Source organism: Sorex fumeus, unplaced genomic scaffold, assembly GCF_029834395.1.
Source record: "Sorex fumeus unplaced genomic scaffold, SorFum_2.1 ptg000037l, whole genome shotgun sequence".
NCBI lineage: Eukaryota > Metazoa > Chordata > Mammalia > Eulipotyphla > Soricidae > Sorex > Sorex fumeus.
This window is the reverse complement of record NW_026606094.1, coordinates 77,036,774-77,167,799: the sequence shown is the minus strand read 5'-3', so window position 1 is coordinate 77,167,799 and position 131,026 is coordinate 77,036,774. Positions and strand designations below refer to the sequence as shown.

At 44.1% G+C, this 131,026-nt stretch overlaps 1 protein-coding gene across 1 annotated transcript; it reads left to right on the top strand.

The window, feature by feature from the left end:
• Positions 1 to 29,657: 29,657 nt before the first annotated feature.
• Positions 29,658 to 128,907, top strand: DPY19L1 (dpy-19 like C-mannosyltransferase 1). The gene is made up of 23 exons (XM_056118228.1): positions 29,658 to 29,940; positions 42,668 to 42,692; positions 43,274 to 43,361; positions 45,993 to 46,130; positions 48,366 to 48,486; positions 49,453 to 49,546; positions 63,974 to 64,031; positions 76,410 to 76,501; positions 85,092 to 85,191; positions 89,016 to 89,093; positions 98,441 to 98,527; positions 100,217 to 100,276; positions 100,821 to 100,901; positions 105,714 to 105,815; positions 109,245 to 109,316; positions 112,226 to 112,275; positions 115,450 to 115,474; positions 116,014 to 116,133; positions 117,294 to 117,468; positions 118,594 to 118,693; positions 119,677 to 119,802; positions 126,876 to 127,062; positions 128,752 to 128,907. Exons 1-22 carry the CDS (start codon positions 29,658 to 29,660, stop codon positions 127,030 to 127,032), a joined length of 2,232 nt encoding a protein of 743 aa, XP_055974203.1. The 3' UTR covers positions 127,033 to 127,062; positions 128,752 to 128,907.
• The last annotated feature ends 2,119 nt before the right edge of the window (positions 128,908 to 131,026 follow it).

Below are 131,026 nucleotides of genomic sequence, written 5' to 3'. Positions count from 1 at the left end.
CTCCAGGATGCTTTCCGGACCACGCAGCCACAAAGCAGCCATGCAACACATCATAAGACATTTAATACCCATCTTCCAAGATTGCCGCGCCATATTTGATAGGGTTCAAATATGGTTTGAACCATGGGAACACTTACAAGGGCGATTAGAGGCCGTCCCAAGAGCCTCTATCCCCCTCGGAGAGCCTGGCAAGCTTCGAGGGTATCCCGTCCACACGGCAGAGCCTGGCAAGCTATCCATGGTGTATTTGATATGCCAAAACCAGTAAATACAATGGGTCTCATTCCCCTGACCTTGAAAGGCCAGTAAATACCAGTAAATTCTCCCACAAAGTGACTGGACCATGTACACTATCTTGATTTACACATACTGAGACCACACTTGAATGTAAAATACTCTGTGGGCAAGTTGGTTCACACTTGCAGAACCTGGCTTGGTAGTTGTTTTAGAACCAGAATCAGATGAACTGTTTCTGAACTCCGGAACTGTGTTCAGTTAATTTAATAATTTAATATTCTTCCTTTGACTTTTGCTTAGCTCATTTTGAAAACAAATATTTCCTCAAATTCCTTATTATTGACAACGGTACTAGTATTTGTATATTTAGGAGAAACCTGTATAAAAAGGAAAAAGGGGCTGTAGGTGGTTAAGGTGATTGACTTGCTTGTGCTCTATATGGTTTGATCTCCAACATCCCATATGATCCCCCAAGCACCAACGGGAGTAATTCCTGAATGCAGAGTCAGGACAAACCTCTGAGCATGTCAAGAAAGAAAGAAAGAAAGAAAGAAAGAAAGAAAGAAAGAAAGAAAGAAAGAGGGAGGGAGGGAGGAAAGAAGGAAGGAAGGAAGGAAGGAAGGAAGGAAGGAAGGAAGGAAGGAAGGAGGAAGGAATAGAATGAGAGGGATGGAGGGAGGCAGAAAGGGAGGAAAAAACTTGTAGAGACACAGTTTCATAAAGTTCCCCCTTCATATTTCTTTTTGAGACATGTTTTAGTGGAATAGCTATTGGGCATCCTTAATAATTTTTCTTCAAGAGTTTAAGCTGGATCTTGGAAATATCTTGAAAATACCACCAAGAAAATGAGCTAGGACATGTAATATTTGTACAGATTTTTTCAACTCTTAAAAGGTTATACAGACACATAGTTTGCAGTTTTGTGGAGTTTGAATGTATGAGAAGTTTCTCTGGTGACACCTGATATTTTTTCTTGAAGCCTGATGTGGGAGGAAATGAATTATGAGGTGGTGGGCACCCTTAGCTACTCTGTAGCTAAGGACCTACCAGGACTCAGCCATGGAACTCAGATAACATTATTGGTAAAATCACCAATGTTAAAATTTCATTTTAGAAGTATTTATTTCTAGAGCTCAACTAGACCGGAAAACAGGAAGAGAAGTGCCCACACCTCCTTGACTCTGCCTATGAACTCTGCCAGGCACTGTGGCTGACTCCACAAGTTTAAGGAAAGAATAAGTGATCAAAATTATATGATAACGTTTTAGCATGTAATGATTTAGATGAGCTCTTTGTGGTAGAAGTAAAACATAGTAACCTAGGTAATGAGGAGCATAGGGTGCTGCTTGATGAAAATAGGGACGTGACAGTCTCAAAACCAAGGTGGCACTTTGCCAGGGCACTGGACTCTTTCCATATTGAGATCATGAATACTGGTTGAACCCGCAGTGCAAAGAAGTGTACAGTATTGGTTGGGGAAGCATTTGAAATTTCTTTCAGCAGCCTGAACTCAATTTTGCTACAGCTCCAAAAGCCTAAACAGAGTATATTCCCCATCTCTCAAAAGTGGCTACAAAGAAAACGAACCTAAAAATGATGGATGTAGGCAAGCACAAATGAATCAATGTGTACCTGTGAGGAGCCAGTAAAGAGAAACATAAAGAGAAATTGGAGGAAAGTTTTTTGTGCCAAATCCATTTTTCTTGGAATTCCTCAAGCCCAAGACACATTTCTGGAACCAGTCAAGGTAGAAGTCTATGGAATTTTAAGTATCATAAAAACAAAAGAGATCCAAGCTGAGGTAGCCCACGTGTTCACAAGTGGACATGATTCAAAGCAGTGTTCTTTACACTCAAAGAAAAATGACACATAAAACTTCAAGTAAAATCCTCAGAAAAAGAAGTATTGCAATAATCAATATTAATAGCTCCTATAAAATAGTTTTTACCATACTCCAGGCACTGTTTTTCATCTTTCAATCACCTTGTTAAACTTACAACAACCTACAAGGTATATTCTTTTATTAACCCTAATATGATGGTGGGAAACAGACACTGAGGAACTTGCTGAAGGCCATCAGAGGTAAAGCTGGACAATGAGCCTGGCTGCAACCACACTGTCTGACTCTGACCCTTCGTGACTCTTGACCATATCATGAAGTGGGACAGTCAAAAAGTCAGACTCCAGGCAATGTGGCTTCCTTTTAGAACTTGCTTCCTGAGAATAATGCCCATCTAACAATGTCCAGCTTTCTCAAGAAAATAATCTCAGGGGATAGAGAGATAGTACAGCAGGTAGGACATTTGCCTTGCATGTGGCTGACCTGAGTTCAATCCTAGGCATCCTATATGGTCTTCTGGCACCACCAGGAATAATTCCTGACTGCAGAGCCAAGAATAATCCCCAAAAATCCCTGGATATGGCCCCCAAAACAAAAACCAAAAAGAAGGAAAAAAAATATTCTCCGGACCTCTGAGAATGATATCATAGAGATTAACTTGAATTTCTGTCTAATTTATATATTGAAAAATAAGTCCTCTGTAAGACTTGGAAAATTGGTGACAAATGACTTTCGCCATGGCTGACAGCCCACTGTGACGTCTCAGTAGGTTGCAACATAACCATTGCTGCCTAGAAAAATAGATCACCATAGAAAGATTTTTCTCAAAGTTCCTGGAAGGTGTACAACAGTAGAAACCAGCAGTTTGTGTCAGTTTAGAGCCTCTGGAAAGTGGGCAGGGAAAGTGGCTGACAAAAAGACCCACATAGCCCTGTGTGGTGTTTGAACCCACAGTGATGAGCTTCCGGGCATCCTGCTGCCTGCCCACATCAGTAACAAAGCTCATTGCTTAAGATGAAATCACTCTTGGTTGAAAACCACCCCCCTTGGAAGAGTAAAAGACAGGCAGGCCCTGGGAAGGAGTAAACCATTCTTTCCATCATATAATTGGTTTCCTCTAAAGCATTTCTGTCCCTTAACACCCAGGTACCTTTTGCCAAGTCACTTAATGTTAGGGAGGGGGATGAAAGATAGGATTTCCTAATTCCCTTCTAATTAAAAACCATGTGATACTCTGGTTAAAACTAGGCTGGTACTGAACTGGAGAGATAGTAAAGCAGGTAGGGCACTTGCCTTGCACATGGCCAACCTAGGTTCAATCTTTGGCATCCCATAAGGTTCCCTGAGCACCATACACTGGCTTAAAATTAGGATTTTCCTTGAAAAGTGCTAGCTCTGATTGCTGGATTTTCACTGTTTGCTTTCCTCTTCCTCCAATCTTCTCCACAATCTACCCCCAATTTGTTTCCTTTTTTTCACTTAAAATCTAACCCCAATCTGTTTCATTTTTTCATTTAAAATGAATAGATTTTGTGAAGCCCTCTGATCCACAAACTCTAAAATAAACAGTTTGCACTCCACCTACATTAGCATAAGACATATTTATATGTCTGTTGCCCCCAAGTAAAAGTGATTATTTTAACAACAAACAGGGTTTATTTGTGGGGGCACTGTGGGGGAGAATGAGGAGATTGCAGATAGTATAGTGTACTCATGGTGAGAAGCGTATGTATTTCCACAAATCCAAAACTAATCTATATAACCTCTGATTAGCATATGGGACTCTCGGGCCTGGCAGGGGGGAAATGGAAGAAGCAAGCCTCTGGTTTCAACCGTGCTCCAGCGTGTTAATTTCCTTACGGTGAGAATGCTTGTCCTGACCTTATTTAAATTCTGGGCTTATTTAAATAATTTTTTGCATTTTAATGTTTTCTTCTACATGCTGCATCCTCAGGCTTCCCTCTCTCACCGCACGCTGATTTTTGCTATTCGTTTCAAACAGTAAGAATCTCACCTGAAATGCATTTTGTGACATTTCATTAAAGATAAGAAATTCTACTGGTGGAGTTTGCCTTTGAACACCAACATGTACGTTTGGCTACAATTCAAACGATAACGATGGACTTTATTTAGTGCGCTTGCAGAGTCTGTGACCGTGTGGAATTTTTATTGATGAATGTGATGGTGAGATCTCTCATTCCTGTTTGCAGCATGCAAGGGTACTTTCTGTGGTCAGACTTTTTTACTTAATAACGGTGATACACATGGATAGAGCATAGTGCAGGCCTTATATCTAGTCCAATAAGAAAATGCACTTAGAAGTGAGTTGTAGCAGATATTCTCTAGAGTGTCCTTCCACTTCACAAAGAATCTCTTTCCTCACTTAGTTCCCTCCTTACTGGCCCTCCCACACCCCAGAGCATCATACATGTAGGATGTGACTCAGCCTTTGACAAGTGGATTGATGACCCTGTTTTGTTCCTGGCCCCAGAGTTCTTTGGTTCTTGAAAAAAGAGATTTGCAAGAGGTTAGAACTCTTTCTCTTAGTTTTAATGGGAAGGGAGGATGACAAAAGGGCCCTTGCCTAAACCCAAGGGAGCAGCATACAGGGCCGTGGTTGGTTCCACAAAGGAGTCTGATGAGGACTCTTCAGCTCTTGCCCCTGAAGAGTGACAGCTGCCATGCAATCTGGCAACTTTCTTGTTTGTGGCAGGAAACATTGGCTCCAGCAACTGCTGATCTGCACATGCCTAGTTTGGGCCTGCTGTGGGCTTATGGACATCAAGGGCGCAAGACTGAGGACAGAAGAGTGGGTCATTTATCGTCCCCTCAGGAAGGTCCTACTGGTCAGTGTTTCTCAGTCGGGGCATCTGGATATTCTAAGGGAGCAACTTATTCCAAGGTAAAACTGCTGTAGCTTGGGTGCTGTGAGACTAGAGGGCTAACCAGTAGGACAGGGTAGGCATAGGATGCAAGCAAGCTTGTAAGGGGGCCACAGTTGGAAAAGTGCTGAGGAACAATCAATAGACAGCTGGCTTCATACTGGATAAGCATCAGGGCTAGGTGCTTTCCCTGCCTTAAGCCCCATTGACTTATCTTGAAGTCTTTGTAGACTGGGCCTGTTTCTCTTTTGGGTGTTGTATATTAGAGAAGCTGTTTAACTAGGGTTAATGAAGTTGCCTGTTGGGTTTCTTGATTGGGATGAACAGTGAGTCTCAGTTGTTACTGTCTCAATGAGGCACAGAAGAAATCATTCTTTACCACCCCATCTAGGTTTTTCAGAGCCTGAACAAATAACCATGAATTGGATTTATTAGGGAAAAAGTAATGAAAAATGTTTTAGTAGCATTTATATCTCCCTTTCATGTGGGAGAGCCCTGAAAAATGGAATAACACCATGGTCTTAGACACCAAGATACCATCTTTAAATCATTTATCTAAATCATGTATCCTTCCCACATGGCAGTCTGACAAGCTCCCGGTGGTGTATTCGATATGCCAAAACCCAGTAACAATGATGGGTCTCATTCCCCTGACTCTGAAGGAGCCTCCCATGTGGCACTTACTAAAATCTCAGGGCAAGGACGAATGGGGATGTTACTGGTGCCTGCTCAAGGAAATCAATGAACAACGGGATGACAGTGATACAGTGATCTAAAGCAGAAGCTGGGAGTTGGGGGGTGGGTGTGGGGAGGGGTAGGGAAGAGCATTTAGGCAAAGGATGAGGAGTAAAATTTAAGTTATGCCTTCCTGGGAATCCAGCATCCTCAAGGAAAAGATTTACATGTAAATACTTTCTAAAGGTAACCTTCAGTCTGCTTTTAGGGCCAGTGCCCTAGTTAACTTTCCTCCAAAGACACAAATATTTCCCCAGAGATATTTTTGCTCCCTTACCATACTGGCCAAAGAGCACATCACCTCTCCCAAGAATCTGAAACTGTTAGAAGGAGGTCTAAATTTCATTTGGGCACATCTGCTGAAGGAAAGACTCAAGAGAGAAAACAATGCGGGACTTATCTTCTGCTTGTCTTTGAGACTTAGAAAAAAATAGTCTATAGAAAGAAAGAGTAGAATGCAGTAGACACAATGGCAACATGTAAGAGAGAGAGAGAGAGAAAGAGAGAGAAAGAGAGAGAATGAGTATACGAAGGAAGGAATCCTGGAGAATCCTGTTTTCCACTAGTTGCTAGTTGAAAACTTGAAGTTCAGACACATTCTAGCACCCGAGAATTTAAGGCCCCCTGTTAAAACTGATCACATATTTTTGATGCTGACAACTCAGAGTTATAGCTAATAAACTATGTAATTAATTGCTATTAGTATTACAAATGAAATGGGTGCAGAACAAAATTTGACTTACATGTACAAATAGTGTAAGAATGATAATGGCATTTAATGATAAGTAGGCCAATGACACCTTATTTTTGTTTAAAATTCTTTCCACAATAAGCTTTTACAGACAACAGTGTTTGTAGTGGAGGTAGCAAGATACACAGCAGTGCTGCACCACCTAGTTTTGATCAAGGGCAAATTCAGGAAAAAGCAAAAATGTTTACAGGCTATATTTCTTTCATTTGAAATGGCTTTATTATTACTCCTATGGGGAAATTATATTCTTACCACTCAGGTGATTTATTTATCAAAGAGAAAAATGCCAGCCAGGAAACTATTTTTGCCGTTCAGTAGCTGCAATATTATAATATGGTCCAATTTTAGAATTAGTAACACTTGAGTCTTTTTCCTAATTTGCATTTCTTGTGTTTGGACAACACCTTCACTTTTACCATATAAATTAAACTGTATGGGCTCTATGTGTCCTCTCACCCTAGCTAAAGAAAGAAACAAAACTAAAACTTATCCAAAACCTGTAATTATTCTGATTTTGCATTTGGGGAAACGAAGACTGTAGAGATTTCAAGGCATGCCTGCAAATTCTTTGATAATCTTTCCATCAAGAAGAGGCTTCTAGAGAAGATCTATCTTTATCCTTCCCAGCTCCCCTGGAACATTGACTGGATTTTTTTGTCTTCTGTGAATATAATGTGGTATCGGGGATGTGTGGAGCTCTGAAGCTGGATCACAAAAGGCATCACCTTCCATTTGGCTCTGTCCCACGTCAAGTATGTCTGGGCCTTTATGTAGAATATCCAAGTGCCAGAAGTCATCATGCCAACAATACTCACAGTAACCACCTGACTGTGCTGGATGGTCCTGCCTCCAGCTGCTTAGGTCAGGTCAGCACCAGACTTAATGGAAAGACCTACAGGAAAACTCCAGATCAAGCCACGTGTAACTGAGAAAAGACCAAAAACTCTTAGGCCCCTAATGGTGAAGGATAAAAATAGATGTTTGTTTGTGTTCTGTGCCACTGAGTTTAGAGTGGTTGTGCTCTGGGAGCAGCACATTTCCAGGTTCTTGCAGGGACTTGTGGAGCTGTCGCCAAAGCCAGTTTGTGAACCAGTTGTGGCCCTATGGGACAGAGAAGAAACTGCCTTTGCCTTCTCTAGCCTGCTCTTCCTCCTGCGACTGTTCTCCTTCCTGCGGAGAGCTGGGGGAGGGAGGGCCATGAGCCCACCACTGCTGGTTTCTAGAACACCTGGTCTCCAGCAGCCCTAGCCAGGCCTCTGTGCCACGCTGTGTGCAGGTGGCTGCGGTTATGGCTGAAGTTCTTGCAGGTGTCATGGGATTTGCCAGAGTGGGCAAATTCTCTGGGCTCAGATGGACCCCACCCGTCCCTGCCCTGGTGTTTGGGCACAGTGACTAGAGAAATGTGAGTACCAGGCTCTAGCAGACCTTTCAGTCAAGCTCCATTTGTTCTAAGGAAAATAGTCCCTAATAAAAATGGCCAGTTTTAATAGTAGTACCCCTGGAGCATTAGTACACCAGGTAGCTAGTTGTTGGCCTGGGTTCAATCCCCGACACCACACACAGTGCCCTGAGCCCCACCAGGAATGATCCCGGAAAGCAGAGCCCGGAGTAAGTGTTGAGTATGACTGGATGTGACTCCAAACAGAATAAATATACAACTATATTTGTGTCCGCTTTCTTCTGTTTCTTCCAAGTAGATGGGTTTTATTTATTTATTTATTTATTTATTTATTTTTGTTTTACCCTTCCCTATTTAATTAAAAGCAAATTTTCACCTCTCAAAGAGAGGGATGAACCTCTACAATCTGTTTTACATTACAATTAAAGGTCTCACTAGCTGACAAGTCTTATTTATTGCTCTATAATTGGTATAAATCAAGCAGGAAATCACAGATGTAAAATGAGTCAGGGAAGAGGGCTCAAAAGTCATGGAGCACATACTTTGCTCCCAAGTTTAGAAGCCCAAGTTTGATCCCTGACACCACATGGTCCCCCAACTCCCACTGCAAATGACCCCCGAGCACTGCTGGATGTGGCCTAAAATAAAAAATAAAATGAGCTATAAGATTTTAATAAAATATTTTTGACTACAAAACTGTTTTAATGCAGTTAACTGAAAAACTAATGCAATTTATAGCACGTTGCATGCATTATTAATTTTTCCGGGTATCTCATGGTATTTTTTTTAATTTTAATTTTTTATTTATTTTTATGTAGGAGTACTACTATTTATTCAGCCACTGATTAGCTGATTGAATTGTGCATGAACTCCACCTTACTTTATTTTCATTTTTTATAATTTTATTTATTGAATCACCATGAGAGCAGTTACAAGCTTTCGGGTCTAAGTCTTGGTTATACAACGAAACACCTGTACCTTCACCAGTGCCCATTCTCCACCCCCAACAACCCCAGTAAACCCCCATTCCAAACCCTTCCCCTACCTGTTGGGCAGATGATTTCCACATTACTCTCTCTCTACTTTGATCACATTCAATATTTTGACACCAGACCCACCATTATTATTTGAGATTTTACCCCAACACTCAGATCTGCTGAAAAGGCAACAGTAGACAATTTGTTTTCTATTGCTGGTTATGAATAACATATAATGTTGCGTGGCTGCAGTAGTGGCCTTGCGATTTTGAAATTCCGAAATTTTATTTTATTTTATCTTTTTTTTATGTAGGAGTACTGCTATTTATTCAGCCACTGATTAGCTGGTTGAATTGGGCATGAACTCCATCTTACTTTTTTTTCCCATAATTTTATTTATTTTTTTCTTCTTATATTTATTTATTGAATCACTGTGGGAAAAGTTACTAAGCTTTCAGGTTTTAATCTCAGTCATACAATGACCAAATACCTTTCCCTTCACCAGTACTCATTTTTCACCACCAAGAACACCAATATTCCCTCCCACGCCCCCAATGCCTGTGAGGCAGATGATTTCCACTTAACTCTTCTCTAAATTGATTACATCCATTGTTTTGACAAAAAATGCACCATTATTATTTAGAATTTCCCCCCCAAAAATCAGAATTGCTGAAAAGGCATTGTGAAATACTTTGTTTTCTATAGCTGGTAATGAGAATCATATAATCTCATGTAGCCGCAATAGCGGCCTTGCGATTTTGGATTTCTGCAAAGAGCCAGATAATTATGAGATTGGTTTCTGTGCATCTGGTGTTATGGCTGTGCCAGAGAGCCACTCGTGGGGGGCAACTTGTGACCTTGGTAGGGCGTGAAGGACGAGCTGGTACCGTTCCCCTTCCCATGAGACTGCAGTTGCCCTGTCACTGCTGGCTCATACCTGGCTTTCCAATAAGCTCTGAGGTGGTGGTCACCTTGCTGCCAGGTGGGAAAAAGGCGGAAGGGAGCAACCCTTTCCCTCCCGGGGAGGCATGGCACCATAGTTTAACACATGGTCCATTCACTTTTCTGCCGCAAGCTGCCAGGCTCTGGATTAAGTCCTTTGCCTCTGGATCCATGGTGGTGCCAGAGAGCCGTGCCTGGGGGGCAACTCGTGACCTCAGTAGGTTGTGAAGGACGAGCCGATACCGTCCCCCTTCCCATGAGACTGCAGTTGCCCCGTCACCGCTGGTTCATACCTGGCTTTCCAATAAGCTCTGAGGTGGTGACCACCTTGTATGCGGTCCAGATGCATTTCTACCAAAAGCTGCTGGGTTTTGAGATTTGTTTCTGAGTCTCTGGGATCATGGCCTTTAATTAACTTGATCAGGAGCCAGAGAGGCCATTTATAGGCAGTGACTCGGGGTCTCACTGGGATGGGGTGGAAAGGGCTGGTTCCACCCCTATCTGGTGAGGCCCCGCGTGTCTCCTCACTGCAGGTCCAAACCTGACTGTCCAGTGTCCTCTGGAGGATGGCGGTCACCAGGCCGCCAGGGGGAACAGGCCATGGCACAAAACCTATTCCCACCTGGAGTGGCCCAGTAACTACTGGAGAAACCTACTGCAGGAACAGGATGCATTTCTGCCAAAAGCCTTTGGGTTCTGAGATTCTTTTCTGAGTCTCTGGAATCATGGCCATTAAGCAGTTCGATCAGGAACCAGAGAGGCCATGCCTCCAATTATATAGCTGAGTTGGAGGTGGTTTGTAGGTGTGTCTCCCACATACCTATGGCCGTTTACTTTCTTGGTAAACTTTGCCCCAAGTTTTTGGGGTCTGGCCAAAGGCACAGCAGTAATTTTGGGGTATCTAAAAGTCTGACTTCTCTAGCTCCATGTAGAACTTCTCGATTTCTCCTTCATCATAATGAGATGTTGGTGCGTAGACAACGAAGATAGAAACTGCAGGCAGTGAGCCACATCTATTCAAATGTAAACGTCCGATTCGGGTTGTTAGGCATTCAAATGAATCAATGCTCTTGGCCAAGTTTGTGTTGACAAGGACACCGACGCCTCCAACACCTCTTTTATCGCATGTTCCGAGGAACAATTCTTCTCCAGTGTCGAAAACGGCATGGTGAGATTCGTGCCTTCTTGTCTCGGTCAGACCAATGATGTCGTACTTGATCATTCGCGCTTGTACCATCAGGTCCTCAATGGATGCATCTGTTGCTAGCATACGTGCATTGAAAGTACAGACGATCATTTTTGTCTTCCTTCGTTGTGGCAGCCTAGGTCGGCCTTGAGATTTTGCGAGCCTCTCCTTTCTCATCCTTCTCAGTGCTGCCATGTCGGTGAAGCCTTCAGGGTCAGGTGAATGAGATCAGTTGTAGTTACTGGTGTTGGCATATCGAATACACAACGGATAACTTGCCAGGCTCTTCCTTGCGGGCGGAATACTCTCGGTAGCTTGCCAGTCTTTCCGAGAGGGATAGAGGCTTTTGGGGCGACTTCTAATCACCCTTGTAGGTGTTATCATATTTGAACCCTATCAAATATGGTATGACAATTCCGGAAGATGGGTATTTAATGTCTTATGATGAGTCGTGCGGCCGGAAAGCGTCCTGGAGTCTATAAAGACCACACCTTCTACAAGATCATTGTGGGTGATTTTAATGCCAAGATAGAACCTAGAAGATCAGCTGAAGAACGTCACATCGGGACCCATGGCCTAGAATGGAACGAACAGGGTGAGAGACTGTCTGAGTTCATCATGTCGACCAAGACCATTCATGGTAACTCACAGTTCCAGAAGGCAGAATCTAAACGATGGACATGGGAGTCTCCCGCTGGACGATTCCACAACGAAATAGACCACATCATATTCAATCGACGGTTTTGCCTGACTGATGTCGCTGTTGTCCCAAAATTTCGAACGGGATCGGACCATCGTCTCCTTCGTGCAAAATTCTACTTCACAGAGCGGGGAGAAAGGGCTGCAAAGTTCAAAAAGAGAACTCCCAGAATGACCACCAACTGGGAACTCTTTGGTACTATTGCGGCAACATGGGAAGATGCCATTGTTGACAACATTGACGAGGAATACGATCGACTAGTTCAGCACCTCCATGAATGTGCGAGGAACGCCAAGAGAGAGATAGCCACAAAAAATCGCCTATCTTCGAAAACTCTTGAGCTAATTCGCCAGCGTGGTTTGGCGCATGCCTCAGGCAACCGCAAGCTAACGTCCAAGCTCGCAAAGCAGTGCAGAGATGCGATCAAGGAAGACCTCAAAGAGAGAAGAGCAGAAGTACTGGTAGATGCAGCAGAAGCCGGGAAAAGTATTCGTAACGCCCGCCTGTCCTTTGACAACTACAAGACCAAGATGACTGCCCTCCGACGTCCTGATGGATCCATCACATCCTCCAGAACGGCAATGGAGAAGATTATCCATGACTTCTACTCAAAAATCTTCGATAGCCATGTCCACTTGCTGACATACCAAATTCCACAGGATGGATATGTCGTTCCCAACGTTCTCCCTTCTGAAATACGACACGCCATTTTGTCGGTAAAGAAACAAACAGCACCCGGCCCAGACAAGGTCAGACCTGAACACCTGAAGAACCTGCCATCAGTACTCATCAATACACTGGCTCGGCTCTTCACTCGCTACCTGTCTGAATGCAAGGTTCCATCCCAATGGAAAACCAGCAGGACCGTACTACTGCTCAAGAAAGGAGACATCCATGACATTGGCAACTATCGCCCGATCTGCCTATTGTCTGTCATCTACAAGTTGTTCACTCGAGTCATCCTAAATAGGATTGGCAGAACACTAGATGAAGGACAACCATGCGAGCAAGCCGGGTTCCGCAAAGGATTCAGCACCATCGACCATATCCACACAATAACCAAGCTCATTGAGGTTTCTCGGGAGTTCAAGATGCCGCTCTGTTTAATGTTCATTGATTTAAAGAAGGCGTTTGATTCTGTTGAGACGGAAGCGGTCATTGAAGCCCTAGCCAATCAGGGCATTCAAGCCCAATACATCAGGATCCTCCGTGAGCTGTATTGCGGATTCACTACCAGGATCTCACCATTCTACAAAGAAGTGATCGTTGATGTCAAGAGAGGGGTGCGGCAGGGTGATACCATTTCACCAAAACTCTTCAGTGCCACCCTCGAGAACATCATGCGACGACTAGAATGGGAAGGAATGGGAGTGAAGATAGATGGTCGGCAATTACACCACCTCCGCTTTGCTGATGACATTGTTTTAATAACACCAAACATCAGCCAAGCGGTACAAATGCTGGCCGACTTTGACCGTGAGTGTGGAAAGGTAGGACTACAGCTGAATCTTACGAAGACAATGTTTATGAGAAACAGCCTCGTTCCTGACGCCCCATTCGCTCTCAATGGAACAACCATCTCCGAATGCAACAGCTATGTGTACCTAGGTCGAGAAGTCAACATGACAAATGACCTGGCACCCAAGCTGCGCAGGAGGAAGAGAGCAGCTTGGAACGCCTTCAAGAACGTCGAAGAAATAGCTAAGAGGACGAAGAACCTCCGGCTCCGGGCACATCTCTTTGATTCCACTGTTCTTCCTGCATTAACATATGCCTCAGAGACCTGGGCCCTATGCAAACAAGATGAGAATGCTATTCAGGTCTCCCAAAGAAGAATAGAAAGAGCTATGCTTGGAATATCACGTTTCACTCAAATGAGAGAAAAAATCCGGAGTTCTGACATCCGTCGACGATCAAGAATCAGGGATGCTGTCTCATTTGCCAAGGTGTCGAAAATCAGATGGGCTGGTCACGTAATGAGATTTAAAGACGACCGCTGGGCTAGAGCTGTTACCGACTGGATTCCACGGGATGTCAAAAGACCGCGTGGCCGCCCACCTTCCAGATGGTCAGACTTCTTCATCAAGATCATGAACGATCGGTTTGAGGTCCTTCATGTTCCCGGAGCGAACAGATGCCATTGGGCTACACTAGCACGCGACAGGGACAAATGGAGACGTTACTGGCGCCCGCTTGAGCAAATCGCCGACGGGAAGTTAAGTGATTAAGTGATTAAGTGAAAAGTCTGACGGTGCCATCAGGCTGCTAATGCACTCGCCTCACAGGTACAGATTGACCTGCTGGTGGCACCATACCCCCAGTAGATGGGTTTAAAAAAAAAAGTGTGTGTAAAGGCTGTTAGGTGAACCCATTTGGGTTGAACGATGCATACCAAAAGTAGACTATAGACCGAACACGATGGCCACTCAATACCTCTATTGCAAACTACAACACCCAAATGGAGAGAGAACAAAAGGCAATGTCCTGCCACAGAGGCGGGGTGGGGTGGGGGGTGGGGGAATGGTTGGAAGGATATTGGAAATATTGGTGGAGGAGAATGGGCACTGGTGGAGGAAAGGGTAAACAATTATTGTATGACTGAAATATGAAATTTCATAAGTTTGTAACTGTACCTCACGGTGATTCACCAATAAAAATTTTTTTAAAAAATGTGTGAAACATAACTTGCATTTATAATGAGCTCCTACTACAGGGTACCATACTGCCAGCACCCCTGAATGTCATGTGATTTGGGAGTGGGCAAAAAGGCCATTTATGTAAACAACCAAGTAGTCAGCACCCTCTAGGGAGCATTTGCATTGGGGCATTGTGAGAAAAACAAAAATGTTTTTCATTTCTAATATAAATATATCGCATCTTCATTGAAAAGCCATATTTTCATGAATTAAATCAACACATAGTTACCGAGTATTGATTATTAAATTATGATAGCACAGCGGGTAGGGCATTTGCCTTGCACACAGCCAATATGGCCAACCCAAGTTCGATTCCTCTGCCCCTCTCAGAGAGCCCAGCAAGCTACTGAGAGTATCGCACCTGCACGGGAAAGCCTGGCAAGCTCCCCGTGACTTATTTGATATGCCAAACACAGTAACAACAAGTCTCACAATGGAGACATTACTGGGCCCGCTAGAGTAAATCAACGAGCAATGGGAGGACAGTGACAGTGATTATTAATATATTATAATTTACTAAATTATGATTTATTTAATACACATACATATATATTTTTAATGCCCACAAGCTTATTTTTTCTTGTTATGAAATTGGAATCTGAAGGTTTGGTACTAAATTCAAATCTCTGCTTTCTTGGTTCTTTTTTATTAAATTATGATTTATCATTAGTATATTAGCACTTTAGCACTGTCCTCCCATTGTTCATCGATTTACTCAAGTGGGCCCAGTAATGCCTCCATTGTGAGACTTGTTGTTACTGTGTTTGGCATAACGAATATGTCACGGGTGGCTTGCCAGGCTTTGCCATGTGGGCGAGATACTCTCAGTAGCGTGCCAGGCTCTCCGAGAGGGGTGGAAGAATCAAACTCGGTTTTGCAGGGTTGGCTGGGTGCAAGGCAAATGCCCTACCTGCTGTGCTATCGCTCCAGTCCATATATATATATATATATATATATATATTTTACTAAATTATGATTTATTGAATATGTATACATATATTTTTAAATTCAGATCAGCTTATTTTTGCTTGTCATGAAATCGGAATCTGAAGGTTCACTACTAAATTTATAACTTCTTTCTTGGGTCATTTTAGTCAAAACATTCTTCTATCGAAAAAGAGGAGGAGGAGAAAGGTTGGGAAGAGGGGGTGAGATTCAGAGTCATGATGAGGGCTAAGTAATACATTTAGAATATTAAGCAAAGTTCCTGGCAAGTGATAGAGGCTTAATAGTAATACTGGTCACAGCTATTTTTGCTGCAACTCTCTAAGGCCTCTTCCTTGGGTGGAGACAGATGTGGTCATTCATAATTCCTGGATCAATCATAATTCTGCTTTCTCATGATTGAGTTAGTTTATCCATTGTTTTTCAGTTCACTCAGTAAAGAAAATTCGGTCAAAATTAAATAAAATTGGAATTATTAGATATAAAACTGCTCTACACATTTGCATAGTGGTATGTGGGTACATTAATTTTCATTTTTCTTGGTAAATATTTAATGTTTTAAATTAAATTAAATTTATTTATTTTGGGCTTTTGGGCCACATCCAGCATTCTTAGGGGTTACTCCTGGCTTTGCACTCAGGAATTACTCTGGGAGGGCTTCGGATGCCTGGGATTGAACCCGGGTTGGCCGATGCAAAATAAACACCCTATGTCTAGTATAGCTCCAGCCCCTTGGCTAAATACTTAAAATGGAGTGGCTGGATCATATATGTATATATTTAACCATGTATGAAATTGCCAAAAATTTTCCAAAATGCTTGTTACTCTGAATTCATACCAGCACTTTATATAGTCGTATATCTTTTAAACACTTACTTTGGTATCTGAAACACTTGAGTTGGTATCTCATTGTATTAAACTTACATCTTTCTAATGACTATTGATATTGACCATCTTCTCTTGCTCTATTTGTCATAACCAACATTTATTTTGATTTAAGTGTCTGTTCAAATAATTGATCTATTAAAATGTTTTCATATTGCTGCATTTTAGAGTTCTTTGTTCATTCTTGATACAAGTCTTTTGTAATAGCTGTGATTTGGAATTATTTTTCTTACTCAAAAGCTTTCTTTGTATTCTTCTGACAATTCATTTTCAGAGCAGATTTCCATGTTTCATTCAGTCCAATTTTACTCATTTTTTCTTTAGTATTTGTTTTGGTGTCATAAATAAAGTTTTTTGTGTGTGTGTGCCTGAGGTATGCAATTATTTTCTGCTGTACTTCTTAAAATAATTTTGATAAGTTTCACACTTTTTACTTAGCTCAGTGATTTGTTGTGATTTTGTTTTGTTTAAAGACTATTTTTTTTTACTGAATTTCCGTCACATCTTTCACAAATATCACAAACATTATGTCTCTTTTTTTGGCCCTATCTTTTGTGACTCTGTGTCTGTTCTTTTGCCAATATCATCCTGTCTTGATTACTAATACTTTATAAAAAACCTTAAAATTAAATGATTTGAATGATCCAACTTTGTTCTTTTCCAAACCCGTTTTAGTTCTTTTCCCCATGCATGTATTTAAAGATTTATACATGCCAAAAGAATGGGAGAAGATATTTGCAACAAAGAACCAGTGACCCCATTAAGAAATGGGAAGAGGAGATGAATAGACACTTCCATGAAGATGGTCAATAAGCTTATGCAAAAAGTGTTCATGTCACTGTCACTTATTATCAGGGAAATGCAAATAAGAACAATGGATATCATCTTACACAAGAGAAAATGGGATCATATCAAAAAGACTGGAAAAAAAACCCAATGTTGGTGGGGATGTAGTAAAAAGTGAACTGTCATTCACGGCTGATGGGAATATTTTCTGGTTCAGCTTCTGTGGAGAGCAGTATGAAACTTTTTCAAAACAACAACAGCACAACAAACTAAGAATAGAGCTTCCATGTGACCTGGTGATTCCATTTTTTGGCATCTACCCCAGAAATAAAAAAAAAAAAACTAATCTGAAATAATTAATACATACCTCTGGATTGCCGTGCTTAGTACAATAGTCAGGATATGAAAAGAACCAAATGCCCAACAATCGATGAATGAACAATCACTTAATCACTTAACTTCCCGTTAGTCGTCGATTTGCTCGAGCGGGCGCCAGTAACGTCTCCATTTGTCCCTGTCGCGTGCTAGTGTAGCCCAATGGCATCTCTTCGCTCCGGGAACATGGAGGGCCTCAAACCGATCGTTCATGATCTTGACAAAGAAGTCTGACCATCTGGTAGGTGGGCGGCCACGCGGTCTCTTGACATCCCGTGGAATCCAATCAGTAACAGCTCTAGTCCAACGGTCGTCTTTAAATCTCATTACGTGACCAGCCCATCTGATTTTCGACACCTTGGCATATGAGACAGCGTCCCTGATCCTTGATCGTCGACGGACGTCAGAACTCCGGATTCGTTCTCTCATTTGAGTGAAACGTGTTATTCCAAGCATAGCTCTTTCTATTCTTCTTTGGGAGACCTGAATGGCGTTCTCATCTTGTTTGCGTAGGGCCCAGGTCTCTGAGGCATATGTTAATGCAGGAAGAACAGTGGAATCAAAGAGATGTGCCCGGAGCCGGAGGTTCTTCGTCCTCTTAGCTATTTCTTCGACGTTCTTGAAGGCGTTCCAAGCCGCTCTCTTCCTCCTGCGCAGCTCGGGTGCCAGGTCATTTGTCATGTTGACCTCTCGACCTAGGTACACATAGCTGTTGCATTCGGAGATGGTCGTTCCATTGAGAGCGAATGGGGCGTCAGGAACAAGGCTGTTTCTCATAAACATTGTCTTCGTAAGATTCAGCTGTAGTCCTACCTTTCCACACTCACGGTCAAAGTCGGCCAGCATTTGTGCCGCTTGGCTGATGTTTGGTGTTATTAAAACAATGTCATCAGCAAAGCGGAGGTGGTGTAGTTGCCGACCATCTATCTTCACTCCCATTCCTTCCCATTCCAGTCGTCGCATGATGTTCTCGAGGGTGGCACTGAAGAGTTTCGGTGAAATGGTATCACCCTGCCGCACCCCTCTCTTGACATCAACGATCACTTCTTTGTAGAATGGTGAGATCCTGGTAGTGAATCCGCAATACAGCTCACGGAGGATCCTGATGTATTGGGCTTGAATGCCCTGATTGGCTAGGGCTTCAATGACCGCTTCCGTCTCAACAGAATCAAACGCCTTCTTTAAATCAATGAACGTTAAGCAGAGCGGCATCTTGAACTCCCGAGAAACCTCAATGAGCTTGGTTACCGTGTGGATATGGTCGATGGTGCTGAATCCTTTGTGGAACCCTGCTTGCTCGCATGGTTGTCCTTCATCTAGTGTTCTGCCAATCCTATTCAGGATGACTCGAGTGAACAGCTTGTAGATGACAGACAATAGGCAGATCGGGCAATAGTTGCCAATGTCATGGATGTCTCCCTTCTTGAACAGTAGTACGGTCCTGCTGGTTTTCCATTGGGACGGAACCTTGCATTCAGACAGGTAGCGAGTGAAGAGCCGAGCCAGTGTATTGATGAGTACTGACGGCAGGTTCTTCAGGTGTTCAGGTCTGACCTTGTCTGGGCCGGGTGCTGTTTGCTTCTTTACTGACGAAATGGCGTGTCGGATTTCGGAAGGGAGAACGTTAGGAACGACATACCCATCCTGTGGAATTTGGTATGTCGGCAAGTGGACATGGCTATCGAAGAGATTTGAGTAGAAGTCATGGATAATCTTCTCCATTGCCGTTCTGGAGGATGTGATGGATCCATCAGGACGTCGGAGGGCAGTCATCTTGGTCTTATAGTTGGCGAAGGACAGGCGGGCGTTACGAATACTTTTCCCGGCTTCTGCCGCATCTATCAGTACTTCTGCTCTTCTCTCTTTGAGGTCTTCCTTGATCGCATCTCTGCACTGCTTTGCAAGCTCGGACGTTAGCTTGCGGTTGCCTGAGGCATGCGCCAAACCACGCTGGCGAATTAGCTCAAGAGTTTTCCTGCAAACACAGGAAACCACGCTGGCGAATTAGCTCAAGAGTTTTCCTGCAAACACAGGAGAAAAATGAAATCATGCAGTTCTCTGAGACATGGATGGGACTGGAGGGCATCTTGATGCATGAGATAAGCCACAGGCAGAAGAACAAGCACTGGACAATCTCAGGTGCCTGTGATGGAAAGGGAAACACAACAAGGGCATGGACAATATCAACTGGTAACAAATCCTATTTGAGTCCAAAAAGAGAATGCCAGTTAGGGATAGGGGGTAGGCTGACTTTGTGACACAGGGGCATGTGGGTTGAGGGTCTTGGGCATTTTGGTGAAAGTGAGGGAACTGTGTACACCAAGACCATAAGCGTCAACACTACTGTAGTCACATACCAAAACAATTAAGTTTAAAACAGTTTAATTCACTATGGACAAAAATAATCTGTTGAGATTTTGGTTATAAGTTGTGTTATATCTTTAAATAAATTTTGAGCAAATTGACATATTACTCTATCACATGAATACAGCATTTCTCTTAATTTATTTGGGCCTTCTTTGGGATCACAATTCAATTGGGTTTTATAATTTTTAGCATGTACTTTAACATATTTTAAATATTTTTTACTATATACGCTCTTAAGCTTTTAACATTAATATATTTATTATATTTATTGGTAATATATGTAAAACTTAATTTTCAAACTTTGAGCTTTGCATGCAGTGCTATTCAATTTATTATTTAAAAATTTCTTCTAAAAATTTTATGCCTTATTTTTTTGGGGGAAGGCACACCCAAAAGGCAGTATTCAGGACTATCTCCTGGTTCCTGACAGGCTTACAGGGACCACTTGGTTGCCAGGAATTGGACTCGGGTTGGCCTTGTGCCAGGCAAATGCCCTACCTGCTTTACTATTGCTCCAGCTCCTATCATTTCTTCCCATTTTCTACATAACCATGTTTTCTAAGCAGAGATTTTTTTTTAATATTTTGCTTTATTGTACTTACTTGTTATTCCAGTACAGTGATGACTAAAACTTTTAAGAGTAGAAATTCTTATTCTATTTTACTGGGAAATTATTTTCTATTGTTTGAAGTTATCTGGATGTATTTCTGTCCCCCCTTTCCTCCCTCATTGTTCCCGTCAGTGTCACTCCTATGATGTCCTTTGCCTTGGGTAACCTTTGTCTTATTATTAATGCCTACTGGCTTGTCGTTATCTTGTTAGTGAGTTTGGGGCTTGGGCGATTATTTTTTTGTGAGCTTGCTGGCTTTCTTATGGGTCTGTTTTTAAACACTCCTGGCTCTGCTCAGGGGACCTTGAGGCATTGGTAATCAAACCCGGGGCCTTGCACCTGCAAAGCAAGTTCTCTGTCACTGAGCCATATGCTTGATTCCCAACTTTAGTCTACTTTGCTCTGTTTATTTATTTTTGTCATTGGGATTTTTAATTGGGTTGCACTGTATCTATCCTTCTGTCTGTAGATTTTGGTAGAATGGACATTTTGTCTATGCTAATTTTCATCATTCATATACATGTAATGTCTTTCACTGTTTTTGGATTGGGCTGTCAAAGCAGTACTCAGGGAACCAGAGGTCAATCCTGGTGATTCTGTTAACTGGATTAGAGTCAGCACAAGGACCCAAGGATATGGTGCTGCTTGTTTCCTGCAGTACCAGTAGTTACCAGGCCAGCCTAGTTCCTGCAGGCAGGAATCTCAACCCCTTTACCATCTCTCCTCTCCCTCTTTACATCTTTCAATGTCTTGATCTGTGTCTTTTAACAGTGTTTTGTAATTTTTATTATACAGGTCTTTCATTAGCACTGCACTGTAGCACTGCTCTCCGGTTGTTCATCGAGTTGCTTGAGCGGGCCCAGTAATGTCTCCATTATGACACTTGTTGTTACTGTGTTTGGCATTTCAAATATGTCAGGGGGGCTTGCCAGGCTTTGCTGGGTGAGCAAGATACTCTCCGTAGCTTGCTGTACTCTCCGAGAGGGGTGGAGGAATCGTACCTGGGTCGACCAGGTCAGCTGCGTGCAAGGCAAACGCCCTACCACTGTGCTATGGCTCCAGCCCTATGTTATTGCTCCAGGTTTTTTATTAATTTTACTAGGTATTTAATTCTTTTGGATGTAATTTTAAATGAGCTCTTGTCTTAATTTCTTCTCATTCATTATTTGTATATAGGAAGACAATAAATATTTGTACATAGATTCTATAACCAGCCACTTTGCTATGATCATTGTTTTTTAAAAGCTTTTCAATAAAATCTTTAGGATTTTTTTCTCCTATCTGTCAGTAATGGTAGGATCTCTTCTTTTCTGGTCTGGATTCTTTTTATTTCTGTTTTTTTTTTTAAATTGCTCTGACATTTAACAATAAGTTAAATAAGAAACCCTTGTGAAAGTCCGTTTCTTATTCTTGATTTTCTTCTCAGAGCTGGTTGCAGTCTCCCTGGGGGCTGGTGGCCTCTCAAAAGCACTGCATCTTTTTCAACCAATGGCTTCCTCTCCAGGACAGGCTTTGGCACCGCTATCTCTGTTTTCCCTGTCACTGATGTTTTCTCTTTCAGTGACCAGGGACTTCCTGGAGGTGGGGGTCTCCTCAGAGGTCAGTCTCTTAGCCAAGGCCTTCTCTGGAACAGGCTTCTTAGTGTTGGGGGTCTCTGGCATCAGGGGGGTGCTGTCTGGGACCCCCTTCCTCTCTCTTCCTGGCTCTCGGCCTTCCGGCTCTCCTCCCAAGCCAGGGACTGCTCCTGGCTGGGTTCAGTGGTTCAGTCTCTCTGGAGGCCGCAGCTGCGCCTCCTTCTGGGGCAAGAGGGTCTGTGGCTGGGCCTGCGGAGGCGTGGGCCTCCTCTGCTTCCTACTGCTCCTGGATGGGGTCCCTAGTGGCCCCCACCTGCCGCCTCTGCCGCCTTTCCTGAGTAGCGCCTGGACGTCCTGCTCCTCATCCTGGGGGCCGAGGGCGGCGGGGGGGTGGGGGGCGCGGTAGCCCAGGCACTCCCCAGTTTCTCTGTGGCCAGCTGCTCTCCATTCAAGTGTGCTGGGGACTCCCCTCTTCCCACGTGGAGCTCAGGGCATGGTTCTGGCGCCAGCACTCACGCTGCTGCTCCTCCTCTTCCTCCAGACTCCACTGCCTGGCCAGGGTGGACAGCCTCATCCTCCACTACCTCCACTACCCAGCCGGTGCCACGCATGAGAGAAGCCCCACAGAACCAATTTAGCTGAATATTGTGACATAAGACACTTAATACCCATCTTCCAAGATTACCACACCATATTTGATGGGGTTCAAATATGATGTGAACCATGGGAACATCTAGAAGTGCGATTAGAGGCCACCCTAAGAGCCTCCATCCGTTTCGGAAAGCCCAGCAAGCTACTGAGAATATCCCGTCCTCGCAGCAGAGCCTGGCAAGCTACCCATGGCATATTCGATATGCCAAAAACAGTAAAAACAATGGGCCTTATTCCCCTGACCCTGAAAGAGCCCATAATACAGCAGTGTTAAGAAGGATGACAAGGAGAGGCTGATAAAATCTCAGGGGTGAACTAGGCTGATGAAATGAAGAAGGACAAAAATGACTGTCTGAACTTTCAACGCACATATGCTGGCATTGGACACATCCATTGTGGACCTGATGGTGCAAGTGCATAAGATCAAGTACAACATCATTGGTCTGACTGAGATGAGAAGGCGCCAACCACATCACACCACTTTTGACACTAGAGAAGGACTGTTCCTTGGAACATGCGACAAAAAGGTGTTGGTGGTGTCAGTGTCCTCATCAACATGAACTTGGCCACGAGCATTGATTCATTTGAATGCCTAACATCCCGAATCGGATGCTTATGCTTGAATAGATGTGGCTTACTGACAGCAGTTTCTATTTTCTTTGTCTATGCACCAATAACTATGATGAAGAAATTGAGAAATTCTACATGGAGCTGGAGAAGTTCTATAAAGAAGACCATACCTTCTACAAGATCATTGTCGGTGATTTTTGTTTTTAAGGAAGCCAATTTCTTTTCTTTTCTTTTTTTTTTTGGGGGGGGTCACACCCAGCAATGCTCAGGGGTTACTCCTGGCTTTGCACTCAGGAATCACTCCTGGCGGTGCTAGGGGACCATATGGGATGCCGGGAATCGAACCCGGGTCGGCCGTGTGCAAGGCAAACGCCATACCCGCTGTGCTATCGCTCCGGCCCCTGATTGTCGGTGATTTTAATGCCAAGATAGGACTGAGAAGATTGCCCAAAGAACTCCACATCGGGACCCATGGCCTAGAATGAGAGACTGTCTGAGTTCATCATGTCGACTAAGACCATCCATGGTAACTTACGGTTCCAGAAGGCCAAATATAAACATTGGAATGGGAGTCTCCCAGTGGACAGTTCCACAACGAAATTGACCACATCATATTCAATCGACAGTTTCGCCTGACCGATGTCGCTGTTGTCCCAAAATTCCAAACAGGATCGGAACACCATCTCCTTTGTGCAAAATTCAACTTCAAGGAGCAGGCAGAAAAGGCTGCAAAGTTTAAGAAGAGAACTCCCAGAACGACCACCAACTGGGAGCTCTTTTATGCGGCAACATGGGAAGATGCCATCATTGACGACATTGCTGAGGAATACAATCAACTGATTCAGCACCTTCATGGTTGTGCAAAGAACGCTGAGAGAAAGCCACAAAAAGACACCTGTCTTTGGAAACTCTCGAGCTCATTCGCCAATGTGGCTTGGTGGGAGCCTCAGGCAACCACAAGCTAATATCCAAGCTCGCAAAGCAGTGCTGAGAAGCAATAAAGGAAGACCTCAAAGAGAAAAGAACAGCCCATGTGGCAGAAGCCGGGAAAAGTATTTGCAACACCTTCCTGTCCTTTGCCAACTACAAGACCAAGATGACTGCCCTCTGATGTCCTGATGGATCTATCACATCATCCAGAAGGGCAATAAAGAAGATTATTGATGACTTCTACTCGGATCTCTTCGGTGGCCACATCCACCTACCAAATTCCGCAGGATGGATATGTCGTTGCCAACATTCTCCCTTCTGAAATACGACATGCCATTTCTTTGGTAAAGAAGCGTACAGCACCCGGTCCAGACAAGGTCAGACCCAAACACCTGAAGAACCTGCTGTCAGTATTCATCAATACACTGGTCCTGCTCTTCACATGCTACCTGTCTGAATGCAAGGTTCCGTCCCAACGGAAAACCAGCAGGACCATTCTATTGTACAAGGGAGACATCCACACATTGGAAACTATCGCTTGATCTGCCTATTGTCCATTGTCTACAAGCTGTTGACTCGAGTCATCCTGTATAGGATTGGCAGAACACTAGATGAAAGACAACCATTAGAACAAGCTGGTTTCTGAGAAAGGATTCAGTACGATTGACCATATCCACATGGTGACCAAGCTCATTGAGGTTCCTCAGGAGTTCAAGATGCTGCTCTGTTTAACGTTCATCAATTTAGAGAAGGTCTTTGATTCTGTTGAGACTGAAGCAGTCATCAAAGCCCTAGCCAACAGGGCCTTCAAACTCAGTACATCAGGATCCTGTGTGAGCTGTACTACGGATTAACCACCAGGATCTCACCATCCTACAAGGAAGTGATCATCTATATAAAGAGAGGGGTTCAGCAGGGCAATACCATTTCACCAAAACTCTTCAGTGCCACCCTCGAGAATGTCGTGCGACAACTAGAATGAGAGTGAAGATAGACAGTCGGCAACTACATCACCTCCACTTTGCTGATGACATCGTTCTAATAACATCAAACATTAGCCAAGTGGCACAAAAGCTGGCTGACTTCAACTGTGAGTGTGGAAACATTGGACTGCAACTGAATCTCATGAAGACAATGTTTATGAAAAATGGACTAGTTCCTGACGTTCCATTTGCTCTCAACAGAATGAACATCTCTGAATGCAGCAGTTATGTGTACCTAGGTCAAGAACTCAACATGACGAATGACCTGGCACCTGAGCTGCGCAGGAGGAAGAGAGCATCGAAGAAATAGCTAAGAGGATGAAGAACCTATGGCTCTGGACACATCTCTTTGACTCCACTGCTCTCTCTGCACTAACATATGCCTCAGAGACCTGGGCCCTGCGAAAACAGGATGAGAACACTATTCAGGTCACCTAAAGAGGAATCGAAAGAGCTATGCTTGGAGTATTGTGCTTCACTCAAGTAAGAGAAGGAATCCGGAGTTCTGGCCTCCGTCGACGATCAAGAATCAGGGATGCTGTCTCATTTGCCAAGGCACGGAAAATCAGATGGTCTGGACATGTAATGTGATTTGAAGACAACCGCTGGACTAGAGCTGTTACTGACTGGATTCCATGTGACGTCAAAAGAACATGTGGCCGCCCATCTACGAGATGGTCATACTTCTTCATCAAGACCCTGAACAAACAGTTTGAGGCTCTTTGTGTTCCTGGAGCGAGCAGACGCCATTGGGCTACACTAACACATTACAGGGACAAATTGGAGATGTTACTGGCGCCTGCTTGAGCAAATCGATGAGTAATGGGATATCAAGTGATTCTTGAATTTAAATTATTTTTTTTTGTTTTTTGGGTCGCACCTGACAATGTTCAGGGGTCTCTTCTGTCCCTCTGCAGTACTTGAGGGACCACATGGGATTCTGGGGATAGAACTGGGGTCAGTCACATGCATGGAAATCTCCCTGCCTGCTGCACTATTGCTCTGGTCCCTACATGGCCTTTCTTAAACTGAATTGCTCCTCCTATCCTCATTTTATTGAATTTTTATCATAAATGGGTGCTGGATCTTATTAAATGCTTTCTCAGTCTTTATTGATATTTCATATGATTTTGCCTGTTTTATCCATGGTCAATGACCCCACCAGATGGTCTTCATTGTAAAGCATGTTTTACAAATGTGCAGGGGCTATGGTAGGGGAATCCATTATTCAGATAGTTTAGTATCAAGGGAGAGAATGGGTGCTTGCCTTGCACAAATCTGACCTGGGTCCACTCTCTCAGCACCAGCACCCCACATGGTCCTCTGAGTCTGCCAGGAGTGAGCCCTGAGCACAGTTAGGTGTGTTCCCTACCCCCCAAAGATCACTGTCGCTTCACTGTCACTTAACTCCCTCCTGTCTTGTCCTGTTCTTCTCAGGCTCCAGAGGCCAGGCGACCGGCACTCTCCTTACACATCAGCACCTCCACCTCTCTGGGCACTTGTACAGTGCCCTGATAGATGTAATGGTGGGATTCCCCCACCATAGCCCCTGCGCATTTGTAAAACATGCTTTACAATGAAGACCATCTGGTGGATCATTGACCATGGATAAAACAGGCAAAATCATATGAAATATCAATAAAGACTGAGAAAGCATTTGATAAGATCCAGCACCCAAAACTTGATGAACACTTATTATAAACCAGTTGTAAAGTAGAGGATTTTATTGTGTTGGGATGAGGAAAAAAGTCATGGTGAGGCCACAGGGCTTGGACACTTCAGAACAGAGGCTAGAATCTGGAACAAAAATGGCCATATTTTCACTTTCTTTTTGGCTTTTGGGCCATACCCACCAGCTCAGGAATCATTTCTGAAGGGACTCAGGGCACTCTATGCTATTCCAGGGATAGAACCTGGACTGACTGGGTGCAAGGCAAACACCTTCCCCTCTCCGGCCCACCAAATGATCACGTTTTTAAGGAGTGCCTCACACTGTTCTTGGTTTCTTCATGTGGTTGTCAGAACAAGTGAACACATAGGGTATGTCAATGGGTTCCTCTATCACTCAGTTCAAACCAGCTTCAACGGCCAGGTCTGGGCAAGGCATGAGAACAGGTGAAGTTGAGTAGGAAAAAATATTTTATCCTCTGTGTAGCTCAGACCATGAGAGAGGACAGCCAGAAGTATCAAATGACTTTGAAAATGAACTTTCAAATGCTGCAGAAAACAGTCACGAGAGTCATCTGATGACGCCACAACCTGCATTCTTTTAGTCAGTCAGTTACGCACTTAGTGTCTTCTCCAGTCAACAAGGTAGGGCAGCAGCTCCCAATACCACCCAGAGGAATGGGTAGGCCAGCCATCCAACAGCTCAAATATTGCACTTTCCCCATGTGCTTTATAACTATTAAGAAATGAGTTATGAGCTATTATTTATTAAAGTAGTAACACTCATTTACTTTATTACCAGGTAATAAGTTAAAAATCAGTCTAAGAGAGTAACAGTGGATTCTTCTGACATTTTTTTAACAAGTTTTATTGGGTCACTGTGAGATATGGTTACAAAGTTGTATGATTGCGTTTCATTCAAACAATGCTTGAGCACCCATCCCTCCACTACGCCAGTGCACATTTTCCACCACCATTGTTCCCAGTGTCCCACCTTCCACCCCCACCCCATTCCCTGCCTCTGTGGCAGGTGCAGTCCTACTTACTCTCTAATTTTGGGCATAATTATTTGCAGTACAGATACTAAGAGGTCATCGTATTTGGTCCTTGGTCAGCTTGAAAGCTGACACATCTCCCATACTGGGTGATCCCTCCAATCGTTATTTATTTAGTGGTCCCCTCTTGGTTCCAACTGCTTTTTTACCCAGCATGTGGCACCAGCTTCCAAACCATGGTATGATCCTCTTCGCCCCATCTCTACTGTCCTTAGGTGTTAGTCTCATATTATGCTACTTTTTATTCCATATATTATGCTACTTTTTATTCCACAAATGAGTGCAGCCATTCTATGTCTTCTCTTTCTGACTATTTTCACTTAACATGATACTCTCCATGTCCATCCACTTAGCCAGAATCTGGAAAAACCCGGGTGCCTGAGAACAGATGACTGGTTAAAGAAACTCTGGTACATCTACACAATGGAATACTATGCAGCTGTTAGACGGGACATGGTATTTTTGAATGCATGCATTGTGCGCTACCAGTTTGAACCAAAAAGTATCAAAAAAAAGCAGAGGATGCTTGAGACCTGGGTTAAAGCCTAAAAAAAAAAATAATAAAAATCACAGAAAAAAAATAATCACTCTGTTCAAAGAGACTCCTGAACATCCAAATTCCAATTTATAAAAAATACAAAGCATGAAAGGTCATTCACTTATAAAGCAAGTTTTTTCTGTTTATGAGTCACTGTCCCTCAAAAAAGGCATGACCCTAAGCAGGCTTGTTGAAGGCCAAGGTGCTACAGCCAAATCCCTTGAAATACAAGGGAGATCATCAGAACCAGGTGACAGTGATCTCCAAAGGTAAGTGAAGAGAACCACTGGAACAAACCCATTGAACACCGCCAAAGAGGGGCTTTCTCCAATATACCAGGCTGTAGGATTTTGTGCAAAGCTAAGGGTGCACGCTTGTGTGTGCAAAGTAAGGTGTCTGCGCGTGTTTGTAAAGTAAGGTAGGTGTGCACGTTGTATGAGCCCCTGCAAAGTCAGGGGGGGTGTGCACGCGCAGGAGTCTGGAAAGGAAGGAACGTTTTCTTGGTTTTCCTTCATTCACCAATTCCGCTGGAGAGTGGATGAAACAGCTTTCGAGTAAACTTCTGTACTCTATCAGCAAAGAAAGTTTTCTCTGCTCTGAAGCCACCAAGCTAGCACAAGTGACGCTCACCAAGCCCAGCTCAGCCCTCCGCTACCGCTCCGGTCCGATCCGCTCCCGGGAGACGCTCACGGCCTTCCTGGCCGGCCGGGGAGTGTCGGGCCGCAGCCGCACGGGTCTCGGGCCACCCATGCAGAGTGGCCGCGCGGGGGCCCGGCCAGCGCGCCCCGAGCGCCCCCACGCGGCCGTCCCGGGCCTCTGCGGCGCCACACGTTCCGGTCGGCCCCGGCCAGCAGGCTCCTTCCGCCCACGCTCCCCGCCGGGCACTCCGCCCTAGCGGAGCGACCAAAGAAGGGGTCGCCAGGCGGACGCGGGTAGGGACCCGGTGCGTTGCGAACCCGCGCGTGCGCGCTGACCGGCCAGGAACGCGCGTCCGGCGCGGCGAGGCGCCGGGGCGGGGCCACGGGCGGGAAGTCCCCGCCCCCTGTTCGCCCCGCCCCCGGTTCACCCCGCCCCTCGCTCGCCCCTCCCCTCGCTCGCCCCGCCCCGCCCCCGGCGTTCCGCGGTCGCCCTGACAACCGGAGCGGCGGCAACGGCTGCGGGCGCGGGAGTCCGGCGCCGCCTCCCGGCCGCACGGCCCGGCAGGCGCCCGCCCCCCGGCCCGCGGCTCTCTCCGCCCCCCGCCCGCGGGGAGGGGCCGGCCCGCCTCCCGCCCGCCTCCCTCGCGGGAGAGTGAGCGGCGCCGGGCCGCCCCGCCAGCCGCGGCTTCTCGCTGGCCGTCCGGGCGCGCGCCGTGAGCGGGCGCGACTATGCCAAGATGGTCCTGCAGGCGCGGAACAAGCACCGGGACGCTGCCCCGAAGCCGCCGCAGCCGCCCCGCGCCTCGCAGTCGTCGCACCCCGGCGCCGGGGAGCCCGGGCCCGAGCGCGCGCCCCCGTCTCCCGGGCGCAAGGGCGCGGCGGGCCGGCGTGGAGCCCGCGGCGAGCCCGCCGTGCCGCCCCCTGGGGGTGGCCTTGCGGGGCGCCTGGTGGCCGCGCTGCGCGGGGCGCTGGGCCTGCGGCGCGCGGGGCGCGGCCGGACCTGGACCACGCTCGTGCTAGGTGAGCCGCGGACGCGGGGCGCGCAACTTTGGGGCGCGGGCCTGGCCCGTCCCTCCGCGCTCCCTGTCCCGCCGGCGGGGACCTCGCGCCGCCCGCGCCGACTTTGCTCCGGACGCGCTCGCCGCCCGGGGCCGGGCCGGGATCAACAGCTGCCGGCGGGCCGAGCGCGCGTCGGGGCCGCCCGCCTCCCGCTCCCCGCTCCCCGCTCCCCGCTCCCCGCTCCCCGCTTCTCGCTTCCCGCTCCCCGCTTCTCGCTTCCCGCTCCCCGCTCCCCGCTCCCCGTTTCTCAGCCGCCGCCCGCAGGACGCCCGGCTGGGGGCTTCAGACGTCAGAGAAGCCATTCGCAGCCCGGAAAAGTTGCTGAAGTTATAATTGAATTTTTTTTGCCTGCTCTTTCCCAGCGTGCTTTCCCCTGCCCGCCCTTGCACGCCGCTGGGGGCACTTTGTGCCTCTCCCGGCGTCACTTCGCTGGTCGCGCGGCGCTGGGGGCGCCGAGTCTTAGACCCGCCTTGCAGACCCTGCCCGGGGTGTGCAGTTGTGCGGCGACTCGGGCTTGTTGCATCGGGGCGTGCAGCGCGGTGGGGACCCGGGCATGCAGCGGGGCTAGCAGCGCGGTCGGGGACCCGGGCGTGCAGCGTGCTGCGCAGGGAAGGAAAGTTGGCAGACGACAGGTCGCGACCGACTTCAGGGCTCCTTTGTTCCCGGTCGCCTCTCCGGTGGCCAGGGGTGGGGGTCACAGCTGCAGGGACAGGCCTGATAGGAACGTGGTGGGTGACAGCCACCAGTGGACAGCTGAACCCTTGAGCCACAGTGCTTTCAGCCGTGGCTGATCCTTTTCAGTTCCCTTCAGCACACCGATCTGTGGACTTAGGTAGGCTGGGGGCAGCGGAGCCGCCCACCTCCCCGCCCCCGGGAGCCCCGAAAGCCTCTGGCCCCGGGGAGCCGGTGTTCTAATGACTCAAGGGGCGAGCCTAGCTCGGGACTTCTCTTCTGTTTGTTTGGAGCCACGTCTGTCTGCGTGCGTCCCTCCGCGCCCGCTCGGAGCGGGGCTTGTGCAGGCTGGAGGAGTCCACCTTGGGGAGGCAGCATGGTACCGGGGATGAGAGCGGCTCCAGATCCCGCCCGCAGCGCTCCAGGGACTCCCTTCGCGCCCCCCCCCCTCCCCCGTGCAGGGCCCACAGGGTGGCCGGGCGGAAGACGGCCCCCCAAAGCCGGGCGCTGGCATCCCAGCAAATGCTTGGTGCTCATGCAAGGGGCAGGCGTGCTTCCTGGTTACAGTGACCTCTTTAGGATGTCATTTCTTAGGGTTCCGGTACAGATCACAGGGGGCCAGCAAATCTGTTGCCATTTTCTCTTGTGCCTGTTTTCTTCACTGGTGCATGCATTTTTTCCTCCCTCCCTTTGAATCTTCTTAGTTTGTGTCACTGTATGTTTGGATTTAGTAAGGCCCAAACTACTCTAAGGGCTTGGGTTCCTGAGTGGCACTTGACTGGCCTCTGGATCATCAGAAAATGGTTCCTTGCAGGAGCTGTCCCTTGCTCTTGGGCACTGGTCATCAGAGCCTTGTCTGGTTGGACAGGAGAAGATGGACTTTCTCTCCTTGCTCTCCGTTTACAGTAGGCCAGGTTGCTGCTTGGACAGTTGACTCAGTAGAGTGATCAGGCCTGAAATATCTGATCCTTTTCCTGGGCAGCACCCTCAGCATCCTCATCCAACGTAGGGGAGCTGCTTAGCGTGCTTCCCCCCTCTGTCTCTCTCCCAGAAGGAATGAGAGCAGAAATGACATAGTCTCATTTTTGAATGTACTTCTTGGCAGCGACAGAAATGGCTTTATCATGGCTCAGAACAGATGCCTGTCACCTGAGCGAGGTGCTGAAGTGAGCACACTGAGCACACTTCCTCTCTTCCTGGAGGGGCTCACTTTCCCCCCAGGGGCCTCTGCTCTCTGGCACCTTGTATCTTGTTGGAGAAGCCCTTTGTACTTGATGTGTGATTTCTTATTTTGGTAAGAATCATAAGTGAAGGCTCCTGAACTATTTTCAGAAGTTTCAGCTCTGTGGCTCCCTGAGCCACCAGCCCGGGAAGGCAGTTGGTGTGACAGCACAGTGGCATGGTTGCACGGACTTGGCCACCACTACCCAGAGTGAGCGGCCCAGGCTTCTGCTCACACTTCTGAGAACACAGCCCCACATAGCTCTGCTGCTGCTGGTTGTCTCTCCGCAAACACCAGTTTACAGAAAGCATTGATGAGTGGGTGTGCTGTGCAAATGGGGAAGATCTGAGGGCCCAGGAAGAACAGGGGAGGGACCAGGGACACAAGGCAGGGACATTGCAACCCAGGCTAGGGCAGGGCAGGGCAGGGAGGAAGTGGGGAGGAAGGATGCATGTAGTGGTGATAGAGACCAGCTCCCACACAGTCCGTTTACTCCAAAGAAGGTCCTCCAGAGACATGTACCTGCATGGTGCTCGCTGCACTGGGTGTTGCTGCTCTCTCTGTCTCTTGGGCCTGGAGAGGGCTCAAAGGGCTGTAACCCTTGCTTTGCGAGTGGCCCCCAAGCAAACAAAAATGCTCTTTATGAACTTGTGCAGTTGATTTTATAACCTAGTACTATAGCCCATCATCTGGAAACCCACTTAGAAGCACTGTGCTATGATCCCAGCCTGGTTTCAGCCTAGTAGAGGCTTCCCAGAGTCTGCTCACAGTCAAGGTGGAGGACACAAACTAGACTAGTGGCTGTCACCTAGCTGTTCTACGCCACACCTCTGGAAAATAGAAGGCCAGTGACACGCAGGGCTGCTGAAATCTGAACTTGGGGCTGGGGTGGAGGGAAGCATGTTCGGCTTTTAAGCTGAGTGTCCCACGTCTGGCAGCAGTTGCCTGGGACCTGCGCAGCCCTGTGCCCCCTCCCAGTGGGGGCGGCACAGCTAGTGGTCCAGACTCCCTCCAGCATCCACACTGCCATGTGTCATCTGATACAGCTGTTAACTGATGCCATTTGAGAGGAGTGACAGTCTTCTTGACACTCTGGCACTTAGCAAAGGAGGGAAGAAAGGGAGGTAGCTGGGCCGGCGTTGTGCTTCTGTGCTTGCAGAACAGTGAAGGACTGCTTTCCTGTGGAAATGGAGCAAGCATCGTTGCCTGCAAACCAAGCCTGTCTGCAGAGGGAGACTAGCTTCAATGCCATTGACGGGACAGACAGAACCTGAGCATGGAATAGATTATGATGAAACTCGATCTTCCCGCCTCTGTGCTGCTGGGCTCATGCAGTGGCAGCCTGTGCTCACCTGGGCTGCAATTCTTTGGGTGGGGGGAGCTTCCTAGTGTATTGAACAGCCTTGGCCTCTATTTGTTATTTTAGTTCTGCCCCACTGTGGGACCAGTGAGTCTCCAGTTACTGGTACCTGCCCCTACCCTGAGCTCTTTGAGAACCTGTATAAACTGACTCGGGATCATAGCACAGTGCTTCTAAGTGGGTTTCCAGTGTAGGTGTGCATGTGGGTGTGTGTGAGACAGTGTGTGTATGTTTCACTGAGTGTGTGTGAGTATGTATGTGTGTAAATATGTATGTGTGTATGAGTGTGTGTAAGTATCTGAGTATGTATATGTGAGTATGTGTGTTTGTGTTGTGTGAGTGTATGTGTGTGTATGATTTTGTGTGTGTATGTATATATGAGTATGTGTATGAGTTTGTGAGTGTATATGTGTGTGGTATGTATATGTGAGTGTGTATGAACTTGTGAGTATGTGTGTATATGAGTGTGTATATGTGTGTGAGTGTGTTTATGTGTGTATGAGTTTGTGAGTGTGTGAGTGTGTATATGAATTTGTGAGTATGTGAGTGTGTATGTGTGCGTGTATATGTGTGACTGTATGAGTTTCTGAGTGTGTATGTGAGTGTGTGAGTATGAGTGTATGTGTGGTGTGTGTGTGAGAGAGAGAGAGAGAGAGAGAGAGAGAGAGAGAGAGAGAGAGAGAGAGAGAGAGGTGTGCTCCATGTAGATGCCCGCCAGCAGCTTGCTATGGGGACATCCATCTGAGAGGTGAGTGCTAGGATTTCTTTGCCTCCAGGCAGAACAGGGCAGAGCAGACTGTGCCCTGGGAGCTGCCGCCTTCCTCGGTCCTGGCATCTGCTCGCTGGCCCTGTGGGTCTCCTTCAGAACTTCAGATTCTTGTCAGAAGATAGAGCACCTACTTGGTTGAGCCTCTCCTTCTCCCCTGGCACTCAGAGGCTGTGGTACCCCAGGTTTGTTGACCCGTGCTTGTGGGGAAGGAGGGTGTGATGCTGGTGCTGGGACTCAGGAGCAGAGGGAGGCCAGAGTGCTGGCTGGGTTTAAGGCCTGGGGGGTTCCTTCACATTTCTGACTCTGGGTAGTGGCATCGCTGTATTCCGAAGTGCACACTCAGCGTCACAAGAGCAGGGGATCTGATACAGGGAGCCCGGGCACAGAGTATGGGCACACTGGTGGATGGAAGCAGCACTGGTACTGGAATTGGTGTTGAAATATCATATGCTGAAACTCAACTGTCAACAACCTGTAAATCACGGTTCCTTAAGTAAAAATATTACAAAATTAAAAAAAAGAAGAACAGCAACCAGGAGGAGTGATAGCAGCTTCATTCACATCTGGCTGACTGTCCCCAGCCTGACTGGCAGGGCAGGCACAGGGAGAAAAGTGTGTTCATTGTGGAGAGGTAGTGGACGGAAGGAGTGACAGGACGAGAGACCGAGATGGAGGGGAGAGCAGTGGGGGCCCAATAGGAAAAAGGGGGTGAGAGAGTGCCCATCGCTGCTCTTGCAGGAGCAGGGGCCTTTCACCCTTCAGGGGAGACCTCCAGGAGGGTTATGGCCAGAGGCACTGCACATGTTTGAGATGGGCACAGGTCACTGCCTCATACTGGAAGACTCTGGAGGGGCATCGTGGGCTGTGCTGAAGGGGTGGACTTGGGACCTACTGTAAGGAAAGGAAAAATAGCTCTTGCTGGTGATTGGGGCCGGGACTGAGGGGAGGGAAATGTCTGAATGACTTCTGGGTTTCCAGATGCTGAGGAGGGAACATAGTGACCGAGTTTCCCTTGGTCCATGTTTGGTGTGCTTGGAAGGACACACAGTGTAGGTGAGGATGTATGTTTAAGGGGAAAAGTTCAGGACTGTAGCTTTGTTCTGAAGAGTCCGTGGCATCTGCAGGCAGGATACTTCACAGGAGTGAGGCGCCGGAGGAGAGGCCTGTGCAGAGACTAGGAGAGGCACAGCCAGTGCCTGATGATGCGGGCTTCAGTGAAGAAGGCTTTCCCAGGTTGAGGTATCCGTGTCTCAGAGAGCTCACCCATCTTAAACGGGGTTCGTGCTCGCTTGGCTGTCACCATGGCTCTGTGTTGTCACCATTTTACCAGCTGTGAGGGTTGATGCTGTTCACTCCAGATTTCCTTTGACCCTATGTGGCTGACAAGACTAAAGCATCACATGAAGTCAGCATTCGCTGGCGATTGTCCATTCATCTCACAGGGACTCTCATCTCCCCTCCTGTGGGCGCCCCGAGTGCCTGCTCCCTGCTCAGTGTGTGTCAGCTTCTTTAGGCCCAAGAAGAACACCTGCAGGCAGTCCTCATCAGAGATCAGCATTTCTTTCTTCCTTCAGGTCAGGATGGAGTAAGGGACTTTACCAGTGCTCCCAGAGGAGTGGGGATGGGACCTGGGAGGGATTATGGGGCCAGGGGGTGCTGAACTGCATCACAGCCTACCCCTGCAGAGGCCCCGGGAGAGCCAGGACAGACACAGGATTTGGGGCGTGAAAGAGTTCATTCAGTGTTTAAAACTTCCTTTTCCCTAAAATAATTTTCTGACTGACTCTAGGATGTGTGATATTCACAAATGCCCAGTAGGTAATAAGTGAATGTGTGGGCGAGTTCAGGTAAATGACAGGATATTTACGAATTTGTAAGTGATTGTTTTTGTCCAAATGTGGCACTAACAGTGAAGACAGATAAAACTTTATTCTGCATGCATATGTGTTTGGATGGTGCTAAAATTTGAGTCTTAGCAGTTGTTTTGAAGTTTTGTATTTATAGCCTACTAGGCTGTATTGATATCTCCAAATTTATATATGAGTTTTACATTTTCATAGACACTCCAAGCCTGTGTACCTGTTTCCAAGTGACTTCAGGCTTTTAAGTTTATGTGTTGATTTCTCATGTTCTGTTTCTAGAGTCATATTCAGTGCCCTGGGGCAGTGTTGGCTGGCTTCTCTAGTTGCCCATTCTGGTGGTTACTCATCAGTGAACTCAGTAGAAATCACATCTGTCATGTCAGGCCAGACCCTTGGTGCTGCTCCTGGGTCTCATAAAAGGCAGTCTCGTCTCATAGGGGAAAGCACTTCTCTGGAGTGACTTTTATTACTGAGGAATAATTGGATAGAGAGACACTTGCAAAGTGGAAGAATTAATTTTCAGAGTACATAAATCTACTGTTGTAACTTTCATTTCTGCTTTAGTACTACTCTTCATTCTCGCAGATTAGTAGTCACTCCTCTCATGGGTATTGTTGACATCTTTCTTTCTCAGGGTTTGGCCCGGAACTGTTGACTCTTACCTGGCCCTGGAACCACCCCTTGAACCTGCCCTGCCCAGCTCTGTGTGAGTCAGCGCTGTTCTCTGAAGGGCATCACTGACTTCACCAGGTGTCTGGAGTAGGGGCCGTTTGTTTATTTTTTGCCTACTCTCATTGACCTAAATGTTCCCTCTTGAAGATTTTGGCTTTGAGGATATAGATGTTGGCTAATATGTTTTTATGTTCTTAGTTTTTCAGAAAGTATATTGTGCTTGTAGCAGCATTTACATACATGTTGACATTAATGTGCTGGCAGCTTCTGTGAAAATCTAGATCTAGAAAGAAGGAAGGAGCTGAGTTTGGTATACACGGCTGCTTTCTTCCTCCCAACCACTATCCTAAAGAGCATCTTTTCACTTGTTAGCTTACCTCACAGACCTTGGTCTTTGTTTTATTCTAGATGGTATAGAAATAGGTTTTCTTTCCACTTACTCACTCTAGTTTAGCTTCTACATAACAGTACTCCTTCAAGCGTTGGGAATGCTTAGCTATTGTCCCAAGGTGTTTAAGTTTGTATTTAATTGAGTGTATTATACAGTTTCTGTTATTTATGGATAGTCATTTAGAATTTAGCTTGGCGGAGGAGTTGGGCATGGTGTTTGGAGAATGAGGCTTCTCAGGCCCTGGGGTTCTAGCTGAGGAAGGTTTTGTAGATGGGACTAGTTGAGAGTTGGATGGATTCTCAGGAGGGGTTGAGTGGGTTGAAAACTGTCCAGCAGATTAAAAGAATGTTTGTGAGCACTTTTGATATAATTTTATTGCTTTAGAGTTAGAGGACTAATATTTCTTGCATGCCTTAAGTATGGATTAACCTCAATTCAGGAATGAGTTGTATCTTTAAACTTTGCAAGTCATTTTGTTCTTCGAATATATTGGATATTTATAAATACCATTGTAGAGCAAAGCCTCTCCAGTGCCAGCCATGGGAGTGGTATGGAGGGCCTGAAGTCTGGAGTCAACTTCCGTCTGGCCAGTTCTCGCCCTTGGCTGCTGGCCGTTTCTAAGCAAGGCCCCACTGGTAGTTTGGTTCTGTGTGCAGGATGGAAACAGATTCTTTCAGAGGCTCTGAAGGTGCTCTGTGCGTTTTCTTTCAGATGCTTTCTTTCAGGTGCCTGTGATGGGCCTGTTAGGATGTGTCGTGGACAGAGAAAGAGAGAGAGAGAGAGAGAGAGAGAGAGAGAGTGTTAACTTTCTGGACGAAGAGAGAGGATGGCAGCAGAAGCAGATGGCAGAGTGCCCTTCCCAGGGTTTAGATTGCAGGGTGCTAGAAGGGGTGCAGGGCTAACTCCCTCCTGCGGACAGGGCATATGGGGAGGTGGCAGGAGGTCACGGAAGGCAGAAAGGCAGAACACTGGTGCTGGACAGAGAAAGGAAGTTTTCAGAGACCTTGAAGACAGAACTGCATAGTGGAGAAACTCTCATTTCACTGTCTTTCCTTCCCTGCCCTGCTTATTGCCACCAACTCCGGAGGCCATGCACCGGGACAAAGGCCCCACTTTCTCGGAACACAGCACCTACCAGTGTGGGGTGACCCAGAAAGAGCGAACATGGGCAGCAGCTGGCTTTGGTGGATAAATTGAAGGGAATCTCAGGGGTGGCCTGAGTCCCTGGGTGAGGCGAGCAGAGGGCTTGCATCCCGCCAGGTGTGCTGTGTAGGTGAGGTGAGCCAAGGGCCTGACCTGGCCCTGCTCCCTGTCCCTCAGCGCCTCTGCTCCTTGGCCCTGTCCCATCCTAGTTGGTGCATTGTTAGTTAGTTGGGACACTTAGAAAATGAACTAACACCCACTTTTTTTTTATTAGTGAGACATCATGAGGTACAGTTGCAGACTTATAAATTTTTGTGCTTGGGTCTCAATTATACAATGATCAAATACCCATCCCTCCACCAGTGCCCATTTCCCACCACCACGGATCCCAGTATCCCTCCCACCCCCCATCCCCACCATCCCACCCTGCCTCTGTGGCAGGGCATTCCCTTTTGTTCTCTCTCTCCTATTGGGTGTTGTGGTTTGCAAAAGAGGCAATGGGTGACAATCATGTTTGGTCTATAGTCTACTTTCAGCATGCTTCTCCTGTCCTGGGAGGATCCTCCCAACACCCTTTATTTGGTGCTCCCTTCTCTATCTGAGCTGCCTTTTCCCCTAGCATGTGTGGCTGGCCTCCAAGCCACTTAATCACTTAACTTCCCATTAGTCGTCGATTTGCTCGAGCGGGCGCCAGTAACGTCTCCATTTGTCCCTGTTGCATGCTAGTGTAGCCCAATGACATCTGTTCACTCTGGGAACATGAAGAGCCTCAAACCGATCGTTCATGATCCAAGCCATGGACCAAAATTCCTGGTACTAATCTTGGCCATTCTTGGGTATTAGTCTCCTATTTTGTTACTTTATGTTCCCCAGATGAATGCAGTCTTTCTATGTCTATCCTGCTCTTTCTGACTCATTTCGCTTAACATGATACTTTCCATGTAGTGCCACTTGTATGTCAATTTCATGACTTCCTCTTTTATAACAGCTACATAGTACTCCATTGTGTAAATGTACCAAAGTTTCTTTAACCAGTCATCTGTTCTCGGGCACTCAGGTTTTTTCCAGATTCTGGCTATTGTAAAGAGTGCTTCTATGAACAAACAAGTGCAGATGTCACTTCGACTATACTTTTTTGCCTCTCTGGGATATATTCCCAGGAGTGGTATTGCTGAGTCAAATGGGAGCTCAATTTCTAATTTTTTGAGAATCGTCCATACTGTTTTCCAAAAGGGCTGAACCAGTCGGCATTCCCACCAACAGTGAAGGAGTGTCCCTTTCTCGCCACATCCGCGCCAGCACCAGTTGCTTTTGTTCTTGCTAACACCCACTTTTTAAATACCCTGTAACTTGCACCTTATGCGAGTCTACTCTGAAATCAAAGAATTTTTATTTTTGGTATATCATGTGGATGTGATTTGATTCTATTTTATTTCTCCCCCTGATTATATCAGAATGTTTGTTAATTATATCAGGATCCGTATTAATTCAGCGAGTGCTTGAGTTGGGCTGGCTTGCTGAGCTTCCTGCAAAGGACAGTTGAAAAGGTTGCGGAAACTTTGCTGCTTCCCTCGGGGATTACATTCTGTTTTGTTTAAATAGGATTCTAGTAACAGAAGAAAAACTTTCACTGAAGAAGTAGCTCAAATCCCAGAGGACTAAAACTTGATATGAAGTTGACATTTAATCTGCCATAGAATCTCTTTAATCAGAAAGTATATGATTTGTTTTAGTGTTGGTGAGTCTTGTGCTCCCAGCAAAATATAAGAGTCTTCCAGAATCAGCTGTCAGACTCCCATCTTGTGAACGTGAATCAGAATAGACTTTCTTTCCTTGAGCATTGATTTTGAGGTCTGGGGGCTCCCAGGTGGTGCTCAGGAGGCCCCAGCCCCACCAGCTGTTCTTGGCCTACTGGGCCTTGGGTCCAGCTCAGGGGCAGAGGATGTGGCGTTGCCTGGGCCCTGCAGTGATGGGTCGAACCCAGGTTGAGTGCCTGCTAGGCCAGCACCCGCACCCTGTACTGTCTCCCAGCCTCTGCCTGGAGCACCTTTGTCTCACAGAGGATGATTGGAAGTCAATGATTTTTGAAAAGCAGTGAAGCCTTAGAATGCCAAAAAGAGCATGTCAGCTAAAATGGAAGAAACTGATAATTTTGTGACATTCTCAAAAGGAGAGTTGATAATCACCAGAATACATTTTGAGAAAGTTAATTTTTTTTTCCCATGGGCACGAAGCCAAGAAGAGCTCCTAGGGGCATCCTTAGAAGTTTTTGTCATTTTATGTCTTTCCTTAAATTACACTATCACAAGGCAGTATCTGCTTTGCTGAGACAGTTCACTTTCAGATAACATACATATAACTTACTTTTATTTTGAATAAATTAAAGCACAGCTGTAGTTTACATGAAATTAATAGCGTCTGTAAAGCAGTCTCCCTATATTAGCAGAATAATTGAAGTTTTCAGTTTTTAAATTAAATAATAAAGGGAAGAGGAGACAAGCCCCCAGTTTAGGATAAAGGCAGCAGAGCCTTTGGCTCCAGCCCTTCCTTCCTCTGCAGGAGTCCAGGCTTCCCCTCCAGCCTCTCTTCCTGCTGTGCTGCTCAGGTCAGACCACGGTTTCTGGGCCCTACTCAGAGGCTGGAAAAAGGTGTTTGTACCTCACAGGATATTTGGAAGGATTTACTTACTTGAGTTCAAGTGAAGCTTCTCAAAAGTACCTGGTCTGGAACAAGCATTCAGATGTTAACTACTGCTGCCGTGAATTAATACATTGGGCATATCATGAATTGACCAGTAGGAAGATGCCACAGAATTCTGGGGATTGTCTTCTCCTGGGCCGGGGGGTGGGGGGATGGGGGGGTGGGCGGGGGCAGAACCCGAGGAAGACTCCAGAGGCCTCTGGAGACTCTCATCCTGCTCCCGAGATGTTTCTTGAGAACTCCTGTTCATCACTCTGGATTTATGAGGGTCAAGAACTGACTAAGAGGCATTGCTGTTGAAAGTCAGCAAAAGAGAAGCTCCCCATTTCTTAAAAACTAGATTTATTTAGTAGTATTCTAGAAGTTTGTTGTTATCTAATGTGAAGAAGAAACAGTAAAATTCTAAAATGAGACAGAATTATTTTAAAATAATATTCTTTAAAGAGGAGAATTGAATATGATAAAATGTTCTAAGAATGGGTTAGTAAATGAGCCAGAAATGAATACATTACAGAATAACTGCATTTCAAAAATGAATTGCATTAGAAATATCCAGTAAAGTATAAAGAAAAAACATTTCACAGATATTAGCAGGAAAATATGTTAAACTCCCAGGAAAACCATAAAAAATAGGAATTAACTGTATTAAAAGTGTATTAACTCACCCTGAATGGATGTTTCGTCAAGTGCAATTTGAAAAACAAGTTGAATAATTGAAGCTAAATAACTAATTCAGGGATATGAACACATGGAAATTATAAACATAAAGATTTCTTTTTATATTTATAAATGAAATTCCAGTTATAATCTCAAAAGGCTTACCAGAACATCAGTCGAAAAGTCTTTGGTATAATATAAATGCCATTCAGATTTAGTGAAAGAATGATTATCTAGAACACTATTGTTAGATCATTGAGAAAACAAAGCCCAATTTTTATTTAGGATATATTGCAGTCTTTAAAGTCTGAAACCAAAAAGGAAGTAAATGATTTTAGATTTGTCAACAATAAAAATAAAAATTTCAAAAAATCGAAATATCTTACAACGAAAATGTCATATTTGTAGTTTCACTTGATCACTCCAGAGATAGAAATTTTGTCTTTTAAAATGATAAATATTTTGTAGCAAAAATGGAATTGTTATTTAAAAGTGCTTTTGAGAGAAGAGGGCAATAAGGTCTGAGCTGATTGGATTTTGTTCCTCGGATTATTTTCATAGCCTGGTTCTTTAATAGTTGTTTAATCATGCACTAAGGTGAATCTAGTGATATAAGAAAGTTGTGTGATATTTTTTGGATTCATCTTAATGTTTTTATAGTGGGATAAAAAGCAAACCTCACATATTCTTTCATGAAATAGATATCATTAACTTCTCTTTTGTCACCTTTTTTTTTTGTTTTTCTCTCCATTGTTTGCTTCCTTTTGTATTTGATTTTAAATTTGTTTGAGCTGAAATAAAATATAAAAAAGTGAGAGATGGCATAAATATAGAAACCAGTAGTTCTTTTTTCTTTCTTTCCTGTTCCTGTTTCTAGAGGTCACCAAATTTTAAGTTACTTCTCACTATTTAGGGCTCTATTCCTCTTGTAGTTTTGTTTTTGAAACTTTGCACTTGAGAATTTTTTCTGTCTTTTCTTTTGGCAAAAGCAAGGTACTGAGATCTTTTTTCAGTGGGTGAATGAATGAAAATTGTAGATTCACACCTAATTCCTTTATGATTTGGTCTGTTGGTATTTTAGCACAGAGTTGGGGTTCCTTGCATAGAGTTAATTGTCTCCCAGTCCCAAAGAATCCAACATTCATACATTTCATACATGCTTGTTTCCATAATGCTTTTTTATAAGGTTAAACTGTTTCTTTGTGCTAAATAGTAACTTAAATTTTTGTTTTTCTTGTAGCTGGCTTTGCTGCAGTGCTGCACTGGTAAGATGGCTTTTCTTCTATGATATAATTCATGCAAATATTTATAACTTAGCATATACAAAGAACAAAGATTCCAGAATAAGGATCAGCTTATTTTATTAGCTTTGACACAATAGCCTGAAAAAGTAGTTAATAAATCAGGATCAGAGTAATGTAATTTTTTTAGAATTAAAAAAAACATTATTAAAGATACTATATTTGAGACTCTACCTTGCTTAATATTATTTCATATTGTGGGAAGATCAATTTTTTTAATATTCTGGATAGAGAGAAATGAATTTAATCAGTTATTTTGAAATAGTAACCCAATGTAGTTTGTAGTTGAATGTATAATTTCATTGTACTTGGCTTGAAATATCATTATTCTGCTTCTTTGTAATTCTAAAATATGTGAATGTGTTTTCACATAGAAATTTTCGTAAGAACAGTTAGACATGCTAAACAGAAAAGCGAATGAATGTCATGGTATTAAACATAATGACAGTATTATATGCCTGCTTGTAGATAACCCTTTTGTTTTTAGAGTTTCTTGGAAAAGCAGTACTAGTGCATATTTGAGCAATGCCGCTTTGTTTTTGCAGGAGTCATATAACACACCTCTTTGAAAATGATCGTCATTTTTCTCACCTCTCAACATTGGAAAGGGAGATGGCTTTTCGTACTGAAATGGTTAGTTTTCATGGTATTTATGTAGCATGTTCTTGTGGCATTTATTTGTAGTCTTTTAGAAGTCTGAAAACTTAAGTTTTTTTCTTCTGGGAATTTTCAAAGTTGAAGCAGTGGAGGACAGCCTGCCCTTCTGCATTCTCTGCCTTTCTGCAGTGGCTGACAAAACAGCTAGTTCACCTACACACACACACACACACACACACACACACACACACACACACACACACACACACACACCCCTTCTCCCCAGGTTTCTTTTTAAAGGGTACCTTGAGCATAATTTTCTTCTGGATGATTGCAGTTGGGATGTCAGTATATTTCCATCATGAGGCAAATAGTGTCTAAGCACTGTGCTGTGGGTAGTTGATGTATCTCTGTGTCTTACAACTCAGCGCTCTTCAATCTTTCATACCTGCAGACTAGCACACTAGTCGTTGGAGCATGAGCCAGCAGTTGGAGCCCAGGTGCTGGACAGTGGTTTCCGACCTCTCCACCTGTGGGCAGTACAGACTTGGGATGGCAGTCGGAGAACGTGGTTTCAGCCTATAAATTTCTCTTCCAAGTTTTGTGGTTTTGTTTTCTTTGCTTTTTTTTTTTAATTATTATTTCCTTTTGGTTTGGGGGCCACACTCAGTGGTGCTTACTCCTGGCTCGGTGCTCAGGGATCACTCCTGGCAGGGCTTTAGTACTATGTGGAGTGTCAGGGATTGAATCTGGGTCGACTGTAAGGCAAGCACTCTTCCCTCTATATTATTTCCCCAGCCTTCTGTTTATTTTTTGAGGAATCAAAGTCAGTTGTCCTATAGAAGTGCCCATGGTAATTCATGTTGCTTTTATATTCCGTTACTGCAAAATCCTGAAAATGGATAGATCAGGAGTGAGAGATATTTTTGGGGGGTAGAAATACCTTGTAAGTGGTGCTCCACATCCAGTGTACTGAAGAGCAGTTGGCTGATGGTCTCACTTTCTGTGAGGTCATGATTGAGGAGAGGCTTTTGGTGTTGTGCTGATCCTTGTGGGCAACCAGTGCATCCTTGTTGAACTCCCTCTTGATATTTTTGAAGAGGATCCTGTTTTCTATTTGGAAATATATTTTCTTTCTGAATTAAACCTGACAGATAAGGCAAGTCATAGTTTCCTAGGACAGCTGTAACAGAGGACCACAGATGAGGTGACTTCTTCTGAGAAGAAGTGTTTCTTCTCTCACTGTGCTGGAATCTGAGCCCTAAACCAGTAGGCACCAGGGTCAGACCCTCACCAAACATCCCAGGAGACACTTTGCTGTCACTTCCCTGTCTCCTGCTTTCTGGCAAAACTTGAGCATCTGTGGCTGGGACTGCGCATGGATTAATGTAGTGTCTGCTTGGCCCCTGCTCAGTCTCAGCTTCCTGGTGGCCTTTTCTCCTTTTTCTCTGGCTATATTTTCTACTGCCTACTGGATTTAGAGTCTGCTTTAATTCGTTGTATCTCACCTGATTATATCTACAAGGGTCCTGTTTCCAAATAAGCCCATATCCACAAGTTCTTTGACCATGAAACTTTGGGGGACATTATTTAACCCAGTATCTACAGTTGTAAACGTCCTATTAAAAACAGTGGTATAAGACCTTGAACACCATAGTATAAAGAATTTTTTTTTTTTTAATAAAATCACCCTCAGTACTTTCCTGAGCCTTAAACTGGTATTTTAGATCAGGCAGAGCTAATGGCACTGGTGTCCAGTATAGAGGCTGCAGATTGATTTTTTTTTTTTCTTTCTTTTTGGGTCACACCCAGAGATGCACAGGCTCTGCACTCAGGAACTACCCTTGGCACTTCAGGGGACCATATGGGATGCTGGGAACTGAACCTGGGTTGGCCACGTGCAAAGCAAACGCCCCACCCACTGTGCTATCACTCCATCCCCTGCAGGTTGATTGTTGTGTTTCTCTCCTTGCCTCCTTACTCTTCTGAGACCTTCAGTGTTTGCCAGTGCCCTGGAAAGTTCTTGACCCCTCTAGGCATCCAGCCTTGGTGTCTTTTAGATCAGTACTGTCCAGCTAGAAGGTGGCCTGTCCTCCTGATCAGACCACTCATGATCCTGTCCCGTTCCCTCCTTCCCATCCCACAGGGTCTTAGACTGAGCTGGTAATGAGAAAAATAATCTATAAGATAGTTGGCATTGGAATGTGATTTATAGGTAATATACTGCTCTTCAGTCTTCCTGATATATATACGTTTCCACATGTAAATCTGGAGGAAAGATGGCAGATAGTGCCTTTCTTTCAAGGTCCACATAAGCAAGGGGAGTATATTTGGTTAGAAACATTTCCTGATTCATGGTAAATTTAAGGCCCATACTAAATCCACTCATTCTGGTCTTAAAATAGCTTTTTTTTTTAACACTTACATTAGTGGGGATTATGGGCTTTTCTTAATGAAGTATATTATTTTTTCAAATGATGAAACTATTTTTGAGGGTATCTTGAGCTCATTTGTTTCAGTTAAGAAAAGATCATGCTGAAATGTGTAATTTTTTTGCAACCTAAGAACTTTAGTGATCAGAAATCCGTGAAATTAATTGTAGCTATTAATTATTAAGTGGTTTAGTAATTATGCATTATTTTATTATAACTAACATGCTTATTTCAGGGGCTGTATTATTCCTATTTCAAAACTATTGTGGAAGCACCCTCATTTTTGAATGGAGTTTGGATGATTATGAATGATAAGCTTACTGAATACCCTCTTGTTATTAATACATTAAAAAGGTTCAATCTTTACCCTGAGGTAAGTTACTTTTCCACTTGTGATTTCTAAAAACCTCTCATAACTATTTTTATATTTTAATGCTGATTTTGAATTTAAGGTATAGTCAAGAATGTTAAATTTTGTTTCTTTTCAGGGAAAGGTATATGGTAGAAAGAAGGATCATTATTGATGATTGTGTGATGCAGAAAATGTGAAAACTATCAAGATTTTTTTGTGTTTGCAGGAACTGTGGCATGAGAGCACCATTATTTTCCATGTTTTATGCCAGAAATGTTTTTTGATTCTGCCTGAAATTCCATTCAGAATTGAATAGGGTGGGGGTTGGGGTCAGGTAGTTTCTGTCTGCCACAGGCACGAGAGAGGCGGGCAGTGATTTCACTAATTTTGGGTTTCACCTTTGCATCCCTGCCTTTATCTGACACATCCGAGGATTGTCTATAGCCAGACTAGGATTTGACTTCTTAATCGAACTCATAGTTCTCGCCTTGAGAGATTCTCCTGTGAGCCCCATCATGAGCTCCCTTCTTAGGATACTGGGAGTAAGGCAGCACGTGGCCTCACGCCACAGTGGCTGTCCTCAGCTCTGCTCATTCCCTCTGCCAGTCTCAGTCCCCTGGAGTTGAACTTCTTCATCAGTGAGTTAGCTCTGTTGATGAGTGAGAAGGTGGCACTAGGGATAAATGCATGAGAACCAAGATTCCATGTTTTCTGACTGAATGTACTGCCTGTTGAGTACCTCGTGTAACCATGACTGCCTTTACCGTCAGAGAAACAGGATCAGACAGAAAAAGTGGGATCTCACAGCACAGTTTTCATTGTGCCACTGTTAATTCCACAGACTCCACTGTGGTCTACTACTATTTTTTTTAAATTTTATTTTCATAAAGTTGTGCACAATAATTGGTTACATTCAATATTTCAACACCAGTCCCACCACCATTACACCTTCCCACCACCATTGTTTTGAATTTTTCCACCACCACTCAAGCCTGCCCCACAGGCAAATGCTAGACCATTTATTTTGTATTGCTTTGTTATGAATAGCATGAGATGTTACAGCCGCTCGCTCCTGGGATTCTAAAATTTTAAATAATTAGGGTCCAGAGAAATCTCTGCATCTGGAGGCATCTCTGGTGAGCTGCTCTCTTCTGAGATTCATTTGTGAGTCTTTGAATCACGGCTATTAATGCGCTAAATGGCCTGATTTTGATCTCTTTTGAGATTTATTTATGGGTCTCTGAAGCAAGGCCAATAAATGAGCTTGTATAGCTGAGCTGGAGGTGTCTTGTGGGTGTGACTCCCACATACCTAACTTTTGGCATTTAATATCTCGGAAAACTTGATCCCAGGTTGTTGGGGTCTGGACAGAGGCACAGCTACAATTTTTGGGATATCAGGAAGCCTGAAGGTATCATCAGGCTGCTGATGCCTTTTTGCCCCGAAGGTACAGGTTGACCTAGTGGGCAGCATCTTATGCCCTGACTTCCCGTGACTTCACTCCTACTGGCAGCTGAGTCTCTAGGGGCCTCAGCTGACCCTTTCAGCTGAGGGCGGATGAGGCTGTCTGTCCAGAAACGGGTCTGGTGTACATTAGCACCCCATCAAAATTGCTCTGAGCTTTCTTGTACCTCTATTTTTTTCTTTAATTACTGCAGTCATCGACTCTGATCTGTTAGGATATTCCCTTCTTTGTCACCTTTTGGTGCTTTTCCACATAGCCGTTCTAGGCAGATGCTGGTATTTTGCTTTGTGTTGTTTAATGTTTATGAATTAACATGAAGGAGAATTCACATCTTGAAAATTAGATCTATTCAACGAGACAGAATCTGTTGTTTGTTCTAGAACTTACTCCTGTCTCTGTGCTCAGGGATCACTCCTGTCAGGGCTCAGGTAACCATATGGGTTGCCAGGGATCGAACCCAGGTTGACTGTGTGCAAGGCAAGCGCCTTACCTGCTGATTATCGCTTCCGCTTGTCAGCTCTCCATGTGCACTGAATTTCATAGGTTTTAAAACACTACAAATCTTGCATGTTTTTTGTTATGTTTTACATAACAAGAAAGCTGTAGATAAAGATTGACCAGGGAAAAATTTGTGTAGGAGATTGTGAGGCACAATTTTTATAGCCTAAAAACTTGCCAAGTAGATGGGAAGAAAGGAAGTTTAATAATTATCAAAATCTATAAAAAAGATTTTAGTAATGAGACTGTTAGAGATAGTATCTTTTCTTATGATGTCTCTTTCTTTTTAATAGGTAATTTTAGCCAGCTGGTACCGGATCTATACCAAAATAATGGATTTGATTGGCATTCAGACCAAGATATGCTGGACAGTCACACGGGGTGAAGGACTCAGTCCTATTGAAAGCTGTGAAGGCAGGTTTCTTTTTGCGGGAGTTCCCAGTTACCTGGTACAGGATAAACTAGCACAAACTTCTAAGTAACAATAATTTTGAGTCCAGGATATAGTTTATTATATCCTATATAGTTTACAAGGCACTTGCCTTGCATGCTGGTGGCCTTGGTTCCATCCCTCATCTCTGCCCCCTGCACCACATATGGTCCCTTCATTACTACCAGGAGTAAGCCCTGAACATTGCTCAGTGTGGCCAATACCCCCCACCCCACCTCACCTTAATGTCCACAGAACCACAGCAACTATGGTTACATGTCCTTCTGGGGTCCACAGGAAAGGAGTGTGGCGCAAAGCAGAGGTGGTGCCTTTTCTGTGGGCTCCTGGGCTTAGCTGGAGCTCGGTCCCCGCCCCCCCCCCCCCCATTGCCTTTGTTTGCGTCATCCTGGACTTTTCTAACTCAGGGCACTGTAGGTCGGCCAGGGGTGTCTTCTGGGTCTCAGGGCTCCCAGCTGGACCTTGTCCAACTTGCTGCAGAAGCCACATCACGGGCTGGAGTGATAGTACATGGGTAGATGTTTGCCTTGTACGTAGATGACTGAGGTTTGAACCATCGCATATGGTTCTCTGAGTCTACCGGGGGGAGTTCTGAGTGCAGAGCCAGGAGTAACCGCTGAATGTGGCCCAATATGCCCCCCCTCCCCCAAACAAAGCAAACAACAAAAAACCCAAAAGAAGCCGCTTCACCTATCCCTGCTGTATCTTTTGCGATTATCCCAGCCTAGCCAGACTTAGATAGGCACAGGTCCCGTACCTCTGGGGGTGCTGGGGAGGAGTTCTCGCCCCATTTCAGAGCCTCTGCGCAAGTGCTGAGAAGAGGCAGCCTGTTATGGGTCTGGCACCGTTTTCAAGGGTGTACATTTTAATAGGAATTGCCAGGCACATGAAGGCGTTTCTAGTGAGAGCATATGTTTTGTTTGTTTTGAAAGGATTGGGAGATCCTGCTTGCTTTTATGTTGCTGTGATTTTTATTTTAAATGGATTGATGATGGCGTTGTTCTTCATATATGGCACATATTTAAGGTAAGGCAGATGGGAATTTTTTAGTATGTATTTGTGATGATGTCTACTAGAATAATAAAAGAAAATAATATTTAACATAGCTCAGTTTTATAACAATAGTCCTTTTTTATACATTTACTTGGGGTTATAAAATTATTTCCTGTTGGATAATTTTATCATTGGCATGGGCACCAAACTGAAAATATGTGAAGATTATTAAGTGAAGCATGGAAATGGTATTTGATACATTTTAAATGTTTATAGTCATTTGAACAGAAGTAATATGTTATTTATATAACATATAAGGGAACATTCATTAAACGGTGTTAATGGCTCTTTGCTAATATTAAAATAGAAATATATTTTATATATATAGTTAAATCTGATGTAATTTACTGCATAGTTGAGCAACGTTTTCAATATTAAAGATTACCAAGTTTGTTAAGGGTTTTTAAATATTCATTTGGGGACAGGGCATTTAACCAATTTTACATAGACTGTTTAGAATTTTCTTTTTTCCAGTTTCTGCTGCACTGTAGTATAAAAGTAAGAGCATTATGTCCCTGAGTTTCAGTCTTGGGTAATGAATGTGAATCATTATTCTGTTATCTTCCTTGCTTTGGGAGCATGACATTTCTGTTGGAGGTCTCCAGGGATCACTGGAGTTCCTGTCTCAGAGTTTGAGTATGTAGCAAGTGCTTGATAAATATTTGCCAGATGAGGACATAATTATGAGATGATTTCAAACACTTTTTATATATAGATGTCAGGTATTTTGATGTTACTATTTCTAACTTAGCCCCAAGGAAGTTCTTTTAATTATTTGATTGGGAGATAATGAAAACGAATATACATGATTAAAAGATGACTTGGAAAAGACAGTTTTTGAAACAAGATACAAAGATCTAACCAAAAGTGTTTGGTGACAGCAAAACAGGCTGTCTGAAGGAAAGTAAAGCCAGTGTGCCTTGTTCTGTAGTGAGCCCAAGTCAAATTTCTTGATGAGAAACTTGAGAGAATCTGTTTCGTAGAGTGTCTCCTGTCTTTCTTAGAAATGACTATTGCAGGTGGGAGATTAAAGTTTAAGAGAAGTTAGAAGCGATATGTGGCATTGCTAAATATCTAATATATAGTTGTATTTCCTAATTGAAAAATTTTAAACATTAAAGGGGCACTTAATATCCTTTCCATATAATGCTTGTGATGACCATTATTTTAAAGCCTGGAGCCATGTTTGCTGCAAATATGATGTGATTTTGGGTTTTGGGGAGGGGGCTTCTGAAGATTTCTCAGTCTTCAGCCCCCGTAGTTTTCCATCTTTCTCTCCATGTGGGAGGTGCATGTTTGTTGGTTCAGTAAAGACAGTAGCTACCACATGGGTTCCTTCTGAGACTGCATGTTTGGGTTCTGAGAGCATGTTGGGATTGGTGGCAGTTAAGAGTCCTGTAGTCAGGAGAAATGTGTTTTGTGTGGAGGATTGCTTGAAACCAGACTTGGAGGATCAGGGCATTTTGAATAGGTGGAGGAGAAGAAAATTTCAGGAATAGGTAAAAGCAGAAAACTTGACATATGGGAGGAGGATCTCAATATTCCTGGGATGGACACAGATTAGTGGAGGTAGCATGGTAGAAGGACCCAGTGCCAGAATGGTCTCAAGCCTAGTCCAAAATAAGTGAGAAAGATGAAGATGTTGATGAGGAGGAGGAGGATGAAAAGGCTTCCTCTGCTATCTGACAGTGGAACATTTCTTTTTGCTATGATTTGGCAGGTTATTTTGAAGGTCTGGAAATGTAATATTACATATGTATTTCTTATACAATAATGATAATAGTGTTCTCAGACCACAAAAAATAACCTATCATTATACCAATTAGTAATATTCTTCCTTCTGGGGAAAAAGCAGGGACCTCTCCAGTAGTGCTGGAGGTCACCTTGTCTATACATACACCAGCAGTGCTGAAACCCCTTGAGCTATTCATATACCAGTGCTGAGACCCCCCTGGGCTATACGTATACCAGCAGTGCTGAGACTCCCGCCCCCAAGGCTATACATATACCAGCAGTGCTGAGACCCACCCAGACTATATGTATACCAGCAATGCTGGGGGCTAGCTGGATATACCCCATAGTGCCGGGGGCCCAGCTTGGCTATACTCAGCAGTGCTGGGGGCCACGTGGGCTGTACCCAGCAGTGCCAGTAGAGCACGTGGTGTTGGGTTCAGCAGTGCTGGAAGAGCACTTTCAGGAAGAGCATGGGGTGCCTGGGATGGAGGCTGGCCTATCCATGCCAAGCATGCCCTCCACCCCTTTGAGCTGACTCCCTGGCTCCATTATGCTCTACTTTCTGTTGGGAAGGGGATGACGAAACATGGGTCTGGGGATCTGGCAGGGGCCCAGCAGCTGAGCCTGATGTTGCTGAAACCCTTTCTTCCCACTGTGACACAGCTGGGCAGTAGCAGCGTTCTGTAGCTGTCTAGCTTCTGGACTAATGTGGGGAATTCTTCTAACTCTTAGTCTAACATAGGGGATTTTAAAACCAGTTTAGTGGACTGGGCTAAGCATTTTCTTTCTTTCTTTCTTTCTTTCTTTCTTTCTTTCTTTCTGTATGAGAAAGCAAAGAATACAAACGTGAGTAGTAGATTGTAACATGCACAGTAATAGCTGTTAGAGAAGCTTTTGTTATATTCATATATATGTGATGGGTCATGGTATAAAGACCCTTTCTGACTGATTTCAATGCAAAATGTGTACATTTTGCTTGGTGTAGCAGGAGGGGCGGCTTTCTTTAACTTGGAGCAGTGGGACTGCTAGATGGCTGTCTGTGGTGTCCCCAGTGGCACCTGCGTGCTCAGTGGCCTTAGCCCCTCTGCTTTCCGGCCCTGCACCCCCGCAGATGCTGAGTGCTTCCAGGCAGTGGGAGGGCTGCCCCTGGAGCAGGCTTGGCGCAGGAGACTCAACTCTGTGCTCAGCTGCGTTCCTCAGCTCTCCCTGCGCTCCTTTTAGCTTCTCTGGACCCTGAATGATCCCTTGAGCCCTGTCCAAACACATCCTTGAGTTGAGGCTCTTCCAGCACAGTTGGACTCCAGTTTCCTGCCTCTGGAGTCGCTCCGCTGCAGGGATGTTGTCTGACTGCAAGTCTCGCCTGGCAGGTCTGGGCACCGACGCTTTTGTGGTGATTCTGCTGTACACGAAGTTGAATGAAGTTTCTATCACTTCTTTCCGATCAGCCTTTAAAAATTCCATTTAAAAATGTTTTTGACATGCATATTTTTAGAGAGCTCAAATTACTAGTTACTTCGTAATGTTTTCTTTCTGGATGGTAAGTTTAGTCACACTTCTAATTTTATAAAAGTAGGATACAGCGTCAGACTTCTGAACACCCGTGGGTTGAAAGTGAAAGGGATTTTATACAAAATGGCGCTAGAAGCTCTAGATAAATAGTGTTATATTGATGGGCGAGGTGAGATTTGTCTAGTAGATTAGGAATTCAGAGGAAGGTTGACAGTGGCATTTCTAATCAAGAGGTGTTATTTGTTTTTAAATAATCTCAGTGAAAGTTATCTGAAGTCAGACAAGCAAATTGAACAGAAATGGAGTAGAATGGAAAATTAAAAGCACAACAAGATAGTGAAATTGGGCAGAGTGCCGAGTCCTCTCAGTGTCTGCCCTCAGACATCAGTCCTGGTGGCCCAGGAGACCGTATGGGGTGCCTGGGATTGGACCCAAGTCAGCTTGGTGCAAGACAAGCCCCTCCACAACCCTTTCCTTTCTGGGTCCGTCTCCGACCTGCCCTCTCCGCTCCCCTCTTTCCCACTTGTCTCCTGACTCTGCTTTCTGGCGCCTCTGATGGTGGGGTACTCTGGGGTACAGGCAGGGAGGGGAACGGAGCACGGGTGAGGTCAGTTCTCCAGGTTGGTCTGAGTGATGCCCCCTGAGTGGGACGTGTTGGGGAAGCGAGACCGAGCCCGGTGTTTGGGGGGGCCTTTTTCTTTGAAGTGGATGCAAGGCAGGATCTGTGCTGAAGAGGACTGGCTGGTGGGCGCTGGTCTCTGTTTTCAGGCTGGTTCCTCTGCTGTTGAACTGCTTCATCCTTCCGCGCTGCCAGATTCTCTTCTTCCTTGCGATCCTTTCTTGTCCCGGCCTTCCCCTTCTTCCATTTCCCCAGGATCACTTGCTTTTCTTAGCTGGACCTCTCAGAGGACAAGACTGAAATAAGGTTTTAATTGAACTGTCCTTTGGGCTACCCTTGTCCCCCGCTGGCTCTCTTGGAGCCCCTTGCGGTTTCCGCCCCAGAGAGGAAAGGAGGGGGCTGGGGCACCCACTGCTGTCAGGGCTCCTGTCAGCCCCGCCTGCTTCTCGGGTGCCAGCAGAACAGGCAGCATGGGGCTGTCACCGTGGCCACTGGCCCTCAGGGCCCTCAGCGCTTGCTGCCTTGTCTGGGGCCCGCTGCTTGCAGCTGCCGCTCAGCACAGACGCTTCCCCCAGCTGCTGATGGCTGCCTGCCTGTCTCCCCATCTCACCTCTCTCTCAGCCAGTCTCTCCTCATCCCTTTTCTCCCTCGCCCCTTCCCCCTTCACCTCTTCTCTTCCTCATCCTTCTCTCTTTCTCTCTCCTCCTCTCTCCTGCTCCCCAGGGTGGACTGGGCAGAATCAGGAGTAGAAAGTACTGGGTCCCCCGCCTGGCAAGGAAGAGGCAGGTGGTGAATGTGGCAGAGTGTGACTGTGGGTCTCTTCTGAGAGAGGGAGCTGCCAGGCCAGCATGCTTCCGGGAAACCTGCCAAGGGCCTCAGCCGACTCCTGAGGGATGCCGGACACCACTGAGGGCGCATCTGGCATAGTCAAGGGTGGGTCTGGGCGTGGTGTCCGGAGAAATCCGCTGGGAAGCCTGTTCCCACCTTTGCTTCACCTCTACACACTGCTCTCACTTGGGAATAGCATGGGTGGGTGAAATGCCCTCTGCAGGAGGTGCCAGCAGGAGAGGGGGAGGTACGGGGACAAACCAAACACAGGTGCGTCTGTGCTCTTTGCGCCCTTCCTGCAGCTCCTCTGCTCTCGCATGGAATCGCCACTGTCTGTCATTTGGTAGAACATTTGTCTGCTCGTGGCTTGTGAGTGGGTGTGTGGGAGGTCACGTCTTAGGAGACTGTGCATGTTTGGTAATGTTGCTATTTCCCTTCTTATTTGGTTTTAACCCGGGTTTAAAACTAGCTTAGCAGAATGATTTTTCTCTAGAATCTTGAAGGCATCACACACGACTTCTGTTTTTTTTTTTTTCCAGAGTGCTGCTGGTCAGGCATTCCCTAATTTGGGTTTAGAAGCCACCCACATGGGGTGGGCCCCTCAGCCACACAGAGCCGAGTGGGGCTCCCCCCACACTGCCTGCTCTCAGCCCTCTAGACTGCTCTGAGCCCTCATGTGCTCTGGGATCTGGTGTCCTCTTTCTCTCTGTGGGAGCTGCTAGACAGTGCTGAATTTCAGTGATATGTCTTGGTGTGAATCTTCTTCAGTGTTTGCTCTTGAACTTATGTTGGATTGTTTCACAGATGTAGTTCTTAGTTCCTTCATTTCTGGGAAATTTTCTTGACCAATTTCTTCATTACTTTTACTTCTCTTATTTTTTATGTGTTTTATTTGTATGTTGTATATTCCAGTATTCTGATTTCCATATCATTTTGTGTTAGAAAATTCCTTGCCACTCTACATTCTAAAAAATTTTATTGACTTTAGTTTTCCGACCTTATAGTGAGTTTTTAATTTCTTTTTTTAATGCTTTTAATTTCTAATAGTTTTTATTCTGTGGCTATTTCTTTAAAAATCTTACTTGTTTCATGGATTTAATAACTATTCGGGGAATAATCTTAGCATTAAAATCTACTTTGCTTTTTTACGTTTCCTTTTATATTTGGAGCTGGAGCGATAGCACAGCGGGTAGGGCGTTCGCCTTACAAGCGGCCAACATGGCCGACCCGAGTTCGATTCCTCCGCCCCTCTCGGAGAGCCCGGCAAGCTACCGAGAGTATTGGATATGCCAGACACAGTAACAACAAAGTCTCCAATGGAGACGTTACTGGGCCCGCTCGAGCAAATCGACGATCAACGGGAGGGCCTTTACCTTTACCTTTACCTTTATATTTAGCTGCCCAAGTGTCGCAGTCATGGTTAGGCCTGGGGTGAGGTGTTGCGGGAGAATTGTGGTAAGCTCAGTAGCCGGAACACTCTGTGTCTTTTGCATGAATGATGTGGGGATGGCCGAGCGCTTGCCAGTTCCTAAGCCTGCCTTAAGATAAAAAGGAAAATAGAATGCAAAGGTACGTTCAGGATTGAACAGGGACTCCAGTGTTACATCCAGTTCATCAAATGGCAGAGTTTTTCTAGGGTCCCGACCCCTCAGTGCTGGTGCTCAGTCTCGGCCAAGGCCAGGAGGGGTGTGGGGTGAAGTGTTCAGTTGTGATTGGGTACACAGGTGGACTTCCTCGAGTTAGGACTCTGCCTACTTGGTGAGAATAGAAAATGTTTGCAGGGTATCTGGAAGGACACCTGCCTTCAGAAGATATATTTGAATGAAATAAATAATTTTACTATTATTATTTTGGGGTTTTTGGGGGGCCACATCCAGTGAATGCGCAGGGGTGACCACTGACTCTGCACTCAGGATCACTCCTGGTGGCTCAGGGGACTCTCTAGAATGCCAGGGATTGAACCCGGGTCAGCCATGTGCAAGGCAAGCACCCTACCTGTGCACCATTGCTCTGGCTCCAAAGTAAATTATTTTCACAAAGTCTCAGCTTGGGTTGCCATGTGAAAGGCACAGTGGTAATCTTAGTAGCTGTCACACAAGCATTGTTACCATCTACCAAGCTGAGGAGACTTTTTCAGTGAACTCACCTGAAGCTTTCTCTCTATGGATTGTGGTGTTTGCTGAGGACTAATTGTTCACTGAAGAAACTGACATGGAACCCTTCCTGTTCCTGGCTCTTCTCTACGCCAGGTGTAGTCTAAGCTCATGCAGTCCTCAGAGGTGTAGGATGTTGCCTATTTCACAATGTTGGGCTCCCTGGGGAGTGCTCCCATCACTGCATTCTGCTCCACTGAGGAACACATTTGACGTGTATTTATCTGAGCTAATTATTTCTACACAAATACCTTGTGCCATGTGGACAGAGCTGCTGTTACAAGTGCAGAAATAATGGCATTTTTGTTTCATAGAGGCTTAAATTACTTCACAGAAAAATATTTCTTGGAAGGCTCTAGACGTCACGCTTGTCTCTGTAATTGATTTCCAAGAGTGCCGAGATGGCTGTGCATCTGCTCTGGCCTGTTCTGTGCACGCTGTTCATCTTTGTGTGAGCTGTGCCTGCTTATTTTCTCATATTGCCGGTTATCAGGACCCTGTTTTGCTCTTGTTTTGTATTTTAATAGTTTCTTCATCAGTTACATTTTCGAGAGTCATTCTTGGTGCTTTAAATAGCAGTGGGAATGGAAGGTAGCACAGAGTGTGGGAATGTCCCAGTCATCATCCTCTGTGGAATTGGCTCATTAACAATCCATTGTTTAGATGGGTCAGTGGTTAGTTCTATTCCAGTTGGTGTGTGTGTGTGTGTGTGTGTGTGTGTGTGTGTGTGTGTGTGTGTGTCTAAGTTCATGCAGGGCTCAGGGAGCTCTGAAATAGGTCAGGAGGCCCGGGGCCACACAGGCAGTACTTGGCCACTTGGCCATTTGGGCTGCTGTTGAGGCAGGCACCCGACGATGCAACTGTTCCCTCCCTAGGGCATGGGGATGCCCAGGTCACCCCTTCAGTGCTGGGATGCTCCAGGGCCACCCACAAGCCAGCTCGGCAGCCTCCATTCTGGCCTATGATGTTCAGGCACCATGGGGTGCCAGGAGTGGAACCCAGAGCAGTAGGCATGCACCCTGGCCACTGTCTTCTCCCCTTCCCTCAGCCTGGTCCTTGGAAAGTTTCTTTGGTGGTTTTTCAAGCTAAATGGAGACATTATACTGTTATGTTTGGCGAGTCAGAACATCTGTATGAATGTCATCTGAAAATTTTCGTGACTTTTCCCCCTCAGAACTATTGCCAAATGAATGTAGAGAACCCCTTTTTTTGTTCCTGTTTTCACAACTGGATGTGTTATTTTCTAGTATCTTTTTGGAATCTTTTGTGTGCAAATTCGGTTTCTGTGTTCTCTGGGATTGTTGGATTAAATGTGTTGCAGTGCTTTGCCTCACCCAGCTCTGACTCCTCCTCCATTGATCTAGAGAAACTGTAGCTTGCACATGAACCCACCTATTCTGACTCTGGTCACATAGGAGAGTTCCTTACTGCCACATCAGAGTGTAAATGTTTCTGGATAACTTGAGATTTTTCTTGTTGATTGTAATTGCCTAATACTTTGTTTTTCTGCGTTTTCTGCATACTGCGTGGTGCAGATCATCAGCTGAACTATGAATCACGGTCTGCTTTGCCCAGTGTGTGAAATCCCTGCTAAGAATTCTGCCCTTACCCCTCAGGGTTTCCCTTCTGGCACCTCTGACAAGGGTCAGGTCTCTGGGCCTGCTGCCCGGCTGCTCTCCCCGGCACTGACCCTCGGTCACTGTTGGCTTCTTCTCACATCTTCCCCTTGGACAGCCAGACCTGCAGGGACTTCCCCGGACTCTGCAGAGATAATGGGACAGGGAGGCAGGTCTTTATGTCAGGCTTCACCTTCCCTTTGCCTCTGGTTGTGGATTTGCTCTTGCGTTAGAGCTGTCCCTTCAGAGTTTTGGAGACTGTTGACTCATTGCAGGATTTTGGAAGTTTCTCTTCTTTGCCATCAGTCCCTTCAGTGTGTGGCAGCTTGTATCTGCTGCTGTCACTCCAGTGCCCTCCGGGTCATGGTAGGGGAGATGCTGTTTCATTCTTTCTGTTGGTCACCCTGTGGCCTCATCCATCTGAATTCTTTCTGGGGAAAACATTCTCATTTTATTTATGCACAACTTTCTCTTCACTGTTATCTCTGGTTTTGTCCTCCTTCCCCACCCCCCACCCCCGTCAAATCTTCTAGTAGATATTGGAACCCTTGCATTGAAATCTGATGTTCTTAGGTTCTTTTCCTGTCTTGGTTTTTTATGTGTTGTCTGCATGACCTCTGGCTCCCCCTGAGAGAGATTTCCTCTTGTTTTCAGAGTTTGGCTGAGTCTGGTTTTTTATTTATTTATTTATTTATTTTGCTTTTTGGGTCACACCTGGCTATGCACAGGGGTTACTCCTGGTTCTGCACTCAGGAGTCACTCCTGGCGGTGCTCAGGGGACCATATGGGATGCTGGGAATCTAACCCGGGTCGGCCGGGTGTAAGGCAAATGCCCTACCCGCTGTGCTATCTCTCCAGCCCCTGAGTCCGGTTTTAAAAGCTTGACGGTCACAAAGTGGTCCTAGTGGTCAGTGAGTCGCATTGTGGTGACCCCGCCATCAACTTCATTGTGGGGGAGCCCAGGCCCCCGCTCAGCAGCACAGCAGACACCCGTGGAGGTGCCTGTCTGCTCGGACTCACTGCAGAGCAGAGGTGGCATCTGTTACCAGGGGACAAATAGCTCATCACTTTCTGGGTCTCGCCCTCAGACATCCTCACTGCGGCCACCTGGCCCACATGCCTGCCCCCCCCCCCCACCTGTAGCGCTGAGGCAGCTTCAGGGGGGCCTTTCATGCTCTTTCATGAATTCCTCTCTGCTGCTCGGTGCTGTGGCTTCTGGGATTTGAACCTCATTTCTTCTTTCCTTTTCTTCTTGACCCTTTTCTGCCTCCATTTCTTTTTGGCTCTTGTGAGGAAAGCTTTTGGTCCTTCTTTTTGCCTCAGTCTTTCCCAGAGTGGGCAGTGTGATCACTAGGACGGAGGGTCTGGGTGGCCTGGAGGTCTGCAGCCTTGGTCATTGAGTCCTGTAATGATGTTCAGCTTCCAGGGAGGTCTGAGTGGTTTTTCCCAGCAGAGGGAGAGGGAGGTCAAATCTGTTACTTCCCTTCTTGTTACTACTTAGTTATCCAAAGTGCCTTTCTCCTGAGAGAGGAGCCAGCCAGGGACAGAATCTGGAGCCTTCACCTCCCAGTTTTCCATTCTTCACTGCTGCCTTCTTGGCTTTCTGAACTTTCAGATTGGCCTCTGTGGTACGGGAGAGACTTGTGGTAGCTGCTTTATTTCTAGATATGTCCCCAAGGCCTGAAAAGCTGGCTGTCTGCCAGAGTGCCCTCCTTTCCTTAGTGGCCTTCTTCCTCCCTGGGAGTGTGTGTTGTCAGGCCAGCTGCAATCCCTCCTTCTTCCTTAGTAGCAGGCGAGGACCCTCCGGAAGCCCCCTGTTGTGTTCTGAGCGGGAGGCTGCCTGCTCTCTCCCCTGTATCCACTCTTCTGCGTCCCTCCCCAGTGTTAAGAAAATGTGAACTTTCCTCTCTTTTGCTTCCATGGTATCATTTGATATTTTGTTATTTCTATTTTAAAAATTTAAGTTTTCCTCTTTATTCATGCTGGATTTTTTTTTTTTTTGCAAAATGTACAACATTTATTCACATACAGACAATAAGGCACAAATTCTACTAAATAGTTTAACCAAAAAATACAGTGTCCTCCACTAGTTTTATAAACATGCTGGATTTTTATCTAAAATTGTGTCTTCCGTAGATTATGGGTCACATCAACCCAGGCAACAGCAACATACTTTGTGTGAATGTTCTGTGACTCGCCTACCAGAACATCTCTCATCTGGTCTAACAGTCGTAGATAAATATTTAAAAGATGAGCATGTTACTTTTCACTGGGCATCAGTGGATGAATTATAGGTCAGAAACGCCAAACTCTGCTCCTTTTGGTGTCACAATCCTAGCCAGCGACACTAATCCTTGCTGTCGACCCTGCATGACCTTTATGGCCTTTCTCTTTAGCTGGGACCCTCAAGCAGTCACCAACTCTAGCCTTATCGCTAGGGAACACCACAGGTTTGCTCCAGAGTACCTGTGCTCTCTGCTTGTGCCTCTCTCTGAACCCATGTTTCCTCTCAGGTGGAACCCTGCTTTTTTCTCCCTAGGACATCCGACTCCCTGGAGCACTCAGCCTTCCCCTTTTCTGTGTTCTGTCCCCTCCCTGCAGGCTCTGTGGCCGGGACAGTGGTGTGAGTCAGTGTGAGGGGCCGGGGCAGGGCTGTGGTATCAGTGTGAGGGGCTGGGGCAGGGGCTATGGTATGAGTCATTGTGAGAACTTTGCCAGTTGACTGTGTTTTGGATCAATCTGTTGGACAGGTCAGAGCAGTGGAATGGGCCGCAGGCTTATGCAGGTGCCGCCCTTGCAGGCATGTCTGACAGTGTCTGTGGCTGTGGCACCCAGGGTGGGCATGCGTGGGCAGCAGTGTGGACTGTCTGGAGTAGAGCTGGTGTTTGGCATGGGGTGGGGAGGAGAGGAGAGGGGTGCGTACAGGGCAGGGCTCTCTGGCTGCAGACAGGTGGCTTGCCTTTTAGCTGAATTTCTCCATGTTACTCACCCTCCAGCCCCTTTTCAGGAAGAAAGGAAGGAGGATCACTGAGGACCCCCTGGCATCTACCTTCCTTAGGTAACAGAGAGCGCCCTGCCACACTCCTCTGCTCCAGCAACGCTATTTCTGGGCAGCCCAGGTCCGCATGCTGGTGAAGTGCACCATGGCCCTGGCGTCGGTCATCTTTGTTCCAGTTCCTCTGTGGATGCTGAACTTAGTGTCTGCCCTGGGTCAGATCCACAGTCTAGTCACAGTGACTAAACACTAATTCTGACCCAGAAGAGGAGTCCAATGAAAGACATTCGTTTGTCTCTCAGAACCTCCTTGAGGGATCCGCTGGGTATTGTTCCAGCATCTGGGTCTCACTTTCTTCTTGGTGCCTTGACTCTCTGGCTCGCTCTGCTTTGCTCTGGAGGGCCCACAAGTTGAGGGGAAGGAGGATGCTAGACCTGTGCTGCTGGGCTTCCTTTCTTCAGTCTCATATCTCACACTTAGAATTGTCTCTTTATGCTCTCGTCTCTTAAGAATTTATGATAAAAGATGGCGGCCGCGTGGGAGCCTTGTGGACAGCAGGTATGAGCCGGGGGTGGGGGCGCGACTGTAACCTCATGGGACGGGGGGTGTTCTGGCCCGTCCTTCACGCCCTACCGAGGTCACCAGTTGCCCCCCACAAGCGGCTCTCCGGCATGGTCATGACTCTAGAGCACAGAAACCAATCTCTTAATTATCTGATTCTCAGTAGAAATACTTCCAGGGTTAATAAGTAAAATAGCAGAAATCTAAGTGGCCGACATCATTTAATTCTTGAACCCAGCTGTAGAAAGCAAATCATTTCACAATGCTTTTTCAGCATGGCTGATTTGGGGGGGTAAAGTCTAAATAATAATGGTGCAACTTTTATCGAAACAGTGAAGCTAGTCAAAGTAGATAGAGTGTTAACTAGAATTCATCTGCCCCACAGGCATTGGGGGATGTGGGGGGTGGGGGTTTATTGGGGTTCTTCGTGGTGAAAAATAAGTATTGGTAAAGGGAAATGTGATTGATATTTGCATGACCGAGACCTAAACCTGAAAGCTTTGTAACTTTTCCCACAACGATTCAATAAATAAATAAATAAATAAAGAAAAAAAAGAATTTATGATAGAGAAGAGACCACTGTGACAATAATAGCTGGGAATGATCATGCTGGACAAGATCTGAGGGTTAGAAGTAGATAAGGGATACTCTTGATAACCTGTCTGTATCAATATTGCAAATCACAATGGCCAAAAGGAAGGAGGGAGTAAGGGAGGGAGAGAGAGTGGAGAGAGAGAGAGAGAGAGAGAGAGAGAGAGAGTGAGGGGGAGGGAGAGAGGGAGGGAGGGAGGGAGGGAAAGAGAAAGAGAAAGAGAAGAAAAGCTCCTGCATTAGCTATAGGCAGGCTGGGGGTTGGGGGTTGGGGTGAGATGGGAGGAAACCTGGGAACACTGGTGGAGGGAAGAGTGTTGGAATATTGTAAGACTGAAATCCAATCATGTACAGCTTTGTAATGGTCTCAGTGATTCAATACAAATGTTAAAAATAAATAAATAATAATGATAAATGAATTTATGCAAGAAAACTTGATGCTGATCCTGGACTGGTTTCAGGTTTCTTAGGTAAGTAGAGGTGAAAAAATCTCTAAGACCACTTTAAGCAATCCATGCAAATGGATTTTCGAACTGTCATGATTGGTTTTAGTCTCTGTCCTTTAAGGACACAGGAAAATGCAGAGTTAGAAAATTGTTATATTTAAGGTCCTTCACATATTTACTCTCTTCTGAGGAAATTGAGGCTCAGAAGTATATGAGTACACATAGAAAGTGTTTAAAAAACTTCAGATCTTTCAGAATTTGCATACCATGAGTTTCATATTTTCTAACAGTTGGTAAAAGTGCAGAAGAAATGATTTTTAATCACTAAGGTGTGTTGGCCTATCAACTGGTAAACTAGTAGAAGTAAGTACGCTGAAGAGTGCATCTTTCCTGGGTATCACAATAAGTGGTCTACGTGGTCGTCTTTGTGGATGGGGGATTAGTGTTTGGGGGATTAGGGGTAATTGCTTGGCCATCTTAGGTTACTCTATCACTGCTCACATCGCAGTGATTGCAGCCCTGAGTATTTCTTGGCAAATAATATGAGGAATGATTCGTTTTCAAGGCATACTCTGTTCTCCCTCTGGGCAGTGCGAAAGTGCCCAGGAAACCTGCTTCCCTCCAGGTCACGTGCTCAGTCTAGCCACCCTGGCCTGACCTGCTGTCTGCTGAGTTTGAGAGCAGGTCACCGCACTGCTTCTATGCCCCGAAAGGACCTGTTCCCGAGGGGCCAGCAGCTGGAGTGTGAGTGGGGGCAGGGACGGGAGTTCCTCCGCAGCCATCCACCTGAGACTGGGTCGGATATGAATCTTGACTCCCCAGTCCTTATCCTCTTCATCCCTGCCCCCATATTTACTCTCATGGAAGGAAGTCTTTGTGCTAGCACCAAGGCACTGAGACTGCCACATGAGATGCCCAGCTGGGAGGGGCTGACACGCCACAGCACCTTTGTACCCTGCAGGATCTGACAGCTGTTGCAAATGCCTGGATTTGCGTGGATTGCTTAAAGTGGTCTTTAGGATAGTGGTTACAAAAGGGACACATTTCAGAGGGATGGTAATAGGCTGGTCACATCAAAATATGTGTTTATATTTAGGAAATAAATATTTAGGGTGGGCATATACAGATATTATTGATGGCATGTATATGATGTGTCCCAAGAAAAACAGTTTGAGAAATGCTGAAGCACAGGTAAATAAATGGCCCCAAGGAAGACAAAAAAGAAGCGGAGCGGAAGACCCACTTGCCATGTGAATGAAGTTCAGCAGTCGGTAGGACTCTGCGGATGTAAATGTAAGATCTTACATTTCCTGCCACTCGTGACTGCAGCTGCTCTTCTCTCTTGCAGTGGCAGCCGCCTTGGAGGGCTCGTGACAGTGCTGTGCTTCTTCTTCAATCACGGAGAGGTAGGTGGCCGGCCAGGCCTGTGCTTGCCACGGGACTTCACGTGGAGAAACACCTTTCCTCTCTAGGGAGTCAGGTATTTTTAAATAAAGTAGACATATAGAGAGAGGTTGACTTTTAACTTTATAAGTCTATAGGGGCATTCAAACATGTGTGTGCTTACTTTGTTTTCTAGTTTAAACCTTGGCATTTAAGTTTGCTTAATGATAATCCATTCTTTTGTCCATGTATCTTAGTGATTGGAAGGAACAGTGGTGCAGTGTCACTTGTTTTTTTTTTTAAATTTTTATTAGTGAGACACCATGAGGTGCAGTTGTAGACTTACAAATTTTTGTGCTTGGGTTTCAATTATACAGTGGTCAAATACCCATTCCTCCACCAGTGCCCATTTCCCACCACCACGGATCCCAGTATCCCTCCCACCCCCCATCCCCCCCATTCCACCCTGCCTCTGTGGCAGGGCATCCCCTTTTTTTCTCTCTCTCCTATTGGATGTTGTGGTTTGCAAAAGAGGCAATGGGTGACAATACCACTCCTGGGAATATATCCCAGAGAGGCAAAAAAGTATAGTCGAAGTGACATCTGCACTTGTTTGTTCATTGCAGCACTCTTTACAATAGCCAGAATATGGAAAAAACCTGAATGCCCAAGAACAGATGACTGGTTAAAGAAACTTTGGTACATTTACACAATGGAGTACTATGTAGCTGTTAGAAAAGATGAAGTCATGAAATTTACATACAAGTGTCACTTGTTTTTAGTTCACTTGTTTGATTTTGATTTGAATGATGTATTAGGTTTTCAGAGTGAATAAAGCATACACTCGGAGTCACACCCAGTGGCCCTGGGGAGGAGCAGGGCCACACTTGAACCTCTCAGCCCAGTGCCGGGTGCTGGGCCTGCAGGGTTGAGCGGGCTGCTTGGTCGGGGATTCCAGGGCTATGTGCCACACCTGGCCTCGGACTCACATCTGCACATGTGAGAAACATGGTGCTTGCACCCAGCTGTCTACCTGGATCATTCTCTGTCCCTCTTTTTCTTGCTCTGTCTGTCTCTCTCTGTACTAGGAATCAAGTCCAGGGTCTCACCTGTCAGAAGCATGCGTTGTAGACCGCCGAGCCATAACCTTGGCCCGGCATCTGTTCGTTTTATGATTTAAAACTCTGGGGACTGGAGGGATAGTACAGGGATTAAGGTGTTTTCGTGTAGAGGGCCCAGGTTGATCTTTGGCATCACACAGTCTCCCCCACCCCCCCCAAGCACCAAGTGTGCTTAAGCCTCCCCACCCCCACAACAAATCTGACCCTCTGAAAGCTCCTGTTCTAGCTGTGCTAGAATCTGCCAGTCAGCACTTGCTGTCCATTCACTCCATTGCATGCGAACTGTGCACTGTATGTGTAGTGTGTTTCCATTTGGCTGTGGTTATGGTACTCTCTGATAGACTTTCCCAAATCTTGCACAGAATATTTTATTACATCGATAAATTTGTGTGTTTCTAAAGTTTTATTGAATGAGCATTGCTAGAAGTAGACTGATCTGGCTTACTCGTGTTCAGATCCTGGCTCCGGCATTATCCCCGTGAGTCCTTGGAAACCGCCCGTAAAGGAACATAATGAATAACCCCTGGATGGGATTATTGCGGAGATGAAATAAATTAGTAAATGGAAAGTGCCCGGAACAATGTCTGGTACATAGTAGCTACTGTGTAATTGTAGAACTGTCATTCTCAGTCTTATGTTACAATTCTAATGTAAATTTAATGTACCAGTGAATTCCTTCTACTCCATTAATCATAGTTGTAAATGCATTTCTAGTAATACTTCTCTGTCCAGTTTACTTTCATGGGAAGTTGTTTAAGACTGAAAGAAAAGGAAAGTTTTTTCGCTTTGTGTGAAGTAGCTTAATCGTGTTATGAATTAATTCTCAAAGTGTCTTCAGTATTTGAATAAATACATGTTGAAAAGCTTTAAGGGTAGTTCTTTAAAACCTAAATGTAGTATTAAGGCGGAACTTAAAAAAATATTCAGTGGGTTACTAATGGGTATAGAATTAACTCTTAACACTTATAATCAGAGAAATTTAAAACAAATATACTTAGCGCATTTAACAAATGATTGCAATACAACATCAGTTAATTGATTTGATTTGATTTTTGAGGGGAAAAATTATCTCAATTGTGAATGCTGCTTGTGGACCATGAAATAATTATTAGCACAGATTCTGTGAACATGCCCTAAAGTTAGGACATAACTGCTTATCAGTTAAAGAAAGGAACATTGAGCACTCAAATTTAGCTTGTTAGATGATTGAAAATTTTCAAGTAAAGGTGAACTTTTAAAGACTATTCCTTGTCAAACAGAAAGGTTGACTGTATCACTGTCAGTACAAATTAGAGGTTAGAAATGTATGTTTTCCTTGTAATTTTTATACATACTACAAACATAATTTCCATCAAAAAATTTTTATTTTATACCCGTAAAATACTATTTAACAGTAAAGTACTATTTATTTCATATCTCAGGTCAATAGTTTTCCAATTTTATAGTTTTCAAAGCTATTTTGTGTATTTAAACAGACTCAGACTCACATTCTACATGGAAAAGGTAAACTAAAGATGGTGGAATTGGAGTTGGAGTTTAACTAAAACAGTTAAGAAGAAGCTCTGACATGTCTAAACTAGTGTTAGTGTAGGAAAGTGTTTTGATTCATGACGTTAAAATTGAAAGTGTAAACTAGTTTTGAACTAAATGATGATAAATCAAGTAATTAAAAGCGACTTTAGTACATTTTTATATATGGCTTCCAAGTTTTGATTTTCCGCTTATCCACTTATCAGTCTTGATAAATGTTGATTCTGTTCTTATTCAGATTAATTGTAAGGACAGAAATGAACAGTTTTGCTCTACCTTTTAAATGATTACTTAAAAAATAAAATCCATGCTGCACAGCAAGGGTTAATAGTGCGGGAATTTTAACATGCTGCTTGAAAAGCATTTGGACGAGAATATTAAGAACAAAACAAGCAAACAACACCTCCCCCCACCAATCTTTTTCTCTTAAGTTTTGGAGCAGATAAAAACACTATATGAAATAGCTTTGGTTAGGTTTGGGATTAAAATAGGTTATGGGATTAAAATATTATCACCAAATTTATCTCATAGTTTTTAATATAAACATTGATAACATGTATAATGATAAGCATGTGCAAATTTCATACAATAAGGGAAGATACCAGGTTTTATTTATTTGGTTTGGGGACCCCACACCTGACTGTGCTCAGGGGACTCCTAGCAGTGCTCTGGGGACCACTTATGGTACCAGGAATTGTACCCAGGTTTACTGTATGTGAGGCAAGTATTATATTATCTTTCCAGATCTTAAATTTTTTAAATATATGAAATTTTTGCTATAGGGGCATATGTAATGAACCCTTGTGTCTTACCCACATTAGTTTCTTAAGTATATTTTCGCTAAGCTGAATAAAATATCTAATAGGAATATGCATGTTTCTAATTCCCTATCACAGTTCTGTTGTTTATGCACAGTTTGAGAGGCATTCTCACCCACTTTGAAACTCCCATACACCCTATAGTCGTGGATAGAAGATACGGCAGAGGTCATAAAAATAAGACGGAAAAGCTCTGTTTCTCTCAAGGGTTCAGAGTTTCTTGATAATCAGTAAGTTCCCTCCCTGTTAACCAGTAATCACTCTGAACTCAGCCCAGCTATCACATGCAGCTCTTCGCCATGGACGTGGCATTTCAAAATAGCACCTTTGTTCATTGTTTACAATGACAGGTGCAGGGGCTTTCCTGCCAGTCTGTGGGGCTGGCTTCTCCTTCTTTCTTTCCCTTGTCACTGCCTTTCCTTGTATTCTTGTGCCTCTTCATTTCCTTTTCCTCCAGAGGTAAGTTTTTTGCTAAGTTGTTTATTTTGTTTTTTTCTGCTTCATTAACACAAATATTCTATGCGTCTGTTGTGTGCCAGTTATTTGTAAATCCTGGGGATGTGTCAGCAAGTTGAATAAAGACGTAGTGCTCAAGTTTGGAGGTTACTGACCTATTAGGTGTGACTAGGAGGCCAGGATTATGACAAGAGTGGAAAGGATCAAATAAGAAAATTGATCACGGTCACGGTCCTCCCGTTGTTCATTGATTTGCTGGAGCAGGCCCAGTAACGTCTCCATCGTGAGACTTGTTACTGTGTTTGGCGTATTGAATACCCCACGGGTAGCCTGCCAGGCTTTGAGAAAATTGATAATATGAGTTAAAAGAGAAAGGATCTCTTTTTAGTTTACTATTCTCAGTCTTTGATACTTCCTCTTTAAAGAAGATGATTGCTGTTTGCAGTTCTATCCATTGATATTTGAATATAATTACTGTCATCTGAAAGCTAAAAATCACCAAGTTTTACTGATTCCTTTCCTTAATTCAATTCTATTCTGCCTCCATGACTCTTTACCTGTATCTTTCTCCACTGCAAAACTACAGTGAGTTTTATTTGCTTATTCTGTAACACACAAAACAATTTTCTGTACTAGTACATTAATTTTATCGTCAGTAACATACCTACTGAGGTTCAATATTTTTTTGCCATTCTATTGCTCTCAAGTATGTTCTATCCAGGATATGCATCAGTTAAAAAACAAATAGGTTTGGTTGTCATAAATTATTTATTTTTAAAATTTTTAAATTTTATAAAGTAGTTCACAATATTTGATTACGTTTAATATTCAAACACCAATCTCATCACGTTACACCTTCCCATCATCATATTTCAGGTGGTGTCCCTGCCCCAAAGCAGAACCAAAATAATATAATATTTCCCTCTAAGGTTGGTTGCCTCCTACTTTGAATCCCATCAAATGTGGTGCCATCCGGTACTCTTGGACTGTAGGTAGAGTGTGTCCTATGAAGTGTCCTATAAAGCATTGGCGGCTGCATGGTCCAGGGAAAAGTTCATCCATGGGTGAGGTTTGGCCTTAGCAGGTGGAGAGCAGGGTGGCAGTTGAGTTCTGGAGGGTTTTGGTTGCTGGGCTGGGTCCCTTGTGGTGGGCAGGGTCTTACCCGCCCCCCTCTGGGGTACCCCAAGTGAAACAACCTGGCACGGGGCCTGGCGGCATGGTTATGGCAAGTGTCATGTTGCTCCTTTTTGGTTATAAATTATTTTTGCATCCCTATCTTTTTATCAGAAAATACCATTGCAGTAATCAGTTTCAGTTTATATTGCTTTTGGGTCTCACTTAATCACTTTCAGTTTCAGTTTATATTGCTTTTGGGTCTCAAATTTTCTTATACTGTAGAAAGAATTATGGTGAAAACCTTAAGATGTATATATAGTTTATAATCCTAGTACAAAGGTGGTAGAGTTGATTTGAAAGCATCTCGTAGATATGTTTTTTATTCTAAATAAATAAAGAATGGTCAAGTTCGAATCATTGCAGGAAATAGATGGAAGTATGAAGATAATATTCATTGCTTTTGAGAGAGAGCTGATTGATTCACAGAAGTTATATATAAAGTTAGAATATAGATTGATAGCCTGAAAATGCAGAGACAAGCCAGATAGGTGTTAATTTTCATAGAACTAGAAGAAATCCTATATTAAGCCAGAGTAAAGGTAAATTATGATATATCTCTACAACATTAGTTCCTTTTTTTCTGGGGGGGTCACACCCGGCAATGCTCAGGGGTTACTCCTGGCTCATGCACTCAGGAATTACACCTGGCGGTGCTCGGGGGACCATATGGGATGCTGGGAATTGAACCTGGGTCGGCCATGTTGGCTGTGCGCAAGGCAAACACCCTTCGCCTTTGTGCTATCACTCCAGCCCCTACAACATTAATTCTTATGTGAAACAAATGGTATTAAAAATTCAAATTGATGTTTGTGGGTCAGAGTATTGTCTATGGTACAAGAGACAAAAACTCCCAAGAAATCTCTCTTTTTTATTATCACAGTGCTATCTGTGAGTCTCTCAGAGTCCGTATGAGCTGAAGAAGGCTCCCTACAGTGACTTTGGCCTGAGAAGTAGCATGTAGGTGACTGCATACCTGTGCACCTAAGGAATGGAGTTCTTTTTGAGGGGGACATGTAGCACTGTAGCACTGTCCTCCCGTTGTTCATTGATTCTACTCGAATGGGCACCACTAACGTCTCCATTGTGGGGGGGATATAATCACTGAAATTCACAGTTACAGAGTTGTTCATGATTGAGTTTTAGTCGTACAGTGTTCCAACATCCATCACATTTCCTGCTAGTAATATCCTGTTTCCCTCCTGTCCCCACCCCTAGCCTGTCCTTATAGCAAACATTCTCTCTCTCTCTCTCTCTCTCTCTCTCTCTCTCTCTCTCTCTCTCTCTCTCTCTCTCTCTCTTACTTTTCTCCCCTCTACCATTCTTGGACAAAGAGTATTCTCCAGCCTACAGTGATCAGCTGTCTTTTCTGGAAAACTTCTGTATACTGTGTATAGTATTGGTGCCAGTGTTGCACTACATCAGTCAGAGACAAGTTAACTTGTTCTAAACCTAAGTATTATCAGGAAATCATGATGAATCCTGCAGATAGCAACACTAGTTGAAATTCGAGAACGAATCTTAAATATGAACTGTTTCATACTAAATAACTACAATTTATAATTTACTTGATGAAGAGAAATGATTTAGATAATGCTAGATTTCTGTTATAAGAAAATGATTTGAAAGTAGAGTCTGAAAAATGAAGCAATTAGGAAAACTCCTTAATTCTTGGTTTCTGAGTAGCTGATTAAAAATGCAATCTTTAGGACCAGAGAGAAAGTACAGTGGACAGGGTGCTTGCCTTGCATGTGGCCGGCCCAGCTTTGATTCCCCAGCACCCCATACGGTCCCCTGAGCACTGCTAGGAGTGATCCCTGAGCAGACTGGGTACGGCCAAGAACCAAAAATAAAATAAAATTCAGCCTTTACTAATCTGACAGTAAAATCTGTTTCCTTCAATATTTGCATTGTTTTATGTGCCATATTTTTCAGATCTTTGAGATGCACTAAAAAGTTTGTGCTGGATAATAACACTTTTAACTATAGGATTACATGGAATGTATTTTTACAATTGAAAGATTTCCTTTAGTCTTTTATTTTTATTTTTGGAGAGTGGTCTCAGCATGGTGGTGGCTGATCCTGGAGGTCTTTGGCTGCCGGAGCCCTGGTCGGGGCGGGGAGGAAAGCTCAACCCTCTCCCCTCCAAGTGAGCGAGGACAGTCAGGCGCGGGGGCAGGAGACTGCACTGTTCTCTTCCGGGAACTGGTTTTTATAGTCTCTGAGTCTTGGCCGTTGATGGGATTACACGGCGCCAGGGGGCCAGTTGGTGGGTGTGCCCCCCCGCCTACTGGAATTTGGAGGATCTGGGTGGAGGATGCTCGGCCCAAATCCGAGTAGGCTTGGAGATCTCGGCCCCGGAACCCGCGTGACTTTGTCCCTCTGCCAGTACCTTCATGTGTGCGGAGAGTGGTCTCAGCATGGTGGTGGCTGGTCCTGGAGGTCTTTGGCTGCCGGAGCCCTGGTCGGGGCGGGGAGGAAAGCTCAACCTGCTCCCCTCCAAGGGGTCCCGGTGAGTGAGGACAGTCAGGCGCGGGGGCAGGAGACTGCCCACACATGAAGGTACTGGCAGAGGGACAAAGTCATGCGGGTTCTGGGGCCGAGATTTCCAAGCCTACTCGGATTTGGGCCGAGCATCCTCCACCCAGATCCTCCAAATTCCAGTAGGCGGGGTCACACCCACCAACTGGCCCCCTGGCGCTGTGTAATCCCATCAACGGCCAAGACTCAGAGACTATAAAAACCAGCTCCCGGAACCGCGTGGCCGCATTTGTGGCCGCGCGACATCTTATTATCTCATTCCTGCTTTGGACAAACTGGCAGGCTACGGAATATAGCCTGCCCACACGGCAGAGTCTGGCAAACTCCCCGTGGCGTACCCAATATGCCAAATACCAGTAAAAATGATGGGTCTCATTCTCCTAAAGAGCCTTGGATATAATCTCAGGGCTAGGATGAAGGAGACGTTACTGGGGCCTGCTCGAGGCAATCGACGAATAACAGGATGATTTGTGATTGATTTGTGATTTTATTTTTGGCCTGACCCGGCTGTGCTCAGGTGTGAATTCAGGTGTGGGTGTGTCTGGTGCCCTGGAACCACCTCACCTCCCAAGGCTGGTTGACAGCAATAGCCAATAGCAGGGCAAAAGAAGGAATGGGGCCACAGGCTGGCTGGTGATCAGTGACTTTTTTTTTTTTTCAAGTCTTAGAGTTTTAGTTAAATAGAAATTGTGTAAGGTGGGAGTAACATAGGTGGGGTTGAACATTGTCACATCAGCAAACTGATGTAAAGCCCCTCCTTCAGGGATGTTCTTCTACGAGATTAACTCAAGGACAAAATCTCATCTGGCGGTTCAGCACTCTAGATTTCTAGGAGATCTGCTCAAGGGCAGGGTTCCTTCTAGGGTATATTGCCTTCTCCTTCCTTAGCTAGTAATCCATTTAAACAATCACATTAAATTTACTTCTTACTAGTATTTTTAGTCATTTTTATAAATATGTAAATATATTAAGCTTAAAGGGTGACTCTTCCTGGGGACATCTTGCTGTATATCCCAGACTACAGTCTTCAGGTAAGGTTAGTCTTTCCTAACCCCATCAGGGTCCTTATTCAGTTACTTCTTTTGGGTCATGACAGAATTAATTCCAAAACTATGCTCTTAACTTTTTATACTTCTTATGGCACTTAGCCTTTCCCTGTTTGATGCCAGAGTAGCTTGTTGTATGCCCTGGGCCCATTCAGGTCCCTCGCTGGGACCCTCCTTTTGGAGATGTTAGAAAGGACAACTGAGACTTAAGTCAAGTAAATATGATGATGCCCAGAAGTAAATAGTATTTGGAATCAATTGACTCCCAAGTTATAAAAGCATAGCATTAACTGTCTTCCTTTGTACAAAAAGAACTTTGCTCTAAAGTAAACTATGGAAAGGACATAATGGAAAGAAAAAAGTAGTATTTTACTTAGATATACAAAATCCAGAGCCCTCAGAAGAATTTGACTTCATTATTACTGGGTCTGATTTGGGGATATAAGTGATTAACAAATAGGAGAAGAAGAGCACAAAGAATAGGTTAAAGATAAACACAGAGGATTAGGAATGCCCAATGGATTTGGGTGTGCCTGGTGAGCACTGTGATGGGTGTAACTCAGTAAACCTAAGCTCCCTGCTGGAGGAGCAAGGACAAACCAATGTTACTTAACACTTAGGGAACCACTTAGGGAATCCACATGTAGTATCCAGAATTGAACCCACCCAGCTGGGTTCAAGGGCCCCTACTGTACTATTGCTTCAGCCTTCCTGCTTTAATTTTTAAATTACAAGATAAAGCCCTTAGGCCAGGGAAATAATGCAGGCCAACTCTTGTTCAGTCCTGGCATCCCTGGAGCACCACTAGCAGTGATTGCTGAACTCAGAGCGAAGAGTATATTCTGAGCACCACCAGGTGTGACCCTAGCCACACAGAGAAGAATGCCACTAAAAGGAACTGGTATTTTAACTGAAACCCTGAGATGAGGCACAGGTATAGATGTCCATCATCACACTCTCATTCAACAGAATATTGAAATCCTTGCCACAGCAATCAACTAAGAAAAAAGATATCAGAGAAATCTAAATAGTAGAAGAAGAAACCAAACTTTCACTATTTACAGACAGTGCGAAAACACTGAAAACCCTAAAGACCCCCCACACACACACTCCCCCAAACCCTCAAAAACTCCCAAAAAACTCTTAGAAACAGTAAACCAAGACAGTTAGGTAGAAGGTTAGAAAATTAGTACACAAGAGTCTGTGGCATTTCTGTGTAATAATAATGAACTAGAAGAAAAAGAAATCAAAAATACACTTTCAAAATAGTTTCCCCAAAACCCAAATGCCCAACTATGGATCGGTAGATCAAGAAATTGTGTTGTACATGTGGAATATTATGCAGCTCTAAGAAAGGACACAAACTCATGCAAGTTTCCATGGCATGGATAAAACTGAAGGATATCATGCAGAGTGAAATCAGTGGAAATAAAGGGATAGATAGAAGGGATAGAGACAGAATGTTCACTCTCATGTGTGGGCCTTAAAGATACAACAAGGGAAGCATCAGATGGACAAAGGCAGCACAACGGGAGAACTGATCCAAAAGGCTGAGTTTGGGGGTGAGACAGCAGAGTTGAAAGGCAGGGGCTTTGGGAAGGGATGTGGATGTGGGTGCTCTGTGATGGGTGCAGTGTTGGAATTATGTATACATGAAACATCCTCAGTAACAGTATTGTGATTCACAGTTCTTCAGTCAATAAAGAATTTTTTTTTTTAATGACCAGAGCAATAGTAGTACAGTGGATAGGATGCTTACCTTGCATTCTGCTGACCTGATTTAGATCCCCAGTACCACATATGGTTGCCTGGGGTCAGCCAGCAGTGAGTCCTGAGCACAGAGCCAGGAGTAAACCCTGAGCATAGGTGGGTGTGACCCAAAACAAACAGAAAAATAGATACTGGTATTTATATTACCAACTCTATGAACGACTATAGATTCTTATTGTCAAATTAAAGCCATAAAGGAAAAGTTATTTCTTAAGACTGAAGATGTGAATAAAGCAAATATGTTTACTAGTCGTTTCAAAATTTCGAGAGTTTTCTGTAAGAGTGTGTTTGCACCAGATCATGCAAAACACGATGGAGAGGGGCTGGAGATAGTACAGTGGGCGGGCACTTGCCTTGCATGTGGCCATGACCCAGAATTGATCGCTGGCATTCCATATGGTCCCCTGAGGACCACCAGTAGCAATTCCTGAGTGCAGAGCCAGGAGTAACCCCAGAGCATTGCCAGGTGTGACCCAAGAAGTCAAAAACAAACAACGCCTCCCCCCCCCAAAAAAAAAACACTGTGGAGACATAAATAATGTATTAAATTTACTCACTCCTAATATTTTCAAGGGGAAGACTTAGTTCTTTGTTAGGATTCAGTAATTGGGCTTTGTTATTCTAACTTTACAGAGGATATAATTCTAGAGAACTGACTGACTTAAGCTATTATGAGAAATGAATTTCTAAGAGATGACAACATAGTTGAATTTGAATAATGAAATAAATGTATTTGTATGAAATCTGTATGAAGAAAATTCTTAAATTGTGCATTATACAGTATATTTTCTTATTGGTTTTTGCATAGAGATTGATAGCTTCATAAATCTTGCTGAAATCTAATCTAATAAACTAAGAGATTTTTAGAAATGTATTATAGTAACAATAAAAGACCATTTTCAATCTCCTTAGAATTCTCTTTTATAAATAGATATCTATGTAAATTTCACAGAGAATTCTAAGCTTTGATGGAAAGAGGAAAATTGGCTTAGACTTTCTTAGTAATAGAACTCTCCAGTAGTCTTACATAGAGCTAAAATAAAGGTTTACTTTATTTTATTACATTATAAAGACTAAGGTCTTTATAATGCTAAGTAGGTTTTTTTTTTTTTTGCTTTTCTGGGGGTCACATCTGGCGATGCACAGGGGTTACTCCGGGCTCATGTACTCAGGAATTACTCCTGGTGGTGCTCAGGGGACCATACGGGATGCTGGGAATCGAACCCAGGTCGGGTGCGTGCAAGGCAAATGCCCTACCCGCTGTGCTATCACTCCAGCCCCTGCTAGGTAGTTTTAAAGCAGCCTTACCTGATTGGTGCAACGAACTGAATAGTAATTGTAAGCATTTACGTTTAATCCACTTCAGTTCCCTTAAGCTGGGCTCTTTAATATATTGACCATATATGCAGAAGAAGTGATTGAAAACTAAAGCTGGGACAATTTCATTAATGATATCTAAAGCGAACTTTTTAAGAAGCTAGTACTTGGCTTTTTAAGGTTTTCTCTCACCTGCCACTACTCTGTTTCAGTCTAGGATAGCTTGAACAGAGAAGCCAGTATGAAAATGGTATGCTTTTCATAGCACCATGTGAATAAACATGCTCATGTCGATGGCAGCGGTGTCTTTAAGCATTGGTTTTGGTGTCTTTTGCTGAAAAACTCACATGAGACAAGCCAGAAAGAGTGAAATTTGAGCCCCAATCTGAGTGAAACATGTGAGGCTGGGCAACACATTTCCTTCCTGCTGTTACCCCACTTTCCTAGGGGTAGATCTTGAGGCACTCCCTGTGTGTACTTCCTGGGGTCTGGCGCTGTGAGTGTTGCGTCCCCGCTCCCAGGGAGGCTTCGGAAGGGCTCTGTGGTGGCTCTGAGTGTGGCAACTCACGGCTTCCCAGAGGGGGCATTCACAGCTCTAACCTGCACTATCTGCTTTGCCTCCTTCTCAGTGCACCCGTGTGATGTGGACGCCGCCGCTCCGAGAAAGCTTCTCCTATCCCTTTCTCGTACTCCAGATGTTGCTTGTGACGCATATTCTCAGGTAACTTGGACCTACCCTTGTTGTCACTGTACGTAAAATAGCTGTTCCTTCCATAGTAAAAGAGTCAGCGTGAGGAAAGTAATAGAGGCCACAACTGCACGGTGTGTTCAGTGAATCACTTCAGAGTGCTCAATACCAGCAGCACCTCCTTCCTGTGCCTTTATCTTTTCCTGATCCTATGCTCCGAGGGGAGCTGGGGAGCAGTGGCGCTTCTGTGCCTGCCCTGTCTCCCTCCCAGTCTCCTCTGCGGCGGGGCTGGAACCCGACAGAGAGGAATGGCAAGCTGGGCTGGGAGGTGGTCTGTGAGCTGCCGTGCCTCCGAGCCAGCAGTTCATCGGTAGTTGCAGTCTGGTGGAACACACGCAGTTCTCCCCGCGCTTGTTTAGCATCCCTGAGACCTGGGAGTGGGCTTAGGAAGAAGTTAGTTGTGGTAGATCTGGGATAGGCTGGGGCTCCCTGAGAGCATCTGCATGGACCGGGCCCTCCTCTGTTGCCATGGCCAGTTCCAGCCTTGGGGAGAGAGAGTGGCGCTTGAGTTCCCGCCCGTCTGTGCTGGGGTGCTGGGTGCTGAGTTTCTGCATGGCCTGCTTTGGTCCAGAATAAAACACGTTGGAACCGATGAGAAGATAGAACGAAGTCCAGGGAAACGGAAGATGACTTAGACTAAGAGCTCCTTTCTGCACTGATCAGGAGTTGAGAGAACCTGGTTGGCGGTTTTCACCCTCCCTCCGGAGGACACTGGAGGTGCTGAGCCCAGCTGGGCTGGGAACCCCAGGTGGCTCCCTTCCACGTAGGCCTGTGAGACAGCTTTCGCACTGGTTTTCAGCTTTTCCCGAAGCTTATCTTGTTATGGGAGTTAAAGCTGCTTTATCATCTTCAAGTAAGACAAAATCTACTTTTATAACCTTTGGCCCTGGGGCCTCTTGATCAGCATCTCTCACTATGAAGATGTGTGGAACTGTCTGCACTCGAGTGCCTGCTTCTCCGCTGCATGTGCCGTGTTTCCACCTCGACAGTCTGGATCTCAATTTTTCTTGAGTATCATTCAGATAGCGAAATCTCCGCGCCCTTCCTACCCCCCCCCCCCCCCCCCCGCAAGTCTGGTTCCAATGCTGCAAACCTGAGTTCAGCTCTTTGTCGCATAGCACACTCACTGGCCTTACATGCTGTGAGCTCTGCCCCTGATATGACTTCCCTGAGGAATTTGAAGCGCGGGCTAGAGTTTCCCAGTTGGAGCTGACTGCCTTACTTCTTGTAGCTCTGTTGACCGGAAATCCTGTCTGCAACTCTCAGACTCCTGGGAGGCCAGCTCTCTTGCCTTTTCTGGCTTCCATCTTCCTTGACTCGAGTTTGTAAGGGAGAGTGGAAGGGAGGGGGGTAGGGAGGACTCAACTCATAGCCGTTTGAGAATTTTTCATTTTGTACTGGCTTTTAACTTTCTCATAACCAATGACTTCCATGACATCAGTCTTTATTACAGGAGTCAAAGCTGCTGTAGCATCTTTAGAATGTGACATTCTCCACGCTGCAGTCAATTGAGTGCTCCCATTCCCTCCCTTCCCCCTCCTGCCTCACCCATCTTTTTTTTTTTTTTAATTTTTTTTTATTTATTGAATCACCGTGGGAAAGGTTACAAAGCTTTCAGGTTTAGGTCTCAGTCATGCAAATATCAAACACATTTCCCTTTACCAATACTTATTTTTTACCATGAAGAACCCCAATAAAACCCCACCCCCCACCCCTCCCAGTCCCTGTGAGGCAGATGAATTCTAGTTAACACTCTATCTGCTTTGATTAGATTCATTGTTTCAATAAAAGATTCACCACTATTATTTAGAGTTTACCCCCCCCCCCCAAATCAGACATGCTGAAAAAGCATTGTGAAGTGATTTGCTTTCTACAGCTGGGTTCAAGAATTAAATGTTGGTTTTGGATTTCTGCTATTTTACTTATTGACCCTGGAAGTATTTCTACTGAAAGTCAGATAGGTAAGAAATTGGTTTCTGTGCTCTGGAGTCGTGGCCGTGCTGGAGAGCCGCTAGTGGGGGGCAACTGGTGGCCTCGGTAGGGCGTGAAGGGCGGACCGAAACGCCCCCCTTCCCATGAGGTTTTAGTCGCCCCAACTCCCCCGGCTCATACCTGCTGTCCACAAGGCTCCCATGCGGCCGCCATCTTTCTTTCCAGAGAGGAGAAGGTGACTGGGGCAACACCCTTTCCCCTCCGGACAGACATGATGGCCTGGATTAACGCATAGTCCGTTCACTTTTCTGCTCCAAGCTGCCGGGTTCTGCATTAAGTCCTTGTGCTTCTGGGGCCGTGGCCGTGCTGGAGAGCCGCTTGCGGGGGGCAACTGGTGACCTCGGTAGGGCGTGAAGGACGGACCGGAACGCCCCCCTTCCCATGAGGTTTTAGTGGCCCCCACACCCCCGGCTCATACCTGCTGTCCACAAGGCACCCAAGTGGCCGCCATCTTTCTTTCCAGAGGGATGAGGGCGGAAGGGACCAACACCCTTTCCCCTCCGGGCAGACATGATGGTCTGGATTAACGCATAGTCCTTTCACTTTTCTGCTCCAAGCTGCTGGGTTCTGCATTAAGTCCTTGTGCTTCTGGGGCTGTGGCCGTGCTGGAGAGCCGCTCGTGGGGGGCAACTAGTGACCTCGGTAGGGCGTGAAGGACGGACTGGAACACCCCCCTTCCCATGAGGTTTTAGTGGCCCCCACACCCCCGGCTCATACCTGCTGTCCACAAGGCTCCCATGTGGCCGCCATCTTTCTTTCCAGAGGGAGGAGGGCGGAAGGAACCAACACCCTTTCCCCTCCAGGCAGACATGATGGCCTGGATTAACGCATAGTCCTTTCACTTTTCTGCTCCAAGCTGCTGGGTTCTGCATTAAGTCCTTGTGCTTCTGGGGCTGTGGCCGTGCTGGAGAACCGCTCGTGGGGGGCAACTGGTGACCTCGGTAGGGCGTGAAGGACGGACTGGAACACCCCCCTTCCCATGAGGTTTTAGTGGCCCCCACACCCCCGGCTCATACCTGCTGTCCACAAGGCTCCCATGCGGCCACCATCCTTCTTTCCAGAGAAGAGAGGGCGAATGGGGCAACACCCTTTCCCCTCTGGCAGACTTGATGGCCTGGATTAACGCATAGTCCTTTCACTTTTCTGCTCCAAGCTGCTGGGTTCTGCATTAAGTCCTTGTGCTTCTGGGGCTGTGGCCGTGCTGGAGAGCTGCTCGCGGGGGGCAACTGGTGACCTCAGTAGGGCGTGAAGGACAGACCAGAACGCCCCCCTTCCCATGAGGTTTTAGTCGCCCCCACACCCCCGGCTCATACCTGCTGTCCACAAGGCACCCAAGTGGCCGCCATCTTTCTTTCCAGAGGGAGGAGGGCGGAAGGGACCAACACCCTTTCCCCTCCGGGCAGACATGATGGCCTGGATTAACGCATAGTCCTTTCACTTTTCTGCTCCAAGCTGCTGGGTTCTGCATTAAGTCCTTGTGCTTCTGGGGCTGTGGCCGTGCTGGAGAGCCGCTAGTGGGGGGCAACTGGTGGCCTCGATAGGGCGTGAAGGACGGACTGGAACGCCCCCCTTCCCATGAGGTTTTAGTCGCCCCCACACCCCCGGCTCATACCTGCTGTCCACAAGGCACCCATGCGGCCGCCATCCTTCTTTCCAGAGAAGAGAGGGCGAATGGGGCAACAACCTTTCCCCTCCGGACAGACATGATGGCCTGGATTAACGCATAGCCCGTTCACTTTTCTGCTCCAAGCTGCTGGGTTATGCATTAAGTCCTTGTGTTTCTGGGGCCGTGCTCCAAACTTAACTATGATTTTCAGAGAGAAACGTTGGGTGGTTTACTTCCCATGGATCACTTTGTATATAGAGAGATGTCGGTTTTGAGGAAAAGTCCTAGTTCCCGCATACTCGAGCAGTGCTTGTAGAGGCTTCTGGTCACCGGGGTTCCATCTGGGGGAGGCGGGATGCAGTACCTACCCCATCTGGGACTTCCCGATGATCTCGGCTCTTTTTGGAACCTGTATTTTTTTTTCCTTCGGGACGCCTCACCCATCTTTCAGGGCTCCTGTGACTGCTCTGGATCCGTACCTGGGTGACAGAAGATAATCTCCCTAGGAGAAAGGCACCTTCCTGGCCTCTGCCTCGGATTGTGGCTGGCAGCATCTGGGACTCAGCTGTGCTCTCCCGACACTTGGTCCGTCTGCCTCCCTCTGTGGGACGCCCCACTGCTGTGTCTTGCCTTCCCCAGCTCTCTCAGATTCTTCTGTCTTGTTCTTTAGGGCTCTTTACATGCTCTGGTTTCTGCCTTTGATCTGCAGGAGGGTTCCAGGGGTTCCCTTCCTTCCCTTGCTTTCTTTCTCCTACTCGGTTTCTCTCCAAGTCCATAGCCTGCCCATGTGAGAGACTGGAGCTCTGAGGCTTTTGTCACTTCAGCGTCATCGTCCTCAACACTTGTCTTTCTCACTTTGGTTATGGTTTTTTTATTGGTGGGGGCTGGAGGGCACGTCCAGTGGTGTCAGGGCTCCACCTGCGCAAGTCTGGGGGTTGTTCCTGGCAGTGACTGGGAGGGTGCTACGGGGGCCGGACCCCCTGGGTCCTGCTTTAGGAGCCCTGAGCCTCATCAGCTGCACTGCTCTTCACTTCCTTTGAAGCAGAGGCAGCTTCTTCCGGGTCACAGCTTGCCCCCCTGGGGGCTGTGGCAGGCCGCTCTCTGTTTTCCCCGAGAATGTCGGCCTCAGGGCTGCTGACCACCTTGGTTTTATTTTTTTTTTTAATTTATTTATTTATTGAATCACTGTGGGAAAAGTTACAGAGCTTTCGGGTTTAGGTCTCAGTCATGTAGATACCGAACACATTTCCCTTTACCAATACTCATTTTTAACCCCGAACCCCAATAGACCCCCACCTCCCACCCCTCCCAATTCTTGTGAGGCAGATGAGTTCTAGTTAATACTCTATCTACTTTGACTAGATTGATTATTTCGATAGAAGATGCACAATTATTGTTTAGAGTTTACGACCCACCCCCCACAATCAGACATGCTGAAACAGCGTTGTGAAATGATTTGCTTTCTACAACTTGGTTTAAGAATAAAATGATGTCGCGCGGCCGCTATTGCGGCCGCGCGGTTTTGAATTTCTGCTATTTTACTTATTGACCCTGGAAGAATTTCTATTAAAAGTTAGCTAGTTAAGAGATTGGTTTCTGTGCCCTGGAGTCGTGGCCGTGCCGGAGAGCCGCTCGTGGGGGGCAGCTGGCGACCTCGCTGGGGCGTGGGGGACGGCCCACAAAGCCCCCCTTCCCATGAGGTCCCCGCCGCTCCCCTGAGCTCGGCTCAAACCTGCTTTCCACAAGGCTCCCGTGCGGCCGCCATCTTTCTTTCCAGAGAGGAGCGGGCGGGCCGGTCAACGCCCTTTCCCCTCCGGGCGGGCTTGGTGGCGCGGTTCAACACAAGTCCATTTGCTTTTCTGCTCCAAGCGGCTGGCACCTTGGTTTTATTTTATGTGTGGAACCCGCATTCTGTCTCCTATGGCAGAGAAGCCATTGGGTTTTGTTTTGTCTGTTTTATTCTTGGCTTGTAATCAGCTATTCCTTGTTTTTGTTTCCTTAAGTGTGGTTGTAGTTAAGGTGACAGGTTTGTAGTCGGTGCTCCAGAGTGCCCAGAGCCTTCTGCCACTTTCTCCTGCTGCTCTTAACTCCATCGCCACTCTCCCCACCCTGCCCCTCTTCTCATGGGCTGAAGCAGCCCCTGAGGAAAGGCCTGTCACTGTCAGCTGTTGTCTCTTCCCTTTCTCTGTTGGCGTGGAGGAGTGAGGGCATCTGGTACTCGGCCTCCTCCCCCCTCTGACAAACTTAGCACAGCACCCCCCCCCCCCCCCCCCACACACACACACACTTCTAGCCCAGCTGCAGGATTCCATCTTTCCTTACAACGGGCATCACTTTCCATTGAACAGACCCTTCTAAGTGCTGGTCCTAGTCTTCCAGTTGTTCACCAATAAAGCTATGAAGATGTTCTGTCTCACAAATTAGTTTTACTCAGTGTTGAATCTTCGTATACATCACTCAGTAGCACCAGCACAGCCTTAGCTGTTTCTTGATTGTTGTTGACAGTATTTGTGTTCCGTTTCTGTGTCTCTATCGACTCTTCCATTACCCGTTGCAGTCCCGCTCTGCTCTCTGGATAGTCTGGGTTTTTGGTTTGGGGCCACACCCAGTGGTACTCAGGACTTTCTCCTGGTGGTGCTTGAGGAATTGAACCATGTGGGGTTCCAGGGATTGAACCAGGTTCCCCACATGCATACCAAGCATCTTCCCTGCTATACTATAGATCCTATAGTTTGTTTTCAACCAGCAGGTTCATGTTAAATTCTGTCTGAATCTTCAGTGTTTCTTATTGTGCGTAAAATGAAATCCTACCAGTACTCAAAAGCAGTAGAGAAGTGGTTGATTTCAGAGAGTGGCCTCACAGCTATTTGGCTGTAGTCTATAAGAAATAAAACAGTGTTGGATATTAACCCTAAGTGCTTTGGGCTTCATCAGTGAATTACCCCTTTTTCTCTTTCCCAGAGAAGCTTAACAGTGCTCTTGCAAGCATCCCTAATTGTCATTGTCACAGTTCACCAAGTCAGTCTTGGTTACTTATAAACCAAAACTTTCTGATAATTCTGGATTTTGTATTTGTAGTGAATTACTTGCTTTTCTGTTTCCCTTATAGCCTTTTCATATTTTACTATAGAGCAATATTGTTCTTTGCTTAAACACAGAAAGACTGTTAATGCTGTGCTCATAATATTTGGGAGTTGATTGACTCTGAAATATATCTATTTCTGAGCACCCATCATAATTACTTGACCCAGGCTTCAGTTGCTGTAGCACCTAACACCCCAAAAGGAAGGTCCCACTGTGAGACTGAGATGGACCCAGGGCGAGTGGCAAAACTACACTGGCATCAAAACGAGACAGTCTAGAAAGCATCAAAGTACGGTTTTGATGCAAGTTGTTATGACTTAAGCAACACGATCTCCCATAGCGGGGACAAGCTGAACTGGTCTGAGAACTTAGTCTGGGATTTACAGTAGAAACCTTGCTTGCTCTCAGAGAACTAAGAGCCCGGAGAACTAAGATTGGAATCTTTAACTCTTACTGTGTTTATCTAAATAACTGCAAGTATTGGTAAGAAGTTGACATAATTGTTCGATTGATTGTTTGATTTTTTTGACTAATTTGTTCGATATAGAAGGAAAGAGAAAAGCAATATAGATGTCCCTGGGAGACAGAGCATCTCCTTGAGTTTATCTCCCCCAGAGAATTGCCTCTGCTGCAGTGTTTTACCTCTGTAAATCACACACACATGCAGTCCTATACCTCTGACCCCTTCAGATGTTCTTTAAGTATTCTGGCAACTCTGAATTAAACAGGCCAATTTCACCATCAGACTGTGGTCCCCCATCTCTTTGTTCCTTAGCTGGGGAGGCGGCCAGGCCACTGAACAAATGCATCATGCAGCACCCACACACTTGTGAACTCAAAAACACTTGTTGTATTTCAGCCCTGCACACAGATGTGTGTGCGGAGGCATCTCTGGAAGGGAACCTCTTTTCTGTGGATGCAAGCATGCTATCTCACTCTTCTTTGGGCCATTGAAAACGCTTTTTTTTTAATCTAGTAACTGAATGCATCTTGTAGGTAGCTGGTTAATAGTTACCTGGGCTTGGAAAGTATCTTGATTCTGGGCGTGATGGGAAGCCCTGGGGTGGAGCAGCCATGGGGCCAGGGTGGATGCATTCGCCCGGTGCTTGGTGCCTGGGCACACTGTGTCCTGGGAAGGTTGTGTGCCTTGTGCTTTTGCCCTGTGTGTCTCCACACACTGTCCGTGCGCTGAGGGTGCTAGCAGGGGTGTAACATCGACTCCAAGTAGTAGAAACACTTCCTAAAGGAGTGGGAATGGCAGTCACTCATTCTCCGAGACATTCTCGGGATTGTGAGTCGGCACCCAAGTGAAGCCTCAAGGGGTCCCAAGGGGCCCCCTTTAGCTCCACCTGAGTTCCTCTAGTCCTCACGGCTCTGGGCAGTGGTAGGCTCCACCTGTGCTTTGTGCTTGCAGGATTTGTGCCCTGGATCCATCGTTTAACTTGAACCATCCACAGAATCTCCTGCTGCTCAGCCTGTGTTCTGGGTTCTTGCAGTATGTGTTTGCATGTTAGCCCTTAGAATATTGGCTTCCTGCTGTTTTCTCACAGACATCCTCACGAATGAACCCAGTGACTGCAGCAGTAGACATGATTATGTTGGCCTTGGAAATAATTCCGTGCGTATGCTGACCAGTTAGCACCCCAACCCCCTTTCCCGGGTTTTTCTGGCAGGCTTTGTTTTTGCAGTAATAACAGGTATTTACTTTTCACAGAAAATAGTAATCGAGTGTCAGGAGGTATAATTTTTAGCCCATTGGTTCATTTTCTGTCTGGTCTGTGTTAGAATCAGATCGTATTTCGAGGGTCTAATTTGTAGCAGTTTGGAGTTATGCTAGTATCTTTTACAGTTAAATTTACTGATATTCATTTTATTTTTCAGGGCTACAAAAATTTATAGGGGAAGCTTGATTGCACTCTGCATTTCCAATGTATTTTTCATGCTTCCCTGGCAATTTGCTCAGTTTGTGCTTCTTACTCAGGTAAGGTGCTTATATTTAAAACCCATTTAAAAAACTAAGTCTGTTTGATTATGTGAACTCATTAGTATAAAATTACAAGACTAAGATATTCTGTGAATTTAAATCGTAAAATAGTTTTTTTAGTACTTTTGAAGAAAGATTAGGGTAGGGAAATAGTTAAAAATCTATTATTACTGAGAATTAAGGGGTAAATTTATTTATTGAACCCAAATTTATGGCTACCTTTCTTCATTATTTGTGTACTTAAAAGATGATATGCTAAAACTGAACTTCTCTTCATGTAAAACGTGTTTCTTTCTTGGAAGCGTGCTGAATCCCACACAGAGGATTAGCAGCCAAACAGATCATGCTCTCCACAGTCCCTTCTCTGCACATGGTCTTACCTCCTTGTCTTACTCTAATTTGACCTCCATCCCACAGAAGTCACAGAAAACAAGACAAACAATCATACAAGGAGAGAGATAGATGCACAGGAAGGGCTCCTGGGCTGCCATCAGTGGCCTCACAGGTGCGCCTTTACTCAATGCAGTCTGGCTCACCCACCTCCACCAGGCGCCTGCAGGTGGCCATTGTTGACAGAGACAGTAAGGACAGTTAGTGAGCACACCAGTGTTCAGTGGGTCCCTGAAGATCCGAGCTCTCAGAAGGCAGCCTTGGCACAGACAATAAAGTCTTGACAGTTTGGTGTTCTATTTTTGCCCCTGCATCTAAAAGACCCTAAACAGTCTTAGTCTATATTACCTGGCATATTTTTTTACAGGCAGATATTTTATTTATTTATTTATTTTTCTATTTTATTTCTTCCTGGGTGTATTTTTTCAAACCCTTTGCATTCTAATGCTGAAACTGATCTCATCCTTGGGGTTTTTTGTTAGGGGAAATATTCCTACACTTCCTCTTTTTTTAGTCTGGTTAAGTTAGCTTGTTGAAATTGGGAATGTGTGTGTGTGTGTGTGTGTGTGTGTGTGTGTGTGTGTGTCTGGATCCCATTACTGTCATTAGAGGAGCCTACGAATGTGTGTGTGTATGTCAAGACCCCATTTCTGTTAGTAGAGCAACATCTGTATGTGTGTGAGTGTACGTGTGTGTGCGCGTGTGTGTCTGTGTGTGAGTGTGTCAGTGTGTCTCTGTGTGTTTGTGTCCCATACTTTTGGTGGCGGGAGAAGGGTTTGCTGAGGGAGGAGGTGATGTGCTTCTCTGTGAGGCTTGTGCTCTGCCGAGATATCCCATAGTTCTGGTTTCCTGTCCGACACTCCTGAGCTGCAGAATATTCTCCAGGGATGGGTATAAGTAAAGGGAATCCTTGTTTCTCTTACTAATGGAAAAATCTGTCTTACATTGTTTGGATAAAAATTGACAAATGGAGCTTAAGTTATAGGTTTAAGAATTCAGTTGTTTTGCATTTTGTTTATGCTACATTTGTGGAATAGAAAAAAGCATGAAATTTAATTTGAATTGCTTTCTTTATCAAGAAGGGTAAAAAAGTTTTGACATCATATTATTTTATTTTACCTTGTGGTATATTGTCATCATTTGATCAGTCTAAGTAAGTGCGATCACCTTAGACCTATGCAATTAAATATCTACAAAAGTTTTTTTTTTTCCAAAACTAAACAATATACACAGTGCTTTAGTGGAGCTGGATAGATACTTCGGGAGCTGCGTGTGTGTGTGCATGTGGCCACGTTGACTCATGTGGCTGAATCCCCAGGACTGCATATAGCTCTCCATGCACCTCCAGATGGAATCTGACAACTGCCTTCCTTCCCATCAAATCCTTCCTGAAAAACTACCACCCTGAAATTCTTTGTAACAAAAGTACTCCTTTTATTATGAAGTTTGATCAACTTCATCATAGCTGGTACTTAAATATTTCTGCTAAAGAAAAAGAGCACAAATGGAAAAACCTGTGAAAAGCTCAGGTTAATGTCTTTTCACACACTATTACTTGATCATTAACTTTTATGTGCCTTCCCTGGTTATGTCTAAATTATCATATATTATTAAATTCTTATATTTTTCAGTTGAGCAAGCTCTTTTTAATTACACATGGTTACAGGAGAGTCATCTGACATTAAAATGAACATTGTTTTGAATGGTCCACAGAGTCTGTCACTCAAAAGGTTGAGAGCACTTTCTAGTAAAAAACAAACCAGTATTTGGTATATTATTATATTGATCCCACAGTAAATCAGCAGTTCAGTGGAACACAAAGAATGTGCTTTCAGTTGAAATGTAAATCAGTTTGGTACCCTTTAGTTCCATCCACATAGTGGCAAGTTCCATACTTTCATCTTTGCTGAGCAGAATTCCATGTGTAGAGACCACTTTCTTTTTTTTTTCTTTTCTTTTTTTTTTAAATAATGTAGGAGTATTGCCATTTATTCAGCCATTGATTAAGCTGATTGAATTGGGCATGAACTCCACAGTACTTTATTTTAAAATTGTTTAATTTTATTAGTTCACAATGTTTGATTACATTCAATATTCAACCACCAACCCCGCTGCCATTACACCTTCCCACCACCAAATTTGGGGTGTTTCCATCCCAAACCCCAATCCCTGTCCCAAAACACAACCGAAATAATATATTTTGTATTGTCTGTTATGAAGAACTGCTGAACATGCTTACAAAAAAGTGTTCATATAGTAAACAGTGTGAAGATTGTTCTTTTTTTTTCCTTTTGGGTCACACCTGTCGATGCTCAGGGCTGACTCCTGGCTCTGCCCTCAGGAATCACTCCTGGCGGTGCTCAGGGGACCATATGGGAGCTGGGAATCGAACCTGGGTTGGCTGCGTGCAAGGCAAACGCCCTACCCACTGTGCTATTGCTCCAGCCCCAAGATTATTCTATTTTGGCAGGAACCATTAAGACATTCTGTAGGATACCACTAACATGTTGTTAAGTTTGGGTGATCTGAGCTTTGATATATACATCTGAAAATATGTATATACATATATATATATATTTCCCTCTATGATTTGTTGCCTACTATCTGAACCCTGATGGTTTGGTAATTATTTATGTTGCCTACTATCTGAACAATGTGGTTTGGTAATTATTTATGGACAATAGGTAGGAAGTGTCTTATGATATGTTGGTATGGTAATTATTTATGTTGCCTACTATCTGAACAATGTGGTTTGGTAATTATTTATGGACAATAGGTAGGAAGTGTCTTATGATATGTTGCGGCCGTGAGGTCCAGGAATATGTTTACTCATATGTGAGGCTTGGTTCGAGCTCCTGGGGAGCAGCCTTGAGTGTGGTGGCAGTTGGGTTTTGGGGGTTTTCGGCTGCTGGGGCTGGGTCCCTTGGGGTGGGGAGGGCTCTCACCCACCCCCCTCTAGGGCGCCCCGTGTGAAACAGCCTTGCATGGAGTCCAGTGGCATGGTTATGGGGGCCTCATGTTATGCTCCCTTTGGGGAGAAGCAGCCATGTGATCTGGACGGTGGCGCTGCAGGAGGTGGCTTCTGGGCATGACCCCTGGGTTGCTGGAGACGGGGTAAAGTAGGCATAGGATCTCTGCTCCTGGAGACCGCTTTCTTCATCCTCTCATGTTTCCTTGAGAGCGTGGGTTGCTCCCCCGTCTTGGCTGTCATGAGCAGCACTGTATGGTGGGTCCCTGAGACAGTGACGGAGTGGCAGTGGGTGTCGTATTGGAGCATGGGATGCCTGATATTTGATTATCAACAGTATTGCAAATCACAGTGTCTTCGAGTTAAAATAAAAAAGTAGAAATCAATTTAAAAGAAATAAAAGTCATCTTTCCTTTACTCTTACAGCTACTGGTTCTATATAATCTTTATTTTTGAATTTCAGGTTGCATCATTGTTTGCAGTATATGTTGGGGGGTACATTGACACATGCAAACTGCGGAGGATCCTCTATAGTCATATGGTAATGTAGCTGCTTCATTTTATTCTTCATTTTCTTTGACCTTAAAACTAACCCCTGGTTAGTATTTGATTAGTTCATAGTTGACACTGATTGTAACTTGATTCTGTTATTAATTCTGGTGTCATTTAAGAGCCGGGGATATGGCTCAGCAGCAAAGTGCATGCCTTGTGTGCATTGATTCCTGGCATGCTAAAACAAAAATTAAAGTAGATAAAATATTTTTTAAGATTTATTCAAAAACTGAGAATAGATATGAATTCAATAGATCACATATTGACTTTATTTTTAGGGTGAAAAAAATCACCATTTAATAAAATGTATTTAGAATTAATAAGGAAATAATATTTATTAGTGTAAATAAACTTTAATTTAGGACATTTGAACTGATTTGGCATTGCCGGTGACTTGAATTATTAGTAAAAGAGAATTCAGGAAAGAAAATATGAAATGCTCTATTATTCGAGAGCATCTCTAACTCTAAATTGGAATGTTTATTTTCTGAGCCCAGATTTTCTAGCGTGTGCCACATAAATAGGTAGAAATTCAAATATCCAGCTTGCATGTCACTTAAATTCTAATGGAGGGGAAGAAGAGAAGATAGAGGATGAGTAATGAGCATAGTAAACGGGTGAATTATGTAGCATGTTTGAAGGTGGGAAGGAACACAGACACAAAGAAAAGAACAAGGGAAAAGTAATGACAGTGCCTGGAAACTGGGACACTGAGGTATCAAATGTGGTGATCAGGGCAGGTCGTACGGAGAAGTGGGGGGTGGAGCACAGACTTGAAAGGGAAAAGGAAGTTAACCGAGAAGAGCAGAGGGCCTAAGCTTGGTACAGGGCTAAGGTGCTTGCCACCATCGCTGGCACCCGAATAGCCCTCTGGGTGCAGGGCCAGGAGGAAGCCCTGAGCACCCAGCTCCCCAGCCCCTGAGAAGAGCCAAGACAGGGAGGTTGATTTGATGAATTTCCCCGTCCTTCATTAGGTTTCATAGTTCGGTTATTTACGTTTTTCTATTATTTTAATCTTGATTGGGCCGGAGTGATAGTATAGCGGGTAGGGCGTTTGCCTTGCACATGGCCGACCTGGGTTCGATTCCTCTGCCCCTCTCAGAGAGCCTGGCAAGCTACCGAGAGTATTCCGCCTGCACGGCAAAGCCTGACAAGCTCCCCGTGACGTATTCGATATGCCAAACACAGTAACAACGAGTCTCACAATGGAGACGCTCAAGCAAATAGATGAACAATGGGAGGACAGCGGGGCAGTGCTTCATTGTTGATCATGGAATGCTATTATGGGTTGTTCTTTAATAACTGATTTAATGCATATTGTGCATAGGGAGGTCATGAGCAGAGTTGTGAAATGGACAACTATGAACCTCACCTTCATTTGCAAGCTGCTGCTCCTGTGAAACCCTGTGACCCAGACATCTTCCTCATTCTCCTAAAGATAACCCCTGTCCTGACTTTTTTAAACCTGCAGCTGATTAGCTTTTCCTTATATCTAATGTATTAAATATTCATATTGTTTTCATGGTTTATAAAAACAGTATTCTTTTATGAGACTTATCTTTCACTCAGTTTCCTGAGATTTGTATGTTAGGGGAGTTGTGACATTTTTATTGCTTTTTATTTCTCACTGTGGAAATAAAGCCTATTTCCTATCTTTTTGTTGAAAGACATTTAAGGTTTTTCCTCTTTTTAATGAATTATCCTGTGCATTCTTATACATACTTGCTAGGGAATGTATGTTAAGAGTTTCTCTAGGCTGTTTGTCCAGTAGAATTTCAAGGTGATAAGTTAGATATGTTCAACTTCATGGAATGCTATTGTTTTGTTTGCTTAAAAATAATTAGACTACTTCCAGCAATCACGTACCACAGTTTATACATTTTAAATTCTTTTTTGTTTTGTAAATCTGGTGATTATATAAAATGGTGTCTCCTGGCTCTGATTTGCATTTTCTCTGCCTCTCAGTGAAGCTAAACATCTTTTCATGTGTCTGTTGATACCTTTGCTTGCCTTTCTTATGACATTCCCGGCCAGATCTTTTATTAGATCTCTGTGGGTTTTTTTCCTCTTTTCTTGTTTTTTTTTTTTCCCCTAGTGCACTATAAGGCAAACTTTTTATTACCCATTTTGTTGCTTGCGTTGTTCCCCATTTGTCCAACTGCCTCCACCTGGCTTCTCTTTGAACATGTCCCCCCCATGCTCTGATCACTCTTTGAAGAAACTCATGCTGGCCGAATGCTGCAGCTGTCTAAGCAGTTGTGTATAGTTCTTCCCCTTGAACAAGTGACTGCGGGGGATTACATGGATTGGCTCTTAGGGAGAGGAGCTTCCCAGGCAGTGTTCTGGGGGTCTGGGGCCACTCCTAGGAGTACTAAGCCAAGGGGACTAGGGGACTCCAAGCCAGAACTCGGGAATGGGGTATCACTGAGACCCTGCTGTATGTTTTTTGGGTTGGGGGCCACACCCACTAGTTCTTGGGGACATACTCCTGTATCTGCTCAGGGATCACTCCTGTGTCTACTCAGGAGACCATATGTGGTGCCAGAGATCCAACCTGCTTCATTTGCATGCAAGAGAAATGCCTTACCTATTGTCCTTCCCCTCCAGCCCTCATCTGTTCTTGGCATCAAGATGTTCACCTCAGTTGTGAATACTCTGTCCTTCATTTTTTTGAAGAGTTTGAAGAAGATTGGCATTGCTCAGCCATGAATGCTAGAATTTACCAGTGAGGCCATGTGGTCCTGGGCTTTTTGTTGTTGCTGGAAGGTTTTTGAATAATGCTTCAGTCTCCTTAGTTGTTAGTATTCTGTCCAGCCCAGGGTTTTTGTTTCCTCTTGATTCTTTCTTGAGATGTGTTGTGTTTCTAGTTTATTTCATTTATTTTATATAGTATATTGGTATAAAATTGTTTCTATTACTGTCTTCATGTACTTCTGTCTTAGAGAATCATTATGTTTTGATAAGAGTAATAATGTTTCTGCTTTATTCTGATTTTAGTAATTTTAGTCATTCCTCTTTTCCCACCAAGTACTATTAATTATCTGTATATATTGCTTGTCTACAAACAAGGTACTATGTGAGGTTTTTGTTTTTATTTGTGTGTGTACAAGCAGTCAGTTTATAAAAGCATTTCTGTGGAAATGAAAGAGATTAAAATGATTAATGATTATGGCAGACCATAAGTTCAATCTTAGTTTTGAGGAGTGTGTGAAGGTATTTGAAGGTTCCTAGATACCTGAAGTTGAAGCATTTTCACAGGGAGTGAGGCAGCAGTGGCAGAGTGAGCGTTTTCTGGGACTGGAGTGAGAATCTCTCTGATATCTAAATGAACGTTGAGTAGAATAGCGGTCAAGAGGATTGGACACATGAGCCATTGTGGTGTTTTGTTTTTTTTTTATCAAGCTCTCTCCATCTCTGACTTGCAAGCTTCATGGTTCTCTCTCTCTCTCTCTCTCTCTCTCTCTCTCTCTCTCTTTTAAGCTTCATAGGCGCTGGAGTGATAGCATAGCAGGTAGGGCGTTTGCCTTGCACATGGCCGACCCGGGTTCAATTCCTCTGTTCCTCTTGGAGAGCCCAGCAAGCTACCGAGAGTATCCTGCCTAAATGGCAGAGCCTAGCAATCTCCCTGTGGTGTAATATATATGCCAAACACAGTAACAAGTCTCATAATGAAGACATTACTGGTGCCTGCTCAAGCAAATTGATGAACAACAGGGAGGTTAGTGCTACAGTGCTGTAATAATCCAAATTAAAAGACTGGGGAGACATTTCTTGGACATTTATACCCAGATATTTTAGGAAATGACAGGGATTCAGTATCCAGTTGGATTTACGTGTGGAACATAAAACCTCAAATGTGTTGACAGTACTAGAATTTAATATTCATGAAGCATTCTGATGAAAAAGGGTTATCTTTCCCAAACCACTATTGTTTCTATCAAAGATAATCACAGTAAAATCAATGATTGTAAAATAAGTTTGGTTTTAAGAATTTTGCTTGTTATAAAGTGCTGCAGTAGTAGTGATTAACTCATAGGTCAGCTTTGCTGCAGCTTTTTCATAAAGATCCTCAGATTGAGTTTTCAGCTTGTCTGGACTCGAGCCCACCAGTAGGCTTCATTAGCTAGATCTGAAAATTCAGGCTAACGCCTCTCTTTCTGAGGTCTCCAGAATATCCTGAAAATGAGTCTTCCAAGAACTCGCCCCGCATCCTTGTCCGGGATTCAGAGTTCCCAGACCACTCCTCCTTGGACTCCATCAGCTCGACCTAAGTACCTGCAGCTTCAGCTGCCTTATCATATAGGAATCTGTGCATATCAGTCTTGAGTATGACTTGCTATCAAGCCTTGCCAATGTCATCAGAGTTCCAGTTGTGAATTCTGCAGATATTGGGACTGGAACAATAATACAACAGATTATTAATACAACAGCATTTGCCTCGCACAGCCCTGGCCCGGGTTCAGTCCCTAGCTCCCCCTGTTCTCCCTGAGTTCTGCTAAGAGTGCGGCCTGCTGGGAGCAGAGCCAGAAGCTCTGCTAGATGTCGTCCTCCCTCAAAGAAAAACAACAAAAATCCTGCATACGTGAGGGGGAAAATGTAATTGTTTTATTCTTTGTTGTTCTTTATGTAGTTATATTTTTATTGCTGGTAGCATAACAGACGCTTTCTTTACGTGTGGACAATAAGACAAAATACTTAACAAAGTTATTTAAAATTAGTTATCGTTCTCTATTTAGTATCATATTCTTCTTTTGCTTGAATCTAGTTTTTCTATTAGTTCTGAAACTTTTTATGCAATTTGGTTCTATGATCTGAAATTTATTATAAAACTATCATTTTCAGGGACAGGAGAGATAGTATAACAGGTAAGGTACTTTCCTTGCAAGTGGTTGACCTGAATTCAATCCCCAGCACCATGTATGATCCCCTGATCATTGTTAGGAGTGATCCCTGAGCACAGAGTCAGGAGTAAGCCTGAGCACTGAGATGTGTGGCCTCCCCCCAAAGTATATAAAATAAAAAAAACTTTCAGTTTCATGAGTCTCTTTGAGGAAGAACTTTTACAAAATAATAAGATTAAAATAGTAACTTATATAAATATTAAAAATTTTTAATGGTCAGGTCAAAGTTCTTTAAAGATTTGGTTAGTTAGTGTTCAGTAAATGTGATTGTCAAAAAAAACTTTATGCGTGCATCAGCAGCCTCATGGCTCCTTCAGACTTCCAGATACCCCAAAATTGCTGCTGTGCCTTTGGCCAGACCCCAAAAACTTGGGGCAAAGTTTACCAAGAACGTCGAATTGCTCGAGCGGGCCCAGTAACGTCCCCATTGGAGACTTTGTTGTTACTAACCAAGAAAGTAAACGGCCAAAAGTTAGGTATGTGGGAAACACACCCACAAACCACCTCCGGCTCAGCTATATAATTGGAGGCAAGGCCTCTTTGGTTCCTGATTGAACTGCTTAATGGACATGATCCCAGAGACTCAGAAACAAATCTCAGACCCAGTGGCTTTAGGTAGAAATGTGTCTGGTCTCTGCAGTAGGCTACCGGTGCTGGGCCAACCCAGGTGGGAATAGGTTTCATGCCTTGGCCTGTTCCCCCTGGCGGCCCAGTGGCTGCCATCCATCTGAGGCCACTGGATAGTCACATTTGGGCCCCCAGTGACAAGACACACAGGGCCTCACGGGATGAGGGTGGAGCCGGGCCTGTCCTCCCCACCCCAACGAGACCCCAAGTCATCGCCCACGAATGGCCTCTCTGGCTCCTGATCAAGCTGCTTAACGGCCATGATCCCAGAGACTCAGAAACAAATCTCAAAACCCAGTGCGTTTGGCAGAAATGCATCCGGACTCCACAGTACGTTACTGTCGCCGGGCCACCCCAGGGAGGAAAGGGTGTTGTCCCTCCGCCTGCTCCCTCTTGGCGACTTGGTGGCTGTCATCCTCCAGAGGCCATTGGACAGTCAGGCTTGGGCCCGCAGTGACGAAACTTGTTGGGTCTCACGGGGTTGGGGGGAAGGTGGAGCCGGGACTGTCTTCCCCACCCCAACGAGACCCCAAGTCATCGCCCACGAACGGCCTCTCTGGCTCCTCATCAAGGTGCTCAACGGCCTTGATCCCAGAGACTCAGAAACAAATCTCAAAACCCAGCGGCTTTTGGCAGAAATGTGTCCGGACCCCGCAGTAGGTTACTGTCGCCGGGCCACCCCAGGGGGGAATGGGTGCTGTCCCTCCGCCTGCTCCCTCTTGGCGACTTGGTGGCTGTCATCCTCCAGAGGCCATTGGACAGTCAGGCTTGGGCCCGCAGTGACGAAACTTGTTGGGCCTCACGGGATGGGGGGGGCGGGGAGCTGGGCCTGTCCTCCCCACCCCAACGAGACCCCAAGTCATCGCTCACGAACGGCCTCTCTGGCTCCTCATCAAGCTGCTCAACGGCCATGATCCCAGAGACTCAGGAGCAGATCTCTAAACCCAGTGGCTTTTGGCAGAAATCCCTCCAGATTTAAGTGTTAAAATTTAGGAATTTCAAAACCACATGGCCCTACTGCAGCCACACGACATCATATGTTATTCATAACCAGCAATAGAACACAAATTTCAGCAGATCTGAGTGTTGGGGTAAAATCTCAAATAATGGTGGGTCTGGTGTCGAAATAGTGAATGTGATCAAAGTAGAGAGAGAGTAATGTGGAAATCATCTGCCCCACAGGCAGGGGGAGGGTGTGGAATGGGGGTATACTGGGGGTTTTGGTGGTGGGAAATGGGCACTGGTGTAGGGACAGGTGTTTCATTGTATGACTGAGACTTAGACCCAAAAGCTTTGTAACTGCTCTCATGGTGATTCAATAAATGAAACTATAAAAAGTGGGAAAAAAAAAGTAAGGTGGAGTTCATGCACAATTCAATCAGCTAATCAGTGGCTGAATAAATAGCAGTACTCCTACCAAAAAAAAAAAAACTTTATGCTATTGTAAGGTATCAATCACATTTTCTTATTTATTTACTTATTTTTTGTTTTTTTGTTTCTTACCGGCGATGCTCAGGGGTTAGTCCTGGCTCTGCACTGAGGACTCACTCCTGGTGGTGCTTGGGGGACCATATGGGATGCTGGGACCCGAACCCGGGTCTCCCGTGTGCAAGGCAAATGCCTTGCCTGCTGTACTATTGCTCCGGCCCCATCGATCACATTTTCTATGGCATCAACTGTGAAGAAGTTTTCTAGAATTCAGATTATTTTGTCATACACACCTATACATCTACAACAAAAAGAACTTTTGTATGACTTATGTTGGCACAGAAATATAACACTTTTTATTTGACAAGGCTTCCCATGCAATTTAACATACCAAAGAAACCTAATTAGTTTCTTTCTCTGCACAAGAGAGGTCAATTTTGTAGGATTCCCAGGATCCTTCTGGAAAAGCATCTCATGGTAACTGAAGTCATTTAGACTTTGATTTAGCGATATTTGGTCAAACAAAGGTATCAAGAGATTTTAAAACACAAAGATTATTATGAATTAATGGTTATTTAACCAAAGTGATGAAGTTAGTAATGGTACATATAGAAGCTTGTTTAATTGCAAGCAATGTTTTGTTCTTTTACAGTTACAAAGAGTTTACTGAGTCGATGCCCTGATGATAAAGAACATAAAGGATGAAATCCTTGCTTTCTCGGGAGATTCCTTAAAATATAAAAAATATTTACACTATCTTATCCAGAGCAAACCTAGAATTTGTAGCAGTTTGTCTTTTCAGTAGATTAAAGAAAATCAAAGTTTACCATGTTATGTGCATTATTGACATTAAAGCTTACTTTAAAAATTCTTATGGCACATTCTCTGCCCTGAAGATTCTCCTGTTTTGCATACCTTAAACATCCAGGATCTTGTGATTACACCTCACAGGGGAGCCATTTGTGATCTCTGCCTCTTTGTCTTGAGGTGTAGCCAGTGTGACTGCGGGCAGGTGTGATGCTGCCCAGTCCCTGCTTGCGGGACTGTCCCTGCAGCATGGGATGCTTTTCTTCCTCAGACCTGCTGATTCTGGTGCCCTGTCTCCAGTGTGCTTTCTGTTTTGCCCAAACATGCTTTTCACTTCAGCATGTGAATTTTTAATTTCAATTTTATTTTTGTGTTTAAGTCAGGATTTCTTTTCCACTTCTTTTTATATATTTTCTTTAGGTGGTGGGGGGATCATTTTGTTCTTTATTCTTGACTTTTCTTCATCTTTAGTTCTTTCAAAAGTGGTTTAAAAATCCTTGGTAAGTCTGGTATCTGATTTTCTCTATGACAGTTACTTTTGGTCTGTTGGTTTATGTTTTTATTTTGAGTGATTTATGTTTTCCTATTTCTTTGCATTCTTGTGATTTAAAATTCCGCCCCTGCCCCCCGTTAGATTTTTTTTTGTCAATTTTATGTTTGGAAAACTATTCCTGGAAAGTTTGGTACAACATACCTGTTGAACTAAGGGAGTTATTACTTATTTGTATACAGAGTTTTAAATTGCTAGTTTACTGATAATAATAGGACAGATTTTTGTAACTTTTTTGCTTGGAATTTCCTCATTTTTTTTTCTGTTTAAACAAAATTATTCAGTTTACTTGTCCAGCAGACAAAAAGGATTAAAGATTCTGCAGTGACTTTTCCTGTAATGACTTTTAAATATGTTAAAATGTAGATACTCAAAAAGATGCTAATTCTAGAATATTTGTTAATTATGCTGTGACTTAGAAATTTCTCATTTTTCTTGATTTATTGATTAAAAAAAAAACAAACACTGATGTTTGAGCACTAACATTTCCTGGTTCTGAGGCAATAGTGGTGAAGAAGGAGAAAGAACCTCACATACATATAAGGATGTGTCTCATAGCAGTATTTTTAATGGGGAAGGGGGGAGGGAGGGGTACATCATAATAAAACCAAGTTGGGAAACACTGTCCAGCAGTGCTCAGTGGACTGGTTAAATCAATTATGGTGCATCTTTTAGAGGAAAACCTTTATTTTAGCTATTCAACAAAATAACCAAAAGAGTTAGGATGGATTGATAAGGAGAACTCTGAAACAAATTCAGATTAAAAGCAAGCAATGGTATACTCACTCTATGGGCTAAATTTCTATGGGTTGTTTTGAATAATTAGAAAAGTTTGTGTATGTGAAATTGTTTGGAGAAAGGAATGGAGCACTGTTCACAGTGGTGAGCCTCCAGCATTTAGAGTGTGAGATAGGGTGGGAGCTGCTTTCACTCTATATTCATGGCACGTGCAGTTTTCAGACTAAAAACTAAGGTTTTGGTTTTATGTGCATTAATTATATTTTTTTCTAATTTTTTTTCCAGATTTCTCTTGCAGTTTGTTTTGTCTTAATGTTTGGAAACTCAATGTTATTAACTTCTTATTATGCTTCCTCTTTGGTAATAATTTGGGTAAGTTTTCTTTAAGTATCTGGATGGGAAATGAATGGTTTATCAGTTTCTTTATCACTGACTTGAGTTCATGAAGCATTTTCTGCAAGAACTGTCACAAGAGCATGATTAACTACATCTGATTGTGATAGTGAATTCCAATACTCACTGTCAGACAGAAAAGAAACAAATGAAGCTAATGCTGGAAAATAGCACTTTGTCTTATAAGTCCCAATCTCATAGTTTCTGGAAGAGAAAAGAAATGATTCTCTACATTTAAATGTGTGTGCTTTTGTGGGCTGGAGCAACAGCACAGCGGGTAGGGCGTTTGCCTTGCACCTGGCCAAGCAGGCAAGCTCCCCATGATGTATTCAGTATGCCAAACACAGTAACAACAAGTCTTACAATGTTACTGGGGCCCGCTGGAGCAAATTGATAAACAGTGGGAGGACAGTGACAGTGCTTTCGTGTAGCTGGTTTCCTGAGTATAAGATTGTGATCTCATGGATTAACTGGAAATGTACTGGTTCTTCAAGAATCCTTTCAGTTACTTATTTTGACCTTGATTTCTAGAACCTGTTAAACAAACTTTCCTATTTTTTTGTCCTGTTTAGTAAATAATAGTTACCTAAGAGTCCATTCTACAATGCAAAAACATACTGCATCCCAGGCTGGGCCACAACTTTTTTCAGGTTATGTGACTTGACTAAAGTCAGTCACAGAAATGGGCGATTGATTAGCAGGTGATGCTGCTGCTTTCAAATGACAGAAAACTGTTACTGAGTTGTTGTGCTATAAGAGTAATATGAATAGTTTTTCCAAGAAGTGAATTCTGTTTTTAATTAGGAAATGTAACAAATGTACTATGGTATTTTACATATATATATGGGGAAAGCCCTGTCATCATTCATGTTAAAATAGTGACTCTTGCTTCTGTGGACAGGGAAGCCAAAAGATTGCCTGTAAGTAAAAACTGATGAAAATACATTTTATAGGAAATGCCCGTGTAGTGTACGCCTGCACTGTGTTATGTGCCTGACAAGTTACTTGGCACCGCATGTATCTTAGATAAGAATTAAACTTGTTACTGTGTATTCCATATATTTTGATCTATGAGAACAAACAACATCAACAACTAACAGAATATAGTGTTTTTGTGCATATTTAACTGTAAACATTTTCCTCTCCTTAATTTCAACCCCAAATCTTAGCATATTTTGAATGATATTTGCAATATCTGATTCTCAGATACTCAGACATTTCTGAAAAGAAATTTGGGTTCACTTTGGTGCTATCTTTTGAAATATACCTGAAAAAAAAATGAGATTTGACAGAGAGTGTTTAGTTGGTAGGTTAGAAATATTTTTGGAATTTGTTTTCAGTTAATCATAGTTTAATAAATATACAACTTAAATAAGATTTGTTTAAAACTCCGAAATTATTATATACATCTTGGTTCTTAGGTATGTTAGTCAAAGAAAATTATATTTGGTGATCTATTTTTCATCTTAAAAAAATCACTTACCTGATCCCCTTTGATTAAATTGTGTTGTTTCTGATGTTTGTCAGTGAGCTTGTAATGATTCTGTGTAGAACAGCCATGGTAAACTAGTCTAGACACTTGGGTCTTATTATTTAGATGTGATATTTGATATTTGAATTTATATTTGGGGGTATTAACTGTCTGCTGTTTGATTTTTCTCCATGTAGGGTGTACTGGCAATGAAACCACATTTCCTGAAAATAAATGTATCTGAACTTAGTTTATGGGTAAGAATCAATCTATTTGAATGCATGTGTTTTCCCTCTCTAAAATATATCATTTGTTTTATGTTTTACTTTTAAGGAAATGATCTATGTAACACAAGGGTTCTTATAGCTTTACAGCATATTTGGGCTCATTTTTAATGTGCCAAATTATACTTTTTATGAAACAAGTTAATAATAATATTGGATAAATAGGTAAAGAACTCCAGTGCTACTTATTTTATTAACCTGTATTTTCCCCCAGGGAAGCAGTGTATGGAGAAGGAACTGTTAACAGAAGAGGAATTGTACTGAAACTGCTAAATAAATCTCCTATGAAAATTGTTAGCTTTATAGTAAAATTGTATATATTTTTTGTTGTTCAGTGATATCCCCTTGATTTTTCTAGTAGTACTCATTTTAATTTTAGATGCAGTTTTTAGCATTTTTTTCCTTGAATATGAAAATATTTGTGTCAGAGATGTTTTAAGGCATTTCATTTTCCATCCTAAACCATCTACAGAATGTTTATATGAAGCATCAATGTATTTTTATTTGTTTATTGTAGGTTATCCAGGGATGTTTTTGGTTGTTTGGAACTGTTATACTCAAATATTTGACATCTAAAATCTTTGGCATTGCAGATGATGTAAGTGCATTTTTGCTTATTCTTAAAAGACTGGAAAAGAATTAAGAATGAATTACTTGCGGTTTTGAAGTATCACTATTAAATTCTAAGTTGAAGTCTATCATTTATCTCTTTAATTATCACTCTATTAGGAAATAAATTAACTGTATGGTCTCTATTTTTCAAAATTAATTACTTAACGTAACTCACTGTGTTGATAAAGATATTTGTATATTACAATGATTTTAAAAATTCAAAGCTAAAAAGCTCTAGATGTTGAAGCATGGATTTTAGTCTATCTAGACTTTTGGGGCTTCTTCAACAACCCTATTGTAATAGAGAATGACTTCATTTTTCAGCACCTCTGAAACAGGAGATCATAGTCTCATTTTTTTGTCGTTGTTACAATTTTGGGCCATACCTGGTGGGCGATGCTCAGGGCTCTGTGCTTAGGAATTACTCCTGATAGTGCTCGGGGAACCATATGGGATGCTGGGGTCACACGCAAGGCAAATGCCCTCCCTGCTGTACTATCACTCCAGGCCCTGAAAGTCTCATTCTTTTTTTTCTCTCAGTTCTGTCAAGACTTATAAAAATCAATACTTGTGAAAGATTTGTTTATAAGCCTTCACAGGTAATTTAATCCAAGTTAACCGTTTAAGAAAAGATTTTTAGTGAATGAATTTTTTTCCACCTACTTTCCACCCAATTTCTAGAACCCCTGTGTAAGGTTATTTTTGACAGCTTTGTTGAGATTTATAGTAGCGAGGAATTAGATCTGTTGGGCTTTCTCTGCCATATCTAAAGGCTCTGATATTAAGTGATTTCATATTGACCCAGTCATGATTTCTTAGATAGCATCATATACTTCTAGTGTGTCATTTTTTCCCTTTATTTTGCTGGAAATGGTTGACTGATATTTTTGTCTATATTCATGAAGATATGGGTGAATGATTGTTTCGTCCTTAGATGTTTGGTAGAATCTGAGTTGGTTGCTCTCAGATTCTGAGTTTACTTCATGGAAGATTTTCTACTCTAAATCACATTCTCAGGAAACTTCTTTGATAGTTTGTAATTTTAGTGAAACATCCATCTCATCTGTATCATTGTTTCATGTTTTTTTTTATTACTATAGGATTTAATTAGTGCAAATTCTCACTGAGATCTTTGCATTATATCTAGTCTTAAGATTTTTATTTATTTGTTTATTTTTATGTAGGAGTATTGCTGTTTATTCAGCCATTGTTTTGGCTGATTGGATTGGGCATGAACTCCACCTTACTTTTTTTTCCCCCCCTTTTTTATAATTTTATTTATTGAATCACCATGAGAGCAGTTACAAAGCTTTCGGGTTTAAGTCTCGGTCATACAAATGAAACACCCATTCCTTCGCCAGTGCCCATTTTCTACCACCAAAAACCCCAGTACACCCCCATCCCACACCCTCCCCCTACCTGTGGGGCAGATGATTTCCACATTACTCTCTCTCTACTTTGATTACATTCAATATTTCAACACCAGACCCACCATTATTATTTGGGATTTTACCAACACTTAGATCTGTTGAAAAGGCAACAGTAGACAATTTGTTTTCTATTGCTGGTTATGAATAACATATGATATCTTGTGGCTGCAGTAGTGGCCGCACGATTTTGGAATTCCGAAAGTTTAACAATTAAATCTGGAGGGATTTCTGCCAAAACCTGCTGGATTTTGAGATTTGTTCCTGGGTCTCTTGGATCATGACTGTTAAAGCAGCTTGATCAGGAGCCAGAGAGGCCATTCGTGGGCAGTGACTCATTGAACTCTTTGGGGCAGGGAGGAAAGGGCTGGCTCCACCTCCATCCTGTGAGGCCCTGCATGTCTCAGCACTGAGGGTCCAAACCTGACTGTCCAATGGCCTCTGGACGATGGTGGCCACCGAGCTGCCAAGGGGGAGCAGGCGGAGGGGCAGCAACCTTTTCCCCCTGAGGTGGCTCGGTGACAGTAACCTACTATGGGGTCCGCACTCATTTCTGCCAAAGGCTGCTGGGTTTCGAGATTTGTTTCTGAGTCTCTGGGATCATGGCCGTTAAGCAGTTCGATCAGGAACCAAAGAGGCCTTGCCTCCAATTATATAGCTGAGCCAGAGGTGGTTTGTGGGTGTGTCTCCCACATACCAAACTTTTGGCCACTTTCTTGGTAAACTTTGCCCCAAGTTTTTGGGGTCTGGCCAAAGGCATAGCAGCAATTTTGGAGTATCTGGAAGTCTGAAGTCGCCATCAGGCTGCTGATGCACTTGGCTCACAGGTACAGATTGACCTGCTGGCAGCACCATACCCCCGAGTCTTAAGATTTTTAAATCAATTTGTTTTGCCAGGGGAGGTTTTCCTTTATCCATGTACATGTCTCTTACAAATGGGTTGCCTCCCTCCAGCATTCAGAGCTTTTCTTTACAAACCTGCACGCCAGAGACATGGATGGGGGTAGCAGGTTTTACTTACCTTTGGTCCCACTTTTGAAACTTCTCAGCAAGTTTAAGTCTGGAGTTTGAATTGATCAGTTACTTAACTTTCCTTATTTGGATTTTTAATCCGATCAGACTTGCATAGCTAGTTTATATTTTCTTGCTTTTCCCCACTTTCTGTGTATTGTACAAATGGGTCACCTTTAAAAGTTGATTCAGAGACCTTATTAAGTTTTTTTGGCTTTTTGTTTTGTTTTGTTTTATCACTCAGAGCTAGAGTGATAATAAACCTGGTAAGGCGCTTCCTTGAATATGACCAGCCTGAGTTTGATCCCCAGTACCATGTATGGCGCCCTGAGCTGGGCTCAGGGAGTGGCCCCATTCTAATTTTTCTCTGTTTCTGATTAAAACAGTTGTATTTATTATTTGTTCTTTGAAAATGTGTAATGAAATGTGAACACTTGAAAAGGGACTTTCCTGGTGGCGTGGGCAGGTGAGGTGAGTGAGGGTTTCGGTGCATACCTGGCATATGTGAGGGCCCTTGTGTGATGCCTAGGACCTCTGAGCCCAGTGGCTGTGCACTGAGTTGTCAGGCCTGTGCAGCTTCAGACCCCTCACACTGCCCGGGGCCCAGAGAAAAAGACAGAGCAAAGACAAATAGCTGTGTTGAAGACCCCATGTGAGAGGTAGGTGTGTGGCTCAGAGGAGCGCATGCTGCTGTGCTGGTGGCCCAGCCCTCCAAAAGCATTTGAAACCAGAAGGGTGAAGTGGAGGTTTTCTCTATGGATGTTTGTTCTCTGTGGCTTTCTGATCTCATTCAGCCGTTGTGTTAGCTTTGTCTGCATTTTTGTTTAATCTAGATAACAACATTAAGATTTCCAGTGAATGCCGTCAGGGTGTCAGTTTCTTCCTGCAGTTTTGCCAGCTCGTGTATATAATTTGAATCTTTACTGTTCACTGCAAATATGTTCATGATGTGTATTGTCTTGCTTAGTGCTACAGTTTGCCAGTATTTAATGTCATTTGTCATATCGTGTATATGTAATTATTGCTTGAACTCAGTTTTGTGAGACATGACAATTGCTAAGGCTAAATTTATTTGGCTCCATGTATTTGATATGTCTTCTTGTCTAGTTTTACCTTTCTCATTACTTTTAAATATCTCTTTTGTAGAAAACTTAATTTTGAATTTTTCCTCATGTGACGTATTCGATTTGCCAAACACAGTAACAAGTCTCACAATGGAGACATTACTAGGCCTGCTTGAGCAAATCGATGAACAATGGGAGGACAGTGTGACAGTGCTACAGAGCGACAGTGTTCAGTTTAATTATCTGTCCTCTAAATAGTGAAGTAGACTTCTTTATATTTGTGACAATTATTTTTATATTTAGGACTTGTTTCCTCCATACCATCTGAGATTTTCCAATGTTTTTACTTTTAAAAACATTTTTGTTTCTTTCTTTGTTTTTTTTTTCCCTTTCCTTTTCTTTTTTTGGTTTTGGGGCCATTCCAGGCTGTGCTCAGGGCTTATTCCTGGTTCTGCATTCAGAGATCACTCCTGGTGGGCTCAGGGAAACCTACAAGATGCAAGGGATTGAACTTGGGTTGGCCACATGCAAGCAAGCGCCCTACCCACTGTACTATCTCTCCAGCCCCTAAAAACTCCTTTTTATTTGATTGATATTTAAAAGCATTTTAAAGTATTATCTCATTCCTAAATTTTTCATATGCATTTCTTCCCCCAAAAGACAAAATATTTTAAGATGGCTTAGCAGTTTCACCCAGATTGCCCCATTTTATTTATAATCATGTATGAGTTTTTGGTATGGTATATCTTAGATTTAATCTTTCTTTTCTCCTTTGAGTCCTGCATTTTTTTAGGTAATGGTGAACTTAAAAGTTTGGCAAATATCTTCATTTTTTTTTTTGTCTAGTTTTTTTTTTAACCTTTCATGATTTTTTTGTGAAAAGTAGATAAAGGGATATGAGAACGCGTGATACATTTTAAAGAATTACACTGGTGTCAGTTTCAAGGTCCACTACAGTTCAAAAAAGTCTTTCCAGTAATCTGAATCCTTAATTTCCTTTCTTGACTTCCTGTACGTTATCCCTTGAAGATTGGCATCACGTCCGTTTGCAAACCCACCACATCTGGGAGGCTTGAGCAAAGGAGACTTGGTGTAGTGATTTTGAGGAGCGAGTAGGCACAGCCTCAAAGTCTTTGTTTTGTCCATAAATGATGGTGGGCACCAGGCGGACGGGATGTGCCAGAGCACAGCGTTTCCCCCGTGTCAGCAACTTCTGTGTGGGGGGCAGCCCTGTTAGAGCAGAATGGGTCGATAGTACAGGATGCCAACTAATGCCAGCTCCTCTGTCCTCACTAGGCTCACATCGGTAACTTACTCACATCAAAATTCTTCAGTTACAAGGATTTTGATACTTTACTGTATACCTGTGCGGCAGAGTTTGACTTTATGGAAAAAGAGGTAAGATGTGATTTCTAGTTTTCCTCCCTCAGATTCCCAGCCGTCCTTTTTATGAAATGTCGCTCCTATTTTGCTGGTCTGTGCTCTCTGCTGCTGTTTCTTTGTTTCAAGAAATAAGGAAAATCAGGCAGCTTAGAGGAGAATGTTCCTATTTACATTAGTTCATCTCCCTGAAATAGATGGGCTTCTCTCGTGTGATAATTTAGACGCATGCATTCAAACAAGCAATGGCTTTTTGGATGAATAAACAGAGCCATGTCAAGTTGCCTCTTTTCAGAGAAAGCATTAATTCAGAGTAGCACTCGAGCCCTTACATTTCCTCTCACTTTGTGGTTAGCTGAATGATCTCATTGCTCTGAAATAAGAATGAGTACATTGGAGTGTACGTTTTTCATTCCAAGAACATTTTTTATTCCAAAACTACTTAGATATGTGAAAGAAAACCAGACAGCGGTTTGGTGGATTGTAAGACCAAAGTCTGTGATATCACTTGATGTTCTTAAACAAGTGATACTGATTCTTTGTGGCATAGCTTACTAATTTCTAAGAGTATGCTGGGAACATATATTATACGGACAAAATTAGTTATTTAGGCATTGACATTTCCGTGTTGTAGAAGAGATATTTTTGCAGTGTTTTATGAGCTCGTGTGGTCAAGCAAATGAGCATATGCTGATAGTACTAATGGAACCCGGATTTACTACATTTTATTACCTGAAACACATTCCACCACAGATGTGTGTGTCCACTGAACTACAACAGAGGTCTCTGGTCCTCATTTCCCATTCACCCCACTGTTCAGTCGGGCCCTGTCCCGAGTACAGGCCAGTGACCTCTAGCGCATCACACTACGCAAGCTTGGAGCCAGGCCTCCTAGTGTGCATGTCCAGCCATGCTCTTTCAGTCTTTATTTCCTGTGTTCCAGCAAAAGGCTTTGCCATGTGATGCCTGAGGGCAGGGGAGAGGAACGGTAGCACCTGAGGACAGCATTGCAGAAGCGGGCATAGACAGTGCTGCATAGATCCGAGTACAGGACTCAAGGCTGTGCGTGTCCTCAGTGGGGTCTGAAGAAAGTGTCAGACCAAGAAGTGAAGGATTCCTAAGGAAGAGCGCATGGACGCAGAACTCCCTGAGTCTCTGTGTGCTCAAAATAGTTCCTTGTCCTAAAATGTTTGGTCCTGGTACGTTGCCTTGAAGAACTTAAATAAATTTCTCCAGAAAGTGTTGTCAGTCAGACTCTAGTGATTGATTGGGAAAAAAAAAGAACATAATTTCAAAATTGTTTCAACTGTTAAATTTTTTAAAGATAATGAAGTACATTTTAACATGTTGCTTTATTTTAAGGTAAACGCCTATATCGGATAGCTAGTCTCTTTTATTTTTTCTTTTTTTTATAGAGTAATTCTGTTTTTAATTAATTAATTATTAGTGAAACACTATGAGGTACAGTTATAGACTTACAAATTTTGTGCTTGGGTTTCAGTTATACAATAATCAAGTGCCCATCCCTCCACCAGTGCCCGTCATCCATCACCACGGGTCCCAGCATCCCCCCCATCCCCCCTCCCGTCCCATCCTGCCTCTGTGGCAGGGTATTACCACTTGTTCTCTCTCTCTTCTTTTGGGTACTGTGTTTTGCAAGAGAGGCATTGAGTGGCAATCATGTTTGGTCTATAGACTACTTTTAGCATGCTTCTCCCACCCTGGGAGGGTCCTCAAAACACCCTTTATTTGGTGCTCTCTTCTCTATCTGAGCTTCCTTTTCACCTAGCACATGTGGCTGGCCTTCCAGTCATGGAGCAAAATTCCTGGTACTAATCTCAACCATTCCTGGGTGTTAGTCTTCCTTTTTGTTGCTTTATGTTCCCCAGATGAATGCAATCTTTCTGTGTCTATCCCGCTCTTTCTGACTCATTTCGCTTAACATGATACTTTCCATGTAGTACCACTTGTATGTAAATTTCATAACTTCGTCACCAAATACACATTCGACAAGGGGTTGATATCAAGGATATACAAGGTACTGGTTAAACTCCACAAGAAGAAATCACCCAACCCCATCAAAAAATGGGGCGAGGAAATGAACAGAAACTTTCGCAAAGAAGAAATTCGACTGGCAAAAAGGCACATGAGAAAATGCTCTACATCACTAATCATCAGAGAGATGCAGATCAAAACCACAATGAGATATCATTTCACACCACAGAGACTGGCCCACATCCACAAGAACAAAAGCAACCAATGCTGGCGCAGATGTGGCGAGAAAGGGACCCTCCTTCACTGCTGGTGGGAATGCCGGCTGGTCCAACCCTTTTGGAAAACAGTATGGACGATTCTCAAAAAATTAGAATTTGATCTGCCATTTGACCCAGCTATAGCACTCCTGGGAATATATCCCAGAGAGGCAAAAAAGGTATAGACGAAGTGACATCTGCAATTGTTTGTTCATTGCAGCACTCTTTACAATAGCCAGAATCTGGAAAAAACCTGAGTGCCCAAGAGCAGATGACTGGTTAAAGAAACTTTGGTACATTTACACAATGGAGTACTATGTAGCTGTTAGAAAAGACAGATAGCTAGTCTTACATTAATTATTGACTGTAATCAGCAAATGGCATCTTACTTAAACACTTTAGTTTATATTTGCTTAGATTAAGTCACTTTAAAGTCTAGAAACTAGAAATAGATTTAAAAATAACTATGTACTGGGGCTGGAGAGGTATTACAGCGGGTAAAGTGTTTGCCTTGTATGTGCCCTACCCAGTTTCGGTTCCCAACATCCATATGGTTCCCAGAGCACCACCAGGAGTACTTCCCGAGTACAGAGCCAGGAGCATTACCAGTAAATTAAGATTGTGACCAAGATTCTTGAGAGATACACATGATCAGAATCTGTAGGACTTTGTTGTTACTATTACCCATTTTTATTAAAGGAAAAGCAAATTTTATCCCTTTTATAAATATTAGTCTCATGTGTGAACTAGATAATGTTTTTATTCTCTGCTTACTTTATAGAATAATCTGATTCCATCGGAAGGAGTATTTACTTTAGGAGTTGAGCTTTCTAGTTAAAAACCACTAGAAGTGAACAGTAATTTCTGCTTACATATCACTGGGAACTGTATTAGTATTTTTGAGCTTAGTATTTTGGGGCATATTTGTTTCTGTGGAAATGCATCTTCAGTATTTATGATAAGAGTGGGCTCTAGATGGGTTAATACTTTTCTTTTACATTTTCTTTTAAAAATTAAATCAAGTAGGGGCCAGAGTGATACTGTAGTGGGTAGGGCACTTGCCTTTAATCCCCGGCATCCCATATGTTCCACTGAACACCACTGGCTGTGGCCCCCAAAATTAATTATTATTTCAAATCACAGTGCATCTGTGTAAAACAGAATTTCCTCTATTGAAATGTTTTCTGATTTTCAGACTCCACTGCGGTATACAAAGACATTGTTGCTTCCAGTTGTCCTTGTCGTGTTCCTCGCAATTGTTAGAAAGGTATGTCCATTACTTGCCAGCTCTTTCTTAGAACAAGACATTTGCTTGTTTCCACACAGTCGATGCGTATTCTAGGCTATTTTTTAGTGGGACAGCATGATTTAATAAGCTATTTTTGTGTTCTCTTGGTCATCATCTTTGATAATATTTACAAGTCTTAAAAATATTCTGTTAGCATAAACATGGTAAAAGAATGATTCAGGTTTTGTAGCTATGTATTTTGAAAAAAAAGAACTGTGATAGAATCTTTTTGCATCATGTAAATTGCTTTTGAGTAATTTTTAACTTGTATGTAACATTTCCCTAAAATACTTTATATGTAACTTTCTAAGTATCACTCTGGTATATGCCTATTTGTGTGTTAGCAAATGTGTTAGGCTCATACCATGTGCATTCTCTGGCCATGAGCCATGTATATGGACACAGTAAGAGATATGTTAAGCTTATAGGGTGGCTTTCCTGGGGGCATCTCACTATAGATCCCAGACTACAGTCCTCAGGGCAGATTAGTCCTTCCTAACACCAGCAGAGTCCTTGTCCAGACACTTCTCTTTGAGTCATGACAGAATTTGTCCATGACTGCTCTTAACTTACTACGTTGTTTTCTTGTGTGTGTTTGTTTGTTTTTTTAAATTTTATTGAATCACCATGAGAAAGTTACAAGCTTTCATGTTTGAGTTAAAATCACACAATGATCAAACACCCATCTCTCCACCAGTGCACATTCCCCACCACCAATCTCCCCTGTATACCCCCCTTCCCCACCCTCCCTTTGCCTCCATGGCAGACAGTATTCCCTGTTTTATGGCACTTACTTGGCCTGACCTGATTTGATGCCTGGATAGCCCTGAGTTCATCCAAGTCCCTTCTTTGGGATCCTCCTTTTGGGGTGCTAGTAACTAAGGGTAACTGAGGTTTAAGTCGAGTACACATAACAGATGCCCAGGAGTAAATATTATAAGAAGTCAGTTAACTCCCAGGTTACAAAGGCATAGCATTAACTGTCTTCCTGTGTCTGTACAAAAAGGACATTGCACTAAAGTAAACTGCAAAGGATATAAGGGAAAGAGAAAAGCAGTATTTCCCTTACAAATACGAAATCCAGAGTGCTTAGAAGGATTGGACCTTACAAGGCATAGGGTCTGATTTGGGGATATAGGTGATTAACAGATAGGGGAAGCAGAGCACAGAGAAGAGCTTAAAGATAAACACGGAGGAATGGGAGTGCCTTCGGAACACTGTGATGAGTGTAACCCAATTAACCTAAGCTCCCTGCAGCAAGAGAGAAAGGAGGGAGGAGAAAGGACGAGCCAGTGTTATCGTAGCTATACCTATTATTAAGAAGAAAATAATATTAACAATGTCTTCTAGACTTGATAAAAATAAACTTTCAGTTTTTGATAGTGGTCTTCATAACCCAGTATTATCACAGGTATTCGAGACTTAAGGAAGAAGTGGTGTGATATTCTCTTTTTTTAAGAGTTGGTGAACTCTATTTACAAGTGTTTTAAGGATGAATTGGAATTAATCCATAACTGAAAAACATGACAGACATAAACGTTATCTAATTTGTAGCTAGTGTTTTCTGTATTAATATAATATTCTGTAATGATAGAATATTCTGAACTATAATTATTGTTCATATTCTGTATTCTTACTCTGCTTTGAAATCTCCCAAAATGTTGTGTAAACATTATTTCAGTTGATTGGTTGACAAGTTCAGTGGAGTACAGATGTTGTTACCCCATCTGACAGCAGCAGGGTTGGAAGCTCAGAGAGGCTGTTGAGTTTCACATCGTGTCCACAGGAGGAGAGTGGGGACAGACTTGGGCCTCGCTGGGCTATGTGTGGCGTTGGCTTTCTCCTCGAGCAACTGTCCTCACATCTTCCCTGGTCATTTTCTGCCAGCTTCTGCTCAGTGCTCTAGGGCTTCCCTTGTACTTTGCATACTCTGCGTGAGCATGCAGTTATTAGGAAGTAGGAAAATGTTAGGTGTTGGCAGTCCAGTAGGCATTGTCAAGACTGTCACCTGGATGACCGGAGATAATAAAACATGAGATCAGACTGAAGAAGCTGAAATGTTGGATTTAAAAAAGAAATATTTCAGATGGAGAAATTTATTTTCAAACATTTGGGAGCCTGGCACTTAAAAATCAGATTTCACGGCCAGGAAGATAGTTCAAAAGGTCTGGACCCTAAGCGTACAGAAGCGTGGGTGGGGTCTCCGGCACAACATGGCCCTCTGAGCACCATTAGGTGTGGTCCGGGTGACACCCAGGACTGCTGAACCTGAACAGTAACATTGCCCAGCCCCCAGAGCAGCCAAGCACCCCCAGGTGTGCCCCCTGCCCTCAGCCCCAAACTGCTTGGAGCCCCCGCCCTACCCACTCAAACTAGACCATTCTCTCTGTTGGCTTCATGGACGGTTTTCAGGTCCAGAATAGCATTGGCAGTTTGTTCCCATCTGTGGTGTGGAGCGGGGCAGATTCTGCTGTCACCTCCAATTCCTGCTGAGATAGTAAGGCTGGTCTGGGCAGAGCTTGAGCCGAGTCTCTGTGTGAGTGTGTGTCACAGTTCCTGCCATAGCGGCAGACACTGAGGACCAGCGCGCCCCTGGGGTTAGGAGTGGGGCCCCCTCTCTTGCTCCTTCAAGTTGCTCTTTCCCCTTCAAGTTGCTCCTTTCTAAAATGAGGATGTTTACTCAGACAGTGGTATTAGGTATTGGGTATATATTGGGTATGAGTAAGTGCTCTGCAATGTGAACTTTTATTGTTGCAGTAACTCTTTAATCGCTTACCTTGTACTTCATATATTTTTAATAAATATTGAAGATTTGAGAAAATAGTTAACGTCTTGATCTTCCCTGCCCTGAATTAGCGTTTCTAAAGTATTTGAAAATCTGTTTACAGATTATCAGTGACATGTGGGGTTTCTTCGCCCAACAGCAGACACCCAACAGGTAAATACATGTTTAATTTTAACCTCTTATCTCTCAGTGTAGTCGGTGCTTCCTTTCTTCACTATGCTCTACTACGCAGAGTGCAGCACACGGTCTGTCCCCCAGACCCTGCCCTGCGTGGCCTGTCCCCCCAGACCCACCCTGTGTGGCCTGGCAGTGGCCCTCACCTGGCCTGTCCCCCACACCTGCCGTGTGTGACCTGGCAGTGGCCCTCCCATGACCTGTACCCCCAGACCCCCACATAGCGACCTGGCAGTGGCCTCACATGCTGTGTGCTGCACCTTATGCTTTCGATTAGCAGCAAAAAATAAATTATTTTCTTGCTGGCTTTAGACCCAGTTGAGAAAAAAGTAGGAAAATGTCAAACTGGATCTATACCTCAGCTTTTACACAAAAATTAAGTATGAAAAAAAATGAAGCCCCCAGATTAATCAAGAGTTGGTTGTTATTATTTATAGTTTTAGCATGAAAGAGACTCTGTTAACCATGCCTTAAAAACCATAAGCTAGAATGAAAAACTGAGAATGCTGGCCAGATTCTCTGGTAAAGGTATTATAAATATTGTTCAAAGAAAAAGGCATTGGGGAAATAGTTGCAGTGTATGACAGAGTCCTTATCTTACCTAAAAATTTTTGCTAGCAGGAAAGTAATAAAAATCTAAAAGAAAATGAAGGATACTCACAGTTGAAAAAAAGAAACACACGCCTTCCTTTTCCGTCAATGCTCCTGTGCTCTGACCCCCCCTTGCTTCCTTTCTGTTCTTTAACCATGGCAAGTTGTTACCTTCCTCTGGTATTCTGTCATCCTTGTGCCTTTGTGTAGGACTGGAAGTTGGAGTAAAAGAATTGTTAACTCTGTGTTCGTTCCTTTGTGAGTCTTTTGGGGGAAGATAGAGATTGTTGAATTTATGTGTCTGTATTTTATTTTCTTTTATTAAAAAAATGTAAGGAAAGCTTATATTTTATTCTCTTCTAAGTTTCCACAAACCAGTGATAAATTATTGCATATGCTCTTGAGACAACTCTTGTTTTTATTTAGAAATAGTTCTTTACTTGCTTGTACCTGAAGAGCCTTGGAGGAGGGAGGAGGCAGGAGTTTCTGATATATGATGTAAAATTTCTCTTCATTTGAGATGACATTCTTTCTGAAGAGTTTGCAAAGGAGCTTCGAGTTCTAGCTGTAACATGTAGTTCTGGAATGGAAAGGTGAACCTTTTAACTGAAACAAAGAATTCCTTTCAAGAGTGACTCATCTGTAGGAATAATCATAGAAAAAAAACCACTGAGCTTCCTGGGGTTTTCAGTGAAAGTAGGAGCAGAGCGTTTCTAGAAGAAGGAAACTTTGAACTTTCATTCTGCATAAGTACCAAAGTCACATGCCAGTGGAAGATGGAGTAAGGTAGGAGGTCATCAGAGATGTGAGTTTCCAGTGTCCCTTTGTTCAGGGAGCAAGGAGGTAAAGTTGGGAAGAGGCAGCATGCTGCAGAGGAAATACATCGTCTCCAAAATGAGCCAGAGTGCCCGTCGGGTTTTTCCAGCAGCTGTCTGACTTTCTTTCCTCCACAGTGAATTGTGACAGAGTTGACTTTAGATGGGGATTATTTAGAATTAATGGGAAGTACTGAGCATATTAATGTTGTCATGTTCTGTGAATGGTAACTGATAATTTTTACTTGGCACTAGGAAGAATCAACAAAGTGGTCTGCCATAATTCACTGATATGCTAGTGTAGCAGTATTCTGAAACCATATTTTCAAATTGCATGCTTATGGGTTGTGAGTAGTTTAGTTTATTGAATCATTACATCATTCTGCCATTCAAAATAGAATTGGAATTCTGTGGGCCAGGCCCTATTTGAGTCTGGAAACCCATGGGCTCTGGGAGAGAAGGTGTGTGTTCTCAGCTCATGCACTTTTGTTTGACGCCTAAACATGCCCCCTGTTTGTTGTGTCCACTGGGTTTCTAGTGAGAGTCTCAGACTCTGGATATGGGCCTGAGCCCTGAGTGTGCTCCTGCCGTATGCCTCCGAGGGCCCTCCCTCCTCCCTGTGTCGCTCTGACCCGCCGCCCGCTGAGCCCATCCTCCATCCTGCTGTGCCCAGCTCTGCTCTCTGTGGAATCCGCTCCCCGCTCCTCGGGAGAGTACCAGTCAGCCTCTTAGCCCCTGCAGGCCTCACAGAAGCGGCTCTTGGTGACCTCAGGGGCTGTGTGCGCCATTGCAGCCGCTCTGCACCCCTGCGTCTTTCATCCTGGTTTCCTTCTTGCCTGGTTTCCTTGTTTGCTTTGTGTCCCTCAGCTTGCTCAGAGAGGCCAAAGGTCATTTTCCACCTTGTGTGCGGCTGTGTCTTCAGGGTCCTCAGTGCTCGGTGAAGGGAGTAAAGGAATGGACCATGGATTGGGCCCTGGATGCTTCTGGAACAGTTTTTGTTTTTAGTGGGGAGAGATATATAACAGCCAAGTAAACTGCACATTACAAGGTGTTTGCTCTGAGGCCGTCAGGCAGGGTGTAGAGGTGAGCGTGGCATAGGTGCCTCTGCTGTGGTGTGATATCGTGAGTATTATGGGGATGGGTGGGGGGCTGGTGGGAAGGAATTTCTAGGCTGAGAAGTGGGATCAGCCCGGGGGAGTCGGGGTGGCATGGCGAGGATTTGTGGGTCTGATTCTGAAATGGGGGTTTCCGAGTAAGACAGTGGGGTGGCTGAATTTCCATTTTCACAAAGATGGCTCAGTCAAGTGATGAGAACAAGCAGGTAGATAGGTGGGGATGGGATGGAGCAGGTGAGCACTGGGGTGCTCATGTGTCTCAAGCAGCTCCCTTCTGTACGGGTGGTCAGAGGTTGAGGCCTCATGGGGTGGGACTGGGGACACTTCCCAATCCTCCACCCCTCCCTTTGTGGGGGTCACCAAGATGGTCTGGGCCTCACCACTGACGGCTTTTGCCAGCATGCCGAGTAGCTGGGAAGCCAGGTATGTGGCACAGAGCACTTTTTCTCAGAAATACATTCTTACGGGACTTCAGGAATGCAGTGTTTATCAGTTTCAGTTATTCTTATTTATATAACTGTTGTGTGTCGTGAGGAAACACAGGAGCTGTAAAACTCCTCTTTGAAAGAAAAGAATGCATGCAATTGAAGTACCTGAATCAGATTTAATAGTAGTATTATTTTTCATTTCAGGAAGCAGCAGTTTGATCATGGAGAGGTAAAGATAAAGCATTACTAAAATTTCACTTGCATTTGCATTTTATCCTTGTTTGAAAGTTTTCTATTTGAAATTTTCTCGTTCTAGTTGGTAAGTGTGTAGGTTGGTGCCCTGGTCATCTTCAGAGGAGTGTGCGAGTTGACACATAGCTGTCTCTGTCACCCATGGGCTCTGCAGGACCAGGCACACACAGAGCGGGTGATACTGGGGCCAGAGAGTGGATGCACGTGTGATGGGCCTGTCCCAAGGTCTGAGGGGGACCACTCCTAGGGTTGCCTGTGGCTCAGTATTCCTTGGGGTGTTCCTCAGGCAGCAGCTGTCAGTTCAGAAATGTGGGCTCTGTCGCTGTGACCTAGCAGCTCCTGGAGGCCTAGCGTGTCATCCCTTGGTGACTGAGAGGTGTGAAAGTGATTTGAAGTCTTGTTTCAGAAAGCAAGATCATTTTTCAATGTACTCTTCCCTACATATTCAACAGATTAGGGCTCCGTTCTTGAATTTCATGAATAGCAAGAATAAAAAGGATATTCTCTTTCTTCCAGCTTGTTTATCATGCACTGCAGCTATTAGCGTACACAGTCCTGGGCATTTTAATTATGAGACTGAAACTCTTCCTGACACCACACATGTGCATCATGGCTTCCTTGATCTGCTCGCGACAGGTAAGGTGAAGCCACCCGCCTTGCGTGGGTTACAGGTGCTCAGATCATTCTCCCCCCATGTCATGGAGCAGTCCTAAAATACTACTGAATTAGCCAAAATTCTTTAAAAGTGGCATAGTTAAAATGATTTGTGTTTGTATACTGATCTTTCCTAAAGGGTAAGATCCAAAAAGCCCATTAGTTTCTGTTCTTCCAACTTCTGAGTTAGTCATTAGCATACAACAAACAAACAGATCAGTGCAGGCAGGATTCACGAATGATTATTACAGATGTTGAGAGAAAGCAGAGCTTAATTATGGAAATAATTTTTGTTTTGACATTTCTGTCACAAAGAATTCTAATAACTTCAAGTCACAAGTCCTTTACAGTATCAAGCGTAATTTCTGAAAATTCACTTGTGAGTGCATTCATGTCCCTAGTCTTTTATTTCTTACAATCTTGCTGAAGCATCTGGTGGTTTGCCACCCATTTTTTGTCACCTCCTGTCCCCACCCAGCCATGGTGTGTGGCAAGTCTGCTGAGCATCACACCATGCTGGATGGAGGAGGGCAGCGTGACCGGTAGAAAAAGCCACAAAAACTATTCATGCTGGGCCCTTCAGGAGCTTGAAATCCAGCTTTGCAGGCCAGTGAGAAGCCATTGGCAGAGCGAATGATGGGCGGACGCGGTCTTTCTGAGAAAGGGACGGTTTGAATGTGGACAGGCAGCACACTTTCTGGAGAGCCGGAGCAGCCATTGGCTGAGGCGGCCCTAACAGGTCAGGACAGGGCCTGCAGGGATGACCCAGGGACCCTCACTCCCAAGCACCTTTACCTAGTGGCAAGCTCTGTTACTCTGTCTTGAGATTCTTAGGGACTTGAACAGGTAATCTCACATTCTTCATTTTGAGCTAAGCCAGGGAAAATTATGTGGTAGGCTTCTTTCCTGAATCTCGAAGTAGAACAAGTTGAGAGACCTTTATAAGCCAGGTCCACCTATCTAGGGCTGATGGGGTATCTTTTGATTCCTTGTGTCATTGTTTCTGGAACTTTTCCTTAGGATAGTTTATCCTTTACCTGGGAATCCGGCAGAAACCATGTTTTTCATGGGAAGAATGTTATCTGACGGACTGTGTGATGCTCCATGTTCGCAGTTACCAATGTATTCTTATTCCATTTCAGCTCTTTGCATGGCTCTTCTGCAAAGTACATCCCGGTACTGTTGTTTTTGCTATATTAGCTGCAATGTCAATACAAGGTTCAGCAAACCTGCAAACCCAGTGGAATATTGTAGGGGAATTCAGCAACTTGCCCCAAGAAGAACTTATAGAATGGATCAAATATAGTACAAAACCAGGTAAAGAAGACAAAGTCCTGTTTGTAGCTAGGGTTTCTCATACAATTTTATGTAATTACAGTAAAAATCCTCAATTCAGTTTACTCTCCAGCGGCTGTCTCTGTCTCAGCAGAGCTGCTACTGGATCCTCCAGAACAGGAGAGTCAGTCTTACACGCTGCAAAGAAAGCATCACTCATTTCACCTAGTCATTTGTTTTGCTCTTTTTCCATAAATTATTATTTTTAAATGTTCATCTTATTTCATGTGCAACAATGTACAGTAATAATCTTATAATCATATTTCTCCTTGAATGGACCAGTGGAGTGATGTTTTCCCATGACTGCAAACGAAGGTTTTGTTTCCATATGAGTATCAAGTGACTCAGATCTTCCTTGACTCTGTGAAATTTGCCTATTCCATTTGGTTTTTCTTTCCTCAAACCCAGAAAGGTGTTTCTTGGTCAGCAGGGCAGGCGTTCTTCCCAAACACTGCTCAGAGGATCTGGGACCTCTACTGGCCATACTCAGCCACCAGACCCTATAGCTCAGCACCAGGGCCCGTGGAAGCCACGCTGCCAGCCCCCCGCCCCACCCCTTCCCAGAGGCTGGGGCCATAGTCCCAGTCTGTGCAGGGACCTCTGACCTCACTGATGTTCCCCAGTCCAGGAAAGAGCTCACTGGACTATAGTACATGCTTGCATGCGGATGGCTGGGTTCAATCCCATGCGTCAGAAAAACAGATTCTCACTGATGATAGGAACCTGCCTCCCCGGGAAAGGGAGTTTACCAGCCCTCATTTCAGCCACCTGGCTCCTTTTGGGCCTGACCTTGAGGCTGGAACACAGTGATGCTAGCGCATACCGCCAGTGGCTCACACTCTCTGCTGTCCTATCCGACAGATTGTACCAAGAGAAATTCATTATTTTTGCCAACATTTTATATTACACTTTAGTAGCTCAGTGCTGTCCAATAAGAGGAACACTTATTCATGAGGCTCCCAGATGCCGAGAAGCCTCTGGTCTGTGGCAACCTGCTCAGTGACAGAGCTCTTTGGGCCTCAGCCTCTCCCCCTGTGAAATAGTTGTGTTGACTCAAAGCCACTGGCACGGGAGCATCTTTCCTAGACCTGCCTTCCTGCCTTGCAGATGCGGTGTTTGCAGGCGCAATGCCCACCATGGCCAGTGTCAAACTCTCTGCGCTGCGGCCCGTTGTGAACCATCCACATTATGAGGATGCAGGTTTGAGGTGAGTACACGCTTCGCACAGTATGGAGAAGGAACATTTCTTAACCAGTTGTGCAGGAGCCATCAAAAATCGTGCGGCATGTTTTCACAGGGATCTGTTGCGTTCAGATTTATGGTGTGAGGGAAGAGACGGATGCCGAGCAGAGTCTGCCAAGCCAGACAGAAAGCTAAAGGTTCGCAAGGCAGTGAGACTTGCAGCCCTTGGGGTTATTCTATCTGCTCGGCAGCAGGGAGAATCACTCCCTTGTGGTTTTCTCAGGGTGACTGGACTCCATAACTCCAGGTCCTTGTCAGTCATGGTCATCCAGAAGTTCCCCTCAAGGCTGCTTAGCCTATATAATTTTTATTAAATTATTTTTTTAGAGCCCATTTTCCTTGATTTCTAAGAAGGTGGAGGGTTTTTTGTTTTGTGTTGTGTTTTTTTTAAACCGGTGTAGCCTACTAGAATGATTTTTTTTTTTTTTTTTTGCTTTACTAGTTTTCATGTTAGATTCTTGTATTCTCTGGGGAAAGTAAATAGATTTAATTTTGATGCAATTTCTGGAATTGGTCCAGCCACTCATTTCCTAAGTGAATGTGGATGGATTAATATATTCTTTTGTGGAACAATAGGACATACATTTTAGACATAAAAATCCTTTTAGGTTAAAAAAAAATCAATTACAGCAAGCAAATTTCCATAGCAGTTGTGTTTAATAGTTTAGGAAGGTTTGGGGGAGGGAGATTTGGTGGTGGTTGTTGTTGTTTTCAAGTCTAGAAATAAAGTGGAGAGCCATTTAATGCTAATTTGTTCGGTCTCAACGTTGGGATTGCTTGGTGTGTTTCTATGTGTGTTTTATCTCCATCCATCGACATAGAAGGTACCTGAAAGCACATTGGCTTTTACCCCCAAAGCCTAAATATGTTCTGCAGTGTGTTTCTTCTCATACCATTCACTGCTTTCTTCCTAATAGTTTAATTGTATCCTTTTCTTCTTCTTTAAAGAGCCAGAACAAAAATAGTATATTCAATGTATAGTCGAAAAACAGCTGAAGAAGTTAAGCGAGAATTGGTAAAGTTACAAGTGAATTATTACATTCTAGAGGAATCTTGGTGTATAAGAAGATCCAAGTGAGTATTCATCAGTTAAAATTTTATATTCTTAAAATATGAAAGCTAATTCAATTTCATGACAGTTCTTTACTTGTCCCACTGAGATGTAAGTAACACTTAGACAAAAGGGGAGGGGAAATTACTTAATGATTTGAACTGAGGTTTTTTTGTTTTCTAAATATTTTAAATATGTTTCTCTTAAAATGGTGGACTGGAGAGCTAGTACACCAGGTAGGATGCTCGCCTTGCTGACCCAGGTTTGATTACCAAGTACCGCATATGCTCCCCTGACAAACCAGGAGTGATTCTTGAGCACAGTCATGAGTAAGTCCTAAGCAGTGATTGCTGGTGGCCCTAAAAAAAATAACAAGTTGTTATGTTCTTTTAATTTTTTTTATTTTTTAATGAATCATCGCGATAGCACAGCGGGTAGGGCGTTCGCCTTACAAGCGGCCAACATGGCCGACCCGAGTTCGATTCCTCCGCCCCTCTCGGAGAGCCCAGCAAGCTACCGAGAGTATTCGATATGCCAGACACAGTAACAACAAAGTCTCCAATGGAGACGTTACTGGGCCCGCTCGAGCAAATCGACGATCAACGGGAGGGCCTTTACCTTTACCTTTTAATGAATCATCATGATGTGTAGTTACAGATTTAAAAACTTTTGTGATTGCATTTCAGTCATAAAATTATCGAGTACCCATCCCTTCACCAGTGCACATTTTCCACCACCAGTGTTCCTAGTACCCCTCCCACCACCCCCACCTCATCCCCCCTACCTGCCTCTGTTTTATTATGTACCTTAAAGGTATCAAACCGACCCTGATTAGTAATATCCCAGATGGTTTCTATTTCCTTCAGTATAGTTAAGAACGTCTTTAAAGTTGAATGCGTCTTCTCCCGAAGCTTTCCAATGAAGAAGAAATGTCATGGCCACTGATGCTGTGGTCAGGGTCCCCTGGCTACAGCCACACCAGTGACAGGGCCCCTTTCAGCACTGCATCCCACTGCATCCTTCTCTGGCCAGTGCAAGTCCTGATCAAGTAGGAGAGTGAATTGAGGTACTCACATTCTCTGGGTAGATTGTAGATTGGACAGGGTCTCCACAGAGTTCACCAAGATGACAGCCCACTAGGAGAGCTGGTGAGCACGTGTGAGCCATGGAGTGAGCAAGAGCTCAGGCAAGAGTGGCTTCATCGGAAGTTGAGACTCTGTGGGAACTACCTACCAACTGTTCAGATTCTCAGTGTTTCAAGAGAATTCTCGAGGGGATTGTGGTATTTATTACTTAGTCATGTTCTGTACCACCTAGTTCAATAATACACCAAGATGTTATGATAAAATAATAGGATACTTACTGACTCGATGACTCGGATGAGAATAGTTTTGCCTTTGCAGTATCTACACAGATTTGCACATAAGAGAGCTCAAACTGATTGATTATTTATTGGGTGATTTTTTAGGAATATGTGCCAGGTGACTTGAGTTTAATTAGGATCAATAAAAATGATTCTTATGGCATAATTTAGAAAATTTTAAAGCATAAGAATCCTCATGAACATTCAGAATATATATGAAGTTTCTATACTTTCCTTTAATTAACTTTATATTTTATCAAAAAGCTGTGAACATTTTTTGTTTTGTTTTGAGGTCATGCCTGGCTCTGCTCAGGGGTTACTTCCAGCTCAGCACTGAGGAGTTCCTCCTGGCGGGCTCAAGAACCATATGGGATGCTGGGATCAGACCAGCATTCCATATGGTTGGCTGCATTCAAAGCAAGCACCCTATCCACTGTGCTATCTCTCCAGCCCCAAAACTGTAAATATTTTTTCTAATAATCTTATGGGGACATTGTAATGAGGAATGAGCTGACACTTGTACTTGGAAGAATTCATTTTCTTCACAGAGATTTTTGTTGGTGGGGGAGAGCTCCTTAGCAGTGCTCCAGAGTGAACCCGGTGGTGTCAGGGAGCCAAATGGTGGGGGATCAAGCCTGTGCCCATCCCTCTGCACTGGCCCCTGGCCTGCCAGAGATTTCTGCCAGTATTGGGATCCCCTTTTCGCCTTTCCTTCAGTTTTGCCTCCCTGAGATACCTGTAGGATAATGTAACAGAAACTCAACGTTTTGTGATATTTTTCACTCAAATTAACAAGGAACCTTTATGCAAAGTGGTTTCTCCTTTTGTTCTTAGATCCCGGCGTTGGGACTGGTAGAATTGTGCAAGTGGGATGTTGGTTGACTGAAATGCTGGTGTCTTTCCTGGGTTTGCCTGCTGTAGGAGTATCTTGTTCAATGGAAGAACACTGGTTCTTTGTGCACAAGAAGGGATGAAAAGACAACTTGGAGGAAAGCTGTAGATCCTTCACACTAAGTGGGAACTTCTTAAATTCTTTTCACTCATGACCCTTTTTTGCGCCCCCCCCTAAAATTTGAAGCAACCCTAGTGTATAAAATAGATATATAAGAAAAACAATTACTGAACATAAATTATATATTCTTAATTTATTTTTTTATGAAGAAGCAAGGCTGGAGCGATAGCACAGTGGTAGGGCATTTGCCTTGCACGCGGCCGACCTGGCCAACCCAGGTTCTATTCCTCTGCCCCTCTCAGAGAGCCTGGCAAGCTACTGAGAATATTTCGCCCACACGGCAAAGCTTGGCAAGCTCCTCATAATGCCAAACACAGTAACAACAAGTCTCACAATATAGACGTTACTGGGCTTGCTCGAGCAAATTGATGAACAACGGGAGGACCGTGACAGTTTAAGGAACCATGTTTTACAAAATTGTTCATAATAGAATTTCAAGCATACATTGTTCCAACACCAATCCCACCACCAGTGTCAGCTTCCCTCCACCAGTGTCCCCACGTTCGCTTCCACTTGGACAGGCATGGTTTTTGTGTTTGTTTTTTTTTTTTAATTTTTTGACTTGGGGGCCATCCCCAGCAGCAGTGCTCAGGATTTGCTTCTGGCCCCTGCACTTAGGGGTCTCTTCTGGCAGTGTTTGGGGGACTCTGTGATGTGCCAGAGATGGGATCAGGTTGGCCTGCGTACAAGTTGAGCACTTTCCCTGTGCTGCTGTCTCTCCCGTCCCAATAAATTTTTAAGTTTGCTGTGATTTCAGTCTTCTGCTTACATTATTGTTGACTGTGAAATTCTTTCTTGGTAATTGTTTTTGTTTGTTTTGGGTGCCACACCCAGCCATGCTCAGGGCTTACTCTTGGTGCTGCTCTCAGGGATCCCTCCTGGCAGGATTGGGGAACCACATGGGATGCTGGGTAACTCAGGTCAGCCACATGGAAGGCAAACACCCTACCAATTGTACTATCACTTCAGCCCACTGTAAAACCCATCTTTTTGTCTTAATTGAATCACCGTGAAAACAGTTACAAAGCTTTCAGGTTTAAGTCTCGGTCGTACAATGATCAAACACCCATCCCTTCACCAGTGCACATTTTCCACCACCAAGAACCCCAATATACCCCCTCATCCCACCCCTCCCCCTGCCAGTGTGGCAGATGATTTCCACTTTACTCTCTCTCTGCTTTGATTACATTTAATTTTTCGACAGAAGACCTACCATTATTATTTGGAATTTTCCCCCAGCATTCAGACCTGCTGAAAAAGCATCAATAGATAATTTTTTTTTATTGCTGATAATGAAGAGATATGATATTGCATGGCCTCAATAGTGGCCGCACAGTTTTGGATTTCTGATATTTTAGTGATTAAGTCCAGAGGGATTTCTGCCAGAAGCTGCTGTGTTCCGAGATTGTTTTGTGTGCCTCTGGGACTATGGCCATTCAGGAGCTGGAGGAGCCATTCGTGGGTGGCAACTCAGGGTCTTGTTGGGGCGGGGAGAAGGGCCGGTTCCAGCCCCCATCCCATGAGGCCCTGCATGTCTCATCACTGTAAGCTCGTACCTCTCAGTTCAGTAGGCTCTGAAAGATGGTGGTCACCATGCCGCTGAGGGGAAGAAGGCAGAAGGGACAACGCCTTTTCCCCTCTGGGGTGGCACAGGGCTGTATCTTAATTCACAGTCCAGAAGATTGGGCCACCATGAGATACAGTTACAAAGCTTTCATGTTTGATATTCAGCTATACAATGATCGATCACCCATCCCTCCACCAGTGCAAAATTTCCATCACCAATATCCTCATTATCCCCTTTCCATCTCAGTCCTTACCCTGACTCTATAGCAGACAATTGCTCAGATATTCTCTCTATAGTTTTGGGCATTATATTTTGCTTGGATATTCCCACCACCATTCAAGCCTGCCTTCTAGGGGCAGACACTAGATCATCTATTTTTCGTTGCTCACTTTGTATATCAGGATGCCACCGTGCAGTTCGGAGGAATGGTCCTGGTCCCCACATAATGGAGCCATGCTTGTAGAAGCTCATGGTCACCAGGATTCCATCTGGAGAAGGCTGGGAGACTGCTCCTGCTCATCTGGCGCACCCTGGTGATATCAGCTTGGTTTGGGGTCTGGAGAATTCTCCTGTGTTGTGGTGCCTGCCCACCGGGATTCTTCACTTTTAGAACCCATTTTCTAAAAAATATTTCACAACTCCCATATTTAGTACATGAGTCCATGTGGTCGCAACCCCAGTGGCAGAAGCTCAACTCTGGACATGCAGCTGTAGTGAGCTGCCTTAGCTCACCTCCACCTTGGATTATGGACAGGATGATGGCGGGGGCTGGCCTGTGGCTGTGTGCTGGGTTTCCTCAACCTGGATCCGACCTGCCCTTGGGTTTGTTTCACAGAAGTGGAGAGAGAGGAAGCTCAGCAAGGGACCATGTCTCATCTCTTTTCCCATCTCAGTGCCTCTCTGCCAACTGCCAAGTCTAAACATTAGATTGACTGAATTTCAGGAAACCTTAGACAGGTGTATTTCCGCTTAAATCTTGAAGCAAAACACAAGCTGCACTTTCTACCCTGATAGGGAGCCAACGCCAGGAAAGTGCTGCCATTTGCTGAAGGAACAACGAAGTTTCTTGGCAGAGCATCCCCCGGATATGGGATGTGTCATTCCATCACCTTGATCTCTCTCCAGTTCAGTTATGCCAGCTAGAGCCTTGTGTGGGTAACTGGAACAGACTTGAATATGTAGGAACAGGATGCGGTGGGGGGCTTAAGCAGAAGAAAGGATAAGGATGATAAGTATATATTTTTTTAATGCGATCCCAGTGCTTGGCACATTGATGAACATTACGTGGGATCCCATTTACAAGTGACTTGAAATGGTTGGCACCTGTGTTCAAAAACAATGTGAAATGTACTCAAACGCTCATTGCAGTGAGTTTAGTTACTCTTTCATTCTCACTCCTCTCCTTTTTTCTCTCTACTTTCAATGTATTCAAAAATTAGAATACATGAATTCAGAGAATTCTTTTAGATTTTCACTAATGCGCCTTAAGGCCATAGCTGACTAGCTGGGGGAAACTTCTAGAAGCTCAGGTAAGGACTAAAGGGTAAGGACTCTTAGATGGAGCTCATTGGATGTTCGGCTCTCTTTCTACAAGGAGTTTCGCTGTGAAGCTGAGCAGTCTCTGGTTTGAGTTTATTCCACTCTCTGCTCCAATGTCCCATGTGAGAGGAAAGTAACTGCTCTGACATGTCAGTAGAGTGGCACCGTGTGAGCACGGTGTGCCAGATACTCCATGGGCTCTCTTCGGGGAGATCCCTTGACATTTGTGTAGCTCTTTGATAGAGCAGAAGTGCTGCTGTGAGAAGCACGGCTTGCTGAAAGGGAATGGCGTTGTTTCATAACAGCAAAATGGAGCACTGTTGGAATACCCACCTCAGAAGATGTGGCTGAATAACAGCACAGAGCCAACAGTCACTCTCAAAACAAATAAAATAGACCTTTATATGCTGAATGGAAAAATTGCCACTTTTTTTTTTGTAAGAAACTTCAAGATGATTTCCTTTATTGGCGATCAACCCAGGTACATCTATGTAGGGAAAACATAGGCCCAAGCTTGTGTTTGCATGTGTGGTGAGTCTAAACATGGTATAAGGTTGAGCAGGATGTACACAGGATTGCTGCAGAGTGCTTATGAGAGCTAGACAGGGAGGGGACTTGACAGGCCTGTGCATTGACACTCTTAGCCTGGTTGGTGACCTCAGGTCAGAGTGACCCCTGGGTCCAGAGCCAGGAGGAAGCCCTGAGTACTGCCAGGTGTGGCCTCCAGACTCCCAAAATGAGGAGTAGTTTCAGTCTATAATTTTCTCCTGGTTTTATTTTCTTCACTTTCAAAATAATCAGATGGTAACCCTAGCCAGAGTGAATAGTGATATCTATGAAATAGTTCTTGTTCTGTTTTGTTTTGGAGATCAAACCTGGGTCAGCTGCATGCAAGAAAAGCGCCCTGCCCACTGTACTGTTACTCCAGCACCATAAAACCATTCTTGTTTTGATATAAATGCTATAGTTAGCTTGAAGACTGTATTGGGGCAAGTACTACTAACACTGCTATCACTTACACCATTCTTTATAAAAATACATTGCTTTTAAATTTACACATATATAATGTGAGCTTAACACCAGGTTTTCTTTAAATAGACTCATTCAGTTGATGTAAAGCTGGTTAGTGTAAACTCAGCATGTTTATCAATTATGGTTTAAAATTCCGAATAATGCCCTCCCCCTGCGCTAGGCCCAGTGCTGTATACAAAATCTGTCTCACAGTCCTTCACTGTCATGGCGTTTCCACTTCACTAGTGTGAGAGAAGATCTGAGTGAGCTGTCAGTTATTCTTGATAAATAGTGGAGGAAGAATTTACCCAAACTCTCTAACCTCACCACCTGAAATTGTGTGTTTTGTTGGTCTGTTTCTTTCTTTATAATCACCTTTATGGGATTCAGTTGTTGTGAAGAGGAATCATGACAGGTTACAAGGAAATAAATGTGATAGGATTTTATAAAAAACTGGGGTGGGGAGGGACCAGAATCTAGGGTGAAAAATACAACAAGGGTGCTCCACTTCATCATTATTTAACATGGCATATATGTCATAGCTGACTCTTGGTGACACATATTACATACCAGGGATATTCAATCTGTGCCTTCATTTTTCTAGGCCTGGTTGCAGCATGCCTGAAATCTGGGATGTGGAAGACCCCGCTAACGCTGGGAAGCCGCCCCTGTGTAACCTCCTGGTGAAGGAATCCAAGCCGCACTTCACCACCGTGTTTCAGAACAGTGTTTACAAAGTCTTAGAAGTGATAAAAGAGTGACCGCCTGTGGACATTGCGTCTGCTCCTCAGGTCTGGCCAACAGTGTTTTTCATTTGAGTCACCACAACTTTCATGGGAACATTTTCCCAAATAGATGATGTTTTGGTCAATATGAATGTCACATTCATTGTAAAAATACTTCTATTTCAATTACTATTTCAGTGCATCCCTTAAAATTTGCTATGCAAATGAGGATATGCTTGCATTAAGTATTTGTGTGAATGTGAGCAAAACTACATATATGAAAAACCTGGGTTGGTTTGCTGACAAGACTAGTAGGAGAACAGTCAGCCCCAAGTCTGGTGGGACTGCTCATGCCTCCTGCTGTCATTGCTGCCTTTTCTTGTGCCAGAAGTGCCCTGACCCTGTTGGTTCTGCCATCCTGTTTGCCCCTTGCCGGCTGCAGCAAGTACACGTGGGCGGACATCATTTTGATGTGGAGCTTCCATTTATTACACTTACTTTTTTTCTTTTGTTTTCTCTCTCTCCTTTTTTTTTCTTTTTGGGTCACACCTAGAGAAGCTCAGGGGTTATCCTCAGGGAGCATATGGGATGCTGGGGATAGAAACCAGGTCAGCCGCGTGCAAGGCAAGTGGCCTACCCACTGTGCTATCACTCTGGCCCCTCTTTTATTCTCTTTTGGCAAAGTATCTCTTGAGCATTATTAATCCAGACTCTTGGGCCTGGTGGTTAGGACCAAATCCTGTATCAACCTTGTGACATTACTGTTTCTTGCTTTCATTCTTTCCCTCCGCTCCCAAGATACTTTGTCAAATAAGTGTTGGCTCACTCATTTATTTGCTTATGAAGTATTTATACTTATTTTAAAAATAGTAATGGCAATTGGGCTGGAGCAATAGCCCAGCGGTAGGGCGTTTGCCTTGTGTGCAGCCAACATGGCCGACCTGAGTTCGATTCCTCCACCCCTTTTGTAGAGCCCGGCAAGCTACCGAGAGTATTTCACCCGCACGGCAGAGCCTGGCAAGCTACCTGTGATGTATTCGATATGCCAAACACAGTAACAACAAAGTCTCCAATGGAGACATTACTGGGCCCACTCCAGCAAATCGATGAACAATGGGAGGACAGTGACAGTGACAGTAATGGCAATTGTATATTTTTCTCATTTTTAATATTATTCATGTTTATATTTTAATACTTCTAATACAACTACGAATTTTTTATGTTCAGTTGTGGTTTTAATAAAGACTATCTTGAACAACCTTAAATATAGTACATCTAGAAACTAATGTGTAGTTGAATAGAGATCATTTTCAATGAAACAGTAGACTGTAGTATGTGGTACTTTCTCTTAAGATAAAAATAAAACAGATAATTTTCTGTCAAAAAAGTAAATAAATAATAATTGAGTCATTATATTTAACTTTTAATTTTTATATCTTTAATAAGACAAAAGCTTTATGCTATAATTCTGGTTTCAGAAATCATCCTTTCTGTGTGAAGACTGAATAAATATAGGAAGACTGAACTCATTCAGTCTTCCTCTTTATCTTCTTCTTCCTGCTTATTTTGAAAACTTTCCAAGCCTGCTTTGAATTCCTAGTATGAATTTTTGTTTCTTAGAAGTAATTTGTGTGAAATGAGATTCTTCAAATCAGTAACTCCTTGGAGCTGTGAGAAACGATTTCAGATTTTAAATTCTAAGCCAACCACGCTGGTGGACTCCCCATTTAATGACAGTCTCTCTCTCGGCCACAGGCAGAGCCCCTCATTGTGGATTGTCCTTGAGACCAACACCTCAGGGATGCTTTCCGGTGCCGCTCCTGGGAGCCGCTGAAGAGCAGCTGTATTCTCCTGCCCGTGCCAGCGCCCAAGGGCAGGACAGTGGTCTGGGGAGCACTCGCGGGCCTGGAGCAGAAGCTGCAAAGCCAGCGTCGCCCTGCCTGAGTGCACAGCCCCAGCCGCCAGCTGTGTCTCGGGGCGCTGCTTCCCGGAGGCTCTGCTGGTAACCTCAGCCCTGCCCCGCACCCCCACTACCCCCACTGCCCCCTTTCTCAGTTGCTGGGTGACTTTGTTGTTGGGCTTCTGCCAGTTTCTGAGGACTGGACAACTGGTGGAGCACCGAGGCCAGGTGCATGGGCAGAGGCAGCCAGAGCCCAGGGCGGTGGGGGCTGCCTCTGAGTCCACAGCTGCTCCTCCCCCATGGACGGCTGGTTCAGTTATAGTCACAGTTGCTTCCTTTTCCAAGTCCTACTTTTAAAGTTACTCTGCGTTCTGTCACCTTCCAGTAACTTCTTTCCTAACAAATTCACACGTGATGATTGGGAGTTCTATCTGGTGAAAACATTAAAAATCCCGCTAGGTATACTTGGAAGCTCTCAAGAGTCGTTGGATTTGCTTTTGGTTCCAGAAGAAACCTTTTGTAACAGTATGTATTAATGTAACCCCACCAGCAAGCTGTGTTTCAGCCAAGTTAGAACCAGGGCTCTCGCACTTGCAGTCTTGGTCCTATCTGGGAGCAGCCGGTGCTGTAGATTATAAATATCTTTTATGGCAACATAGAGTAGTAGTAGGTTCTGTATCCATGACAAAGCAGTATTAAAGCTCAGTCTTTTACATATTTTTAGCTTTTGAAATATTTTTGCTTTAATGTGAAGAAAGTGGGCAAAAAGGTGATAAAAATAATTATTGTTACAAAATCTGAATAACAAAGTTGGGACAGTATTGCTCTTCAAGGAAATGCCTCTAAAAATATAGAGGAAAAAGTGGGAGGATGCGTCAGGAATAAAGTTATACTGCATAGGAGCATTGTATTTTTATGAATTTTATGCCAATTGTTTACATGTACTATGTTAAATAAAAAAGATGATAAAGTGTTTTTTTGGTTGTGATTGTCTTTCCCTCTGTGACATTGGACTCATCTGGACTCATTCCCTAGCAGTGACCACGAACTGCTCTGTCAGCTTTGCAGCCCAGATAGTGGTGAAAGTTTTGGTGGGTGAAGTTCATGAGTCTGCTTAATTCCCTTTCATTGAAGTACCTTTTAACCACACCCCTGGTTGTGTAGGTATTGGGATTGTTCATTGTCTTATTTTTGTCTTTATGGTATTTATTGCCACTTAGATTATTTCATTACTTACATCAAGAGACACCATCCTTCTCTTTTTTGAGGGGGGACAGTTCCAGAGTAGCCGAAAGCTTTTTCTCATACATTAAGCCACCACTGTTTGGTCTCTTGACATTTCCAAAATTATAGCTTCATGTTTTTGCTTGATACAAGCGTCAGCTTAATTTATTTTTGTATGTGTGTCTACGTGGAAGAAAGGCAGTTTAGCTTAGTTCATGTTTGTACAATTAATTCCTTCACTCAGCAATGCCTTCATTTTGTGACATCCTTGGGGAATGAAGTGTTTGGGGCAGCAGTTCTCAGCTTCAGTGCACAAATGGAAGACTTATTGAAACACCTAACAGTGCTCCAGCAGATAGTTTCTCATCTAATTGGTCAATAGTGGCGCCATGGTTGAAATTAAGCCCCACTTTTGTATGTCTTGAGGCTTTGGAAGGATGATTAGATCATGAGGTCACTAGCCCTTCTGGATGGTTAGTGGCCATCCAAAGAGGCCACAGAAAATTCCCTCCTTGCCTTTCACATCATGTGGAGGTACAGTCCAAAGGTACTCTTGTGAGTTTCAAAGTAGACACCCTTCCCATCAACTGAAATGAAACCATGGATGTTGAAACAGAAAACAGATGAACAAAGCTAAAGTTGGTTGTCTGAAATCATTCAAATTCAAGAGATAATAGAGAAGGCATTTTTAAAAACCTGTAGAAATTAAATGGTTTAGTTTCTATTTTATTTGCTCATGAACAAATTTGCCAGTAAATTTGAACAATAAATGAAATAGTTAAATTCTTCCCAAAAATGCAAGCTGAACTGATCAAACAAGAAATAAGCATTAGGAGCAATATTATTCACCAGCAGAGAAATTAAATTAATAATAAAGACTTCTCACCCCTCAAAGAAACCTAGACA

What these genes read in the sequence shown, in the direction of transcription:
- DPY19L1 (XM_056118228.1), top strand. Translation starts at nt 29,658, where the DNA reads ATGGTCCTGCAGGCGCGGAACAAGCACCGGGACGCTGCCCCGAAGCCG. An exon ending in AGTTTGTGCTTCTTACTCAG is followed by an intron (nt 85,192 to 89,015) that starts GTAAGGTGCTTA and finishes TTTGAATTTCAG; the next exon opens with GTTGCATCATTGTTTGCAGT. An exon ending in CAAATATAGTACAAAACCAG is followed by an intron (nt 117,469 to 118,593) that starts GTAAAGAAGACA and finishes CCTGCCTTGCAG; the next exon opens with ATGCGGTGTTTGCAGGCGCA.